This window comes from Cyprinodon tularosa, unplaced genomic scaffold (genome assembly GCF_016077235.1).
Source record: "Cyprinodon tularosa strain WSP-4 unplaced genomic scaffold, ASM1607723v1 ctg432, whole genome shotgun sequence".
Classification (NCBI taxonomy): Eukaryota; Metazoa; Chordata; class Actinopteri; order Cyprinodontiformes; family Cyprinodontidae; genus Cyprinodon; species Cyprinodon tularosa.
In genome coordinates this window covers 578223-706404 of record NW_024039155.1, presented here as the reverse complement: position 1 = coordinate 706404, position 128182 = coordinate 578223, and the positions used below count along the sequence as shown (strand labels likewise).

The 128182-nt window shown below is 38.0% G+C and overlaps 3 protein-coding genes and 1 long non-coding RNA gene across 4 annotated transcripts; all 4 read right to left on the bottom strand.

Moving 5' to 3' along the window:
- Positions 1–22086: 22086 nt before the first annotated feature.
- impg2a (interphotoreceptor matrix proteoglycan 2a) lies at positions 22087–61478 on the bottom strand. The gene is made up of 22 exons (XM_038299643.1): positions 61183–61478; positions 60850–61080; positions 54453–54619; positions 54356–54381; positions 54219–54251; positions 52225–52271; positions 46947–47005; positions 46711–46866; positions 44447–44505; positions 44336–44356; positions 42055–42263; positions 38498–38541; positions 35818–35998; positions 34821–35707; positions 33040–33321; positions 32730–32949; positions 31525–31735; positions 27969–28157; positions 27037–27238; positions 23587–23666; positions 23040–23095; positions 22087–22758 (listed from the first exon to the last, which is right to left on the bottom strand). Exons 1-21 carry the CDS (start codon positions 61256–61258, stop codon positions 23053–23055), a joined length of 3423 nt encoding a protein of 1140 aa, XP_038155571.1. The 5' UTR covers positions 61259–61478; the 3' UTR covers positions 22087–22758; positions 23040–23052.
- A 3272-nt stretch (positions 61479–64750) lies between these two features.
- Positions 64751–103915, bottom strand: senp7 (SUMO specific peptidase 7). The gene is made up of 23 exons (XM_038299664.1): positions 103736–103915; positions 100622–100696; positions 99729–99794; positions 99525–99643; positions 94768–95004; positions 88340–88464; positions 87392–87516; positions 84848–85166; positions 78582–78742; positions 76545–76685; positions 76426–76459; positions 73733–73954; positions 73121–73572; positions 71021–71148; positions 68677–68793; positions 68441–68557; positions 67621–67716; positions 67371–67540; positions 67246–67295; positions 67103–67146; positions 66691–66759; positions 65865–66015; positions 64751–65766 (listed from the first exon to the last, which is right to left on the bottom strand). Exons 2-23 carry the CDS (start codon positions 100673–100675, stop codon positions 65626–65628), a joined length of 3138 nt encoding a protein of 1045 aa, XP_038155592.1. The 5' UTR covers positions 100676–100696; positions 103736–103915; the 3' UTR covers positions 64751–65625.
- A 14089-nt stretch (positions 103916–118004) lies between these two features.
- Positions 118005–120228, bottom strand: LOC119792846. The gene is made up of 3 exons (XR_005282032.1): positions 120073–120228; positions 119112–119201; positions 118005–118885 (listed from the first exon to the last, which is right to left on the bottom strand). It is a non-coding gene; the product is annotated as an uncharacterized LOC119792846 (long non-coding RNA).
- A 2155-nt stretch (positions 120229–122383) lies between these two features.
- atp6ap2 (ATPase H+ transporting accessory protein 2) lies at positions 122384–127414 on the bottom strand. The gene is made up of 9 exons (XM_038299673.1): positions 127258–127414; positions 125098–125228; positions 124858–124986; positions 124684–124779; positions 124450–124587; positions 124263–124316; positions 124024–124173; positions 123819–123938; positions 122384–123202 (listed from the first exon to the last, which is right to left on the bottom strand). The coding sequence occupies exons 1-9, from the start codon at positions 127331–127333 to the stop codon at positions 123008–123010; spliced, it is 1089 nt and encodes a 362-aa protein (XP_038155601.1). The 5' UTR covers positions 127334–127414; the 3' UTR covers positions 122384–123007.
- Positions 127415–128182: the final 768 nt, after the last annotated feature.

The following is a 128182-nucleotide window of genomic DNA, read 5'->3' as shown; positions in this document are numbered from 1 at the left end:
TATCAAAAAGGAAAGTTTTAAGCCTAGCCTTAAAAGTAGACAGGGTGTCTGCCTCACGGACTAAAACTGGTAGTTGGTTCCACAGGAGAGGAGCCTGATAACTAAAAGATCTGCCTCCCATTCTACTTTTAGAAATTCTAGGAACCACTAGTAAACCTGCAGATTGAGAGCGAAGTGCTCTGTTAGGAACATAAGGAACAATCAGATCTCTGATATAAGATGGAGCTTGGCCATTTAAGGCTTTATATGTGAGAAGGAGGATTTTAAATTCTATTCTTGATTTAACAGGAAGCCAATGAAGAGAAGCCAGGATAGGCGAGATATGATCTCTCTTTTTAATTTTCATTAGAACTCTGGCTGCAGCATTTTGGATCAGCTGAAGGCTTTTAACTACAGTTTGTGGACTTCCTGATAGTAAAGAATTACAATAGTCCAGCATTGAAGTAACAAATGCATGGACTAGTTTCTCAGCATCACCCCTGGACAGGATATTTCTAATTTTTGTAATGTTCCTCAGATGAAAGAAGGAAATTCTAGAAACCTCTTTGATGTGGGATTTAAATGACAGGTCCTGATCAAAAATAACACCAAGATTTTTTACTTTATTATCTGAAATCAGTTTAATCCCATCCAAATGAAGTGACTGGCTAATCAGTTTCTTTTTCAGAGACTCTGGTCCAAAGACTATAACTTCTGTTTTGTCTGCATTCAGGAGCAGAAAGTTAAGAGTCATCCAGGTTTTTATGTCTTCAAGACATGCCTGTAATCTATGTAATGGGTTAGCTTCATCTGGATTTATAGACAGATATAGCTGGGTATCATCAGCGTAACAGTGGAAATTAATCCCATGCTGTCTAATAACTCTACCAATTGGGAGCATGTATAAAGTAAAGAGAATTGGTCCTAGCACTGATCCCTGTGGTACTCCACAGGTAACCTTTGAGCGTGTTGAAGATCTATCATTAACATGAACAAACTGAATTCGATCAGATAGATAAGATTTAAACCAGTCTAGTGCTGTTCCTTTAATTCCAACAAAATATTCAAGTCTTTCTAAAAGAATATTATGGTCAACTGTATCAAATGCAGCACTAAGATCCAACAGGACGAGCACAGATACAAGTCCATTATCTGAGGCCATGAGAATATCATTAGTGACTTTCACCAGAGCTGTTTCAGTGCTATGATGAGCTCTAAAGCCAGACTGAAACTCTTCAAAAAGTTCATTATGGTGGAAGTGATCGCAAACTTGTTTGGCAACTACTTTCTCAAGAATTTTGGATAAGAAAGGAAGATTGGATATAGGTCTATAATTGACCAAGTCATCTGGGTCAAGAGACGGTTTCTTAAGCAGAGGTTTAATTACAGCAACCTTAAAAGCTTTAGGTACATATCCCTGTAACAGAGATAGATTAATCACATCTAAAATGGAGGAGGAGATCAAAGGGAATACCTCCTTAAATAACCTGGTTGGAACTGGATCTAACATACAAGTTGAAGGCAGTCTAAACCCGGTTCAGATTCCATGACTACCTCAGGTACAATCGCGGATAGAGGAGTGCTTATGATCTTATTTTTAATAAGATCAATCTTATTTATAAAGAATCCCATAAAATCATTGCTGCTAAGAGCAGGTGGAATGGACGGTTCAACAGAGCTATGGCTCTGGGTGAGTTTGGCAACTGTATTAAAAAGAAATCTAGGATTATTCTTATTCTCCTCTATTAATGAGGAGAAGTATGCTGCTCTTGCTTTACAAAGAGTCCTCTTATACAGCAGTAAACCATTTTTCCAGACTAGGAAGGACTCTCGCAGGCCTGTGGAGCGATATTTTCTCTCCAGTTTCCTAGCATTTTGCTTCAAAGTACGCAGCTCTGCATTAAACCAAGGAGCAAGCTTTCTATTTTTAACGGTTTTCATTTTCAAAGGAGCTGCGTTGTCTAAGGCAATAAGCAGAGAACTAGCAACCCCATCAACAAAATCATCAACCTGTGAAGGGGAATAAGCTAAGCTTTTGCACTCTGCAGCACTGCTCAGTGACACAGAGCAGAGAGAAAGTGAAGCAGATTCTTTAAAATTTATAACTGCACTATCTGATAAAGATCTACTAAAATTGAACCTTCTTTTGGGGGAGGAGAACTCTGTTAAAGTAATCCTGAAGGTTATTGGAAAGTGGTCAGAGAGGACAGGGTTGTGAGGAAATACTGTTATTTCTTCACATTCTATGCCGTATGTCAGCACAAGATCCAAAGTATGAAGATGAGAATGCGTGGGACTATTCACATTTTGAACAAAGCCAATAGTGTCTAAGATAGCATTAAAGGCTGCTCTTAAGCTATCGCCTTCAATGTCAGCATGGATGTTAAAATCTCCCACTATGATGACCCTGTCAGTATTTAATACCAAATCAGAAAGGAACTCTGAAAACTCATCTAAAAATTCAGAGTAAGGACCTGGTGGACGATACAAAGTTACAAAAAGAAGAGGTTTTCTTGCCTTGAAATTTGGATCAGGGAAATTAAGGGTTAAATGTTCAAAAGAGTTGTAGGTATTAATTGTTTTGGGAGTAATCAGTAAGTCAGACTGGAAGATTGTTGCTACTCCTCCTCCTCGCCCAGAACTTCTGGGGATGTGAAAATTTAAATAGCTTGAAGGAGTTGCCTCATTTATGCTCACATAATCCTCTTGCTGCAGCCAGGTTTCTGTAAGGCAAAACAAGTCAATGTGATTATCACAAATCAAGTCATTAACTAGTAGACTTTTAGAGGAAAGCGATCTTATGTTAAACAGACCGCATTTAATTGTTTTAACTTTTTCCCCAATTGGAGTTATTTTGATTTTAATTAGATTATCATGATTTACTCCTTTGGGAATCTTTGCTAATTTATTAGATTTTGGTCGTGGGCAAGACACTGTCTGAATGGAGTAAAGAGTGGGTAACAGTAGAGAAGCTGCAGAGATGTGTGTTAAACTACAACTCTGCTTCCTGGTCTGCACCCTGGGTGGTCAGGGTTTTGGAGGACTAATAAATGTGGCCAGATTCCTAGAAAGAAGAGCTGCACCATCCAAAGTGGGATGGATGCCGTCTCTCCGAATCAGACCAGGCTTTCCCCAAAAGGATTGCCAATTACTAATGTAGCCCACGTTGTTTTCAGGACACCACCTAGACAACCAGCGGTTGAATGACGACATGCGGCTAAACATGTCATCACTGGTCAGATCAGGGAGGGGACCAGAGAAAATCACGGAGTCCGACATTTTTTTGGCAAACTTACACACCGAAGCCACACTAATTTTAGTGACCTCCGATCGGCGTAACCGGGTGTCATTACCACCAGCGTGAATAACAATCTTACTGTATTTAACCTTATCCTTAGCCAGTAGTTTCAGGTAGGATTTGATGTCGCCCGTTCTGGCCCCCGGCAAACATTTGACTATGGTCCCTGGTGTCTCTAATGCCACGTTTCTGACTATGGAGCTGCCAATCACCAGAGTGGGCTTCTCAGTGGGTGTGTCACTGAGTGGGGAAAACCGGTTAGAAACGTGAACGGGTTGGTGGTGACCAGTGGGCAGAGATCCACGACTACGCTTTCTGCGTACAGTTACCCAATCGCCTGGCTGCTCAGGCACTTTTGGAGGACAGCTACGTGGGGGGCCTACTTCAACAGCCTGAAGCCTGGATTCTAACTCTGACACCCTCGCCTCCAAAGCTACAAAAATACTACACTTATTACACATCCCATTATCACTAAAGGAGGCAGAGGAATAACTGAACATCTGACACAGAGAGCAGGAGAGAGGAGAGGAAGAAGGAAGAGTTGGAAAAGAGTCAAGGGAGGGAGAGAGAGAAGCCATAGCAATGCTAAGCTAGCGCTAGCCTAGGCTAGCTACTCCTTGCTATCAGAAATAAAACAGTGTGAAACTGACAAGTGCTCAGTAGAAAAGTGCAGCAGAAGGTGCTATGTTTTAAAGTAGTCAGTTAGAGTTAGGCTACTTAGATACAGAGATATCACAGAGAAAATAACTTCAGATGGAGATCCTCTGAACAGCTGCACACTCAGTTAATCCAAACAGGAAGTCAACACAACAACACAGAGCTGCGTCAATAACACTGTGTTCTTTGTTTAATAACATGCAGTGAATAGTTAATGTCTCAAATGACTCAAATATTATGTGTTTCAGTACAATAAAGCAATTTTAATGTTCAAGTGAATCAGCAAGAAATTTATGAGGTCTTTGCTGGTAAAAATGTGGTGCGTGTTAGGTGACCCTGATTTTTATTTGTTGTCATTGCTCAATAATCAAATATCCCCTTAACTCTCTGAACTGAGATTTGGCTAAATAAACCAGTGTGAGCAATATATTTGTGTTCTTATAGAGCCTGTAAGAAACCAGCACTTCTTCATCATGCAACACACATCTTCAAACACGTTATATTTCAGGGAAATATCTCTTTTCAGATTGAGATCAGCCAGAATCTAGGGTATAAAGCTGAACGTTTGATCCTGAGGTGTCACTAAAGTGCCAGACAAGGAAGGCATCCATCAGCCAGTGTTTTTATCCACCAAGTTTGTCATCTATTTTGATTAGAAAAACATTGAGTCATTCATTGAGAGAGAAATTCTGCTTTACTGGAATAGATTACGGAAAAACGTTTTACAAAACAAAAGCTGAAAAAAAGGTTTAAGATTATGATTAATGAGGGCCACTAGATAAATTACAGGAATATTTAACAAAAGAACAATTAGCAAATGTTGACATTTTCCATATAGAGTTTTTGAACTCTTTACATGTCTGCATTTATATGGATTTAAAGCAGGGTTTGTATGTAAATAATTCAAGCTTAAAACATCACTTAGGCTATGTTCACACAGCAGCCTGAAGTGACCTAAATCTCTATCTGATCTTTTCACGGCAGTCCTAACAACACAGATCGGATTTTTATCATTGCAACCCGGGCCACTTGGCTATGTGGTCCGGAATCCGATTCGAATGTAATCTTTTCAAATGCGACCTGTATCTAGATGGCCAGGTCACATTCATCTGACCTGAACGACATTAGTACCAGACAAAGGTCACTATTCTGCATCTTGCTTTCCAGAAGCGGCCAGAAAAACAACAACCATGGTGGATGGTAATCTGGAGAGTGATATTTATGTTTAACTGTCCAGAAAAGGTTGTGTTTTTAAGTTTGGGAAAGATGGCTAGATGCGCTCCAGCAAAACCATTCATGTTTACTTCAGTAAACACAGAGCACGCTTGGTTTTGATATTTGGTCATTGCATCCTCTACTGAGCATAAGGTAACTTATTATATATGAATGTAGTTCACAGAAGAGATCACATAGAAGTTGCACATATTTGAAAATGTGAATGGCAACGCAACATCGTAAATGAGCATTAATGCCTGCAGTGTGAACGTTAGTGTTGCACCGACACTATACCCGATACCTGGCTGTGCAGTATTGGGCGATACCAATACCATACCGATACCATCTGTTTGAAATTGATGACACACTTCATTCACCAGCTGTACCCTCCCTGCTCTCTAATCACCATTCATCTTACTCACCTGCTCCCGCTGCTTTATATATGGTTCAGCCCAGCTTTCGGGGAAAGCTAATTAGTTATTCTTAATTGTTTTAGTTTGATTTGTAGTTAAGTCCATTGTTCATGTCCAGTGTGTGGAGAGGATTTTAGTGTTTGCCTCGTGTCTCCTGATTATTCTGGCTCTTCTCCACGGAACCCTCTCGATTTTGGATCGGCGTGTGGGGAGAGTTAAGTTCTGTGATCCTGGCTCCTTGATGGAGTCAGTTTAAAGTTCTGCAGTTCTCCTGGTATCATGCCTTGTCTCTGTTCCTCTCAACCACTGGGCCCGCCTGTCTTCATCTGAGCATGTCGGTCTGAGCTTGCTACTGGACTCATGGAACCTGCCTAGGTGCTCTGTGGATTCCAGGAGCCCTGAATTTGTCAGTTCCTGTTTGGATTGGAACCCCTGGTTGGGCTACGGACTCCTGGATCATAGAACTGTCTTGTTCTGAACTATTTCCATGACCTGGATTGGTCTCCTGCCTGTTCACTTGGATTGCAGCATCGGGGACACTCTGTAAGGCTCTGTGCCGCATTTTATTAGCAGTGCATCGCCTGATCCTGCCTCACCCGAGAGGATGAAATGAACTGTTAATGCAGATAAGTGACTCACAAGGATAATCTTCTTCTGTCCGTTGATCGTGGTCACTTAACTGTGTTTCGCCCGCAACCAGAGTGCCAGTGATGGGTGATGCTCCATCTTTCCTCGCAGCCGCTACAGGTCCACTGATCCATAGCAGCCTGCGTTCTGTTTCAGTTTTGTTCTGTTTATTTCTGTCATTAAACATCTTGAAACTTCTCACTGTCTGTCTCTCCTGAATACTGAGTCCATCTGTCCCATTTTATTACACTTTCAAAGTAATAGAAAAGGAACATGATGAATTAATTGGAATTCCTATTAATAAGGTAGAGCCTGAGACTCTAAAGCCCGGGGCTTTCAGTGGAGAATGGGCTTTAGATAAAACAAAGCCCCAAGGAATTATCAGAAATTAGGGAAACAGTTTTTTTTCTGTTTTCAAAAACCAGGTCAACTTCCAGAGAGATTGCAATAAAAAAAACTTTCTATATGTCTTGCTTTAATTCAGAAACAACCTTCTTCCTGTAGATTTTTTATAAACAAGCCCACCCTTAAATCTGTATTAACTCAGTTCCTGTCTTCTGAATCTAAAAGGGGAAAATTACAGTGGGGGAAGCAGGTGCTCCTGGTGCGAAGGTAGTCAAACTAAGCCTTGAAAAGGTATTGATCCTTTAACGCAGTAGCTACATGACTAACACACAAGCAGTAAATTATAAGACAGACAAGTTCGCCCAAACATCTGTTCCACGGTTACTAGTGTTTATCTGTAGTGTTCCTTTTCAGGCCTTGTTCCTATGAATGCAATCAGAAATCTTCCTTTTCCATCAATTACTGTCAGGAGAAAATAAACACAAGCGATACACATCCTAGGTTTTTGTCACAAACCCAAACTTCAACCTGAATGAGCATGGATGTGTTCAAAAAACAGCAGTACAGTGTATTAATGAACATCCCAGAAGGCATTTGCAGCTACAGTAAGAGTCACATCTTTAACAACTACCTTAATGCTTTACTGCATTTAAATAGCTACAAACAAGCTCCCTATGCTGCAATTTACCATAAGCAGTAAAATTAGAATGCTTCAGTTCACCACAAGGTGACAAGTTGCATGAATCCCTCAAAAGTCTGAGATGATGTGTTTCTCTGCTCAGAGGAGAGGTGTATTGCTGCTGTAATAAACCAAGATTCAGTGAGAACCTGCTGAAAGACTCCTGACAGAAACAGGCCACCACATAATTGGACTTGGAGAGAAGGGAAGTTGTCACTCTTTGCTATTTTTTATTATTTCTCATCCCTGGTTTTCCCATTAAAATAGTCTCCAGCTGCTAAAAAGGCATACAGCCTCAGGTAGAAGCTTCTGGAGCTTCATATGCTGTAATTTTGTTTAGCTTTTAAAGCATTTTATGCTTTTCAGAAATGTGTTAAGGTAGCCATTTAATTAATTTAACAGGAAAGAATGAATGGAATTGCTCTGTGTTTCTTAAATTTGTTCTTTTAAAGTTGGAGATCATGCTGTAGTGTGTTGCTCTGTTCTCTCATTATAAGGACAAAGTTGAGCCAAAAGGAAAAACTATCAGGTTTTTTTTATAGAAATATGTGGGGTTTGCTAATTCTTTTCTTACCTGTTTTAGATCATTTGGCAAAAATTACAACTACAAGTTAATTTAGATGTATTTCTACTATAGTAGGTTGACCTACTGTGTTGTATTCAGAATTTAAGAATTTTAAAATCCAATTTTTTGGAAAAGATCCTCAAGCTGAATGAGCTTGAATAGAGAGAATTTGTGAACAGCATTATTTCAGTCAAGCTACTTAATTGGATTTTGGCATAAGCTTTGACTAGGCCGATCTTTAAGTATAGCTATCCAGTCAGCTGTGTGTGAACTCCAGCCTTGATCTTAAATCTTCCTTGGTATATAACAATTTTTTTTTTCTGGGATTTCCCTGCATTAAAATTTAAACCCAAAATATTGCATACCCCTGCTGATTAAGATTTTAATTATAGTTTTAATCAAGAAGATTTTTGTTGAAAGAAAAGCTCTATTGACACATATATCTTAAAAGAATACTAATAATAATACTAACATAATAGCATTAGTTTTTTTTTTATGCAATCATCTACCCATATTTATTAAAATCTATTAGAACTATACCCATTCAAAATAGTAGTGTCTTTTACTGTAGCTCCATCATTTTTTCATCATCAGACCAACTTTTAGCATCTTACATTTGTAGGGAAATTGATCTGAAAACTTCATCTGGTTACCATGTGTCTGTCACGAATGGCTAGAGAACCAGATAAAAAATCAAGTATATTAACATCAACAGCTGCTCAAAAGGCATGTAAACGTCTGAGCAAAACAGGAAGACTTTGATCTGTATGAACCAAACAGAAGAAAAAGAGTCTTCCTGCAACATAATAAAATTGTCTCAGTTATGCATTTAATTAATTGCTGCATTCCAAACCATTTCAGCATGATAAGAACAGCAGTGTTCATGGACAACTGTCATACTGCAGTCGGGTACATAGCAAAAACCGAAGGTTTGAGAAGATATTTTCTGCATGTTTCTTCATATTTATGTATAAACACTAAAATAATCCACACTAAGAAAAGGCATCATGTATGCTAGCTTGAAAATATGGAGACTTTTACAATAACAAACCCATCAGGACTCTTGGTGTGTTCGATTTGTACTCAGGAGTGGGAATTGTTGACCAAGAGAAGGACATTTCAAAAGGAATCTCATCCAAACATGAAATGATTTGAGATTATTTGTGTTTTGTCCTGAAGTGAAATGCCGTTATCTGCAGAAGCAGCAGCTTCTTTTTCTCTGGAAACATTGTCAGGATTTTGTATAAAAAAGGCATAGGCATGGGACATATGTTAAAAACGACATCTAAATGGCTGGATGTGGTCAGTGGGTAATTCACAATACACACAGGTGTTACCCCAAGTTTTAAGACCATATATAATCAAGCTTTCTTTTTGTTTACACTTGTGTGTACAAAATGACAAATAAAATCTGTCTAAGCTTAACATCCGTAACCGAATAAAGCCTCTGACTGCAATTTATCTGTCCCACAAACGCCAAAATAGCCACATCAAGTCAAAAAGTAGAGGCATATGTTATATTAAAGTGTACAACATGGCTAAACCTGCAAAATAAATGACAGTAAAGTTATAATATCACAGCAGCATGCTCTTTTAAGATAAAATAGATGAAATCCAAAGTTTAATTTATGTTGCTGCAACTGGCATTTTGTAAAGACTTGATGGAAAAATAAATTGAGTTGACATCCCCAGTTTAGAGGGTGGAACACAGTTATTTCTATTTCCAAAACCAGAGAGGAATCTTAAAACATCTAAAAGGTGGACAAATGTCTGGTGCTAACCTCATGAGCAGCTGAAAACAACACCAGTGGTGAGTATAATCATAGAACACACTTCTAGAACACTTTAACAACTGAAGTCCTTTTAGTGTTTCACCCATCCATGCACACACTTAAACTGATGGTAGTAAGGTACATATTAGCCACAACTGCCCTGGGGCACACTGACAGAGGCAACAGGGCCCCTTAGGACCCATCGGATCACCAACAGCAGACAAGTAAGAGAGGAGATAGATAAAGTGTCTTGCTCTAGAACACAACAACTTAGATGTACTGGTTAAAAGACAAACTTCTCAAAGGTAATAAGTCTAATGTTTTTTAAATAATTATTACATTGAATGTGCTTGGTAAAAGGTTGTTTTGGTGAATTAACTTTAAACACATGGTAATAAACTCCATCCAAAGCAATGTTCTGAAATGGGCATAAAAAAAATCTTGCACAGCTTCCTTATTATTATACAGCGTGTAAAATAAGCATCGAACAAACCACCATTTTTCTCAGTAAATATATTTCTAGAGGTGCTATTGACGTGACATTTTCACCAGATGTCGATAACAATTCATGCAATCCACATACACCAAGAAATAAAACCATAGATGTCCAGAAATTATGTTACATATATTTATTCATTTGTACAAACACCTTTGCTGGCAATGACAGCTCCAAGAGGACTACTGTATGGAGAAATTAGTTGCATGCATTGCTCAGTTGTGATTTTGGCCCATTCTTTCACACGAACAGTCTTTGAATCTTCAAGGCTTTTTGGGCCTTTCTATGAACTCTGATCTTTAGTTTTTTTCCATAGATCATCTATTGGATTCAAGTCAGGTGATTGGCTGGGCCCAATAGTCGAGTTATAAAAAAAAAAAAAGAAGGGGGATGGTGGAATTTTTTCTGGAAGCATACATAACCTAATTAATATAGTCTTTTAACCTAAAGTAATATGCATGGTATGGTTGCTACATGTAAGGCACGCTGGTCATTGACCTTGACCAAGGCACCATACACTAGAACTGCAGTCAGGCATGGCCATCACTGTTCCTCTATATTTAGGGACAAATCCAAAGGACAAATTTCCCACTGGGATCAGCTTAATAGTCATGGTAGTCCACTTCTTCGATTTTACTTTGGAAAATCTTTTGGCGATGAATCTATTAAGATTTGGAACAAAACCTCACAAAACATTGCAAACTAAGTCAAGTATATTTTTTATTCAAATTCAATTAATTAAACTGAAACTGTTGAAACAATTTTCAAAATCTGAAAAAAACTGCTTATAAATTCTGTTACATTCAAATTACCCTAAAACTTAAATAAGCCTATATATAATCTAATAATTTTACTCACTTTTCAAATATTCATTTAGAGTTTTTATTTTATAAAATAGGCTGTTTATCAGAAAATCAAAATTGCTCAACAATTACTTCAAATTTGGCAGTTCTGTCAAGTGGTGAGCGCGCATACAGGCCATGGAGGTTAAATAATTATACCTGCTAATAGCAGGTCTTTCAGAAGCTCTCCAAGTGCTAAGTGGTCTTTGGCTCTTGGACAACTCTTCTGATCATTATTTTCACTCCTCTATCAGAAATATTGCGAGGATTACCTGGTCATGGTCGGTTTATGGTGAAATTATGTTTCCATTTCTGGATAATGGCCCCAACAGTGCCCACTGGAACATTCAGAAGTTTAGAAATCCTTCTGAAACTAATGTAATAATGAAGATTGTGAAGGTCATGAGAAAGCTCTTTACTTTTACCCATCATGAGATGTTTCTCCTTTGATATTAGATAGATTCAGCTTTTTATAGGCCATAATTTAGGACTGAGCCAGCTGGTATTAATTTGCATTGACAAGGGGCAGTATTGCTTTCTAATAACTAAGAGATTTCGGGTGGTGTCTTGATTTTTAATGCCTTTTTGTACCTGTCTTTCTTTAGGTTTTAAATACTTTTTCCCTGTGCTAGTTTACTTTATTAAACATTTGTGGACATCTATGGTTTGATTCCTTTGTATGTGTGGATTGCATGGATTGTTACCGACATCTGGTGAAAAGGTAATGTCAGTAGTACCTCTAAAAATTTATTTACTGAAGAAAAGGGTGGCTTGTTCAATAGCCATTTTACCCACTATAAGTGATAAAAACAAGGTTCAGATTTACAACTTCTTCAAGTGACTTTGTGTCCCATATTATTCTTCTTCTGTCTGTTATTGTCTTGAAATAACTTACCGGTACCTGACTTTTTGTCAGTAAATCCCTGTAATTATTAGACACTACCATTTAAGTGCAAATTCCTTGCGTTTTAATTGACCTATTTACTAGATGTGACAGTGGCCTCTGAATATGTGGCTCATGAATACAGTTTTTTGAACATCCCTTACTGAAACAAAAAAGTGATAATTGTAGATTTAAAGGAATAGTACACCCAAAACATGATTAGCCTTCATTTTCTACTCACCCCCATGCTGAACAACACTCTGGAGTACTTTTTTGATATCTCAAATGCATCTGGAGATCTGGGAGGCTTCTTGCTGTCTGCTGACATTCAAATAATGGAGGTCTATGGTGCCCGAGACAGAAAGGTCCATAAAAGTCCACAAAAAACGTGTCAATATTCCTCCATACTGCTCGTCCAATGTATTCCAAGTGTCCTGAGTGGGTAGCATCCAGAATTTACTCGAAACGAAGTCATTTAGAATGTTTTTAGAGCATAAACAGTAGTGTATAGGATTTCCTGAAAGCGCGCGCCTGCGAGTTCACGACGCTACGGAAACCGCGGCAGACCAAACCAGATGAAAGTGCGCATTCAGCTCGGCAAAGAACTCATGCTCTTCCTCAACACTGAAGTCCTCAGACATTTTTCTTTCGTTGTTTCTTTCTTTACACAGGTAAACAGCACATTTCTTCTTCTACGCTTGCATTATCGGCAGAGCAGACGCTGAATGCGCACTTTCATCTGGTTTGGTCTGCCGGCTTCCGTAGCGTTGTGAAAGCGCAGGCGCAGGAAATCCTATACACTACTGTTTATGCTCTAAAAACATTCTAAATGACTTTGTTTCGAGTAAATTCTGGATGCTACCCACTCAGGACACTTGGAATACATTGGACGAGCAGTATGGAGGAATATTGACACGTTTTTTGTGGACTTTTATGGACCTTTCTGTCTCGGGCACCACAGACCTCCATTATTTGAATGTCAGCAGACAGCAAGAAGCCTCCCAGATCTCCAGATGCATTTGAGATATCAAAAAAGTACTCCAGAGTGTTGTTCAGCATGGGGGTGAGTAGAAAATGAAGGCTAATCATGTTTTGGGTGTACTATTCCTTTAAGTATAAGGATTCACTTCACAAATCTGAAGAAAAAAAAACTTTGCCTGAATCACCATGTTTGTTTCCTTTCTTTGGAAATTAAGCCTCTACTGACAGTAAGTCTGAATCAAGACAGCTGAAATCATGTTTTTAACACCCCTGATGTATTTTTCCCAAATGCAGCCATAAATAAAGTTACTGAGTGAAAGGAACACCGCTGGGAAGGAGTGAACACATTTTTACATAGAATTTTTTTTTTTTTTTTTGGAACATGTGTCTAATCAACTCAAAATGGGGTTCTTGACGAAGATTAAAAGCATCTGTGCACAGCTTGTTTGTACAACACAACGACAGTCACCAAAGCAAAAAGCCAAAACAAAAGGATGAAAATTACAGAAAAAACAGAACTACCTTGATAAAATAAGGATAAAATTTACAGTAACATAAAATTGTGTTTTTCATTCAAACACAAGCTTCTCTGAAACAGGTTTATTTAAGTACATTCAGTACATATACTTTGTGGAAGTTGACAGGAGGTGCAAAATGTCCTCAAACTTTTAAACTGAAAAAAAAAGGCTTTCTGCGTAATTAGAATCCCTTCACAGTCCATCTCTTTTCAGAGAGAAACTAAAGACACTAAACTACAGAATCGGGATGCCTAGATGAGAAAAAAATATGGACACCACCCAAAGAAACGTACAGTACTGACCACACAAGACAAGATGTTCACTGTAAAACACCTGTGTGGAATAAATCACTCAGAAAAGGTACTCAAAAAGCATAAGGAGTGAGAAAGGAGCCCTTTGGCACAAATCAAGAGTGGAAAACTTAACAGGAAAAAACAACACATTACTTTTATTTGCCAGAATCAGTTCAATTGTGCTCACGGAGGGATTTGTGGATGAGAAGCAAAGATAGGCTATACATGTAATGAATGATGCAGCAGGTTGAAATAAACCATGTTATGTTGAATGCATCTCCAGAGATTTGCACAGCTTAAAATTGTCAGGATTGGATGCTACAGTATTTAATACTTAGGTATTTTAAATCACAGTAACGGCTGGAACAGCTGGATGATGATTTCAGGTCATTTTTTCACTTATCCGATTCATATGTGGCAGGATCACATATATAAGGACCTTTTTTCTGACTTAGGAATAGGCATGTGAGGATACTGATTTGCAGATACTGCCACAGTCTCCAACAAACACACTTTTACTACCTCTGGTTTGTTTTTATGTGATGGGGTTTAATGTAGTGCCAGGCGAAATATAGAATGCATTCTCTCAATTTTTATATCACATGTTGATAATTTGACTTGTGCAGATTAAGATGTATAGAAAGCTCATGATCCGGCTTAATTAACTATACTGTTTTATTTTAGTACCATAACATTTCCAAACTAGTGCTTTAGCTGCACACAGACACAGGAAGAACAAACAATATTTACTCAGACTAATTATAGAGCCTGAAAAGATGACATAACAACTGCAATGCATTGCATGATTCTCTGGCATCTGTAAACATGCTTCTGTTTGTTTACACCACCTGCATCCACAATGCTTCCTTTATTTTCTGTTTGTTTTTTGTTTTTTTCTGATCTCAAAAACTACCTTATAAATGTGAAGTTACATTGGTTGTGTTAAACAGTTTATAAAGATGAAACAGACATATTAAGAGTATTATTGTGTTAAGTAAACACAGACGTATTTAGTGACATATCTATTTATACATTTTGGCATTCATTTGGAAATCTGAACCACAATAACTTACATAAAGGATCAAAGCCACCTTTTTTTCCTCTTAACTCTTTGTTAGACCTACAGTATATTAATCTCAGTGCCCCCCATCAGTAGTTAGAACAGAGGAAGCCTCTTGGATGAATGGTGAAAGGTCTTCTAGAAAACGTCACAACCAGTTGCCTAAAGTTAACTTTTCAAGCTTGACTATGACCTGGATTAGTTATCCAAAATAAACCGGAGCTGTTTCCTATGTCTATGTTTGGTTAATTCTGATCATACTGTAAAAAAATTTTTTAGAATAGAAATTACTTGTGCTTGATATTGCTTACATTTTAGCTGTTTAAACAGATGAAATGTTTGCTTTTGTCACATAAGGTCATTCCTGGGTTTGCTTGAGGAGCTTTAATTAAAGGCCATAACTACTCACAGTCAGTAAGTGACATATTCCCATATGCCCCAAACTATCCTGTGTGCCAGACAGTTTCCAGATCTGCTAATGCTATCTAAGCCAAATTTTTTAACCTAGGTCTCTAAGTGAACGCAGAGATGTCCCCGCCCCCTCGCAGACACTCTCCTGCACCTCTCCCGAATTGTCTGAATTGACCGCAGACAGTGGCGCAGACAGAAGGCCTCTTATTGGTCAAATCTACATCCGCTCTACTCATGCGTATTTCCTGTTTGGTACCTTACTGGCTGTTGTAATTGTTAGAACAAAACAATTTGCTTTGTTGTAACAATTACAAATTGTTTGTATGACCGCCATTGCGGAAAACGACTTGCAAAGATGGACCCACTAGAAGAGCGAAGTGCGATAGAACGCTGGGACCCTTTTTCCACCTGCATCCCCTCTAATTTTTGCCCTGATGTCCCTCCATTGTCGCACAAACTTCCCCCGACTTCTTCACCACCTTCGCTGTATCTAGACCCACAGCTAGTTTGTGATTGTCCCTCTTGCGTGTGGCGTGGAAATACATAGTGCAGACCACCTGAACTTGTCAGGACATGTTCATCTACACTGCTGATGAAGATTCTCAGTCATCCAGGTCATAGTCACCTCTGTCCACCACCTCTGTTTAAAGTTGTTTTTTCTCTCTTAACATAGATGGCTTCCTTCAGGCCCCTCTCAAACCACCTATTTTCTTTATCCAGAATGTGAACATTCTGGTCCTCAAAAGAATGTCCTTTGTCCACAAGGTGTAGATGTACTGCGGAGTCTTGCCAAAAACAGAGGTGGTGGACTCAGATTCCAGCTCCCAAAAACGTACAATTCAGTTATAGAGCCTTCCAGATATCACCACACCCCCAACCCCATCACAGAGGAACGAAGCACCTACCCGCTCCAGCCGGTGAACAATACCTCCTTAACGACCGACCCTTAACAATTATAGACAGGTTTCAGGTATTACAGGAGACAATCCCCCCTTTAACGATAATCTCCCCCTTTAATGACCGGCCTTCAGAATCATAAACAGGTTTCAGATATCACAGGCTAACGATGGTACCAAACGACCCTTTCATCGGTTGCCATTTGCATGTTTCCAAGTGATACAAGGCTTTGTCTATATAAGACTCAAACTGTGGATCCAGACATTTGAATTGAGAAAGCTTCCTGGAGAGGTGGCGAAACGTCTTCAAATCTTGGAAACCAAGTCCAGTGGATATTTTTTGAACTTTTACGGAAGTTCAGCTACACTGAAAAGCAGCAGGTAAGAGAGCAAGCAGGCTGGGTGTTGCTGCACAGACCTATTGCATGTTTCCCTACCTACAGTATGTGCATTCTTGAGGAAATGTAAGTGCTCTTCATTTCTTAAGTGTTGTAGACGATAAAAAAAAAATGCACCGGCTAACCTTGTACCCGCTCCAGAGAGAGAACGCCTATTAAACGCGTGCAAGAGCATGCACAAGCCCATTTCTCCTTGTGCATGCTCTTTTTAAAAGTTACTATTCTCATAGCTCACCCAGCTTACAGTCCGAACGTCCGCCCTAACCCCTAATCCCTCATTCACTATAAAGAGCGGGATTATAGTGGACTTAATAGTGAACTCAGTTAACTTACCGTTTGGATAGATGATCATTGCTTTTTTGCTCCCTGTTGGTCATATAGCCAAATACGCCTCCACCGCGTGGTGCCTGCGCCATCGTTGTTATTAGTTGCTGCTCTTGGGTGGCGACAGCAAATCCCATAATGCTTCGCAAGGAGAGCTCTCCGCACAAAGCATTCTGGGATATATCTGCCACTTCTTATCCCTTTCTTTTCTTCTTATACACTTCGTACATATTTTCTCTTATGACGCTTGGTCTTTTTCAAAAAACCGTGGTGAGAAAGGTGAACTTCAATGACTGTCTGAAACCGTAGCTCACAAAAGATATATGCCTGAAAGTGTGCATGTGCACAAAAAGATAGCTAACTGGGGACAAACATGTAGGACGACCTTACGTAAACATATCAGCAGAATGATTACCAATTAGGAGGACCACTTATTTAGATGATCGACCCAGAAATAAAAGAACATCCTCTATACCTTTAATCTTTCATAATTTGCTCATTATTTCAGGTTATGTTATATAGATATATGTTTGTTAGGTTAGCCAAATGTCATGTGTTTCAGTAGCATTTATTTATCCACCTTCATTTGCTGGTGCTGCAGCTAAATTCTATGGCATGTAATAATTTAACTGTAATTTGGGTGAAATGCCAATATTGAAATTAAGTTTATTTGAATTTCTTATCTAATATGAGAAGTGTTTGATTATTTAATGTGGTTGTTTCACTGCCGTGCTGTTAAGCAATGTTTCACTTGAAGTAATGATGAAAATGGTTTTGTTTAAACAATAATACTGCATCTTTGTTGTTAAAATCAAGTATTATTTTGCACGAAATTTAGGAATATTACTGGTCCAACTTAGAAATACGATGCTGATATGGCTGCTTATTTGGAATGTTTATTTTGTTATTTTTGAATAATATGCCAAGCATTTTTATGATATTTAGCATTATTTGCTTTCTTTTCAAAACACAAACACATACACACCCACAGATCTCTGCATTCACACGTACCCCATTGAATTCTAATGTAAAGCCCAGCGATTTCCATTAAAGAAGAAACTCAAATCCCTCCCTATGGGCCCTTATTCTCTGACTGGAATCATAGTCCATAGTTTTCATAATTAATTTCGATGAAAACGTTTTAGTTATGGTGACCTTCAGCTCAGTCCTCTGAGCTGGATCTCGGTTAGTTGGATATCCAAGATACTGCTCTCAGGCAGCATTGGAATTGACTCTGTCCTCATCAAATTACCATATACTTTAGGACTTAATGTGGTTATATGTTATATGTTGATTTGCTTTCTTCTGAGGTGGCTAGAGAAAAGATCTTTTGATTCAAATCTATTTAAATTTTGTATAATTATTGCTAAACCATGCATTGTCAAACTTAAAAAATGAAATCATTAAACTGCATAAAATGTATGCTAAAATGCAACTGATTTCATGAGTATGTTGCACATTAATCAGCTTATGAGCCCACTCTCTGACACAATCTCCCCTCCGCCCTGGAGCAGCAGAGCCTCATGAGAAATCTCTGTTGAGGTTTGAGTCTTGGTCTATTGAGGTAAGCAGCAAGAAACTAAAGCCCTGATTGTATAACACGCCAAAATACGTTACTTCCAGTGAGGTTAAACCTCTTAGAGGGTCTATGTAGCAGGGGTGGGTCGTGAAGTTGCCTGCTCAATGCTGATCAGCAAACAGCCAGAAAGCGGCGAGGAAGTTGTTCTCATGAGTCGAGAGGGAAAAGTGATCATTCAGTCAGAACAGTCATCTTGTGCAGAATTCTGAAAGTTTACTATTCCAGAAACCCTCACGAGAGCTATTTTCACCCATTGTAGTGATGTGCTTTATGTGTCTCGACATTTATTAATAGATGATGTTTGGATTTCATTAGCACCATTGTGCCTCCCCTGTTTCAGAGAGCAGCAGCGTCACTGATTTAGAGTATTTAAACTGTATCAAATCTAAATTATTTAAGATATGTTTTTTTTGGACAAATTTCACTTAAGAAATATAATGGTGAAAAACCTAGAAAATGTTTACAGCTTAGCCTATTGTCAGCATGGATGCACTTCAAGCTGCATCTGGATCCAATACACTAAATGAACAAGTGTTTACACCAACAGCTTCCCCAAGTCAATGCTTGTTTAGTAGGGTCTTGTTCATGTTCATATGAGCTCATGCTGTACAGTATGTGCAGACTGATTACTAGTGTGCACTCTTTTAGAAACCGTCGTGGCTGTAGATAAACCTGTAATCCATACTTTCTGAGGCTAATCTCATCTTCAGATTATCCGGATGGGGGATAATCACCTACAACATAAAAGCTCACAGAGAAAAGACAAAGTCTGTTCTCACATTTCCCATGGGAAAGTAAAGCTGTGGCCATGAGGGATGCAAAAGAGCTGATAAAGAAAACATAAAAAATATATAAAAAAAAAACCAGTATTTAAAATGTATAATTTGTCACATTAATTATAATAGGTCTAATAAAGTAAAATTGATTAAAATAAACTTCTTATTCAATATTTTAATTCATCAAGCTGTATTTTATACTGTAGCTGTATTTTTGTTGTTTAAATGATATGAAAAGTACTTCTATAACAAAAGTCTGATTCTAGAGTGAATTACTAGACCAGATTTAAGGTTTTGTATAAAGTATTTGATTTTATTACCATTACAACTGCACGAGATGATAGCATAGGTTACAGTCATCAATAATAAACAAAGACACTGAAGACTGACAGGATTTACTGATTATATTAGCGGTTTTAATTAAAAGAATGAACACTGTTGATTTCTGGTGAACCAGGTGGCAGAAGGTGATGGTTAGCAGCAATAACCTGATTCACGCACAAAAACATGGAAATAAAACTGAACTAATAACGAAAGGCATGACAATGACACAAGGGTATGCTCCAAAAATGTATTTTCACTTGGGTGGACGTCTAACGCAAAATGTAATTCTTGGCAAGAAGCTGAACTGAGATCTATGTGTGGGGCTTTGACCTCCAAAACATGGAGGCTCACGTTGGCTGACAGCATTAACAAGCAGATCGTAACCAGGTGCAGATGTGAAGGGCCATCCATGGATGATTGGGATCAAGGATAACAAACCAGAGGAAAAGTGTACAAATAGCAGGGGAACCACAGGATTAGTCAACCTGAAGGTTTCATGTTGAAAAGACAGCTAGCAGTGCAGATGTTTCTAAGAATACCTAGAATAAGAGTGCCTTTTAGAGATTAAGCTGTGTTTTCTTCTCCTGGACTCTCCATCGTGTAACGTGTGGAACTGAAAGGAGACTATTAAGATTCAACTTTCAAGGCTGAATGCCTTCATGATCGCTGCTTAAATGTTTTTATCTGCTTTGTTATGCATTAGAGACCCAAAGGCTTGTCAATCAGTTCCATGGAGAAAGGCAGAGTAACCTTGGAGGAGAAAAACATCTGATGCAAACCCCCAGTACAGACAGCAGACTGCTCCTTTTGTTTCAGAACAGTGCAGATTACTGTTGCTTTATACTTTCCGTGATAATTGTCTTTCACTAGAAATCTCGAGTCCTTTTGTTATGTGGGGCAAATTTGCAGCTTTTTGTTACTCAGTTATTTTTGCCACTTGCTGCATTTTCCCCTTTGCATGTGTTTGGTGTTTATGTATTTACAGTAGGTTTTGAATTTGCAGTTTTTTTGCACTTTGCTGATTGCAGCTTTCCTCCTTTGCATTATTTTTACCTCTGCCACAGAAGTTATGTTTTAGGAGTCTGTCTGTCTGTCTGTCTGTCTGTCTGTCTGTGTAACATAAAAAGTTATGAATGGATTTTAATGACATTTTTTTTTAGAGTTGTCCCTCATGCTAAGGAACAATCCATTAAATTCCGGTAATAATCCAGATTATAATCTGGATACAGGAATAAAAAAAAAAAGTAAAATTCTCTAACATTGTTAGATGGGGATTATTGGTGGAACCAGAGGGTGGCAGCAGTGACTGTTGGCAGCCTCAGCATCAGGCTCAAAAAGACTGGACACGTTTTACTGAAGAGTAAACCACAAGAAGAAGGAACATTGTTGGTTTGTTAGCAGGATGAATTGAAAACCTATGAACAAATTTTATGGAAAAAATGTTACCACAGGTGTACCTCATGCCAGGGAACAATTCATTTATATTTGGTGATGATCTAGACAGTCTTTGAGTCTTATCTATAGGTGAGTCACAATTTAAAATGTGCTGCTTTGCGGACGTCTGAGTGCTTTTCTAGTTCTTTCCTTATTTTTGTCTCAGTTTTGTGTTTGCAACAATATTTGAAATTGCTATGAAATCATTTATACAATTTTCAAAGGATTTCAGTGATAAATATGCCAAACAAAGTAGAGAATCACTGAAGTAGAGGCAAGATTTACATGCTTTTTAAAATTTTTTCCAAGCAAAGATCTAAAAGGTATGTTGTGGATAAGTATTTAGGCTCCACGTGTTGATTCTAAGATGCAATTACATCTTCAAATCTATTGTGGTAGGCAAGAGGTTTGGACAGATCTAGAGACTGGGATTGGATGGGGAAAATCTATTAAGCTTAAATTCCATGCCTTTCCTTAAATCATTAATTGAATTACGATCTGGACTTTGACTAGGCCATTGTAACGCCTACATGGCCTTTGATTTTAAAACCACTCCAATGATGCCCTAATTTTAAGTGGAAGGTTTTTTGTCTGGCTGAAAGATAAACGACCCCAGTCTCTAGTCTATTGCAGCCTCTGTTGAAGAAAATAGTCCCCATACAACGATTTCACCACCACCATGTTTCATTTAGGCCTCTACTTTCCTGTCAACAGACTCTCTGCCTGGGTTGTTCATCACTGCAGCTGCTCCAGCTTTCTAAGAGGCCTTTCAAAGTTTAGGTTGTAAAGTGTTCCATGTATATGTAGGATTGTATTTGAGCCACCTGATTCTACTTGAAACATCTCCAAAACCTTATCCCTGATCTTCCTGCTTTGTTGCTTAGTCTTCAACATGCTTTTCCCCCACTAATGTTCTTTAAGAAACTCCTGAGGCCTTTTTAGAACAGCTGTATTCAAACTAAGATGAAGGTGCGCACATATGGACACTATTTACTAACTAGGCGATTTTTTTCAAGTATCTTGGCAATTTTGACTTAAACAGACCAAGCTGCAGACATCCATGTCTGCTCACACACAAACAAACTTTTGCTGAATCGTGCTTCATAGCTCTGGGTACACATCAAACACAATCAGACACAGTAAAACTGTCCAGTGTCTTGGACATACTTAATACAAAATGTGTATAATGATTTCAATTAAAGTTCTAGAGTTTTGTCTTGTTTCCTTCAACATGAACCAACTGATCTTTACAGCTGGATGTTAATTTACGTTTGAACCATAACAAAGCAAAAGTGAAAAAAGACCAGGAAACTATGATTTGGCATTTGTTCTGGTTTTCCAAAATGGTGGACATTCTTTTATTCTATTACAAATTCCATCAATTGGTGCTGGCTTTAGACTGTAAAATAAATCAACAAAAATATAACATATACAGGAGGTTCTTTAAAGTTAGAATAGCACCAACAACTAAAAAAAAGAACCACTTTTTTGAATGCTCTCTGATAGAGCTAAGAAATTAATCTGAACATTACAAATATCAAAGACAGAGTACACCACCGATAGACGAATATCAGTTTTACTATATAAACATGTTGAAACTCATATTCTTCCCCTTTAAGAGAAGGCAGACAGAAGACAATACAATTAGACAGCTATCCCATTAAACAATAGTTAATTGTTTTTTTTTTTTTTTTTTCATTTCTGTTCAAGTTACAGGATGAGGCCAAGTTTTCCCAACAGTCTGATCTATAAGCAGCAAAAACATGAGCAGGAACGGGCCGCAACTTCACAGGACGCTCACCCAGTCAGAAGAAGGCACAGAGGTACGTGGATGAAAGGTTAATGTCCATGTTCAGAGGGATAGATGCACAGTAGACGCAATGTCTCAAATAAAAAAGTGCTAAAAATAATTTAAACAATCCGGAGTACGAGGAAAATGGCAATGAAGGAAGCATCCTGATAGAGAGCTTCATTTTGATCAGATGGTGGGTTCCTGTGAAACAGAAGGTTTGTTAGTAAAATGGTTTAGAGTTGCCTCAACATTAGTGTTTTAAAGCACTTAATTTTTCGCTATTGAGGAAATCATCAAACCAGCAATTCCTCCATTTGTTCCATTTGAGGCTTACCACTGGGATCCATACAGGTAAGTGACGCTATTTAAAACATTTCTTACTACTAAACATCATTATGACCATGGTAGGTTTTATTTTGTCAGCATTATGTCTCAATGAATGGGTTCATTTTTTAAATTACATCAAACATAACCTATAGTACCTTGTGTGCAGCTTCATGTGTGGGTGGAGGAGCTTTCTCTGCGAGTATCCAGGACCCTGAAATACAAGCATGAACATTTAAAAGGGTGAAAACAATGTTAATTTTCTGATAGCTCTGTACTTTAGAGAAAAAAAAAATACTGCTAAACTCAGATGAAGCAGCATTTCGACTTTTGTCTGCTACACAGCAAGATGAGCAACAGGAAAATAGGACTTACTGTAGCTCAAAAAACATCATAATCCACATGGACACCACCCTTACCAGGCTAGTGGCAGTTAAAGTAATGTCTGATTCTGACTGTTATTGTCTGACTGTGTCAGCTCCGGACTTGGCTAAAACTTAGGAATGATAAAACTGTTTCCTCACTGGCTTGGCATGACCTTAACTCCTCGTCTCTTCCAGCGCATGACTAACAAACAAACCCTTTTCCTCTTTAGTCTTGTTAGAGTCAGACTCACTTCCCCTTTTATGTGCCACATATCTTGGTTTTTATCTGGACATGAATTTATCTAATCTTAGTCTAAAAGCTAGAAACAAGTGAGCTCACGCTTGATGCTGCCGCACAAAGTCTGCAAACTGCCGGTCCTTAGCGTAGAGTTCAATTATTCGTATCCTGTCTTGGATTTCCTGCAGAAAAAAAACAGGATTTTACTCGATAAGGGACATCAAAATAAAAACAAGAGATAAACTTCATGAAGGACTGCTATGGATGCAGACAGTAAGAAAGAAAATAATGTCTGGTTTATGAATGCCACCCAGTTTCCTTTTGGGCAGTCGCCTTTCCACTTTTTGTACTTATGGAGATCTTTTGACTGTTTTGCTGTCATTTTTTATACATAAAAAACAATCTTATTTTGTTTGTTGCTTCAAGCTGCTTATTTGATCGAATGAACAAAACTTGAACAAAACAAAAGCATTTGCAGGTCTTTCAGGGATTTTATCTGGGCTTTCCAAACACAGTCATTCCTCTATGTTCAGCTATAACTTGAAACTGCTACCATGCTAAGGACCATTATCTTCTTGAAAGGTCTATTTTGAGTTCCTCTCCAATTTCCTGACAGATGAGCCTTTGTTACCTTCCAGCACTGTTTGATAGGAGCCAGAACTCATGTCTGAATCAGTTAGTGAAAACCTGCCCAGGCCAAGATGCAGCTAAGCAACTCCTAACAAAACACTTCCAACAGCATACCTCTCCGTTTTATCAAGCTCTTCTACTAAAAAAAGATATTACTGATCTAAACCTAACAAAAGCTCTCTGTTATTCACTTTTAACACTATTTCACACCAACCACTGCCGTGTTTACAATAAGATAAACCTGTCCGTTATGTTTTCTTTCTTCACCTCCTAAATTAAAGCTGCAGTCTGTAACATTGAGAAGAGAGCAGACTTCGACTGAAAATTTGAAGAAAAACAGGTTTCACGTCACTCCCCCACCCTCTCTGCTTCACTCATGCCCCACCTCCAAGTTTCTACCCTCTCACAGCATCTGCGCGGCTACCAAGCGTCCAAGCAGCGTACGCGGCATGGAGTGCGAACCGGTAAGAGCGATAACACTCACCTCCAAGCAGCTAGATATAAGATGCTGGTTATACCGATGTTTGCCGTGTAAGCAGTTGTCGGCAGGGGCAGTAAGGGCAGTTTCTCTTTTGCTGGTGGCTGTCACTCCGCCAGACGCTCCTCTGGCTTTGATTGGTTGTTTTGACTCGTCCCGAATTATTCTTTCCAGATTGAAATACAGGCAGTATGCGGGACCAATTGAAGCTGTTTTTTTCACAGGTTACATATCACATGTACTGCTGTCTGGACATAGGGACAGTTTTAGCCAATATGCCAAAAAATGATTTTTAAAAACTTACAGACTTCAGCTTTAAGGTTTGAAAAAAAAAAACACCAATGGTTAAATAAAAAACATCTCTGAGAGATTACATGGAAGTTAAAGGAAGACATTCAGTCTTTTCTTCTCTGCCTATTTAAAGGTGTTCCAATAGGATCTGCCCAAGGACTAGTTCTGTCCCCCATTTATGCTACATTCAGACCGCACGCTGCTGAAATAGCAGAAGTAGCAAAGTCAATGGTTGACACACATCAAGGTGCATCAAAAGGTCCTGCAGCGCATTTCAAGCAGCAAACCTGCCAGCAAAATATGTTTGCTTTTATCATACTGGTGTGTGCAGCTTGAATTACATACATAAGAGCTGACATCTACTTCCAGCCACAATGAACAGTAGCTGAAAACCCCAAAGAGGCGACTGGGCCAGACGCTGCTTTTGAAGGGGATTTCCAGCGACAGTCTGTGTGGTTCCGACAGCAACATAATATTTGATGGCAGGATCGTATTCTTGATGAACTGACCACACAGGTGGAGTTTCTCACTTAAAAACATTTTAAAACTACTTTTCACCAACTTGTAACAGCAAATATGGCAACGCTGCTCTCTGCCATTGAACCCAAGAGCAGCAGAAGCATCAGACGCATCTGGACACACTTTACTGGACGCACTTCAGGAGCGTTACAGATAAACTTGAGGCGTGTCGGACATTAAAGGAAAAGTCTGGTCACATTAAGAATTCAAACCCCTTAAAGTACTTTAAATATGAAATTATTACATAGTGTTCAAAAAATTATGTGTTTTTAGAGTAATTTCATTTAAATGTGCTTTACTGGAGGCATCTATGTTTATCAAAGAACACTACTGTCACCTGCCGGTTGTGACGTCATGGTGCGGAATCGGCTGTTGAACAAGTCCCAGTGCTCTATCTGGTGTTTGTCACAACACGCTATTTTTCAAGCCATCTTGGAGAAATTCTTCAAAATTTTGGCTACATATTACATATGTTTTTCTCTGGCCAGAAGTTTGATGAAAAATCCTCCCTCTTCAATTTGGCAATCCAACGACCAGGACCGCAGTAACCCGTCCGTGGAGGATCATGAATCGGAAAGGTTTAAATAACTAATTTCTTTTTCACTTTTACCAGACGTATTACAACATCCACCAACCATGCATGTGGGCATTGTCATTTTAACTATAGCTCTCATGAATTTCAACAGGGAAGTCATTTCAAAATCTTAAATAATTGTTGTTGATTGCATGTGTGTCTAGTAGTTCCCATTGATTTTGCTTGTAAAGCGGGGAGAATAGACTTCGACTTACTGCACTGTGACATCACTGCCGGAAGATGGCAGGAGTGAGGTGTTATTATATTTGGGCAAAATGGCCACTCCCGGAATCAGTGATCGTTACAAAAATTATTATTTTACTGATTAATGCTAAATTCATTAAATCGTCGGAAACCTATTAGTTTTAGATATTAATAATGATCCATTGATTATTCCTTGCTGACCAGACTTTTCCTTTAATGTGTAAAAGCATAGAAAATGAAGCTGCAGGAGTTTTATTTGCGTCTTCTAAGGCGTGTGGTCTGAACGTAGCATTATATCACAACATCCCCATTAATTTATGGTAAGAAACCCTGGAATATCTTTTCTTTTTCTATTTTTGACGACACTGAAATTAAATGATAAAGTGAATGCATATAAGTGCCATAGAGAATCTCGTCAATCAAACAGGTCAGTTAAACGAATAGGCTGTGTCATGCTGAAGTGGGCAGAATAGCAAAGGTTGCTTCTTCGAATGTGGTTAAAACAATTAATGCTCACCTCACAAGAAAGTTGTTACGCTTGAAATTTACTGCAAAAAACATTTGAACTGATATTTTATGCAGTTTCAGTCTAAAATAATCACTAAACTAAAGTGAAGTATCATAGTCATGGCTGCTATCTTGTCGTGTGTTAAGTGCTCTGTTTAAAGCAGTGCATCGTATCGCATGTTATATGTCCATCTTGGCTACATTGGCAATGACTATCAAAAAATCTAACATAAGTCAGGTCAATCCTGTGATTTTTAACATGAAATGAAGAAAATAACAGCTTTAAAGAATATCTTCCAAGCAGAATAACTGTTGGTTATGTTTCCTATAGCTGGCAGAAGATTCTCACCTCCCTGGTCAGCTCACTGTTCTCATAAATATGGCGAATCTCCTCGCTGCTAAAGTCAGTTGATGCTTCAGGGCTGGCACTACTGTACATAGCGGCTTCAGGATAACGCCGGTAGTAGTGGCTGTAGCCTGTTGTGGCTTCACTTTCATACATGGGGTTGTATTTGGTCGCCCGCTCCAGGGATGGAAGACTTTCCATACGCCTGAAAATCCAGAGAAAAAAAGGTCAGGCCCAATTTAGAACCAATAGCTTAAGGACTAACCAAATGATTTACACTGTACTGTATGAGAAAAAACTGAATAAAGCTGAATAAACAACTAAAACGACAGCCCCGAAAGTTGGAAATCTGCCTTGAAGAGCCTCATTCATTACTCAATATTAAAATCTTTTGGGTGACAGATCAGTAAATGAATATGTTTTATTAACACTAATCTACTAGCAGTTAGTAAAGATAGTAGTGAAGACAAAGGTCCAAAATGGAATGCAAAATGAATTACCTTCATGTCAGATCAGATAAAATCAAAGCATTTAGCACACCTTTAACTTTTTGTTTTTGTTATCAAATTATTAGAGACTGTAGAAAAAAGTCTGAAGAGAAGCAGATGTAGAATCAGAAGTATTGCGCTTAGGGATTCAGGGATCTTATTGAACTTACTGTTTTAGAAAGATCCCAGCACTCAAAGGAAAAATCTAAAACCAATATAGCGTGACTGTAACTTTTTAAAGCCCTAGTCGCTCTGAAACACATTCCAGCAGTAGGCATGGTTACTTTTAAAAAGTTATCTTCATGGTGAGTTTAATACTGTATGCACTAGAGGAACACAAGCCTACATCCAGACCATGTTATTTAATGAAACATTCTTACAAACTTATCATTAAAGCTCATTCAGTTATGAATGATGTGGTCAGATGGGTGGTATTTGGGTTCTCACCGTATGGGATCCTCTGACTCCTCCTTGTCATATTGATCCCGTAGAGTTCTGGCCAGGAAGAACAGCACCCCAGATGCCACAAACAGAAAACCAGCAACAGAGGCTATGGCTATGCCAACTACCAGTGGCTCAGACACGTATTCCTCGCAGTGTTCTCCTCTATACCACCAGTTCTCTCCAACACGACATCTGGGGTCAAAAAATGAGTTTTTACAAAACTATGAAACGAACAACAGAATTATTCTTGGTGCAGGTTTATCAGCGCTAGAAAAATAACATTTAGGCAATGGAACCATCAGATGATGAATAATGAAATCATGAAAAATAATTGTCATGTTTGCATTTTTGTTCTGACAAAGCTCATCAGTTCGGTTTGATTCTGCATGCGTCATAAAATCACTGATTCCTTGTTGTGGAAGAAAATCTCTTGTTTTGTTCCCATCTCCATGGAGGAATGCAATACTTTTAGCTGGAGGTAAATGAGAATCCAGCAGCACGTGGCCCTGCCGACAGGCGCTGTGATGATGTGGGTGTGAAACTGAGGTTAGCAGTCGTTTTGGCTCATCTTCCCTATGTCTGCTTATAATTACAAGATTAGAAAAAAGCCTGGGCTTTTTAAGTCCAACCAAAGTAAAAATATTTCTGTCACTTATCTGCAAACCTTGGCTTTTCATTTTTTAGTTGTTTTTTTTTTTTTGCTGAACATTCACACAAATCTGCTGATAACAGAAAACACATTTAAAAAGTGGAAATCTGTGGGAAATCTTAGAGGAGGATGTTCTAAAACTCTTGAAATAATATAATGTAACATAACCAACCTTTTTGTCATTTTTATTTTCTAAAATACAACAAGCATCTTGAACCATATGCTCTTAAACAGGACGGCAAAACCAATCTGTAAATGAGCCAATACACTATGGAAGCAAATCGTTACCATATTTCAAATGAAAAAGCATTTTTAGAAATGCTTTTTCATTTTAAGAATGTGGCTGCATTGTTTGACTCATAAATTAAATTAGTAATCAATAATCCTGTTTGCATTTTAATTTTCTTCTTTAACACTGCTCATCCTTTTACTTAATTAAAATGAAAAAGAAAAAGATATTGGAGATTTATTTTTAAAAATGTACCCCAGCAAATACATATCAAAATTCAATTTGAAATGTAAAATTTTAAAACGAAAAAACATTTCCAGAAATGCTTTTTCATTTTAAGAATGTTGCTGCATTATTTGACTGAAATTAGAAATTAGATGAAATTAGTAATCAATCATTCTATTTGCATTTGCATTTTCTTCTTTAAGATTGCACATTTTATGCCATAATCAAAGAGAAAACACAGCGGACATTGCTTTTTCGTTTTCGTGGTCTGCCAGCAAAATACAGTCCATAACTCGAAAACAAAGAAGTATTCTGAGCAGCGGGCGCAGCAGAGTGACGTCAGCAGCCACTCTTCCTCAGGTCCTTGCTGACCGGCCTACCTATCTTATTCGGTAGGGGGCGCTGTGCACGTCTGCGTTGCATTAGATTGTAAGCGTGCCAGCAGGAAACTGGTTGAATAGGCTCTATGCACAACTCCACTATTTCCTGAACTTCAGGAGGCTCCTTTGTTTCCTGTCTTTCATGATTAGATGCACTGATTATTCCAAGTGTGTATGACTTAAGAAACTGGCCAGACACACCTGGATTAATCAGTTCGTCCAGTAATGAAAGACAGGAAACAAAGGAGCTACCTTAAATTCAGGAAGTAGTGGAGCTGTGCATAAAGTCCATTGCCGAGTCTTTAGCATCACAGGTCATGGCACTTGCACTCCCTCAAAATGTACAAAGAATTGTACAAAAAAATTGTACAAACAATTTTAGAATTGGCTGAGCAGGTAGAATCCAATAGCATATCCGGGTCTGATACAGTATGTCCCGATAGTCAGACCCGGCAGAAAAAGCATTTCTGGAAAAGCTTTTTCATTTTCAAATTTTACATTTCAAATTGAATTTTGGTATGTATTTGCTGGGGTACATTTTGAAAAATAAATCTCAAATGTCTTTTTTTATTTTAATTAAGTAAGAGGATGAGCAGTGTTAGGGAAGAAAATGAAAATACAAACAGGATTATTGATTACTAAGTTAATTTATGACTCAAACAATGCAACCACATTCAGAAATGCTTTTTCATTTTAAGGTGAAAAAGCTTTGAAATATGGTAACGATTTGCTTTCATAATATACAACATCTCTGTGTGTACATTTTGAAAGTAATGTCAGATAGTTTGCCATTTTTGAAGGAAAAGTGTGATTTGTGGCTTCCTTATGGTGGCAGTGGACTTTTGCTACATGATCATCTTTGTGGAAACAGCGATTAGCTCTGTGGAAGAAAATGGGAGTAAAGATGAGAGACTTCTCCTCACCCACCAAAAACTACCTCTCTGTTGGAAAAAATTTCGTCTTAATGGAGTCATCACCTGCATATCTACTGAATCTTTAGATTTAAACATTTGAATGAATGGATCTGAAGACAATTTCAGAAAAAAACTAATTAAATACTAATTTAAGAATGTGAAACAAGAATTATGAATTTAGAGGAAGAAACAATCCATGGATGAGAGAAGAAGAAAAACTACAGTAAAATCCAGTCTTCTTCAAAAAGCTTGAGCAGGGAGTCAACAGCCAGACAAGCAAGGTGACTATAGCTGTTTATCAGCATTATTACCTTTAGATCGATAGAAAAACATCATTACAGGCTCATCCTTTACATTTACCGATAACTAGCTGCAGCTGTGACCTGTTTTTTCCTCTGGGTCACACCAAATTTAAATGAATGAGAATTTGACAGCATCTACAATGTGATTTAAAGAATTTCAACTTTCCTTCTGTTTATAGAACATTTATAGCCTTAGCTGGAAAAGATCTAAGGAACAAAAAGCTATTGTAGTGAGGAACTCTAGATTAACTGGAGTTATTTGGCAGGACAGGGAGCGTTCTCAGGAAAACATTTTAACAGGCATGTTCCGGGATTTATAAAAAAGAAATCTTATAATAATCAGAATCATCTTATTGGCCAAACTAGATTGTACAAGGAGGAATTTGTCTTTGGTCTGGAATGCTCACAGGCATTAGATACAAATACAGTGCCTTGCAAAGCCTAGAATGCATAATTTATCAAAATGCTGAAAAACTTTACTTAATGAGCTCATCAATAGGAGAGTAAATTTTATACACATATCTTCTAATTGGTGGTAATTTTTTGATCAATGCAAAACAGGTTAGAAAGCAGTGCTTTTACTCCAAATAAGCTTTAGGGACCAAATAATATGTTCATTTGCTTGTTTTGACCCATTAAGTGTAAATCTTCATTGATAAAAAAAAAAAAAAACTTAATTTTAGCAAACAATACCAAACCAGAATGAAAACTCTAAACAAGAAACTAAATGATAATATTTAAACTACAGATTCTTTCTCTTAAACTGTACCAACATGTAAAATGTGCTTAGTCTCTGCTTAAAACCCCAGACTTGTTTCCTACACACACAAACACCCACACAATCCTAATCCCCTGCTCACCTGCAGATGGCTCCCTGGCCAGGGATGATGTCACACTTGCCGTCATTGAGGCAAAAGTCTGCCTGCAGTTCACAGATGCTCTGACAAGGCAGGCCGTCAACGCTAAAGTAGCCTGCATTACAAACACACTCCGCTTCACCCGACCACCTGTTCACTTTACATTCTGCATACTCGTTGCACGCCTGAAACTTGCAGGGGTCTGCTTGGTCCCCTGAAAATGAAAGAAAATTAGAAAAAAAAATCAGGCACCGATTCATTTTCTCCTTTAGCTGCTTATTTTATGGGGAAAAGAAGATGAAAAACGTTTTGTTATACGTTTCATGTTGCTAGTTAGTGAAATATGTCAGACTTTGTTACAGACTTTTTGTAATACCCTTTGCAATAACCTGTGAAATAATCCTGTTAAATATGTATATATATGTATCCTGTTATATATGCACCTTTTCCTCCTTTTGGCACCTTCTTTTGACTGTTGAGCCGATGTGACCAATGAATTTCTCCACTGTGAGATCTTATCTTATTTAAATAACAAAGATTCAGAGGGACATTTTTATGCAATGGCACAAAAAGATGGAACAGATTGGACATTCTTTAAACAACTTTCTCTACACTTGTTAATGTATGGAGATTTATAGAGATATTGTTGATGGAATCCTTTTGGCTTACATTAACAAAATCTGTTTATTGGTCTACTTTGCTTGTAACAGGAATACTCAGATCTGTTCTAGTCTTCAAAACCATATTTGTTTTCTCTTGCAACACAACAAATGTTTGTGGAGGCACATTTGTTAAATTCTAAATTAGATATTTTCAATATATATTCAATATATAATCATTTTCATCACATAAAAACATGATATTTTCCATCCAGACCGGCTATATTTTTGTATGCATGATGTGATTTAGTATTTTTTTGTTTTCCACTTAAATAAGTTTTTTCATTGATTACTTTTTATGAATATTTCTTAAACCTATTCAGCAAAATGAAGAGTTTATTTACTGTCGATTGGAAAACCTGAGAAATGCATGTTGTGCGTTATTGCTTAGCATAAAATAGGGAAAATAGACACCTATCATCCAGTTATTGCTAGTAAACTGTTTGCATTAAGAATAGTTTACTTTACCCGGGTTTTCCTGTGTAAGCACTGAGTTCACTCTTGGCAAAACACACGATTAGAGCAAAAGATGTACCAGCTGAAACTCACCTGACTCCACATCCAGAGAGTATTTATCAATTGCTAGATTCATGGTCTGATAAGCCGTGTTACAGAAGTCCTCAAGGATGAGATACACAGTAGAGGTGACGCCACGGGCCACAGGCTTTACAAACTTCATCCGGCTGTTAACAACGATGCTTCCGTTTCTGAAGTTTAGGATCTCCAGGTTCTCAAAGTGACTCAGGTTGGACTGAAGGTAGGGCACAAGCTTGGAAGAAATAGAAAAATCTCATTTTTGCATGCTGCATGTTTGTGTTGGGCCTTACTAAAAATAATGCAATGCAGTGTAGGTGTTTACCAGTTCTAGGAATCGTTGCTCCAAAGCCTTGTACTCTGGAGAGCTCTTGTTAAAAAGATCTTCAGAGAAAACCATGTTGGTCACTCTCAGGCTGAAGAAGACTATCAGAGCTCTTCTAGGGCTTGTAGGCATGGCAATGCTGGCTTGCTCTGTGCCATGGGCCACACTGAATGGGGATCCGGTGCTGCCCTCCTCTGTCTGATTTTTCAAACCGTAATCATAAGGAATCACTTCATATCTGTGATCTCCTACAGTGACATCCCCCAGGTCCTCTTCGGTGGTCTAGATTAAACATATAGAAAATGTCTCAAATATGAGGCTGGTAATTAATAATAATATTTATAACAAAAGCAAAACAAACAACAAAGCGGAGTGTGTATGACGTCATCCATGCGTCAGACTGGAGTTGTGACAGGCAACCATCTGTGGTAGTAGCACTAGACATCTTCCAGGCATGTGAGTAAAACTAGCAGCAGTTCAACGGACTGGATGAATGAATGGAAGACGGCTCGCTCAGATGACATCATACAAGCTCCGCTTTGTTTAAAAAAAATATATAAATATAAAAAATATAACCGCAGATGTCTGGGGGAAGGTGATTCGCCTACATGTTATGAATAATGGCATACCATAAAGAATACATTATGAACAGTTTAGTTTGTGCCTAAAACTCATTGCCCATAGGAAGACGTTACTTGGATATAACCTGACGGAATATCTTCAGAACAGCTCCAAATGACACAAAACTCATATGGGTGAGTAGAACATGATTTACAGTAATAACGTAAGATCAATGGCTCAATTAAAAAAAAAAAAAACTGCGTTCTCCTTTAAGTTCCTAGAGGAGGGACTATTGGCGGCATCACAGATATTTAGTCCCTATGCTACATGAGTCAAATTTAAGGCCAGGCCATATCCAGCCCTCAGAAGAAAAAAAGTCATAATATGTTGGATTAATTACACATGAGTTATTCTACCTTAATCATATTATTATGCTTACACACTGTGATCATATTATTATACTCACACATTTTGTTATCCTTATTTTACTTATATCATAAAGAGTGTTGAAATATTTTACTTGCTTGCTCTGTACTAATGTTTTAAGTCTGTGCAGACGGAGTGCTGATTGTGAGAGCTGGCTGCTGAAGGTCAGCCGGTTCAAGGAAAAGAACACGGGGAACTGCACGCACTAACACCGGAGAAAGGAGTGAAAGCTCTCCTTATCTTATGATACTGTATGATGTTATGCAGACTTCTGGTTCCGACTGGGTTTCACCCCCTCGTCCCTTTTAGCAGTTGGAACCACATTGTAGCCAGGGCGTTCCTTAATAAAAGCTTGGTAGAAGCGGAGACTGTTTCAGAGTGGTTTGGAGAATTGTAACTGAACAGTCTCTGATCACTCTCCTTGCAAGTAAATCATACTAAATTCTCTGTGTCTTTCTTTGTACAGGTTACTGAATAAAATGTTTGGTGTTTAAACCTAACATAATATATTCTAAAATAGAGGCATATCTTTTAAAAAGTACAAAGAAGCTAAAATTCCAAGTACATGGGAGTAGATTTACAATACGCGATCAATGTGCTCTTTGCAAATGATATGAGGAAATGCCAAAACTATGTGCCTTGTAGTCATAATGGCATTCTTGATTCGAGTGTAGACTTTTGAGAACTTGTAAATATGCACTATAATGTTCTTGAAACTAGCTTAAGAGAGACAGAGAAAAATCCTATTCTACGTCTTCAAGTAACAGCATTCAAGAGGTTTACATGAGCTTTACCTTCACTGATGAAGTAATCGCAATGTCAGTTGGGCCATCAGTATCCGGGATAATGGAAGAGACTATTGTGAAAGGGGAGTTCTTCTCTGGGGACAGGGCAGTTGGGAGGGTGTAACGTGGAAAGTCTGTTGCAGGTAACTTTGGATCATCTTTGTTGACCAGTAATATCTCATCTTCAACAAGATCTCCTGCTAAGATCTCTGGCGTTAAAGGTGTCCCCTCGTCTATACCCATGGCTTCAGACAAAGATCCCTCTTTCACTTCACTTCCATCACTTTCTATTGTCCTGTCAAAGCCTTTCTCGTCAAATGCAGGTTCCTCAGAAGAGGTTAATACAACATTGACCCCGAAAACTTCCCCAGGGTCGTTATCCCTGGGGTTAGAGTCCTGTGGTTCTCCATCCACTGGTACCTCAACATCAGGGTTCAGAATAGTTGTGGGAACATCAGGCTCTAAAACCTCACTTGGTATAATCAGAGTCTCTGTAGGTGGTAGAAGAGCAGGCTGGCCTTTTTCTATATCTGTTGTTGTCAAAACGGTAGAGATCTCAAGGTCCTCTGAGATCCCAACCTTGTCCTGGGGCTCCTCTTCAAACATTGTGGCAACTGATTCCTCTCCAACTGAAGCATGATCAAATCTCCCTGATTCAGCTCCTGATTTGGCATCTTTGTTCTCTACAAGGGAAATTTGGTCCTCTTCAATTGTTGGATCGTAGAGATTTTCTCTGCCTGATCCAGAGGCCTCAGTTTCCACTGGTGGTTCAGGCAGTGTGATGCTCTTTGGCAGCTCAGAGAAGGGAGGTTCAGGTAGGAGCTCTTCTGGTTGGATGGCCACTGTAGAAGGAGGCAGCACGATATCCTCTGGCAACAAATTCTCATCTTCAATGCCTAGTTAAACAAAGATTAAAATAATCTGAATCTCTTGAAAGTCTTTTGCAACAATAATTTGCGTTTATTTCATAGCACAAGGAAAGATCAAGTTGATCACCAAGACTTACTACCACCTTCAGGTGGATCGGTAGTGAGCACCGCCTCTGGGGACACAAGTCCACTCTCCTCCAAAATTATAATGCCATCCCCTGTTGCCAGAGTGTTGTTTTCTGAAGCTGGCGGGAGGTTTTGATCTCCAGACGGGTCATCCGGTGTCAAGACATATGATAGGTCTACAGCACCAATATCCTGCAGCACAAATAGGCTTTGTTACCTAAACAGAAGGGTGCGTATCAACCCATCCTGCAGACAGAAGCTCAGATTGGATTGGAAAAGTACTTCAGACAAAATGAAGTTGGATGTGGAGGTAATCCGATCGGATCCCTTGTTGTTTTTCTTTTACTAGACCTATTCTCATCGGCAAACTGCTAAATCCATCCACAAATAGAAAAGCTGAAGCAAGACAATACTGCAGACTAATTGCAAAACACATAAGCCTTTAACACATACCTTTAACTTTGTTATATAGCTTTATCTTGACGAGACATTTAATAAAAGATTGTCAACTGCCTGTTTCTCTTGGACAGGTGATTTTAAAAAAATTAATATAGACACCATGAGCTTGATGAGTTCAGTCTCTTTCTAGCTTTGACATCAAAATGAAGCCTATTTAATGTTAGATATTAGAAGATACTATCTAATAAAATCTTAAACTGTTTTCAGATTAAATCTGGACTGCACTAACACAAAAATAAGTTCCAAAGTTCTGTTTAATGCTCTGCTTGACCAACTTGTCAGCATAGACCGATTACCTTTTTTAATAGATTTGCCAGTTTCTACTTTCGTGTGATACATTAAGCAAAGCTCTTTAAAATTACTTATTCAGAACCCAACCCACCTTTAACCGTTTTAACCCATTAACCATCTGATCCACCTAATGTTGACCATTTGCTCAGTGGAATGCAGGTTGGAGGTTGACCAGGCAGTTAAAGGGTTAAGCTTTATCCATCATGTGGCTGCTGGGCTTCTTGGTCCTCATGATGCTCTAAAATTAGATGTTCTCCAATATTCTTCTCATAAATCCTCAAGTCTTTTACAGAACAACTGAATTTATACTGTACAATATATATAATACATGGATGGACTCTATTGACCTTTTAGGCGATGTCTGAAAGAAAGTGATTTCACAATATTTTGTTAAAAGATATAAAAATAAAGGTGGCTAAATATAAATGCATATCACTTTTCAGGGTTTTATTTCAGGAGCTCAAATGCTGATACCTCAATACCATAATGCTGCATTACGTGTTAGGTTTTGGACAAAATGAAACTTATCCTTTTTCTAGCCTCGGTTTTTATCTTTACTCTGCTTTAAATGACTACTGGATGCACTGGCAACTGCTTGATATCCCGATCACCAATCTTGTAATCCCACCACTTCTGTCCCATGGTACTCTTTTAACATAACATGCAAATATTAAAATTAATTTTGATGGATTAACTAGGTGCTGAACTATTTCTTCTTCACTAACATCATCTGATGGCTATAAATACTTTTTTCTTGAAGAAAAGCAAACATTTATCCAGTTATCTTTAAATGGATTGGAAAAGTTTATTTAAAATATGCAACTACACCACTTTATCTTATATCTAAACACTAAAATGTTGCACACAATTATTTACCGGCATGGTCAAAATGTCCTAATATACCATAGTTTAAAACACTCAGGAAACTGATACTCTATGGCAAACATTTTATTCATCTGAAGCTTAAATAGGTCTAATGACAGATTTGTAGGAAGCTCTGACGGCCAGAGCTAGCTCGTCTGCCACGCGTCACTGAGAAATCACAACTTCAATCCTGTTAGTGGTATTGGATTAGCGAGGTGCGACTCATAGTAAAGAACAGGATCTGTTCACACATTCAGAGCACATAAAACATGCATGTGTTTCATTTTAAACGGCTTCAAACACTATAACGCTTTGATATTTAACATTTGATCTTTTTAAATATTGGTAAAATAACTTTAAGATATATTTTTCATTAGTTTTAAACAACACCTACTTCTACAGAAGTAATTTTAAGCATTAAGTTTAAACATGGCTAACCAAACATCAGGCCCCATTTTGAAATATGTCCTCATTGAAGTTGAACTGGTAATGCTTAAAGTTCCTACACAAATCTCACTTGCTTGGTGCTGCTCTTGTTAAAAACATGTAGAATACAACACAAAATGACACAGAGAGAGCTTGCAATTTTATCAATAAAGAGTTTGATATGGAAAAAATTAATGTAATGTATATTTAATCTAGAGATTATTTTTATAGTGCAGTTAAAAGCTCTATGTTCTAACAGTATTTGAAATATTGTAAAAAAAAAAACTAAGGTGAATTATGGTGAAATTTCATTCAAATAAAGGATTGGTCTGCATCGAAAAGCATGTCTGATAGTGAACTATTTTAGACGCTATTCATTCCTTGACTTTATCGTGATGTGGTGCACTGTTGTTTCCCTCCGAGAATAGTAGTGGATTACTATGGCAAGAGCCAATCTAATCCTCAAAGCTTCACTTCATCCCGGTGAGCTCCACTGGTCAAGTCTGGATAACATCTCAAGCCATTTACAGGTTATTGCAACATCAGTCCTGCTGCAAAGGTCAGCAACTTTGAGTGTGAGTGATTTATCAAGTTTGCGAAAGCTTTAAACAGCTGGACCATCTGCAGACTAACCATGTGGTGGTTACTCACCGTCGCTCCGTCTGCAACGCTGACAGCCTCAGCAATCTCAGACACTGTGGAACCAGTGGAGGGAAAAATATTAAAACACATTGTCACATAAAAAAAGGAACATGTCAAAAAGCTCAAATAAGCCAGAGTCTGCCAAATGTTTTCTTTTTTCTGTCATTGTGTCAGCGCTGCTGTCCTGCGTTTAGATTTTTATGGGTGTAAGTTAATATTAGGCAATGTGTGCAAAACCAATCACGGCAACATAACCTAAGCAGAGCTGTGTCTATAGGCGCTGCAGACACACATGTTTGCCATATGGGTGTTTAGCCTTTATTTCTCATGTCACAGTCTATAACTAACATGGGCATCAGAAGGCATGCATCTCCAAAAAGGCTCACTAGCACAGTAAACTAATGACACGCTTGCCTTAAAAATACGAGCATGGAAAAAGCTAATAGGACAAAGATGGGATAGACGTTTCCACATTATTCACCAGCCCTGCAAAAAAGTAACCTACTTACAGTATTCCTGAATAGACAGTATACTGTGCATTTTTTAAAGGGAAATTATGCAATTTTATCTCACTAGTCTTGTCTTGCTCAGGGAATGATGCGAAGATCAGGAACGCTTCAAGGAACTTTCAGGCCGAAAGCTAAATTGACTTGAGGGCCCTTATTAAAAAATACAAAATGTACTGAAAATTATATGTATAAACTTTAATATAATCCTTACCAGAGGAGATATCATTAGGAGGAGGAATTGAGCAAAGCTCCTTGAGGGAGAAATAAAATATTATACTTTGCTGTTGTTGTTGGTTTCAGTTCATAACCAAGCCAGCCATTGTGTCAGGGCCCCAGGCAATTGCTTGATTTGCCTGCCTTGCTGCAACGAGCCTGACTAAGATATAGCGTGTCGAAGACGAGAATCAGGTCGTGTACAGTTAGTAAGAAGTTACTAGGTCTCTGAGGTGAGTAGATGGAAACATTAGCTCTAATGAGTTAATAGCCTAATCTTAATCTCCATCCAAACTGTCACGCTATGCTTTTACAAGAAGGAGCAATGTGAGAAACGTGAGGAGCTGTACCACTGGGACTGACAGCAGTTAAGCTGTCTTGCATCTGCACAGCAAGTGCTGCATGCACCAAGAGAACCAACCAAAACCTCATATTGGCTTTTATACCAGACCACATCTTGAATAGGTTAATGTGTGATTATCATCAACAACTTATTATTTTTATCATGAGTGTTTGAAAGTCCTGTAAAAACTTACACATCTTAACCAATAAAATGAAAATCCTTAAAGGGGTCATAGCATGCATAACAGAGTTTACCTTGTCATAGATGAATAACGATAGTTCAGTGGGTGAAATGGACGTTCAGAGAAGTTAAAAAACCATCGACACCTCCTTTCTCTGCAAATCTTACAATTCTAAACTTCCACCAAAAAATGGGCGAATCCATCAACTACAAGCTGTAAGTATCATTCTGTCTCTACGCTGTTGATAGCAATGCTAGCATATCTATGGTGACCAGATTTGGGTTTCTGAAAAGGAGGACACTATTTGTTTTGTGGGGGGCGCTGGTGCCCGGTGTGTTTTGACTACGTCCTGCACTGTAGTCTACCAAAATCCCGGACGATTTTAAATTTTTCGACATGAAAAGTAGGACATGTCCGGGAAAAAGAGGACGTCTGTTCACCCTACCATATCAACAATCTGGATGTTTCAGTGAGTGAGTGCTTGCTGCTATGATGCATCTTTGCTCAGCAGCTTCCCGCGTTGTAAAAACCAACCTATCAGCGCACAGCTCATCTAAATATTCAGTAACATACCATAAAAGGAGGAAAACCTGTTGTTTCATTCTAGGGCTTATAACCAGGCTTGCATTAGGGCTCATAGAACAGCAAATATGCCATTTTCAGTCCAACCAATGTTACACACCCTATTCAGAGACCTTAAGCACCAAATACCATATATAATCGTTCTATGACTCCTTTAATACGCCACAACTTTCATATCCTAGTGGATAAGTGCTAGTAACTGCATGAATGTATATAAAGCATTATGTCATCTGCATAAAGTATAGTTAGAATCACATGTCTAAGATTCCGAATGATCATACAAATATTCCAAAAACCTGTGTTTCTGTTCTGCTCCTGCATTTCTGGATGTAAGAGTATTGCCTCTGTATGAGTTAAAATCCTTACTTTTAAACCCATTGACTTTAGTTATACATGAATTAAAGTTACATGACATTAAAGCCATAGTAGGGTCCAGATATTAAAATTTTAGAGGTAAAGTAAGAAAATTGAGTAAGTCAATTATTGAGTTTGGAAAAAGTGAATAAAACATGGTGCGCTGTGATGTTCAATATCACAGCCCAATCATAGAGGCTCCAGAAGTATGCCACCTTAGCTAAAGAGTTGTTCTTTTATTATTATTACTCTGTTTGTACTTTGCATTTTACAACTCAAGATGACTCACTGTTCAGGTGGGTTAGTGCAACTAACAGCTGGCTTTTAAAAGAAAGGTTTCTTTAAAAATGATTTCAACTTTTAGGCACTACTAATCCCATTTGAATGCTGTCGTGCTCTGCTATAATCACGTTAGACTAAAACATGATCTGTATCAGACTGATATCCAAGCTTTATCGTTTGCAGATTTGCAGAATATATCACTCTCCAGAGGAAAGGGAAAAAGAGGTGATGTTTAAAAAATATTTCTAAATCTTACAAGTAGGGTTTTAATACCAAAGTGGTTTCAGACCTGGTGCCACCTCTGCTTAACTAGAAAGCCACGTCTAAATTTGTCCTGTAAAGAAATGTTTGGTTTTCCACAATCAAGGAAGCAGCTCTGTTATTACATCACTAAAACGTCTGTGTAACACACGTTTGATCCTCCCTCTGTAATGTGACCACTGTGCTTAGAATGACGAAGAAGGAAGACAGTCTAAGAAAATCCCATTATTTTTCCCAGCTTCCTTTCAAACACATGTCACAATATTAACTGCTAAATTTATTCATATTTAAAACAACAAACAACAACTTTCCAAAAAGACATTAATCCAGTGTACTGAATTCAGAACAGGATTTAAGAATTCAGGAATTAATAAACTATCCGAAGGGTTCTGTATGATCTCCAAATGTATATATATATATATATATATATATATATATATATATATATATATATATATATATATATATATATATATATATATATATATATATATATAAAACTTTAGTCTGGTTAACAGCATATTAAAATAGTTCAATCAACAAGAATTAACAGTTATTTGAATGAGTTATTAAATGTATTGCAACAAAGACTTGCGATGTAGTTTTGAAATTTGTATAAATCTGAACAGAAGAGCCCCTTCAGCAGCACCATTATTTAGGGGTTGCAACAGCAGGTCATTGCAACTTGAACACAGACATGGCAGTGGGAAAAAAACACTGGATGCCCTTCTTTTTTAACACTTCTGGTTTCTGTTTGATATAATAAGCAACATGCATCTGAATGCATTCATGAATCGTTTCATTAGAAAAGAAAATGTTTCTCTGCAGGTTTCAATCTTACCACTCTCCAGCTTGTTGAGTTGATGGCCTTCGGTAAAGATGTTTTTATTTTCACTGATTGTGTAGACAACCATGGAGGGCTCCTGGATTTCATGATAGGAGTTCTCCACCAAGTTGGACTGCAGGGTTAGGTAGTTCAGTTGTTCAGAGCTCACTCCGGATCCATCCACCTCTACTGTCACTGCATAATCCACCACTATGCCATCCACCCTGGTGGAACAAATATTAAGGATATGTATTCAAACACATATGACATCTGAGGTGAACAGATTGTGGATATGTTCAAACATTTTTTATTCTTAAGTAATTTAGAATGAAAAAGTTAGAGTTAGGTGCATACCGGTACCAGTCCTACCTATGCAAACAGCTTTTCCTTTAGGTGTTATTGGTTTTATTAAGACATTTAAATAAATTCAAGTTAACTTGAACCCATTAAATAATGTTTTATACCTACTTATGAAAGATGAATCCAGATATTTATGTCCAGTGTGAACTGCAGTCATCAAAAGTATGACATGGATGGAAATCTTGCAGCAGACCCTGGGCTCTGGAAAGGCTGCTCTTTGTTTATCTATTGTTAATTCTCCACTATGACCCCATTTGAGGGGCTGATGATAGGTAGCTGAGCACATTCAAAATCACAGGGTCCAGTTTCCCCCCAGTTTAGTCTCAGAGACAGATCTAAAGAAAATGCTGATGTTCACATTTAGAGGCAGCTATCATTTGCTCAAATGGCTTTATTAATCGAGAATTATCTATTGCACTGTTTGCACATTTATTAACAGAACAGAATAAAATTTAAGGTGTGTTTGGCATTTTATTATGGCATATGTATTCTCATACAAATAGACATCAGAATAGTATGCACCTTTTAATTTTATATTAAATTCAGCATTTCAATTGAGCAAACAGTTCTGGTTAAAAAAGAAAATACTATCTATTTCAAATGTAGTACTTTAAATATCAAGGTGTACGTAATGATTTGGTCCACAAACTCTAAAAGAAAGACCTGACTGTAAACTGTCACTTGTGAAACAAATCAATGCTAGGATAGAGCCTAAAGACCCGACTGCTGCTTTTGCATGATTTAAGAAGCAGAAGTGGCAGCCAAATAATCCTTCTGTTAAACAGATCAACAGTAATGGTGCCTCACTCCATAAAATATAGATGTGGGCTGTTTGCAGGACGGGTGCACAAAGGTGTATGTTAACGCAATGCAAAGTAGGAAAGGCATCAGCAATGACCTTAGAGAAGCAAGTTTTAATCCAATAAATGCTTTTGTGTTCTGTCTGTAGAACTAAAGCTTCAATGTTCAATAATAAGTGAAACTAAAATAAAAGTGCTCAATCTCAGACTCTAAAAGGCCCAGTTAGCACTTATTACTTATTGTAATGACGGCACAATTCCAAGAACCAAAACTATATATTCAAGTGCAATACTCTAAATAGAGCTTTGCAGTTGGAATGGGGTTTGCACAGTTCTACAACAAGACTCATCCTCTGGACAGATTAGAACTAAAAAGAGTTTTTTGGCAAAAAATTCACACAGTATATTAACACAAACTCCCCATGCCAGCTGTAAAGCATGGTGGTGGAGGGGGTTCATGAGGGCCATAGGACCTGGACAACGTGCAGTTATTTGTGTGAGCTATAAAGTAGAATTATAGTGTCTTACTTTTTGAGATTCATTACAAGATATACATTGAGAGTTTACTAGAAAACCACTTGTTAAATTACATACATCGACTATTTGAAAAAAAAGAAAAAACAGTGGCTTTATAAGTGAGAATTTGTTTAGAGGATACATCTTGAATCCATAACAGAAGTATGCAGTCTGCATGCAAATACACCCAACACAGATTGAACTTCTATCACTACTCTGCTGATGAACAAAGTAGAGAGAAATGTAACCCTTATGCTCTCTAAGAAGAGAGAGGCTTATGTTAGTTGTCAAACAGCAATGCAATGTGCTTTCGGTTTCTTTTCAATCTGTGTACCAGGTGGCTTTGCTTTCTTCTTTCTGTTGAGTTTCTAACATTTTATAACCACCCCACCATCACGCTCAGCTTCATGAGGTTCTACAGTTCAGGTAATCGTCTCTACAGAGGAGCACCTGAGTCTCGGTAGGACCAATCCTGATCCCGCTCAACAAGTGTTTGACTGAACTAAGATCAATAACACACGCAACTAGTGATACATCTAAATCTAGCAGAGGAATTAAAGGGATCTGTGGGATAAAACACAACACAACTCTTAAAGGTCAAATGACCACTAATCACTCACCACTGAGTGTCTTTCTGTGGTCTAGATGAACAAGAAGGAAGTGTTAATATTCCTCTGAGAGCAGAGATGGGATTAGCATGATAAAACGAGGTGCACTGTAAAAAAACTGACCTGAAATCAATTACAGACACACTCTTAAATCCAGGAAGCCCCTCTAGAGCATCTTCTATCTGCACAACACAACCAGGTATAAGATTAAAACAATCTTTAATTTGTTCTAATTCTGAAAGAGTCACAACGAACTGCTGTGTAAATCTCAAATTCAGTTTAATGTGATTAAACGAAATCTGTTTGTGATGTTGTCGTTTAATGTTTGATCTTCATCGGCCCTCACCAGGGCACAGTCAGTTCTAAATTAAAAAAGTCCTGAAAAGGCAGAACACTAACCCTAATGGGCAGCACTAATAAAAACACTCTTCAGAGAGAACATTGTTACTGACAGAAGACTCAAAGTTAGGGATGTTTGGTATAGTCAGGATGGAGTGCAGGGAGATATATGAAGCTGTTTAAAAGCAAGCTGTATTTTCTAAGAGACATGTTAGTGGCTCATGGGAGTGGTGGCCTAGGGCATAGAGCTTGGAATCCTGAGGTTGTGAGTTCGAGCCCCACTCCCACAGACTGCCGCTCTGGGTCTGAGCGAGACCCTCAACCCCACACTGCTCCCCAGGCGCTGCACAATGGCAGCCCACTGCTCCCCAAAGGGATGGGTTATATGCAGAGAGTTCATTTCATTGTTCTTTACTTGTCACAAAAGTTGAATTATATTCTATTCAGGCTGCGAAAGAGTGGGAGAAAGCAAAACTAACAGGAAGGCTGAAGGAAGGAAGAATAACACAGTTGTTCTATTTATCCATTTCAGCTCCAAACCTACTACGCCCCAAATCTACTATCTATAATGCTTGATTGAGGAATGTTGGCATCCATGTTGGTGCTGCTGAAATCAACACCTTTGTTTATAGATGTTGGAGCCTGTTTTCCAGTGTAGTCCTGTTTCTCTGACTGTGACTGGCTGGATGTGCTCTCTTCATCCTCTGACATTGGAGCTGGCCTGGAGCTCGTCTGCCTAGCTGTGTGTTTCCTGGACGGGGCCATCTATGGAGCTGGTTTACAGCTGTTTTTTGTGTCTCTGCTTCTGTCTCCTTGAACCCCAGTCAGCCTCGGCAGATGGCCGCTCAACACTGAGCCTGGTTCTGCTGGAGGTTTCTTCCTGTTAAAATTGGAGTTTCCCTCTCCACTGTCGCTACAGGCATACTTGATTTGAGGGATGGCATTCGAGTCAATGTGACGATGTAATCAACTGGTTTTCATTAGATAGAAACTTTGAAACAATTTGACTGTAGGATCTGTTGATTTATCTCTAAAGTGCCTTCGAAATGACATGTGTTGTGAATTGGCGCTATATAAATAAATTGAATTGAACTGAATTGAATTGTAAGTCTCTGAGTCAATGTATCTAAAATGTGCATGCAGAGACAGTTGCAGTAATGCCAGCTATGCTATCTATGCTAATCACTACCTTAAGCTTCCAAGGTTGTTTAACAGAAAAACCTCCTATTTTTTTCTCTCCTTTTTTGCATTTGTAAGATTTGTGTTAATATTTTTAACCAAAAAATGCTAAAGCATAAAAGAAGGCCACAAATCTCTATTTATCGCACTATATTTCTTTATTGTTTTGCTTTAACTCTGAAAGCTATTCTAAAAAGGCAAAAAGAAAGCAGCCACTGAAATTTAAATCTTGTTTTCCAATGCAAAATAAATAATCCTGTACATATCTTACACTAAACCTATTTATTCAAACGTTTAAAATAAATGGTGAAAGCTCAAGAGGCTTATATATATTTTGCCTGAAAACACATGCTCACTTTAAAGTATGCAATACTGCATGCATAGAGGCGTACTAGTATGTGATGCTGATTTGGTTGAAAATGTCAAACAAAAGGTAAAAGAAGTAAGGAACCAGGAAAAAAGACCCAAATTATAACAAATACACACCATCACCTAATTCTAACTATGAACCAAAACCCAAATACTGGCTGTTACAAATATACTTATTCCAGGTTATGTGTGTTTTGCAATAGCTTGAAATCCCTAGTTGTATTAAAAATGATTAAAAACACTCACAAGAACTTTTTTTGAATTTTCCATGAGGTTGTGAAATTGGCTCAAAAAGTGAAATCCCTGCAGATTCTTGAATGTGCAAAATCTTTTCTAAAGAAATATCCTAAAGATGTATTTTTCACCAATGAAGTAATTATTCTACCATTTCAAAATGCAAGCTATAAATGAACCATGAAGCATTATCAGGTGGGCTTTGTTCATCAAGAACATCCTATGCACTCATAATGAAACTGAACTAGACTGAGCTTGACACTGACCTTTTCTGCAAGGTCTCTGCTGAGCATCTGGAACTTGAGGCTGGCAGGATTTTTGAGGTCTTCGCAGAAGGCCTCTCCTGTTAGGAGGATGCTTAGCTCCACCACCTGCTCCAGCACAATGGCAGACGTGGCCTTAACTGGGATTTCATTGAACAGCTGTAATAAAAAAACAAACATATAATTACTGGTGGAAAACACACTGCTTTATGATGCTTTTATTATCTCTGTGTACTTACTGGAGTGTCGACCACCTCTGGTGAAACAATGGCTGGATTCTGCTCACCTTGATCTAAATCTTCAGCACGATCTGTTTTGTTAATGAAAATAAAAAGGCTGTTAAATAAGACAAGCATTGGAGGAATAAATATTGAGCCTTGCAAAGTATTAATTGGGAAAGTTTCCACATTAAACCACCACATGGTGCAATCACATATGGAGGCACTGTATATACTGTATATATTAATGCACCTTTTCTTCCTTTGACATATTCTGCTTCTTTGACTATTTGAGCTAATATAACAAGTCCATTTCTCCACTGTGAGATCAATAAAGTCAATCAATCAATCAATCAATCAATCAATCAATCAATCAATCAATCAAGTGTTTATGACATTGACCTTCTTGTGGCTGCTCTGCCATTAAAAATGGAAACTATAACTATTTGTAGTGTTCATAACCTGTCAGACTGTGTTATGAATCTCTGCGGCTCCTTCAGAATAGGGGGTTTTCAGGTGACGTCAGGCTCACGTGACTACTCAGCGCGTCCGCCATATTGGGTGGCAGCATTAGGCAGTATTGACAGTGAAAAATGGTGAAATCGTGTGTAATTGTTGGTTGCACGGCCCGTGGAGGTGGAGATCAACGCTCTTTCTATCGCATACCAGCCGTAATCGTGAATCAATGTGAAAAAACAAAACAGCTATCTGAACAACGCCGTCACCTATGGCTGACACGGATATCCAGGTCCGATTTGGACGGTGTTAAGCTGGAATACGCCAGAGTCTGCAGTGCTCACTTTGTCACAGGTAATTAACTGTCAAGCATTTAAAACATGTAAGAATATATTAATAATAGGGCTTGGGCGTCATGACGTATTACTTTCCGTGGCTGCAATGTTGACCGTCTCCGCCGCCGCTACTCAGACTACTGCCTATGACTACCGCGTACTGGACTCCCTCTCTCAGCCATGTTTTAATTTGATTAATTTCACCTTAACTTGATTTCAACCAGCGGGAAAAGGCTCAAATATGTGAAAAACCCGGAGGGTTTAGGGAGGTTTGGCAGTAAACGTTACTAACCAAACCTTTGAAACACATTGCAGCTAGTTAAAAGTACATTACATGCCTGAGTGGTTGTTAGCACTAACGGTTAGCACTGTTTTCTGGCTTTATGAGCTGCAGCTCCTGAACCCATTCATTCGTAAACTGCACATGAGACTCCAAGGACTTGTAGCTTTGGAACTGTTCGCGCACCGCCGGCCGTTAGCCACCTAGCATAGCGAGCCCTGCGTCGGATTGTTTACACTTTTACCATCTTATTAAAACTCACCCGTCCACGTATGATGGCGATTTCCTTCATGTACATCACTTCGACATCTCGTACCCAACCAGATGTGAACTGGTTGTGAGTCTCTAGACCCTTGTACGCTCTCATTTCCTCAAGAGTGTGCAGAGGGTTTTCACTGAACACCGGGTAATGAACTATGTCACCGTGCTCTACATTTGGCCAATCATCTGGATTAGTGCTAAACAAGGCACCGTGGAGGGCATAGGGGTCCATATGGTCAATCACGGAACATTTCCTCAGATATGTTCCATGATCTGGTGGCTCTAGCGTGCTGGCGTACTTATCCATTCGCGACATGATATATATGATATACGATAATATGCCACCGAAGATGGCGGACCGGAAGCTGGCCAGTGACATCACTGAAAACCCCCTATTATGGAGCACCTTTATTAAAACTGTCCTTATCCAATCTGTTAGTACTAATATTATAATTACAATAAACATTATTGAGTCTTGATTTGCGATAAGATGTTCAAATATTTTAAAGCGTCTTAAACTAACTCAGCTTTTAATTTCTTCACAACTTGATCCTGAACCATCTGCTGTGCTCCAGCCCACACAGGGGTTGATTCTACTTGCTAACAAGGAGACTTATCAAAACAAACAGTTTGGAAAAATTTTATTGGGGAAACAACTTTATAAATTGGGTCAAAATATTATATAGTAATCCCTCAACTGAAATATTAACTAACAAAAGCATATCTAAGCCAATTAAGATTAATAGAGGCTGCAGACAGGGCTGCCCATTGTCGCCTTTACTATTCACTCTGGCAATAGGGGCTTTTGCTATTGCGATTCGCTCACACCCTCATCTCACTGGAATTACTGTTGGACCTATGGAGCATAGTAGCACTGTAGGACGACAGTGACGTTGGATGTAGAAGTTTGCCCTGAAATCGAAGGGTTGACGGTTCAAGCCCCAGCTTTCAGTGTTTTTGTGTCCTTGGGCAAGACACTTCACCTGCATTGTCAACTGATGGTGGTCAGAGGGCCCAGTGGCGCCAGTGTACTGCAGCCCTGCTTCTGTCAGGGCAGCTGTGGCTACAATGTAGCTCGCCACACAGTTGTGAGTGTGTGCGTGAATGGGTGAATGAATGTAGTGTAAAGCGCTTTGGTGAAGTCTCCTGTCTTGAATAAAGGTGCTATATAAGTACATGCCATTTACCATTTACAATAGGATCTCCTTGTTTGCAGATGATGTTGTCTTGTTCATATCAAAATTAAATCAATTAATACAAATTATCATGGAAATAATATGATCATGTGAGATTTCTGATACAAAATTAAAAAAAACGAATGCAAATGAAAGAATAACCCATCTTCAGATGTCTTGCAGTTTAAAATTGTTAACGATTTTAAACATTTAGTGGTACACATTTCTTCAGATCAGGTTGTTGCAACCAATTATAAACATATATTGAATGAAGTAGAAAGATGGATGCCATTACCAGTATCTATAATTGGAAGAATAAATATAATAAAAATTAATGTATTGCCAAAGTTACTCTATATATTTCAGAATGTTGCTTTCCACCTCCTGTTGAATTCTTCTCACAAATTAAGAAAAAGATGTTATGTTTCCTATGGAACACCAGGAAGTCTAGACGCTGTTTGTCTCTACTGTATCCCCTATCTATGACCGAGGAGGCCTGAAGTGCCCGAATTCTCACTTGTATTATTATGTTGTGCAGTTGAGGTCTATGATGTTCTTTTACAGTAATCATTCTCCCCATTGGATTGATATGGAGACTCAGGATTTAAATTAAACTTTCCCTTCATATTTGTATTCAAATTCGATATTAAATCTTCGGAAATACACTAAAAATCTGTTTCTTAAAAATATGATAAGAGTGTGGAAAGATGTAAAAAGAATTTTAAATGAAACAAATAGTCTGTCTTTGTTGAGCCCGGTGTTGGGTTACCAGTCTTTTGTACCTGGAAGAACTGATCCAACATTCAAAGTCTGGAAAGACAAAGGACTTCAAATGATTCAGAATCTTTATGTACCAGGCTCAGACCTAACTAATGAACTTTCAAGATCTGCAGCTTAAATTTAATCTGGATAAGAAACATTTCTTTAAATATCTTAAACTAAGAAACTTCATAAGAATGAATCAAAATAATGAGTTGAAGAAGACTGCCATGTGAACTTTAGGAAGAATGTTAACAAAGAATGTTTAAAGAAAGGTATCATAACAGAGTTTTATAAATCAATGATGTTACACTTTTCAGAAGGATCTCATGATAGACTTAAGGCTTGGAAAGAAGACTTATCGATTGCGTTAACAGAGGAAGATTGACAGATAGCATGTAAATGGGCCCACACCAGCTCTATTAATACATCTCTTAAAATGATTCAATATAAATGGCTAAAGTGGATTTATATAACACCAGTAGAGCTTAATAGGTGTAACGGGGAGATTCCTGATGTATGTCCAAAATGCACAGAGGACTGAGGGACTCTGACTTACTGTATGTGGCATTGCAGAGAAATTATATGGTTTTGGAAAGAGGTAAATGATGCCATAGAGGGAAAATAAATAATTTTTGAGCCAAGGTTGTTTGTGTTTGGAAAATACCCTTAAAACGTGTTTATACAAGAAATGAACAAGTGTTTGTAAACTTAAGTTTGCTTAATGTGAAGAGATGTGTATCAATGTTTTGGAAAAAGACTCACAGACAGAGCATAAACCAACGGCTGCAGCAGATGTTATCTGTCCTCCCTCTGGAAAAATGATGTATATATTGAAGGGCAAACAGGACCTGTTTGAGTCCATCTGGAATTCCTTCACTAATTATGTCAAGAATTTGAATATCTCAGAAGACGGTGCAAGTGATTGAAGAACATGTGAACTTCAGTTCCCAAAGACAATTTATTTATGGACATATAGTGTTACATTTAATTCTCAGCATAAGAGTTTAAGTATGAAATGTGATCGGTTGCATTGGAATCAAAATTGTGTGAGGCAATCTCTTATTTTTCTTTTTGTTTGTATTTTATTTTGACATGAACAGTAACACTACTACTGATGTGGTCATATTTTGTATATTGTTCAAGATGTTTGTTTAAACTGCTAAAATTTTAAGAAATATATTTTGGAAATTAAAAAAAAACAAAAGAACTAACCAATACTCCAATACCTTTTATTTAGGAGAAACAGATTTGAGAGTATTGGACAGAAATTCACGACTCAGTTTATGTTGTTATAGTGAAAACCTTTAAATTTATTATTTTCTTTCCACTTCTAAAAACCTGCTGCTTTGTGTTGGTGTATCACGTCAAACCACAGTAAAGTTTATGGAGGTAACTTGATGAGATTCTGAATTGTCTTAAATGTTAAACTGAGATTATCTAATCTTTTTTAAGGTTCTCTCCTCTGTGGACTTCTTTTTGAGTTTTTATTTATATTATTCTGTTTTCTTGGTCATTAGTTTCTTTTCCGTTTTCTTTGTTTCCTTGTCATATTTACGCAGTGTCGTGTTTTTTGTGTTGCTCTCTGTTGCCCCCTTGTGCCCGTCTCCTTTCTCCTAATTTCTAGTTGCTTCTATCCACACCTGCTCCCTATCAGCTGATTACCCCAGTCTTTGTTCTGTCTCCCATATATACACCTCCTGTGCAGTTTCTCAGTGCTTTTTTCTCGTTGTTACTTTGTTTCTCATGTGTGTTTTCCCCTGGTTTCTTCTGGTTTTCTGTATTTTGTTCTTGGATGTTGCTTCTGTTGCCTTTTTTGCATAATCATTAAATCAGCAAAAACTAGTCTCTGCCTCCTTTACTCTATGTTTGGGTCCACAACCCCATCCACCACCTTTGACAGTTTCAAGCCCACGTCACAAGTGCAAAAGAGTGTCTCTACAACACATTAGCTAACAGACAGAATGGTCCATGATATGTTTATAACAGGCATGTGAGAGCATTGCAGTAGTATTGACAGAAATCACACTGACCAAACTCAGCGGCTTCAACTTTTTCTGAACTCGCTGGTGATGGTGTGCTGTAAAACAGGAAAAAAAAGTTTAGATTAGGTTAATCCCATGTTACAAGGCCATGCACACTGTGGAGAAACACAGGAAGTTAACAGATAGGAACTAAGTGTGTTTTTTTTTTAACCAGGTAATATAATTTTCTGCCTTAAATTCGGTAAATTAAGGCAAAACAAGCTGACATTTATAATTGCAATAAAGATTTGTTTTTTATATTAATCATTAGAATTGCAAAAGTTGAAATTTTCAAGACATTTCAGTAATATTTACAAATTGTTAACCAGACAAAAGTTAAAAAAAAATTGTTTCATTCATCAGTTATGGTTTGTTTTTTGGTACCTTGAAATTTTGATTTCCACAATTTATTTTATAATTACACTTATTTAAAAAGCTTATAGTAAAATATTTCTCAAAAACATGTAAAAATTTTAATTAAAATTACTTTTAACATGGCTGTACTTTTTTCTCCAACTTTATCTGACATTATAGCATAGAACAGGTAATGAATTACTGTGGTACATTTTAAAGAACTGTAAAATATATTAAATTCATTGACTCTCATAAAAACCTTTAATACCAAAGAGGTAATAAAAAACATACCACTGAGTTATAACTCCACCTGGTTAAAGATTAAACTGGTTATTAGATCCTTGAGATGTGTTTCAGATAGTGACTTATCAGATAAATAGCAATTATTTTTTATTCATTTGAGTAAATTATTTAAAATTAAAATGCAAGGTAAAATAATACCAAAGTGTTATCCTTAAAAAAAAAGAGAAATCAAACAAATATCTGCATTTACAGTGAGGGAAATACTGATTTATCCCTTACTAATGTTCAACGCCCTCCATCCCCTCAAACAAAAGAACAGATTATTTGGGAGTGACGTGTTATTGTAGAGAGAGAGAATAAAGCTGCAAAATATTACATTTTAGAAATCAATTTGCATGTCATGAAGTGATGTATTAGATCTAAAGCAGAATAACACTAGAAGTTGCTTTCCTCATAAGGGCCTGGCCAAGACATTTCTAACAGTTCATTACTCACAACTCAGTGAGGGTTTTGCTGCACTCTTCTGTAGGAAAACTCTCCTCCCACTTGAAATGCTTGCTACATCCAAATATACTAAGTTAATGTTAAATATGGAGTGACGTCTGAACTGCTTAGGCCAAAAACTCATGGCCTAAAAATGCTTCATCTTCAGACTTTGTTCGCTTAGTGGTATGTTTTAGCTCTACGTCTTATTGTGAAAGAAAACCACACACCATTACTATATTGTTGCTGAGGTAAAGCACTTTGGATCCCAGATTTTACCGCAGATGGTGAAACAGAAAAAACGGGTATGAAATATAACGCTCCCAAACAAGAGATCAGCTGTAGGATGATGATCTGACCACAGAATGCGTGTTTATTCTAAAACACCGCTGCATAACCTATTATTTTGACCTTATCATTGTCATAATCCTATAATCTCTAAAATAAGATTTTTTCTTTTTATCAAAGAAACATGAACATTTATAGGAAGTTTGCTAAGAAGGCTGCCATCTTAGATTTTTGCCGATGTTCTGTAGCCTACAGCTCTTACATCCTTTTATATTTTTTCTTTTATTGTCCAGTATTGTTTTTCCATTGGGAAAGAGTCAGTGGGAGGTTTTGAAAAGGCACAAACAGGCGTTTGCCAAAGATGACTAAATTACATGCAAATCAGTCTGTTTTCTTTTCTGTGATATTTTTTTTAATCAGATTTTCCCATTGCAATTTGTTCATTTATACAGTATGCAAGTAAAAAAAAAAACTAAGAGAATAAACAGCAGAGGAACACATTATGTTCCAAGCAACTCAGTAAATTTGCCTTTCTGAATCCTTGGGATTCAAAGTTCAACAGATCTGAAGATGTGTTGGATTATAGTTGAGTGGGAATATGAACAGGTAAGGTTGAAGGGCGTTAACAACCTCACCTGCACATATGCTTCCAGGATCTGGTGGGCTCGCTACAGACGGTGGGAAAAAGGACATGTTTACCAAAACACAGGTTTCACGGTTAGAAAAAAAAAAACATGCATGTGTCAGTTAAAGAAGATGATAGTTTCTTTACCTTTTCAAAGCTCCAAGCGACATTCTCTGAAAATATAAAGAAAATGTTAGAAAAGCTCAGATTTCTGTCTATGTAAATCTTTATTGTAGCTACTTACCTGTTTAACCAGAGCTTGATGCTCCTCTGACTGGCTAAAGTAGCTGCCAATATCCTGGGCAGTGACCAACCCTTCCTGGCACTTGTTCATCCAGCTTTGGTACTCGCCTTGTTCAGGCAGTCGGTCCCAGAAGATCTTAAAAGCCTCCCACACAGTCTCCTGGCACACTGGTAACCAGATAAAATGAGGCCATCAGCTTATTAACCGAAACCTGCTGGGCTTCTTAATTGCTAATTGACTTTGGATGGTGTGCACTGGGACAAGGTTAACTACTTCTTATTTCAATTTATACTTCCTTATCAGCAGACATGTTTAGAATAAATCAAACAATGGAAGGTTAACAGGTACAAAAGCTAAAGGGTTCAACCTAGAGCTCTAAGCTGCATTCAGGAGTATGCCTACTGGGCTTTGCTTTATTTTCAATGGGCTGTTTGGTGTATCCCATTATATAGGAGATTATTTGTAGATCCAACCCTAAATGATTCCAAACTATTAACCATCACAGTTAGCAATAAGGCTGCTCAGACAACTGCAGACAACATGAATGAGTCAGAGTATTACATTTATTGATTAAATGTCTTTCTTTCTCCTTATTGTCTCCTAAGGTCTTAGATAAAACAAAAAATATTGGGGTCTGACAGCAGTGAAAGAAATTTTCGATTTTCCTTTTTTTCAGAAATGTATTTATCTATTTAATATTGTGCTTGAATTAAAGCCTAAACAATAGAATTTAAAAACTATATTGTTGTATATATCATGTCATCCAAAAAGTTTAACATAATGTTAACATACAGAAAAATGGCCAAAGTGATTAGCCATAATTAAGGGAACCATCCTCACTCTCCACAAAACATCACACGACATCACTAGTGTGGTGCTTTTTAGTTGCCTTTCAGTAGTGGTGGATGAAGTACTAAACAGTAGTCAAATATTACTCAACGACAAGCAAAAACCAAAAAAAACAACAACTATAAGTCGAACATCTATTCAAGTTCAAGTATTGAAGTAGCGACTTTTGATGTTCTTTTTTGCGGGTGGATCATCTAAATAAGTGGTCCTCCTAATTGTCAATCTCTCTGGTGATATGTTTACCTAGGGCTGTCCTACGTGCTCGTCCTCAGTTAGCTATCTTTTTCTGCGCAGTTTTATGTGCTGAGCTATGGTTTCATACGATCATTGAAGCTCTGCTTTCTCACCGCAGTTCTTTGAAAATGGCCAAAGGTCGTAAGAGAATAGGTGTCTACGAAGTGTATGAGAAGAAGTGAAATGCTTCAGAAGAGAGAAACAAGACCAGAGTGTTTTGGGGGGATTTCTTCCTGCGATGGCGTACGCTGAAAGCACAGGTCGGCCTTCCCACTGATGCCTCGCTTGCAAAGTTTCTACTGGACAGGTAAAGTTTGACATGCTATTTAGAGAAATCCAATTCACATCACTGCTAGTAAAAGTTATCTATTGTAACTTTACAGGGAATATAAGTTTTTTTATTTTGCAATTTGCAAAATAGTTAGTAGTGGTAATTGTTAGTAGTTATATGGTGGCCAATATGTCCAAATTTCCAATGCAGCACATACTCAAACACAGATACTAGCATGTCATGATGTTTTTTTTTTATGCACCAGTAGTCTTTTATGCGGGGAAATCCTTATATATTAATATGGTTGAGATGAGATCCATCCGAGCTACCGTCTTTTCATTGCATCCCCGCACATCTTCGATGAGAAATGGGCTCATGCATGCTCTCGCACGCTTTTAATAGGCGTTCCCTCACAGGAGCAGGTACAGGGTTCTGCATGTCCTTTTTTTTTTTAAGTGGAGATTTTTTTCATTTTCTTTTTTCAAAATTTGTGAAAATACTTCACTGTAGCTTTAATTATTCAAAAGTACAGGCATTTTAAAGTACTTACTGTAATTATTAGATTTTCTAATATCAGTACATTTCTTTATCATTTTCAGAGTAATTTTAAAGTACCCTGTCATTTTCAGAAACCACTTGATGTGTAGAACCACCTGCTACAGATTCTACACCACCTCTAAAGAACTTCAGCAAAACATTGCAACAAAAAATAAGGAATCTGGAGTCTTGATTCTCCTTATACGTTCACCATGGACTAGAGGTTCAAGGTTGAATCCATTTCCACAAAGAAACCACAACACTGACTTGAGAACTCCTACTGAACAACTTGGCTACATGGCAACAAGTCACACCTTAATAAAATGTATAAACTACAAATTATATTTGCCCTAAGTTTCTCACATTTGTGGAATGTCAGGAAATCTCTAAAACGCTGGTGTCCAAATTAAGTCCTAAGGGCTGCTATCTTCCATGTTGAAATAGCATTTCAAGAAAGAAAAACAGCAACAGCAGATTAAAAAGGGAAGCTGAGCTAAAAGGAACCAGTAACTAGCAGCTTCCTAGAGATGAAGTGGAGTAGAAAGTACAATATTAGACTATGAAATGTCTAACATTGTACAAAAAAATTACTCAAGCAAAGATATTCAAAAATGTACTTAAGTACAGTAATCAAGTAAATGTACTTTGTTACTTTCCACCACTGCCTCATCCATCCCATGGCTGGATGAAGAGGTGGTGCATGGTCGGTCAGACCCTGGGGACTCATTCCCTGAAACTCGAGCCGACATCAAGGGGCAGGAAACACTCATCACTAAGACACGGCCATAGATTGATGAGGAAGGAGTCCACATGCCCAGTATGACCTGGATCTACAAACACTAATGCCGCATATATTCATGTTTAATTGTCTAACTGAAGTCTTTCCTATTTTATGAATAAAAAAGGTAACTTTGTCATTTTCACATTGAGTTACAACATTCACCTACTGTAAGTCTAAGAAACCGTATGGAAGCAGCAACCACTGACTTTTCTTGAACAAAGAAACACTTCAGTGCTCGGATGTAAATGATTTATAATAAAGTAAAACAGAAGAAATGTCCATGTTAAAATACATGAAAAACTAAAATCCGAAATAAATCATGAAGGTAAATCCGGCTCCAGAGGGAGAGTTTAAAGCTTGATTTTCAATGAACTGATTGTGCTGCTTGGTAAAAGAGACAGATGTGCTCTGGTCTTGTTTCAATTTTCATCACATTGCAGTGAAGGCCTTTCCACTTGATTGTTTAAAGAATACCTCAACAGATTCAGTATAAATCACCAAATAGTAGGAATGTTGTTTAAACAATCCAATTAATTTAATGATTGCATTTCAGAGCCAGAGAAAACAAAATAACTAATTCCTGACCATACATCACTTATATGTAAGACTTTTAAAAATGTTTACCCTCTGGCCTGTTCTAAGTTAGCTTTATGGGGATCTGTCATTACAGAGGAGTAAAATAAATCACAGCAAATATAACAGATGTTTTATCTTTTTAAATACTTTCCCTTTTGATAAATGAATGATTTTATTGATTGCGTTAATCACTCTCTGCACATTGCATGAGACCATAAAGCAAAACACTAAGAAACTTAAAGGAAAGCCACTGCAGCACAGTTTTCTATATTAATAGAGGAGAATAAGACTAATCCTGGATTTCATTCAAGACAGTTACCAAACTCACACAGAGCCATAGCTCTGTTGATCCCCCAGCTTTAACCAGTAATAACTTTATGGGAATCTTTTTAAATAAGATACATTTTTCCTAAAGATAACCTAACTGGCACTGTTTTAAATATGATTGTTAAAGATTTCCAGTCCAGAAGCACTTCAAAACTAGTCCATGCATTTGTTTCTTTAAGACTGGATTATTGTAATTATTTATATCAGGAAAGCCACAATCTGTAATTAAAAAGCCTGCAGGCAGAGATTGCTTAATTTAAAACTCACTCTCTTGTGTATAAAGAATAGAATGGGAGGCAGATCTTTTAGTTATCGGGCTCCTCTCCTGTGGAACTATTAGTTTTAATCCGTGAGGCAGACACCCTGTCTACTTTTAACACTAGGCTTAACACTTTCCTTTTTTGATAAAGCTTATAGTTGCAGTAGGTCACGTTATCCTGAGTTACCTCTACAGTTATGTTGCTCACGACCACTTTTATCCTTCTGCAACATTCAACTTTTATTCTCCGATTTTGCATTGTTTGTTAGTTCAACTTCAACATTTTTGTTCTCTCTGCTTTTTCAGATACTTGCTTCATCTGGCCTGGCACTCTGGTTAACTGTGACAGCATCAGCTGGGCTGCTGCCTTCAACAACTTAAATTAGAGATGATAGAGTTGGGTCTGTTTTTAAAGTGTTTAGTCCTGTCTCTCTCCTAGACATGGCTAGGGGTTTACTAGCCACCTATGGAGCTAGTAAACCGTTACCTTCTTTCATGTAGAAAGTATCAATTGATTAATGTCACTGGTATAATAATTGATCCCGTTGTTGGTTAGCTATTATATTAATGTAAATATTGAAATAAATGAAATAAATATATAGCGATGGTGTTTTAGGTCATGAATAGAGCTACCTGTTTTAGAAATATTTCTTTTTAGCATTTTATGCTTATTTTGCTGCTAATACAAATGGATCATAATTATTACTCAAGGATTTAGACTTCCTTTTCCTTAGTTAAGGATTTTATGAGCCAATTACACAGCTATATGTTGCTTAAATCTGCTTTATATATATATATATATATATATATATATATATATATATATATATATATATATATATATATATATATATATATATATATATATATATTTGAATACTTTCATATTATTCCCCTGTTATCTCTTCTCTACCACATTAAGGACTGTTGTTAAGCTTGGGTTTGCCATACAGTTCAGTAATAATTGTGGAATTGTTGTTAAATAATGTTTTTATTTTGCATCTCAGAATGAACTGCAAGCCACTAAGCAGTGGAGACTTTAAAGTGACAACAAATAGTGCAAAGACTTTCCCGAGTGTGGAGGCATTTCTAGAGTTGCTGGCACCAAAAAGCTTTCATTTTACTTTTCATGGAGATAAATGTGCCTTTCATTGTTGCAGTTTGACAACAGTGACTTTTAGAGATTGTCAGGTTTTTTTATTTTTTTATTTTATTGACCTATATTTCTCTCCTGCAGGCCAAATAAATACAGCTGCTCGTCTTAGTTCCACTCATTTTAAATGTCTCAATTTGGCTTTGACTTTGAATGTGCATACGTGTAGGTAAAACTATCTTATTGGAAGGATGTTCCTTTATGTCCCATTTTGATGCCAAGCTGTGAGAAAAATTGACGCTTTATCACTTCATACTTATACCGTATAGACCAGACATGACCGAAGTGGGTCCTCGAGGGCCGCTGTCCTGCAGGTTTTAGAGGTTTCCCTGCTCCAACAGAGATGATTTTAATTGATAGCTGATTAACAGGCTTTTGCTGAACTGCAATCATCAGAATCATCTGTGCTAGGACAGGAAAACCTCTAAACTTAGACAACTTTTATGGTCATTTTGTATACACAGAGTATGTACAAAACAAAATTTCATTTTGTACAGCTTTCAGACAGCAAATGAGTAGCAGCTTAGCAGTGAAATGAACGTTTCCATTCCATAAAGTGCAGCAGTGATCAAATGTAAACAGCGTGGGAGAAAAACATGGTGCAAAACGCATTGATATGGAAGTTCAGAGCAGTGCAAAGACAAAAATATGGTGCAAAAATGCAGTAAAAAAAAATAAAGAAAAAGAGTACTTCTGGTTTTGGTGTTATCAGTTTCACTTAAACAGTATACTGAATGTTGTTATAGTAATTGATGCTATTATAACTGATATACATTAAATATGTAAGAATTGTTTCAGTTCCTTTTCTTTATTTCCTATTTTAAAATAAAAGTTTTCATATTTCTTTTAATTTGTGTAACATTACATAATGTTTAAATACTAAATCACACATAATGATTAGTAACTCTTGCTTAAGTCATTTCTTATATGGTTAATGTTTGCAGTTACTTGAATAGAAATAAGATGAAGTATTGCTACCTGAGCACAATTTATAGGTAGGCTACTCTACCTATAAGCTTAATTCTCAAGGTGTTATTCTCCGCTTTCTGGATTTTAAGGCTTTTTAAGCATCAGTCGTCAGTACTGCAGTGACCGTAGTGATGTTTTACCTTTAGTTGAGTTTTAGTCCAGTTTCTGGTGGTAATGTTTAGTATTAAGGAATAAAAGCCATACTTAAAAACGGCTTGTTCATATTAGGAAAACCTGCCACCTGCTGAGACGTGCTTCCTTCTCAGAGAGGCCTGATTTAGTGTTGAGGGCTCGGGTTAATGTTCTTTTATATTTGGTTAAAGTGACTCTGTGCGATTACGGCAGACTTCCTAAGTGTATACCTGAAGAGATCTGATTTTAGCGTCAAACCACAGCACAGGAGGGCAGGGTTGCCTTCCTGCTGTCTGGGCTGCATCTTACCTCTGAGGTGGAAGTAGCCCAGATGGTTTGCAACAATATCCTCTGCAGTATCTTGTCCACACAGTCGAAGTCCACCCTGATAAAAAATATTCCTTTTCTTTCTAAAGGTGACTTTTTGACCATCGTGAGATGCCTTCACATCAGACACCCGGATGATTTGTGGGAACGCTGTGGGCTCCTGAAAATGAGGCTGACTCAGGTATCCCATAGAGGAGCCTTCCAGCATGGCATCTAAACAATCGTGTAAGAAATGTCAGAAATCAGGCATTTCTCTGCACTGCTGATAAATACTTTGAATAAGACTGAACATTTTGGTCACTATTGATCTCTTACCTGTGAGTCTGCCCAAAATTATGACCAGACTAAAGAGAGCAAAGCAGAAAACACGTCTCCAGGAAAGGCTGCTCATTTTAAATCCGAGCTTGGGTTCAAATCCGTTGACTCGGAAAAGGATCAAGCAGACATATCTTTCCTCTCAGCTGATGACAGAGCAGCTTACGACTTTGCATAGTTTAAATATCTTCACACCCAAAACAAAGAAAGAATTTGTCCCTGGTTCACTATGCAGCTGAAAGGTGTCAGTGTGCATCATGGTCTAGCCCCAGGCTCAGGTGGACAGGCAGATGGCCTGGGGAGAGAGGGGGATTTTTTAATTCTCTCTAATCCTGTTGTTTTTAAGCCTGTTAGAAGAACTTGGTAAGAAGTTACTGGAGCAAGGCTGTGACTGAAGGGAAAGCGAGAACCACAGCAGAAAGCTGAGGGATACTTTAGAGAGGAGGGTTATGACTGAAGGATGTGTTTATCAGCCACTGAGCTTAAACTATGGAAGAAAAACAAGTCCATTAAATGTTCATCTAAATGGTACAGCATCATTAATCTGAAAAACAAAAACCTTTCATTTGTAAAGAGGCACACTGAAAATAAAATCACTCTTATTGCAAATCATATCCTTTTGTAAAACAGATTTGTCCCTTCTTGGTTTTAGGTAACAGTGCCATTTTAAAAAGAAAGGCAAATGAGCAGAATACAGACTGGGAAGGCATGTGCATTATACCTACAGTAATGTCTTCAATAATTAACATAAAACCTTACATTTCTTCAGGATTTCCTCTAATACAGATGAATGATTATACAGGTGCTGGTCATAAAATTAGAATATCATGAAAAGTAGATTGATTTCAGTAATTCCATTTAAAAAGTGAAACTTGTATATTATATTCATACATTACAAACTCATATATTTCAGATGTTTATTTTGTTTAATTTTGATGATTACAAATGACAACAAATGAAAATCTCAAATTCATCATATCAGAAAATTAGAATATTGTGAAAAGGTTCAAAATTGATGGCCCCTGGTGCCACACTCTAATCAGCTAATTAACTCAAACCACCTGCAAAAGCCTTTAAATGGTCTTTCAGTCTAGTTCTATAGGCTACACAATCATGGGGAAGACTGCTGACTTGACAGTTGTCCAAAAGACGACCATCGACACCTTGCACAAGGAGGGCAAGACACAAAAGGTCATCGCTAAAGAGGCTGGCTGTTCACAGAGCTCAATGTCCAAGCACATTAATAGAGAGGCGAAGGGAAGGAAAAGATGTGGTCGAAAAAAGTGTACAAGCAAGAGAGATAACCGCACCCTGGAGAGGATTGTGAAACAAAACCCATTCAAAAATGTGGGGGAGATTCACAAAGAGTGGACTGCAGCTGGAGTGAGTGCTTCAAGAACCACCACACACAGACGTATGAAAGACATGGGTTTCTGCTGTCGCATTCCTTGTGTCAAGCCACTCTTGAACCACAGACAGCGTCAGAAGCGTCTTGCCTGGGCTAAAGAGAAACAGGACTGGACTGCTGGTGAGTGGTCCAAAGTCATGTTCTCTGATGAAAGTAAATTTTGCATTTCCTTTGGAAATCAAGGTCCCAGAGTCTGGAGGAAAAGAAGAGAGGCACTTCATCCACGTTGCTTGAAGTCCAGTGTAAAGTTTCCACAGTCAGTGATGGTTTGGGGTGCCATGTCATCTGCTGGTGTTGGTCCATTGTGTTTTCTGAGGTCCAGGGTCAACGCAGCCACATACCAGGAAGTTTTAGAGCACTTCATGCTTCCTGCAGCTGACCAACTTTTTGGAGATGCAGATTTCATTTTCCAACAGGACTTGGCACCTGCACACAGTGCCAAAGCTACCAGTACCTGGTTGAAGGACCATGGTATCCCTGTTCTTAATTGGCCAGCAAACTCTCCTGACCTTAACCCCATAGAAAATCTATGGGGTATTGTGAAGAAGAAGATGCAATACACCAGACCCAACAATTCAGAAGAGCTAAAAGCCACTATTAGAGCAACCTGGGCTATCATAACACCTGAGCAGTGCCACAGACTGATCGACTCCATGCCACGCCGCATTGCTGCAGTAATACAGGCCAAAGGAGGCCCAACTAAATACTGAGTGCTGTACATGCTCATACTTTTCATGTTCATACTTTTCAGTTGGCCAACATTTCTATAAATCCTTTGTTTTTATTGGTCTTCAGTAATATTCTAATTTTCTGATATGATGAATTTGAGATTTTCATTTGTTGCCATTTGTAATCATCAAAATTAAACAAAATAAACATCTGAAATATATGAGTTTGTATGTAATGTATGAATATAATATACAAGTTTCACTTTTTAAATGGAATTACTGAAATCAATCTACTTTTTCATGATATTCTAATTTTATGACCAGCACCTGTATATACAAACAAAAATATACACTTCCGGTCTAATACTTTAAAACACCTGGACCCGGGGAAGACTAGCCGTTTGCCATGGCAACAGCTAATGGGAATCCTTAATAAAATTACCTTATTAACATCCCAAGTTTTTATAATTATTTCTATTGAAGTTGTTCAATATCAAAGAATTGCTTTAAATGCTACAAATGTAAATGCTGAAGGTTAAAGGTCACCCAAAACTGAACAATATAAGAATTTTAGAATTATCAGGTAAATTCAAAGAGTGTTAATAATTAAAAGCTATTCTGCACCAATGAAAGTGGTGCTACTGTCTGCATAAAAACTGAAGTGTATTGCTGCCTGCAAAAAAATGACAAGAAAAAGGCAATCAACATGGAAGAGTGACGACCATCATAGTCAAAAGAAAATATTTTGGGAGATTGAAAAGAAAGTTTTCTATTTTCGTCGCTATCAAAAGGCACTAGGAGAAACTGACTTATGGAGCGCTAGTAAAACCAAGGGTAAATAAGCGTTAACAGCACGCATTATATGACATGGTGATTTAATTGTAAACAAATGGTTATCTAACATACAAAGTCAACTATAAAGGTGATTTCCTTACATTTCAAAATTATCACTACTCTTCCAAAGAGCTGGACTCATTAAAATGTACGACTTGTCGGAGAAGCATGGTTAACAAACCCTTGTCTTTAAGAAAAGATCTTAATAACATGTCCAACTTTGTAATTTTAACATGACAAAATATTGGCAGGGGAGAATTAGTACCTTTCCAAGACTCTGTACATTACTTCGTATCTGAAGGGTTGTAAATATATATATTTCATTAAGTATAATATATCATATTTCATCAGTATAATGTGACAAGTGTCACATTATACTGATGACCACTGTAGAGGACTTATGTTTTGACTTAAAGAGGTAAAAGAATGAAAGTATGTTTAAAAAAAAAAAAAGTATTTTAACTAAACTTGGAAAAGCCAATAAGGAAAAGAATGTCTGTCTAGAAATAAACTCCATAGTCTGTGGGTTTGACTAAACTTTCCACCACAACTGCTAGTTAAAAAAAAAATTTGATTTATCAAAATGTTTTAATGCACAACAGAAACAGCATTCTGCAATCAACTCCAGATTATAAAAAAAAAAAAAACTTTTCTATAAGAGATGATCTGTGTTAAACAAAAAATAAATACCAACAAGCAAATAGGAAAAACAAACAAACAACAGGAGTATTATGTTAATTTTTCAAAACAGAAGAAACAAACAGTACTGAACAGCTCCTTTCTAAAAAGCAGTTGAACTTTAGTGAATGAAAAGAAATCTGATCACTATTCAGCCACTTCATCAATACAAATGTCCTCACAGAAATATATATATTTTAAACTCTACTAAATAAAAAATGGAAGCTAGGGATAAGTGTAAAATAAAAAGAAAATAAAGTGTTGATCTCATGAAATTTTCCAAGCACTAATTTGGTAACTTTTAGTCTCAGTGAATGAACGTCTGTGTGCTCAGCACTGGCTCGCAGAAGACAGGTGTGCAGAACGAGTGTCTTGCTTTGAGGCAGCGAGATGACAGCTGGCTTCATCTTTTCCCCTCTGCGTTTTCCTCCTGAGGTTTCAGTTTAAATTATTACAACACAGAGAACACCTTTAACTGGAAAACAAGTCTAACAAACGAAAGCAAAGCAGGTAAACTTGCAAGTGCTCACAATGTTCCTTCACAAGCTACATGTTACCTTTGTCTCATTCTCAGAGGTCAGACTGATATCAGGATGCGACTTTGAATAAAAATTGAAACACCTAAACAACATTTCAAAAACAGTTTCAAAGATTCAAACTCTTATTTAAGCCGGATGTTTAGACGTTCTGATTTTTTCTCACCAATCATTATGGGTGTGGTTAAACGCAGGGACTTGAAATCATATCTAAAAGAAGTTTTTTCCAGTTTACACTGAAATAAAAGGTCTTTAGCTCAGTATGAGCAATGCTTTATAATGGAGGCAGGAATGTGATGCACTGTGCAGCGGCGTTTCTTCATGTCTTTTTGCTGTCCACGTTCTGAAGCCGGTAAAGGTTAAGGATCAAATCTCTGATCTCGTCCCGTTTTTTCCGAACCACTTGGCGTGGGAACCATTTTTGTAGCTGAAGAGGTAAATCGAAGTGCACCACAGGGTCCTGCAGCAGAGCAACAAAGTAGTTTATGAGCCCATCTGAAATAAAATCCTGTTAAAAGTTTTTTATAAAAACCAATTTAATAAAAAAAAGGCCTTTACCTTTAAAAAACACTCAACATATTGAAGAAGGTAAAGGCCACAGTCACTGCTGTTATCCTGGAGGGGAACTATACAATGGGAGCTTTTCAGCTGATCAGGACCAAATTCCCTCGATGATCCTCGACGGACCTCCCACTCTGACTGCAGATACCTGCGGGGAAAAAAAACACACAGATCATCTTAAAATGCATTAAAATAAACCACAGCAGAAACATACCCTGAAACTCCAGGGGAGGATTTGTAAAACTACTGAATATTGTAAAAAAGTTTCCAACTTTTAGAAGATAAATTCAGCAGAAAACAAAATAAATTGTCAGCGCTAAATACGTCTCCTTTTATCTGGCCATCTGTTTTCTATCATTTTCTTGCTGAAAGACTCAGATGTTCTTTAGCGTTCTAAAAGAGCTCAGATGTTTAAAACAGCCTTGTTTTAAAAGAACTGCCCGGAGCTGATGGTGCCTAGCAGTGAGGAAGAATAAACTGGAGCATCAATGATCTCGCCATCAAAAGTAGGCATGAAAAATTCAATCCTTTCATTATCCTGGAGCATACCGGTCTGTTTGTTAAATATGATCCTATCACTCCAAGAAGTCTGCATGGTTGAAGTTTACGCCTTTGATAGCAGAATAGTCTTGTTCCTCTCATGTATCCAACACCATTTGAGGTATTTTGATTCTAACGGTGGTTTTGTAGACTTGGTGACCATAAGAGGCTCCTCCTTGCTGCAGGTCTTCATGGTTTCCATTTGTGGGTATTTGTTCATTTCCCTTACCTGCCTACTCACAGTGCCTGAATGGCATCACTCAGTTTTAAATGGTCAACTTACTCCCGTAACAGTTTGCAGATCCGCTCATGAGAAGAGAGCTTGAGGGAATCCATGATAAGAATACACGGCCTAAAGGAGAGAGAGCAATCTGCATCCTTATCAAGTATATATCAGGGGGTTCCTCTTGGTAATGGCTTTAGAGTGCAAATAAAACTGTTCAAGTCAGGGTTCAATACTTTTAGACAATTACCTTTAAAGGAAATTTGCATCATGTTTTCATCAACCTGACAAAGCTAGTGAGCTAATCTAAGTAGCACTATTGATCACTCATGTAGATCAAACCTAAGAAAGTTTAAAATTACAAGCAACGTTTGACAAACACGAGAAAAAAAAATTGTAGCTGTAGTGTAAAAAAGATAACAATAAGCTATAACAATGCCTGTAAGCTGAAGTATAAGTAAGGGAAACTCACCTTTTGCAGACTGTCCGTCTCCGACACGTCTGTTCTGTGCAACTCTGTTGGAAAAAGGGAGATTGTTACTGACTGAATTATGAAAATCATCAAGAATTGTAGGAATTAATAAACCTGTGAAGCATAATAATAGCAGCTCTTACAACTCGACATGGTGGTGGCGGATCTTTAGTCGACTCATCCAGATGATTTTCTAAAATACAAAACATCCATCTTAATTCAGCCATTATTGTCCTGGTCATAATAATCCTGATGGTGCTATTCCTACCCGTCTCTGTGTTCACACCGTCACTCGGGTCTAATCGCTCCAGGGTTTCTGCAGGATCAGAACTTTTACATTCTTTGGCCTCATCTGGACCCTGAGACTCTCCCAGCCAGTCCTCCTGCAGAGGCTCTTCCAGTCCAGGAAAGCAAATCATAGCTAAATACCAGTGAGCTCTGCACAGAGGGAGAAGTAAAAGGGTTTAGGATTTGATATACGTGGCCGTAAAACAGTTGATTCTCAAAACTCTGCTTACTCTTGATTAACAGGCACAAACAGGAAGTCCTTTTCAAAGATGTCCACGTGTCGCGTCCACGTCTTTACTCGCTGGTGCCGCCTCTGCCTCTGACAACTGAGACCATAAACAGATTAAAGAAAACTTGGCTATTTATGAGCGACAGCCTTTAAATGTCTTTGTTTGAAAGAAAAACAGAAAAATTTGGTTAGAGAGCAAAACATCAAATTCAAAACTGACTTTCAACGAACGCTAAATGCCACAACCTCGTCCGACACGATTTTCTGTCAGATTGGATGCAAAATCGGATTTGGTTGGTTCTGGCCTTTAATGGCTCACCAGCCGTTAAGGGAGGGTGGCCATGCAGTGGGGTTGATGTGAAACATGTCTGAGCTGATCTAGCTATAGTATTTAGCCTTAGTATTCCGATATGATCCAATGACTTTTTTTTGGGAGACATCATACAGACAGGTGCAGCTAGACAGGCCCACCTGACCCCAGATTAACATTATACTTTATAACAGCTATGAGGTTTTTTTTACACTAATCTAGATTTTTCACTGTTCATGCCCCACAGAAATATAATGTCTTAGATTACCCATTTAAACTTCCTAATTCAAAATTCCTACACATTCTAAACCGCTGAATTATAGAAAAAAGTTGCAGTTAATTTATAAAGGACGCTGAATGAAACCACAGGGCAAACTTTGAGATTATTAAAGGCAAAATACTCTGAGTTTTCCAATGTCTTCCAGAGGCAGAGTGTTGTCCTAATCTCCCAAACCAAGTTGGTTTCCCTGACATGAGAACCAGCCGTTCAGACCAAAGCTGCTTCACTTACGAGTCGGTACTGCCTCCTTCGCTGGCGTTGTCCCTGCGCGTCAGCTGCTTGTAGAAGAAGCTGCTGAAGATGTGGGAGCGTTTAGAAATGGCAGCGGAGGATTTCTGGATGAGGTATCTGTTTAGATAAAAATATCACGAGTCATTCGAATTAAATTCTCTTCACAAAAATAACAAAAACAGAGAAAAATGGGGAAAGTCGCTTAAAAGGTCAAATATTGAAATGGAGGGACTTACTTCAGGTAAAAATCGATAATGACATCGTTAAGGTACTGCCAACTGTCAAGGCATTGCAGATCTTCCATTGTTACTGTGATTCCTCCTTTCAAAGGTGGTGGAGGAAACTGTATTAACCTGAGATAAACAATGGAAAAGGTCATATAGGGTGTTTTACAACTGCATATTACAGATATATGGTCTACATTCAGAAAACGGCAGCAGGGATCCTGGTTTGAAAGACCATCTCCAACCAGGAGGGATAATGTGGGTAGGTCACTTCCAGAGGTTAGTATTAACTAGGTGCATTTATTACAGTAACGTTTTTAAAGAAAAAAGGTTAAAAAAAATCAAATAAATAAACTACCACATTTTTATTCTTTTAAAATCGTGCTATTCTAACATAACTAAAACAAGTAACCTAAACTATTCAGAGATCAGGGGAACTACTTAACACCCCTTTGGGATTATTAAAGTATTATTCGATTTAAAGCAGATATTGTCAGCAGGAATTTTTCACTGCGCTCTAAAATGTACCTACTGGAAGAACTTATTGTATCATGTTTGTGATGAAGTGTTTATTCTACCTTATTTGTGATTGTGTTACTTTTTTTCCCTATTTCAGTGTACCACAATTTGCGCAAAAAAGAAAAAGTCAGTAGGAGTGTGCCAATCTAATATCAATATTAGAAATTGGTCCAATTTCTGCAAAAGACACTTATCAGATTATATGAGCGTCCACTAATAACTTAGATGAGCATGATAGAACCACTCCATTGTTTAGTCATCTCCAGCATTTCTATCCAGCTGCGCTTTTATCCCACACACAGTCTACCAACTCACTGGACTACAAGCTACAAGTCCAACAAATGTGCAAAATTTGTTTGGGTCTTCTAATGCACCTACTTTATATGTAGCCATTGATTAATAATTAATGGGTCGGGTGTTTTCATAGGTATTGTTCACAACCGACTCTGAATAAAATCACTACAAACCTTTTCTGACATTCAGTATTACAAAATAGGTATTGGAAGAGCGTATGATTCATGCTGCCATCATATCAGGTCAATACTTAATGGAGCAATATTAAAATCATATAAGACATGAACAAAGTATTGGGACACCGCTACCAATTCAAATATTTATAAACAATAAATCAAATGTTAAATGATCAAGTAATAACTCAGTACTTTTTGCTCTTACACGTACGGATGCAAGGCATTGATTATTGAGTTAATCAAAGGTTGACTGTCTTATCGAATGACCAATAACTGGCCTGCACTTATATTTGCCTTTTCTACAATGTAGCCACAGCTGCCCTGGGGAAAATTAAAGAAGCAAGGTTGCTGTACACTAGCACTGCTCTCTAATGGATAAAAATCTCTTGTGTCATTAAAGGTCATATTATGCAACATTTAAAAAGGAAACTTTTTAACCATGAGGCCCCAGGAGCAGGTTTTTGTTGCTTGTGCATGAAAATTCTCCTCCCATTAGGCAGACCGCATGCACCAGGAATCTCCTCCTTTAGCACTTTTCTCAACAAGCTGTTTTGGCTTTCCACTCCCCCCCATACCCTGAAACCATGACAACCAGTCAGAATGCATAAAGAAAGCAGCTAGGAGCCAGAATAACATTAAATGAAGGCTATAGCCTGGCCTGTGACCTGCTACAGGTCACTCTGGATAACTCAGCTTCTCTTATGACATCATAAGGGGAAAGCATTTCAAACAGAGCACACATTAGCCAAGAAGTGGAGAAAGGCAATGATGGAGGTCAAAAGGTTTTTCTTCATTTGTCAACCTCATACACGCTTTATGTTACAGAATGTTTCTAGTGTGAATTTTGCATAATACCTTTAGCTCACTAAAGCCCACCCAATCAACCCTATTGGTTTCGTGTCTTTCTATTACGATACAAATGTTTTACGAAATGTCTTCCACTCTTTATCGCACACTCATCCTCCTCGCACATTAGCCCTTTCTGGTTGGGAAGTAGATGCTGCTCAATCATAAGGCTGCATGGAGGAGTTTCCTTGTTTTCATTTACAAACAGAACTGTATAGAATTATTCTGCATTATAATAATTCTGAATGTTTGGATCGTTTCCCTTTTCTGTTCTACCATGCCTTAGGCAGAATTATTTCACTTTCAACCTTCGTCAAGCTTAAGGAAGAACAGCGGTACCCTCTTCTGGTTAGAGACCACAATTCAACACTGGAAGGAGGAGATTTTAACATTTAATGAGAGGGAACAGTTAACATAATAATAATTTGTTTGCATCACTACTCGTTATTTCCTTAATAACTTTTACTTCAGAAAATTAATATGATTATTGGGTACTCTACCCTCCTCTGAACAATTCTTACCTTTTACTCAGACCCTCATGCTTATATTTTATCCAGTTGGAGTCTGGTTTACAAAGAGACACAGAGTAGGATCCTTTTCTTCTTTGATGACAAACCGTATAAACAGGCACGACTTCCTCCTTTTTGCTCTGTGGGAGTAAATGTAACCAATTAAAGGTTTTCAATCTTCTGTTCAGCACCTTAAACTGAGGGCACTAAAAACCAAGATGTTTCAATATAATTAATAATCAACAAAAAAGAAAACAAGTCTTCTATTACTGAACCAGGAAAACATCTAAAACATGCAGGATTCATCTCAAAGACCAGCCTTTTTTTTCTGACCTTCGATTTATCCTATATTTGACATCTTACAACTTTTTTGCAGTTTTGCCTCATTTCAACCATTCAAATATCAAATTAATAAGAGAGAAATCATTTCATCAGGTAGACATGGTGATTCATATTTTTGCGATTTCCTTTTTGAAGATATAAATCAGGTTTCAGAAACTTTATAGCATAAATCCTTTGTCATCAAAGGCACCAATCCTGATGTTCAGTTTAACTACAAGAGCTTTTAAAATGTATCACAAAAAAACAAAGAAAGAAAAACATCCCTCAAACCGATTCCTTATAAAATGAACCATGCAAAGGAAACACTTATCTATTCCAAGATACTCAAACTGAACACCACCTTGGGATTAAAGTGAAACTAAACCACTGAAATGTTCTTTTTCATTTTATAACAGGGAACTTGACGTATTACTGGCAACTTTGTACCAACATGCCGTAATGGAGTAAAAACGCACGTTTTAATCATTTCTGGTTATCAGGTTTTTATGTAGTATGTCTCAATTATGAAATCAATGTGTTATGCTAGGAATACGGAAGATTTCACATAAAAATGGTAGTATGCTTTGGTTTGACAACAAAATGTCGATCTGGCTTTCATTTAGGATCAGAGGGAGACTATAGCTATGTTCAAACTGCAGGTCTTAAGGCTCTATTCCGATTTGTCAGTTTTTTTTGGGTGGCTTCTCACATGACCGTATCAAATTGTGTCCCTGAAGTGACCTGCATGCGTAGAAAAAAAACAGAGGTGAGAGAAGTCGATGTTTATGGATGGATTTAAAGCTGTTAAGCAAAGCAAGTAGTCGGATGACGCAGCAATGCTCAGAAGGAGAGAACAGAGAAAAAGCGGAAATATTTATTATAGGTTTTGGAGGAGCAGTGGCCATAACATCTTAGGAGAAATGCATGGGAGCACCGACATAATCAACTGACCTGTTAGAGTATGACCCCCTCAGTCTCTTTTGGACCATTATATACATCCAGATACCAATATCATTCTCCCTCCAGTGTACATCTCTATCTACGCAGTGTTTTTTCTGTAACTGTTTTTGTTCCCCACTGTCAGCACAGAGTGACATCAGCTACATGCTAAATCCGATATGGGTCACTTGGCTGTTCAGATTGCAGTCAGATTCCAAAAGATTTGACCTGTATTGAATTTAAAACCACATACAAATGTGGCCCAGACTGGATTTGAAAAGATCAGATTTCATGCGATTTGGCCCGAATTGGTCTGTAGTGTGAATGTAGCCATTTTCAATGAGGCCCAGACTGTTCATAACCTCCCCCAACCATTCCCTCGATGAACGCAACACAAAACGGCGTCTGAATGCATAAAGTAGGAGGATGGAAGTATTATTGGGACACAAACTATTGGAACAGAAACAAAGAAGCTAAATTATTGACACTTTGTTCAGCTTTACAGGAGGTCATCATGCAGCTAATAAAGGCAATGACAAATTACTGTGATGAAATTATACCTTTTGCAAAAGCAACAGATTCAAATCCCACATGCTTTATGCTTTTTGCTTGCAGGCTAGATATTTTAGCATGTAGTAGACTTATTTAATAATCAATATTTGCCCGCATGAATGTTTACCAGCAGTTGAAATAATTGCTGCTTTTCAATTAGGGTATATATTTGTTTAAACACAATACTTCCACTTGGTGTGGTTCCATAATTTCATACCAAATCATGTCTAGGAGGTACATGCATCTCCCAAAAATTGTGTAAAAAAAGTGACAAAGAAAAGTTTGTAGGGAATCACTCACATCAGAGGGAGTCTTGGGTTCCTCATCCTCCTTATCCATATTTCGTTCAGCTTCAGCGGCTCCATCTTCTGTTTTTTTCTCAAGAGTTATCTCTGTGTCTTTCTCAACATTAGTATCCACCCAGATGTGGGCAGTGGGGAGATCTTCTTCATCACACTCTGAAGGCTCCTTTTCTACAATCAGGTCAGAGTCAGGGCTCTTCATGCAGAGTATGGAGAGCAGATAAGAGTCGGCTCCAATGTTTCTGATCAGCTTTATGCTATCATCCATTGAAAGCACTGGAGAATCAGAATCCAATAAACTATTAGGTTGGACCCCATCATTGTTTTTAAAGCGGTTGTCATATGTCATTCCGTTGATGCAGTCGATGTCCAGTAAGGAGCGCAGTAAAGCTCCCTCCATTCCCTCCACAGGATCTTTGAGAGTCAGTAAGATGAAACGGCTGGCTTTTCCTTTAAGATAAAAGAAACATATTTAAACTAAAAAAAAGAAAAAAAAATCATATATATTTGAACATTTGAAACAAAAAAGAATCATAAATATTTACACAACAATGTAAATGTAAAAGAGGATATGAATTTAAACACATTTGTGTCCGCCCTGCGCTCTCACCATTATCTACGGGTCCATCTTCACTGTCGCAGAGCTGGTTCAGTACCTGCTGTATAGGACCAGCAGCAGTTTCTGACACGTATAACAGCAGGACGCCAGGTGGTAAAGGATCCTTTTCCCCCTCAAAGCGAATGTGATGAGCTTCCAGCTCCTGCTTGTCCCAAACACTGTACCTCCGCAGATCTGTGCGCACAAAAGTCAAAAACCCCTGCTCGCTCGTGCCTGAGGATAAGAAGGGATCAGGGTAAATTCATGAATTTTAACCCCAGTTTAAAATATCTTGAAACAAATTGGATTATTTCCCAACTTTTGGCAAATTTAAAGGACCTTCAGGCTTTAAGGCCAGGATTTTTAAAGGCCTGTGATGACTGTTATGTAGGGGTGACCAAACTTGATGCTAGGATACAACTTAAAAACCCATCAGTATCACGTCCTGAAACATGCTGATTGTTGGGCTGTGATTCTGTCAGCCCCTCACAGTCATATGACCTGCTGTGCATACTGTGCTAAGATTCAAATCTTAAAGGTATCGAGGACGATCTTTTATTTTCGGGTGGATCATCTAAATAAGTGGTCCTCCTAATTGTCAATCATTCAGATGATGTGTACGTAAGGCCATCCTATGTGCTCGTCCAGTTAGCTATATTTTTCTGTGCATGCGCACTTTCAGGCGTATATCTGCTACGGTTTCAGTCATTGAAGCTCACCGAGGTTCTTTGTAGACTCTTACAACTTTTGGCCATTTTCACAGTGTATGAGAAGACAAGAAAGGCAGGAATATCCCGGAATGCTTCGTACAGAAAGCTCTCCTCGCAAAGCATTATGCGATTCGATGCCCCCATAGGCTGTCGCCACCCGACAGCAGCAACTAATAACACAGATGGCGCAGGCACCGCGCAGTGGAGGAGGAGTTACGTGGCCGATGGAGCAAAGAGCAGTGATCATCTGTCCGTACAGTAAAATAACCGAGTTCGCAATAAAGTCCACTACACAGTCCCCACTCTATATAGTGATTGAGGGATTTAGGGCGGACGTTCGGAAACAGTTATCTTATATAAGCTATGAGAACAGCAAGTTTTAAACACAGGACGAATGGGCTTGGGCGTGCTGTCACATGCGCATTTTGGCTGGTCTTTTAAAAAAAAATGCAAAAATCCTCCACAATACCTTTAATGTAGGAAACAGCTGTGTGACGGGCAGCTAAAATATTACTTACCGGTATCTTTTTTTTTTTACAGCAACAAAAGGTATGAAAACAACCGACCCGTGTAATATTAACCAATGAGTTACAGAAACTTAAAACAGCAGAGTATTTCTATTAGCATGAAATATCGGAGACTTTAGATGTCAACTGATAAAATCTGTTTTTTTTGGCTATATCGAACTGATATCCGTTATTAGTATCGCCTCCTGACATCCCGACAAATACAAAAGAAACTACATTTAAAGATAAAAGAATGGAGCCACAAAAAAATGGCGTGGAAAAGAAAACCTGGGAGAGGCAGTGAGAGGCGATCCTCCAAAAGCTTTGTGTGAAGTTTACCAACATTATTCATTTCATCCTGAAGGTGATCACAATGTAAAGCAGGAATAAAAAAGGAGCCGATATGAGAAAGCAGTCATTGTCCTGTAATCTGCCTCGTTAGGATCATTCTCAGACATTTTGGGGGGTTTTAAGCTCAATTAGTAAAACTTTTTTCATTTGTTTTTATTCCGGTTTCTGTGCTCCTAAGGATAAAATAGACACAGTTTATTGAAATATTTCATTTATTGTACATTTCCAAGTCTGCCCTGCTTGTTACTTGCTTTTTATTTGACCTTTATTTCACTAGAAAAGAAATCCATGGAGAACTGAAATCTCTTTTAGAAGGATTTTACTTTGCATCTTTCTCAAAGCGGATGTTTTACTCTCCCTTCCTGAGTCATGATGTTCCTGTCACATTGTTGCACAGGTCCAACTAAAATAGACCAGCAGTCTACCTCAGTCAGAGCCACACAAGAGCAGCTGGAGAGACAATTTGCTGTTCCTCCTTGCTGAAGTTTCAATAATTCAGAGGATTTCATACGACTGTGGGATAAAAATTAAAAAAAAAATCAGATATGCAGCTCCCCCTTTATAATAATCAAATCCTAGACAGGTCATAGTAGATCCATTATCAAAACATATGCAAGCACTATGAATGAATAACTAAAATAACTAGTCATGGTGAATTCCATTGAGTCGCCTGTGATCCCACAAGGTGCAACATACCGACATCGAATCTTTGTTTCAAATTACAGCTATCACTGGGCAATTTATTTGTTTCCATTTAAGGCTAAATTAAACTAAAGTAAAAAAGAAAAAAAGGCCTAGAGGATAAGGTGCAGATGGAACCTTGAAGCTTTAATCCAACTACATTCATCTAAAACAGACCACTAAGCTACAGAAAGATGGTAGAAAGCTAGATTAGAACAAGATTTTTTTTTTTTTTAAAAGGGTTCCTTTACCAGCAGTAAAGGAACCACCAGTTGAAACTATTGGGACCAAAGGTTCCAGGTAAACCCTATATCTAAAGAAACAAAAAATACAATCCAACAAGCTTAAGGCGCATCTTCTGCTCGGGATTCAACCAAAGGATTCCAGGCTTTGGTCATGAATTAAATAAGATTACTGATTGCATAATGGCTTATATGCATAAATGAATAATAGTTACCTTTAAGTGGGATGACAATCTTATTTTTTGCTATCTGTGAAGGACAAGAAAGAGTTAAATATTTCTTTTAAGACAGATGCCTAGAATAAAACCTATAAAGGTTATACCAGTGCATTTACCATGAGGCATCCATCTGCTCTCAGTTTGTAACATCCACAGTACATGGCCACGAAATGTACACTCAAAGAGGGAAAGTCAAACTCGGGGATGGGAGAGGACGGTGCTGAATGTGGAAACTCTTCAACGAGCATCTGCATTCCCTGAAAAACAAAAAACAATGTTGGTCAAAATACTAATTTCACAACAGCCTGAGATCTTATCAATATCGAGAGGTACAAACAGCTGATTTAGGTTTGCATTATTCACACTGATGTTTTCCAAAACGACTTCATTTTGTTTACTACTTTAGCACCATCTAGTGGTAAAAACACAAATGACACTTTGAGTTACTTCCTGAGGTCAAGTTACAAAGACCTCTGAAAAATCATATCCTGAATAAAGCGACAGTGATGTCTAATCCATCGCTGCAAAGGCAATTCTGTATGATTCAAACATTTTAATACAACACTTTGTTATGATAGGGAAAGTGACTGAAACTATTTTAACCGTACCATAAAAAATGTTTGAAGTTGCACCAATCGTCCTGATCTTTTTAGGGGAAAAAATTTCTTAATTGGATTTGATCGGTGATCAGCAGCTCAAATACTGAGAAACGTTTTTTTTTTCCTCCAGTCTTACAATTAACAAAATATAAGGAATTTAAAAATATAAATACTTTTGCCTTCAGTGCGTACATTCTTTAATAGAAAAACTCAAGATGTATAAAATGAACGTTGCATTAAAGTGCAAATGTTTGAATATTTAAGAAGCCACGCAACTTTTCAAATCCACAACAACAAGTTAAAAAGCACAAAAAATTGCCAATAAAATGAAAAGTGGCTCCATCTATTTAATATAAACTAAAAGATCAACAAACCCAATGTTTGAGTTTGAGCTTTTATGATTTGAAGAGTTGGTTCAGGTATTTGGACATGAATTGCTGTGAGACGTTCACCATCAGTAACTGTGTCTTACAGTCACCTGCTAGGACTAACGGCCGGTAACTTACCGGAGAAAAAAATAGTTTGGGTACAGCGCCTCAAAGAATCAAAGGTTTTTAAACCAGAAAAACTGTGTTTTTTTCGTTAGACTAAATTTTAAAACATCCCAGAGCTGTCAGACCTTAATACAGATGGGACTATTTGTGGCCCGTTATCATTCCACCGCACGGTAGTGGATAACTGCAAACAGAAATAAACTAAACATCTTATCAATGGCCGGCTGAAGTATCCACTGTTCACTGCTGCTCCTGTCTTGGTTCCAGAACACCGTCTCACCCTCCCTCGGTTGTCCTTATTGGATCCTTCCACCGGCCGTATGAATTGCTCCCGCTGGCCAGGCAGATTTCAAGGCGAGCAAAAGCAGACGGAAGGCGGAGGTTTTCCGGAGCTAGCTCAGGAGGGGAGCAGAGGAGAACCGCTGTAGACCGGAAAAGCATCCCGGACAGATAGGGAGCCAGAGATGGGGGGAGGGGCTGTGGCGGGCCACAGATGGAAAGACTACAAAACAGTCCTTCAAGGGCTAAATTTAAACAGCTTTCTCAAAAGCTACCCACCATCATCCTAAAGGCATTCAACATTTTTCTCCTTTGTCAACATTTTTTTTTTATACATCTTTCATTTTGACTCCAAACATGGAGGAAAACTGAGTCAATCATAACGTTTAAAAAGTCTAGTTGGCTGTAAAAAAAATGTACCCGAGGTGTGTTGATAAAGCCTCTCCGTAACGAACCAATGGCATCGTCGTCATGGTTACTAGGAAACTCGATGGGTGCCCTTCAGCCATTTAAACAACTTTACAAATTCATTTTAATGCAGAGACTAAACGCTCAAAGCAGTTCCTTCATCTGCTTTGATTTTCTGCAGGAAGTATGATGGAAAACACGGTTTTATACTTCTGCCTTTTCCACCCAACTAAAAGTTTTGAGATTTATCCCTAATACCAACCTTTGTTATAAAGGCTGAACACGCTTATCCAAAAATTTTGCATCAACCAAGCGGAGTTTAGAAACCCGTCGGCATTGAAACACAGGAATGTATGGCTGACAATGGACCGACCTGCACATCCTCTGTGTCTGATGTCATCTCCTGTTGGGACTCCTCTTCCTCTGAGGCATTTCTATGGATTGACGTGTCAAACAGTGAGGCCTTATTCTGCCCCAATCTGTGCCGACATTCAGGATCTTCACGGTTTTCCTCATCATCGCTGGACAATACAACTAAAATGGGGAAAGAAAAGAAAAATGTTTTAGTTAAATTTATTTCCTTGGGAATTTAACCATTTTACTCCCTCACAAGTAGAGAATACATAAAGCAGGGGTCTGGTGTCCTGAACCTTTATACGTGTCCCTTGCCCTACCCACCTGAAACAAATGTCTGCTAAAGAGCAAACATGAGTCAGGTGTGTTGAAGCAAGGGTTGCATCTAAGGCTACGTTCACACTGCAGACCTTAATGCTCAAATCAGATTTTTTTTCTCCGTGAAATCCAATTATTTTGCATGGTCTTTCACTTTCCAAATATTATGCGACTTATAATGTGAACTACATTCATACAGCTCATCCTCTACTGTGCATGCGTATGCGCAGTAGATGAAGAAGGTACTCCCCTTCGTGAATTGCTAGCCAAGGATCACAGAGGGGGGAAAAAAATAAAAATCATTATTCGCCTATGAATAAGCTGTAAAACAATGGCCTCAGGCTGGACAAAAACTGACACAAATGAAGGTCTGGTACCAAAGAGGAGCAGTATGTAACCTCTAGGAAATTATTTTGGCCTGCACAACGTCAGGTGTTGTGCAGGAGATGCCTTGCTAATTTTGCTACCCCACAAGGCAAGAGGACGAACCTTTATCAACACCTAGAAAACACAGCAAAGCCGTGTATGATGGTTTGCACGACTAGAATGAAAACTAGCAGTGCCTCAACGTCAAGTAAACAAAGTACCGGCTGACAGAGATCACTGACCAAACTGTTTGAAAATGTTGCTCCTTATGAACATAATTTTAAACGGCACTTTGAAGTAACTCAGGCAATAATGGAGTTCATAACTAAATACATGATGCCTGTTAGTATAATGACCAGGCCTGGGTGTATAGCTTTGGTAAGCAGGATGGATAAGAGGTATTTACGCCCTCATGCACATATTTTAGCCATATCACCATAGTTGAGCTATAGAAAGAAATGCAGAAACAGAGGTGCAGCGAAGCTAAAAACAGTGGAGATTTTTGCAACAACTGATGATTTGTGGTCAAGCCGCACAGCAGAGCCATACCAGAGTCCAACAGACTGAGTCAATATATAGTTTTCATAATTCTTCAAAAAGTTTCTTAGAACTTAAAGTTCATACACTTGTTTAGTGTTCATTTGAGAGTTTGATTTACCTATAAACATTTTACTGGTAGACAGAAGACATTTGTTCTCTATACTTTTCCTGCACTTTAGTATATGTGATGCCACTGACTGAAGATCAATCTTATTTTTGTATCTTATTCAATTTATTTATAGACTTTCCTGTTAAAATCTGGCATTTTTTAAGGAGTGCAGTCCATCTATTTATAAATCATGCTTCATGAAACCTAAGATGTTAATGAGGTAATGTAGGTAAAGACACAAATTTGTTTCCTTCATCTTTGTAATCTGTGCTTTAAATAAATCTAATGATTATTATGAAACAGATTTATTCTTTGTAGTTGTTTAAAAATAACATGATGAATTAAGCTGGAGAAAAAAAAAATAAACGTATTACATCGCAATATTAAGAAAAAAAGAAAAGAAAAGAAAAATACCACACTTGAACGTAGCCTAAAGTTGCAGGATTCGGGCCTCGGGGACAAAAGTTTGAACCTCCTGACCTAAAGGTCTACAAGTCCTTCTCAAAATATTAGCATATTGTGATAAAGTTCATTGTTATCCATAATGTAATGATAAAACTTGAACATGCATACATTTTAGATTCATTGCACACTATCTGAAATATTTCAGGTCTTTTATTGTCTTAATACAGATGATTTTGACCCAAACCCAAAATTCCTATCTCACAAAATTAGTATATCATGAAAAAGGTCTCTGAATGAGCTACAATCATCTGAACCAACTCTTAGCCTCTTACACCCTAAGGGGGTATAAATAAATTTCTGCCTGACAAAAACACACAAAAGTAAATAACTTATAGCCTCAAAGCTATTAGATTTAAGAAGAAACTTTTGGTACGTCTGTAAAGGTAAGATGTCATAGAATGGTTTTCTGGTGTCAGCACCATTGTAGCTTTGACCCTGCCTGAAATATTAGGGACAAAATACAAAATATTTTGCATTTTTTAAACCTCGCCAAAATTTTCTTTGAAATAAACATTGCAAAACACTACCAAAATATTATTTATAGCACAAAAAAGTAGTACAGACTTTCAAATCTAAATGTTGTGTAAAAATATACCAAATTTGGACTCAATCAGATGAATCATATTTATTTTAGAATGGTATTAGTGAGAAATTTCTTAGAGGCCATTTTGGCACATTTATCCATAAATGTCACCAAACTGTGCCAAATATGTTTTTTACATCAATACTGGGGGTTTGGTAAAATTACGAGGTCACGTAGCAGCTGGACCCGCCGGTGGGTCCGTAGGGTTCAAGGGGTTAACACCTGCAAAAAATTCCTGAGGCCTTTAAAACTCTTGGTTTATCAAAACCCCAATCATGGGTAAGACTGGCGACTTGACTGCTGTACAGAAGGCCATCATTGACCCCTTCAAGCAAGAGGGTATGACACAGAAAGATATTTCTGAACAAATAGGCTGTTTCTAGAGTGCTGTATCAAGGCACCTCAGTGGGAAGGAAAAAGTGTGGCAGACAATGCTGCATAACGAGAAGAGGTAACCGGACCCTGAGGAAGATTGTGGAGAAGGGTCGATTCCAGACCTTGGGGGACCTGAGGAAGCAGTGGACTGAGTCTGGAGTAGAAACATCCAGAGCCACAATGCACAGGCCTGTGCAGGAAATGGGCTACAGGTGCCGCATTCCCCAGGTCAAGCTACTTTTGAACCAGAAACAGCGGCTGGGGAGAAGAAAATGCCAACGTGCCAGAAGTCCAGTGTCAAGTACCCACAGTCGGTGATGGTCTGGGGTGCCATGTCAGCTGCTGGTGTTGGTCCACTGTGTTTTATCAAGGCCAGGGTCAATGCAGCTAGCTATCGGGAGATTTTGGAGAACTTCATGCTTCCATCTGCTGAAAAGCTTTATGGAGATGAAGATTTTATTTTTCAGCATGACCTGGCACCTGCTCACAGTGCCAAAACCACTGGTAAATGGTTTACAGACCATTTTATCACTGCGCTCAATTGGCCTGCCAACTCTCCTGACATGAACCCCATAGAGAATCTGTGAGATATTGTGAAGAGAAAGTTGAGACACAAGACCCAACACTGTGGATGAGCTAAAGGCTGCTATCAAAGCATCCTGGGCCTCCATAAGACCTCAGCAGTGCCACAGGCTTATTGCCTCCATGCCAAGCCGCATTGATGCAGTCATTTCTGAGAAATGATTCCCGAACAAGTATTGAGTGCATAACTGTACATCATTATTTGGAGGTTGACTTTTTCTTTTTGTATTAAGAACCCTTATCTTTTATTATGCTAATTTTGTGAGATAGAAATTGTGGGTTTTCATGAGCTGTACGCCAAAATCATTATTATTAAGTCAATTAAAGACCTGAAATATTTCAGTTAGTGTGCGATGAATCTAAAATATATAAATGTTCAAGTTTTATCATTACATTATCATTACATTATGGAAAATAATGAACTTTATCACAATACGCTAATATTTCAAGAAAGACCTGTATATCTTCCATGGCATCTTTACTGCAGTGGCAAGTCTGTAATCCTAAAGAAGAGCTGATTGAGGAGCAAGAAATAAAATAGGTACCGTAATTTTCGGACCATTAGCCGCACCTGAATATAAGCCGCAGAAGCTAAATTGCATAATTTGTACATACAGGTGCTGGTCATAAAATTAGAATATCATGAAAAAATAGATTGATTTCAGTAATTCCATTTAAAAAGTGAAACTTGTATATTATATTCATACATTATATACAAACTCATATATTTCAGATGTTTATTTTGTTTAATTTTGATGATTACAAATGACAACAAATGAAAATCTCAAATTCATCATATCAGAAAATTAGAATATTACTGAAGACAAATAAAAACAAAGGATTTATAGAAATGTTGGCCAACTGAAAAGTATGAACATGAAAAGTATGAGCATGTACAGCACTCAGTATTTAGTTGGGCCTCCTTTGGCCTGTATTACTGCAGCAATGCGGCGTGGCATGGAGTCGATCAGTCTGTGGCACTGCTCAGGTGTTATGATAGCCCAGGTTGCTCTAATAGTGGCTTTTAGCTCTTCTGAATTGTTGGGTCTGGTGTATTGCATCTTCTTCTTCACAATACCCCATAGATTTTCTATGGGGTTAAGGTCAGGAGAGTTTGCTGGCCAATTAAGAACAGGGATACCATGGTCCTTCAACCAGGTACTGGTAGCTTTGGCACTGTGTGCAGGTGCCAAGTCCTGTTGGAAAATGAAATCTGCATCTCCAAAAAGTTGGTCAGCTGCAGGAAGCATGAAGTGCTCTAAAACTTCCTGGTATGTGGCTGCGTTGACCCTGGACCTCAGAAAACACAATGGACCAACACCAGCAGATGACATGGCACCCCAAACCATCACTGACTGTGGAAACTTTACACTGGACTTCAAGCAACGTGGATGAAGTGCCTCTCTTCTTTTCCTCCAGACTCTGGGACCTTGATTTCCAAAGGAAATGCAAAATTTACTTTCATCAGAGAACATGACTTTGGACCACTCACCAGCAGTCCAGTCCTGTTTCTCTTTAGCCCAGGCAAGACGCTTCTGACGCTGTCTGTGGTTCAAGAGTGGCTTGACACAAGGAATGCGACAGCAGAAACCCATGTCTTTCATACGTCTGTGTGTGGTGGTTCTTGAAGCACTCACTCCAGCTGCAGTCCACTCTTTGTGAATCTCCCCCACATTTTTGAATGGGTTTTGTTTCACAATCCTCTCCAGGGTGCGGTTATCTCTCTTGCTTGTACACTTTTTTCGACCACATCTTTTCCTTCCCTTCGCCTCTCTATTAATGTGCTTGGACACTGAGCTCTGTGAACAGCCAGCCTCTTTAGCGATGACCTTTTGTGTCTTGCCCTCCTTGTGCAAGGTGTCGATGGTCGTCTTTTGGACAACTGTCAAGTCAGCAGTCTTCCCCATGATTGTGTAGCCTATAGAACTAGACTGAAAGACCATTTAAAGGCTTTTGCAGGTGGTTTGAGTTAATTAGCTGATTAGAGTGTGGCACCAGGGGCCATCAATTTTGAACCTTTTCACAATATTCTAATTTTCTGATATGATGAATTTGAGATTTTCATTTGTTGTCATTTGTAATCATCAAAATTAAACAAAATAAACATCTGAAATATATGAGTTTGTATGTAATGTATGAATATAATATACAAGTTTCACTTTTTAAATGGAATTACTGAAATCAATCTACTTTTTCATGATATTCTAATTTTATGATTTTGTGTTTTGTGTTTTCTGAGGTCCAGGGTCAACGCAGCCACATACCAGGAAGTTTTAGAGCACTTCATGCTTCCTGCAGCTGACCAACTTTTTGGAGATGCAGATTTCATTTTCCAACAGGACTTGGCACCTGCACACAGTGCCAAAGCTACCAGTACCTGGTTGAAGGACCATGGTATCCCTGTTCTTAATTGGCCAGCAAACTCTCCTGACCTTAACCCCATAGAAAATCTATGGGGTATTGTGAAGAAGAAGATGCAATACACCAGACCCAACAATTCAGAAGAGCTAAAAGCCACTATTAGAGCAACCTGGGCTATCATAACACCTGAGCAGTGCCACAGACTGATCGACTCCATGCCACGCCGCATTGCTGCAGTAATACAGGCCAAAGGAGGCCCAACTAAATACTGAGTGCTGTACATGCTCATACTTTTCATGTTCATACTTTTCAGTTGGCCAACATTTCTATAAATCCTTTGTTTTTATTGGTCTTCAGTAATATTCTAATTTTCTGATATGATGAATTTGAGATTTTCATTTGTTGTCATTTGTAATCATCAAAATTAAACAAAATAAACATCTGAAATATATGAGTTTGTATGTAATGTATGAATATAATATACAAGTTTCACTTTTTAAATGGAATTACTGAAATCAATCTATTTTTTCATGATATTCTAATTTTATGACCAGCACCTGTATCTGCCATGAGCTGATGTACTCACTGGGATCAGACAGGCTGGTTTGGGTTGCGCTGTTATTCCTGGGCGATGAGTTAATCCTGCTACTGATAATGATGCCTTCAGGTTTCCCACCAGGGTAGAATGGGACCAAAGGCTGAAATCCATCTTCTTCTCCAACAGTGAACTGTACAATACAACGCTCCATATCTAAGTCTATGTCACTTTCTTCCTGAACACCACACAGTGGGACCCGTCCTCCATCTTTTTCTGCCTCTCCTGTCGGATGAAGCATGCTCCCTCGCTGGCGTTTAGGGCTGCTCTTTCCATTGCACTGCAGGCCAGGATTCCTTCTTTTACGCTTCTGTAAGAGATTAAGAATTTATCAATTTTACGGCTGAAACACTTAATCGGATGAATCAATTATTGAAATAATTGTAAACTAATTGAGTAATTGATTAATCTTTAACTGGAGTATAGAGACTCTAAAACATGCCTTTAGCTGACAGAGCAACCCACTAAGAGCAGTATTTATATGATAATTATATATATAAAAAAAAAAAAATAATATTTAGCATTTAATATACAATGTTTTCATCAATATGCTCTATTCAGGACTCAATTGTAAACATTTTAGTTCCACCTGGTTAAAATCTGCAAAGATCTTCTTTAAGAAACTTTTGGCTATCTGATTAATTTAAAAAAATCTACAGCTTAATTGATTTGCAAAATAATAGTTAGTTGCACCCCTAATCAGTTTTACAATGATGCATTAGAACTGCAAAATAAAGGAGAGACATGATAGGATATAGAGCATCCAACATTTATGGCTAAATATTTTCTTGCACATGCATCCATTTAAAACAGATTAGAGACATTTCACATGTATACAGGCGAAAAATATCAGAACTATACTAACTTTAAAATAGTTAGTATAGTTTAAAATAGTATAACTTTAAAAAGTATAATGAAAAATAAAAATCTACAACAGGAAATAATTCATATTTTTAAGGCTAAAAAAAAGAAGAATAAATGAAGAGGCATTATTGGGAGGGGAGTGTTGGCCTAGTAGTTAAAGCAGTGCGTTTGTCCTTGAGAGGGGTGCAAATACCCGTTTCGATCCCCACATCCTGCACTCTGGGTCTCTGAGACACCCCAGATTTTCCCCAGGCGCCACACAATGGCAGCCCACTGCTCCCCAAGAGGACGGGTTAAGATGCAGCAAGTAAAATCCTCCATTGCGAGGTCAATGATGTTCAATTATTATTATATTCAGAAACAGAGCTGTTTGATGTAGACCTTAGATGCCTCTTATTTGTAAAAAGGTAAAGAACGAAATGGAACCTGGTTATTCAACGACTGAAACAGGAGAAGAAAAAAAAACAACTTAAATTGCCAATAAAAGATGAACTGCAACATTTGAAACCAGGTCAGTATGATGAAACCTTCCATTGGCTGTAAAAATGTCCATCAACTGTATTAAAATGTGCAGGGCTTTTTGTGTTTCTATTATGTCACAGAAGTATTACAATTAAGTAAAAATAAATCCAAGAATTCCCCCTGGGGAACACTGTGGAGAAAATCCCCAAGAGGATAAAGAGTCCCAATGCCAACAGGAAAAACAAAATCTGTAAGGATTCAATCCTCCTAAACTATTTGACTTCCAACAGTTCTGATTTAGTTTCCTTAAAAGAACATCTCAGAATCATCATAACAAAAAAATAAAATAAATCTTTTATCATATAAGATTCTTAATGAAGTTTTAAAGAAAATTAAGATCATAGTTTTAACAATTTTCCTACAATATTGCAGTTTTATGTATGGGTTACTTGGTATGCAAATGATTTTGTTAAAATTGAAGGATGAGGATAAGAATTTTTAGCATTTCTAAAAATAGAGCCAATATTATATTTGGTCCAATATTCTTCCAGATTTGTTCAAAAATTTTATAATTTCAAAAAAGAAATTTGGTGGCTGTTATAAGGATTGTAAAATATTTTACTACCATAATCTGGTGCGCCACTTTGCTTTAAAGTATGCGCTAACTCCCTTCTTGTTTTCCCACTTGAACTCAAACCAGCTGATATTAAGAAGAGTAACTTCTCAGTAGTTCAGGTGTGTTTAAAAGGCGTAACAGTGTCCAGGATGCTTTGAGGTTATCAGTTGCTCTATAGTAAGAAACCGCATGAATTTAGTCTCACAGACAAAAACATGTTTCAGCTCATCAGTGAACTAAACAGAGTGGGTTTATAAAAGCCAATCGAAACATGAGGTTGAAACAGAAAGCTGGGAAATGTGGTTTATACTCAAACAATTACTATAAACAACATCCATAAATTCTTAGATTTTGTGCAGCAAAATAACATCTGCAGACACGTCATATAAAATCGCCATGCAGATATTTTAACTTTGTTTGAGCTACTTTCTTTAAATGTTCAAGCACTGCTTTAAATGTTCTGTAACAGATAAGGAGCAAATATTTTTTAAAAGTGTACATTTTTTTTCCTGATATCACCTAAAGCGGAATTACCAGCTTAAACTGTGACGAAGACATCATGTTAAAGTTTATATCTAGAGCTTTAAATATACCATGGCCAAACAGTGATCTGCATCTTCTTCTGATCCAGTCAACTTGTCTTTATTGAAATCTGCAGAGATCCCATCACAGGCTGATGTATCCCCAGTGGACTGCCAGCTCAGTGACAATCCACAATCTGAAAGAGGAAAAAAAAAAAAACATTAAGCTGATATGATCTTAACAATAAAACATCCAAAATTAGAAAAGAGAATAGCTGTTTAATATAACAGAAAAAGATCATGTGGATGAACTAGGTTATAACAGATGGTGTTATGCCTTTTCTTCAAGCTTTTGTTCCATAGCAAGATGTTGTTGCTGCTGATAGGAAGAGTCTCAAAACTGCTCTTGGGACAATTTCCTTTAATTTCTCATTATAATACGCAGTTTTAAGTAACTGTACAGTTTGTTTTCTCTTCATTAGTTGCAATCTTTGAACCAAGTTAAATAAAAAAAACATGAATTTTGCAAATAAATATGGTGAAGGTGATTTGCTGGAGTTTAACTCATCAGAGTGAAAAAGGGAAAACGAGAAACGTTGGATCAAGGCGTGGTCGTTTGTGCAAAACTAGATTCTTCGAGTAGCTTACAAATGAATGATCTAATGAAAACTTCACACAGAAATACACAGAAATAGAAAGACCTTTAACCATATTTGTCATTGCCTTCTGCTCTCACATGTAAAATCGTTTTGGTTCACAGTAGTTATCGTTGGGAATCTGATGTTCGACACAGAAGGTGAAAATATTCTGATTCTGTAAAAAATATTTATAGAAAGTCTGAAAGTGACAAAACTTTAAAATTCAGCCCACTTATTGTTTTCTGTAGCAAAACAATAAACTGTTACTTATAATATCTCTTAGCAATAATAAACACAGGAATGGGGAATTGTAAGGGTCAAACTTCACCCGGAGAGATTTAAAAAAAAAAAAGTATTTTTAATGCACAGATAACACACCCACCTACAACCTCAGCAAACGTCTCGCCTCCTTCGCTTTCTTTGCTGATTTTCATCTCTTTGGTACCTTGGCTTTCTTCATCATCTTCCTCTTCAGTGTTCTGGGGTTTTCTTAGTCTATTTAGTAGTCTATAGAGATAAGAACATAAAGGAGAAGTTCACTTCACAAAGTCAGTTTAAAGGTTACCACAAAGCTTTAATAAAGTAAAAAAAAAAATTTTAAAATTAAAGGAAAAAAAATAACATTCCTCACTCTTTTTGTTCTATGTAAAAATGAAAAGCCTCACTTCATAAATTATGTATGTAACTCCTAGTGATAACTCCTAGTGATAACTCCTAGTCATTTTATATTCAATTGTTTCCACATAAAAAAAAACTTAAATAGTTACTGAGAGGGAAAACAGGCTTATCTCAAACCATAATTTCGTGGAACATCAATTTTTACCTACAGAGAGCAGATGCCAGTCAAGGTGTCATTCAAACCATGTTTCAATCCTATCTGCAGTAACTACACAGGATAAACCCGCCGCCTTTAAAAGACAGCATCAAGGAGGATGGTGTTGTTCTGTCAGATGCATCTCTGTTTCCGCACACCTGAATCTAACGATTGCATTTCCTTTTCAACAGCCTCCAAGATCTGGAGAGGTCTGTTAATTACCCTCATTTAAATCAGGTGTGTGAAGGCAGGAGAACACTTAAACATGCTGGACAGAATAGTGAGCTCTACAGAGCAGAGTTTAAGATTTCTGGGAAATAATTCAGGGACTGAAAACAGAATATGAAACCATACATAAGATAAAGAGGTTTTTCCACATTGTTGGTCCTTCAGTGACAGAAAAAACAAAATTAATAAAGCCCCTGTTACACCTTGACGATTTAGGCAACTTATGCCTGATGTACGAATAATCTTGCAAAAATTCTAGCACACATTGGATAAGTTATAGGTCAGTTTTGTATTAGTTATGAGCACGCTGGAACAATTCGACATAGGGCAAGTACGTGGCCACAAGTAGGCCAGAAGTTACAGGTAGGTTATTTGATATATGTTAAGTGTAAGTTACTCACAAGTCGTGGCGTCTAGCTTATCCCTAACCTATGAGTAACTTGTGCATAACTTATCAAGAACTTATCTCCAACGTATATTAACATATTTGACGTGTTCCAGACGACCGATGAACGTGTTTTTAACTGACAGCTACTGTTTAATGGTGTATAGGCAGCGTTTTGGTATAAAAGGGGGTTAACAGGAGGAAACTGTCAGAACTCCTCCAGACTTCAGACACTCAACAAGATATGGAGGATCCGGCAAGGCTGAGATGGGAATAGATACTAGCTGTCCTCCAACATCAGCATGATCTCATCAATTTGACTCTTCCAGTTTTAGGCTGAGTGAGTAGGCGAGTGTGATGGATCCTCCCTGCGTTCACGCCCATGACCAACAAAATTCCTAGCAGACATGACGCTGAATCTGCTGCGACTGCAAACCTTCTTCCTGTCTTTGTCTTTTATTTATTTATTTTTTATTTTTTTGGCAGACAGTAAACAGCAGGACGCTGCCCTCCTCAGTGCACTGGCTTTTGACATTTCATGGGCATTACCATGCCGTGTGTTATGCATAAGTTAGGATGTCATTGCACGTAAGTTCTGGATGATAATCACTTACAGCCCTATACTGCTGCATCCTTAATGCACAAAGAAATGTTAATGCAGACCCTCACTCCAAGCAGCTGACAGACTTAATAACCATCATTTTTACACCATAGTGGAACAATGCAGGATATTTATAGTCTGTTTCAAACTCTTCTAATTAAGTGCAATGCAGAACTGTTCATATTAATCACTTTCAGAACATAAAAGCACATGAATTAACAATACAATGAATTAACAGTTAGCCATTTAGGCCTTTGCTGTTCTTATTTTGTTTTTATTAAGCAAACAAGGAGTGGACAATAATTCTCTCTATATATATATATATTAGGGCTGCAACAACGAATCGATAAAATCGATAAAAATCGACTTTTGAAAGCGTTGGCAACGAATTTAATCCTCGATTAGTTGTGTCGCGCGATTAATGCGTCATCCGCCGCCGCCTTCATCCGGGGGAAGAAAAAAAAATATGCTGGAGCGAGTCAGCGCCGCAGCTGCAGTGTTGCCAACTCAGCGACTTTTCAGACCCCTCCAGCGACTATTTTTCAAAAAAGCGACTAGCGACAAATCTGGCGACTTTTTACGGTGTCACTGGCGGCTTTTGCCTGCCGTGGGGCGCCTCCCCCATCCCAACCCCTTTCTCCCTCTCCCACAGGAATCCCTCTCAGCGCGGCAGTCCGAGCCGCAGGATTTTAGTGAGGAGTTTACCCTCAGCGTCCAGACTGCAAATGAAGCTCGCATGCGCCGGGATTGACGGCGCAAATTGATCACAATAATTAAAATAGCCTGCGCTTTGTAAAGTGAAAAAAGTCGTAACATGCAACTTTTGTAAAAACAAATGAACATGGCGCGGAAGCACCACTGTTATGACGCAACACCTTAAAAGAAAACACGTTGGAGCCTTCGATGGCAGTGAAGAGAGCTGATCAGCAGGATGAGTGACCATGTTTGTTTGGTTTTAAAGTGGGGAAACGTAACGTTAGTTTCTCAGGTAGCTCATCTGATGCTTTCCTTACCTTGTTAGTAGGTTACAGACAGTGATAAGGTTGGCTACTTATTTTACTTTTAATTTCATTTCAATTAGTTTAAGCAGCGTTTATATTTTCTTTATAAATAAATTAACTTGCAAATTATGAGGGCAAGGCTTTTGAAGTTTAAATCTTCTGGCAAAGATAAAGTAAAGAAGATTCTGCAATTTATGGAAGTAAAGCAGAACAAAATCCAGCAAGATCAGTAATATGTCAATGAATTATCTGCCACATTCCCATGTAAATATCTGTCTTTGGAGGATGTGTTTTTTAGCACCCCTAGTTCTCTCATTTTTATTCCAAATACAATTTATAATTTGAATCACAGGGCTATTTTTATCTCTAGGATTAAGTATTTTCTCAAGCAGCAACTTTAACTGCTATACTTTCCTGTCTTAAAAGGCAGAACTCTTCTAGTCTAAAAAAAATGAAATTGTTGAAATGGGGGGGCCTATTGTTTGAACCCCTTAGGGGCTTTAAAAAACAAAAATGCCTGTCTCTTTTTGCGCTTTATGAAACAAAGTAGCCTATATTTTGTGGATGTACAGCTACATTTCTCATGTAAGTTTGCGTAGTTTTAACACAAACATTTATTTTTCATATTGCACCAGTACAATTAATGAGCAACCTGTACTTGTGTGCTTGTTTGTTCTGTCTAAAATGTTTATTTTGGAATAAAGAGGTTAATATAAAAAATATTTTTTGTCCGATTCATCGATTTTTAAAATAATCGTTAGTTGCAGCCCTAATATTTATATATATATATATATATATATATATATATATATACACACACACACTCACCGGCCACTTTATTAGGTACCCCATGCTAGTAACGGGTTGGACCCCCTTTTGCCTTCAAAACTGCCTCAATTCTTCGTGGCATAGATTCAACAAGGTGCTGGAAGCATTCCTCAGAGAGTTTGGTCCATATTGACATGATGGCATCACACAGTTGCCGCAGATTTGTCGGCTGCACATCCATGATGCGAATCTCCCGTTCCACCACATCCCAAAGATGCTCTATTGGATTGAGATCTGGGGACTGTGGAGGCCATTTGAGTACAGTGAACTCATTGTCATGTTCAAGAAACCAGTCTGAGATGATTCCAGCTTTATGACATGGCGCATTATCCTGCTGAAAGTAGCCATCAGAAGTTGGGTACATTGTGGTCATAAAGGGATGGACATGGTCAGCAACAATACTCAGGTAGGCTGTGGCATTGCAACGATGCTCAATTGGTACCAAGGGGCCCAAAGAGTGCCAAGAAAATATTCCCCACACCATGACACCACCAGCCTGAACCATTGATACAAGGCAGGATGGATCCATGCTTTCATGTTGTAGACGCCAAATTCTGACCCTACCATCCGAATGTCGCAGCAGAAATCGAGACTCATCAGACCAGGCAACGTTTTTCCAATCTTCTATTGCCCAATTTCAATGAGCTTGTGCAAATTGTAGCCTCAGTTTCCTGTTCTTAGCTGAAAGGAGTGGCACCTGGTGTGGTCTTCTGCTGCTGTAGCCCATCTGCCTCAAAGTTCGACGTACTGTGCGTTCAGAGATGCTCTTCTGCCCACCTTGGTTGTAACGGGTGGTTATTTGAGTCACTGTTGCCCTTCTATCAGCTCGAACCAGTCTGGCCATTCTCCTCTGACCTCTAGCATCAACAAGGCATTTCAGCCCCCAGAACTGCCGCTCACTGGATGTTTTTTCTTTTTCGGACCATTCTCTGTAAACCCTAGAGATGGTTGTGTGTGAAAATCCCAGTAGATCAGCAGTTTCTGAAATACTCGGACCAGCCCTTCTGGCACCAACAATCATGCCACGTTCAAAGTCACTCAAATCACCTTTCTTCCCCATACTGATGCTCGGTTTGAACTGCAGGAGATTGTCTTGACCATGTCTACATGCCTAAATGCACTGAGTTGCCGCCATGTGATTGGCTGCTTAGAAATTAAGTGTTAACGAGCAGTTGGACAGGTGTACCTAATAAAGTGGCCGGTGAGTGTGTGTGTATATATATATATATATATATATATATATATATATATATATATATATATATATATATATATATATATATATATTTGTGATTAAATTTTATTCAATGACAGTAATATAACATTCTGACTATTTCAATAAGACATTACAGGTTATGATTACAGCATATTTACCAAATGTTTATATTGGAGTTTTTTGCTAACTTTATTTTGTTTATATATATTGATCTAAAAATGATATAACAGCGACTGAAATTAAGACATATATTGTGATGCAAGTTTGACCCATGTGGTAAAATCCTGTATGATACCTGTACCAGTTAACGGATAAGACTGCAGGATCTAATTAATCCTAGAGCTGCAATTATGATCAATTTGCCAATCGATTAATCTGTTGATAATTTTTTTCGATTAATTAATGCAATTAGTTGAAGGCAAAATGTGCCTTAAAGAAGAATTATACAGAACTGAAACCAGGTGAAGCTTAAACTAAGCTACTTGAGGAGTTCTGAGTAGAACATATAGACAGACAAAGGTTTTTCATTTTAAATAAGTTTTCATATATATTTTTACAATTTCAAATACACGCTGTTCTGACTAGGTTGAACTAATGGCTTGTGTTTGAGCAAGCGTGTCCAAAGTAGGCGCCAAGGGCAGCTGTCCTACAGGTTTCAGTGTTTCTCACCGTCAGCAAAGCTGATTGAAGTGAAATCTACTGTTTAAAGCTACACTGTGTAACTTTTAGCTACATCTAGCGGTCAGACTGCAGACTGCAGCAACATGAACATCTCCCCCCACCGCTTCTCTCCCCCAACAGTACGGCGAGCGTTACGGGACAAAATGTCTTCCACGACGTCTGCATCACCTACCTTCTCAAGTGATGAGGTTTGTTTGCATAGATAATTTTACAGACAGTATTTCATTAGTGTGTGTAGGGTATAGATTTCATGTAGACTTAAGATAATAAATATACCCGTTATTTTTTCTACATCGTTGTGACGTTTTGGCGATCTCGCAATCGCTAGTTTGTTGGCTCTGCGCTGCCGTAGCGCAAAGATGTCTGCCTCCATGGCTGCGAGACCCGCTCCTATGTAATTATAAATAACGAATTCTAAGGCAACGCAAATATTAAGGTTAAGAGGCTGAGCTCGTAGATGATGATAAATAACATAGTTATGTATAATATATTACATTTCTGACTGTATATCCCTGTAATTATTACACACTGTAGCTTTAAGGTTTGTATGAAAAGATTATAACTTTAAAAAGAAAAGTGTCCTTATAGTGACATAATTGGCAAAAAAAACATTTAACAATAAAGTTATATATATGAACCATATATATATGGTTGAACTGTAAAGTGCCTTGAGATGACATGTGTTGTGAATTTGGTGCTATATAAATAAACTGAATTGAATTGAATTGAGAGAGAAATGTACAGGGGGATGTGACTTGCAAAAACATATTAGATGGATTTGCTCATCCTCTAAATACCTTTGTTTGTTATTTGCTACTGTACAGTTTACAAATATCCAAGTCAATCATTTTTTTTAATTATTTGTTGAAGTGAAACTTTTTTTTAAATTAAATAAAAAAAAACTATAATAATAATACATATTGTAGGCTCTGATAAAATATTTGTTAGACAGCAGTATCAGGTCAACATATATCCTTACTAGTTGATCTGGTAGTAGAACCAGAGCCGATGAATCCACCTTATTGTATTTTATTCCTTTTTCAACACCAATCTTACCTTTGAGATGTGGGAGTCCTCTTTTTTCCTTTAGGGGTTATATCCTTGCTCTTGTTCTTCTCCTCCATCTGTCTGGATCTAGTTTCGCTGTAGCAGAGTTCTTCCTTTTTGCGTCGGCTGTCGACCTTTCGAAGACCAGAGAGTCTTCTTACGTTGCTTCTGTTTTTTAACCTCTTAATATAATCCTTGCCTGGCTCCGTCTTTAAGACATCTGTTAGGACAAGACGTGGCTTTCTCCTGAAGGACACAAAAGAGAAAAGTTTTCTTTCAACCTTCATCTATGATATTGTGGCTTATCAACATCTTCAAACTTCAACTCCTTCTACGCAACAGACAAGTTTATTTGGACGATTATTGGACAGGGAGTGCCTGAATGCTTAAGATAAGCCATATGGGTTTCAAGATAAGTTTGGCCATAGTCAAAATGGTTAAATACAGTCATTCCTATAAATAAATAAAATCATGATAAACAGAAATACTAACAATAAATTGAGAATATAGGATTTATTTTTCAAAGATGGAAATACAATAATTAAGCAATGTACTTCTATTAGAGTATATACAGGACTTTTTAAAATATCAAATCCCCTTGAACTTTCTCACTTAATTACATTACAACCATGATGTTGTAATTAGTGTTGCGCTGATGCCATTTTTTGGCCCCGATACCGGGGTTCAGTATCGGCTGATACCGATACCATAATAATGTAAAATAATTGCCATCATGGCTTTGTCAAGCTGCTGCCTACCTTTGTGAAGCAGGAAAAAATCTAATACAAAGTGAATCCAGTAGAACTTTTTATTGCCTACCAGGAGTGGGTGACAATAGTTGAATAAACTTATGGCTCTCAAAATGGTATCGGTGCCATATTTGTTGGTACTCGCCGATACCACCATTTTAGGGCAGTATTGGGGCCCCGCCCGATACTGGTATCGGTATCGGTGCAACACTAGTTGTATATATATATATATATATATATATATATATATTTATTTATTAGGGGTGGAACGGTTCACAAAATCCACGGTTCGGTTCGGTTCGATTAACGGTTTCGTGGTCACGGTTTTCAGTTCGGTTCGATTCGGTATACCGTATTTTCACGACTATAAGGCGCACTTAAACGTCTTTTTTTTCCCTCAAAATGTGCGGTGCGCCCTATGGTGCGGTGCGCCCTATGTGTGTTGTAACTGCGACTTTTGAGACCACCTCATTGAGGAGATGATGAAAGAGTGGCTGAATGTAAGGAGACCAGGTGTTTTTTTTTTCCACTCATCACCATCGCTGTTAATATGTAACTCCATGCGTGCCCATCTCACAGCTGATGTGAAAAACATGGGGAAACAAATTAAGCCTGTGCTCGCTGTTCAACCGCTCGACATCGGTGTGAACCGGACCCAGCAGGTGCAGCAGAAGCAGCGAGTTTACATGCAAAGTAAATGGTTGACGCGCGTATAGGTGCAGCAAAAGGTCCTGCAGCGCGTTTTGAGCAGCAGGAGCGTTTAAGCATCTGACGCACCGCCAACGCGCTGCTGCTGCTCGAGATGGAAAAATTGAAGTTTTGCTGCTGGACGCGCCGCATCAACCAATCAGAGAAGCTGATCTGGGAGCTGACAGCGAGACAGACACAGCGCTCTGATGACATATGATATTAACGCAAATGGAAAAGGCTGGATGGATGAGGAGATGATGAAAGCGTGGCTGAGGGAGGTGTATGTGAGGAGACCAGGTGGTTTTTTCCACGCATCACCATCGCTGCGTGCCCATCTCACAGCCGATGTGAAAAAAAACGAATCAAATGGATACTGTGCTCGCCGTTATCCCGGGGGGTCTGACAAAGGAGCTTCAACCGCTCGACATCGGTGTGAAGCGGCCGTTCAAAGTAAGGCTGCGAGCGGCGTGGGAGCGATGGATGGCCGACGGAGACCACAGTTTCAGGATAAGTGGAAGGCAGCGCCGGGCAAGTTACGCCACCGTTTGCGGATGGATTGTTGATGCTTGGACTAACGTGTCTGCTGGCTCTGTTGTACAAGCTTTTGCAAAAGCCGGCATTATTTCTGAGGAGCTGCGCTGCACGGAAAGTGACTGACAGCGAAGAAGGGGAAATTGGCATGTCTGATTTAGCGCAGCTGTTTTATTCAGAAACAGAGGATGATGACTTTGATGGGTTTGATTAATACTTTGTAAAAAATACATGAATAAAGCACAATCATACTCAGTTTTGCTCCCGCTCTATTTTTCTACCTGAAAACTTAATTCAACAGCAGCCTCTGGGCGGGTCTCCTCCTCTTCACCGCGGTGGCTGGCAGGTGTTTTTTCATCTAAATAATCTAAATCTTGCAGCTATATTTGCTGTGATTAGGGGGAATAAAGTAGTTTTAATATGTTTTTAAGTGAGAAAGTCCACCTGAAAACTTAATAATTGCAGTCAGTTCATCCAGATTATCTATTTCTGTCGGAGGCGCTCAGACCCCCACATACCAGCGGTGCGCCGACAGGAGAAATCCTTTCATCAGCAGCCTCTAGGCTGGGCAGCCTCCGGGTTCACGCGGTGGATGGCAGGTGTTTTTCATCTAAATAATTTAAGCTGCAATCACCCATAAAAGCGAACATATTCCGTCGGCAGGTTTCAGGAGTTTAATTTAATTTAGGAGTGACCACAGCGCTGTGTCATCTGCGATGTGTCTGTCTCACGGCCAGCTGCCAGGTTTGATTAATACTTTTTAATAAATACATGAATAAAGCACAGTCATACTCAGTTTTGCCCCCGCTGTATTTTTAAATACGCAGTAGAGGTATTTAAAGGTAGTAGAGGACATGTACCTGTATATAAAAAACGCGCCCTATAGTCCGGTGCGCCTTATGTGTGTGTTAAATACAGAAATGGGACACATAACTGAGACTGCGCCTTTTAGTACGGTGCGCCTTATGGTCGTGAAAATACGGTATGTTCATTGTTAAACCGAAATCCCATTAAAATTTATGAAATTAATGAAAAAATCCCCCAAAAAACAATGGATTGTAATTATTTTAAATGATCCGCGGAAACCCTGGATCATTTCCGTATGTTTTGCTGCTTTGAATTTAATCATCTCGCGCATGCTCTCTACCATCTACAAGGGACTCAGAGGGGAGCGGACGGGAGCCACAGTAGAGGCTGTAGGCTTTGCTTTGAGCAGCCGGTCTGGAGCGGAGTGGGGCGGAGCGGGGGTTGCTGACGGAGTATGAGGGATTTCGGGGTTAGTATGACATGTTGCTGTTAGCATAAACAAAACGTGTTGCACAATGCTTGCACACTGTTGCACTTTTATCCACAACTTTCTTTCCGCTGTCATCGTAGGTCACTCTAAATGCAATGAACGTACAGGAGAAGACAGCTCAGCAAACGGGAGATCCCTCGTGCACTTGCAAGTGGATGGATGATTGGAAAGTGTGATTGGGATCAATACGAATGCTGGAGAAATTTTAAAGGGAAGAAGGCCAGACCTACACAGCTGTAAAGTGCGAGCATTTCACCTAAAAATCGATTGGCACAAGTATGAAAAATAAAATAAAATAAAATAGGAGAGCATGGGCGAGTATAGATTTCACCACTTTCATTCACATTTTTTTACTCCTAAAATAAGCCAGGCTTGATCTGTAGTCAACAGATATGGGAACAACAGCTTCCAGTGAACTCACACCACACAGGCAGACACATGCAAATACTCTCAGACCAGTTCACTGACACACACACAGTAAATAATCACGCTTTAGCCGGTTTTTTTTTTAGCAGATTATTTAGGTCAGATAAAAAAAAAATAAAAACAAAGAGCCACAGCCTCTCACAAAATTACCCTGCTCCCCACCCTTTGTCAAAAAAAGGTCCTTGCGAGACTAGAAGGTGGATCTTTGTCTAGTTAGGTCCAGCAGGTTTTCTCTCACTCAGTCTGTATTTAGCTCCATATATCTTCCCATCAACCCTGACACGTTTCCTGTTTTCTGTTGCATCAAAGCACCCCCACAACCTGGTATCATGTCACTACCACTTATCTTGGCTCCTCCCCTCCTTTTGCTTCATGGCTCTTGCCAAACCTTAAATAGGATTAATCACGACTTCCCTTCAACATTGACTTTGTTCCATGTTTGCTAAATTTGTGGAGTGACAACCAATAGCTATATACACACATTCTCCCAGGGGAGTTCTCTGCACCTCCTCCATGATTATCTCATGCATGGCTTATTAGTATAGGTGGACAGCCATGTTTTTAGGTCAACCATTGTGCCCTACTCCCATTTTTGAATGAAGGACAAATAAACAGAACTCTGTGGGATGTGAAAAGCTTCAGATACTCCTCTATAGGCCAACGCTGCTATAATCTTACCCACCACTTCTTCTCTGACGCCGCTCAAGTGTTCCTCAGTCTTTGTGATGCTATTTGTTTGCAATATAACAAATTATTTTAATTATCTTAGTGGGATGCAAGGGAAGCACATCTACACCTCCACCCAGCATTCATATAACATTTTAGTCATAGAGGGACTAGTTAGTGACAGCAGTTTCACCGGCTAGCAATGCTGCTAAATACCATTCAAAATTGTATTAAACGTTTCTCCACTTAATTTATTGACATATGGATTTTCAAACATCTTCATAGGCCTACGGATGATTTCTGATTCAGCAAATCTCCTCTCCATCATCTGTTCTTTAAAAGTTAGTATACTACATGGTAAAAATACGTTGTTTTAGATGTTTATTTTTTTTGTGTGCCTCACTTACCTCATTATGTCCGAACTTTTCAAAGCTGTACGATTACAATCAAACACCGTGGAGCCGTTTTTATGCCTTGGTTTGGGTTTGGGACTGCCGTTATGATCAGCAAAAGCAGTCCATGGGACCTTTTTCAGACGATAAGAAAAAATACATATAAGAGCGCTGACAAAATAAGTTATTGTAGCCGGAGAGATCAAAGATATTTTGTACCTGCCCGTCCAACTTTCCACACTCTGATGACAAGCACGCCACAGATATTTTCAGTGGGTTCTCCATCTAAATAAAGAGAAAGATTCACCAAGATCCTTTTACTTAAATAGAAACCAGTAAAAGAAGGGTTAAAATGTACTTTAGCGAAAACATGCAGAAAGACAGGTAAAAACAGGAAAGAAAAGACTGGAAAAAAAGGCAATTTATGACACAGTAATATGATGACAGCGTAAATATGCCTCTGATCCAACCAACTGGATGATGAAATTAATGAAATAAATATGAGCTGCAAAGGCAGAGCTCAGGTGATTTGATTTGCAAGCTCAGGAATGCTCCCCGAGGTCAATATTTTACTCCTACTCCACTAACACTAACAGTATACCTACTGTTAGTGTTAGCCCAAGTAAGTAATAAAGGGCTGTTAACTGTGGGATTATAGAAGCATGCAGCAGTTGCATTTCAAGCTTGTTGTTCAGATAATTCAGATATTTACTGCCTGTTAAAGTTTTCTTTAAAACTAGATTTAAATAAATCTTGGTTTCAGGTTTTCTGTGGTGACTTTTATTCATTTTTGTTTCAGGTGGCTATAAAGTGCAGCTGTGCATTTAGGCAGTCAGTGACACACAAACAGGACCAGCATTAGCATAAAACCCAGTTTTTTTAAACCACATCACAAAGACAAACCTAACCAGACGAAAGGAATCAGCTCACACATAACTTCTTAAAGACACACACTGGTGATATCATGTCCAACAACTACAATAAGACAGCCATAGCCACATTGCAAGCCAGCAGCAAATCACAGCACAGATGTATGGAATCATTGCTTACAAATTGACAAGTTAACATGCAATTTAATAACCTGAAATCAAATAAACTACTTTAACAAATACCAGCTTGTCCTTGTCAACAAATGGAATAGTTAAGGCTCGTCTTCGCTCCATCATCGTTCAAGATTTCTTAAGGCACTGCAAGACATATGTAAAGGAAATCATAAATAAGTCTAACATAGAGTAGTATAATTAGGGATGCATTGACCAATACAGGGTGTATTTTAGCTTTGGTGGCTTAATCTGTGGCCTAACTAAACAACCAACTCACCTTTGTGGTAAAAAAAATAATTAATAAGTAGGAAAACTAAATGGGAGAATAAGAGGCCAAGGAAGAAAAGAAATATGGGGGGTTTCTATGGAGATTTTTCCCTGAAGCGGCGGTACAAACTAGTTTTGGACAAAACGGGACTAAAGTGATGGCTCTAATTCTTTTCTGATCTCGTCTAGTCTAAAGAAAACAAATAGGGGAGATGACATCTTATGGTCCTTGCATGGTTCTGGAAGCTCAAGGTAAGTTCTTTCTTTCCTGTGCCATGCAGCTCCCTCACTGCACTGCTCCATCTAAAAACAGGGTCTCTACTCAGGCTTCGTAAAAGTTTACAAGCCCTTTAAAGGATAACCTTTTCTGCTTTCTGATTAAAAAAGTCCAGGACAGGTCAGAGGAAACCTAAATACCTTGAAACTAGGGGTGCAAGGGTCATGTTTTTTTCTGTTTGACCACTGATATTTAAAAGGCTTACCTAACAACTATGGTTTATGTTTTGCTGTTTTTTTTTTATGACTGACACTGTTGGGTTTTATAACAGTGTTATAACTTCATAATTCAAAATTTCCTTTTTTTCCCCCAAACTCAAGCAGTACCAGTGAAATAATAAAAGCTTGTTTTAAATGCTCATGAGGCAGTGCTCTCATATAAAAAATAAAGGTTTAGAGAATTGTCAGTGAACTTCAGACCCTTGTGGAGGTCGATAAAACTACTATCGGCCATAATCGATCAACCAAACTAAAGAAAGTGGGGCTGACTAATCAAATACACCCCTACCAGCAACTTGATTTTATAAAAAACATTACACTGCTTCTCTATGTATAAGAAGGGGATGTTTGGTCTCCTTGAAATCCAAAACATCCTCTCTGGTTGTTGTGGATTAGGTGGCGTTCAGGACCATGTCAGTCTGAACACCACAGGGACATTTATTTGCTTTCCACTCTGGTGGATTGTCTCATTATCTGTGATTACATCAAGCATGGTGGTCTGTCCTGTGCAAACTCCCCAAGCAGATTAATTGTGGTGGATAGCAAAGTAGTTTTTAAGCAGGTTGTACATTGTGCGATTTATTGCCTTTTCGGTGCGATTTTCCAGTTGCGCGAGAATTTTCTGTTCGGGCCGACTTTCGGCCTGATCGTGCATCGTGTAGTATACAGGGGGTAACGAGGGGCGATCAGCCTCCCACGACCACCTCTTGATCAGGAATCATGAGGTCAGGAGAAAATTAAACATGTTTGATTTTCTCCCGACCTCAGGGTACCATCGTGGGTAAATCTCTCAGTGTGCATGCGCAAACAAGGATTCTCCTTTTCTTCTTCCTCTCAGCTGCAAACACAGCAGCATGGCAGGGGTGCGAGTAAAATGGAGTTCTTTCTGTAAAGTTGACAGACCGTAGTAGCCACGTTTGCTCAGCCAAGTCTTTGTCCAAATACATCGCAGCCTTTTGTTTTTAAGGGATTTCAGCACAAAATTGCACAAATTGCCAAGGCAGCTCATTTCACTCTAGTGAACTTCATACTCCTCTTCTACTCATTTGGCTTCAGGATAGACGAGTTCGAGTAGCGCCATCTCACTGCGGAGCTGAATCCGTGGTTTTTAGATGTACAGTGTGAGTACGTAGATCGCATCAGACTGAACAAGCATCTTGAGCTGTGAACTCACACTGTACAACGAAACCCTGATAGTTTCATCGTAAAGCTTGAGCTGTAGCTGCAGGCAATGATTGAAAAAAAAAAAACGCACAGAGTATGCCCGGATTTAGTGCAACGGGTGAAGAGGAGAGGACTGAGCACAAAGCTCTGGGGCATCCCGTGTTCAGGATCAGAGAGGGTCATCCAGGTTAGTCATTCCCAAAAAAAATAATAAAAAACAATCCACTGGACTTGGTTTCCAAGTTTGAAGACGTCTCGCTTCTCATCCAGGAAGCTTTTTTAAATTCAAAAGTTTGAATTGAAAAAGTTTGAATTTCAGTTTGAATTGAAAAAGTTTGAATTTCATTTTGAATTGAAAAAGTTTGAATTTCATTTTGAATTGCAAAAGTTTGAATTTCATTTTGAATTGAAAAAGCTTCCTGAATGGGAAGCGAAACGTCTTCAAACTTGGAAACCAAGTCCAGTGGATTGTTTAAAAAAAAAAAAAATTTGAATGATCAGAGAGCATAATGTACTGTAGCCTATTCTCACTTTTTGGAACCTGTGGGTGAAAGAAAATCCCTTATCCAGAAACAGTTTTAGGAGCTTCAGTACCATGTTATTGAAGAATACACTGAGGAAAGCTGACAATGTCCAAACAGAGATCCACATATTACCTGCTATCCAGCTGTTGTCAATGAAGGCCCGTTATACTTCCACAACTGTTCACTTCATAGAGTATTGTTCATTTAATCAAGACTTTGTCAAAGAAAATCTAACAATTTTCTACTTTTCTCTTGGTTTTTTTGGTCCCACTGGGCTAGTCTGGTCGGAGAACATAACATTAAACCCGACACTTTAATACAAATGTAATAAAAACATCCCATGTGGCGTATCAGTAAATTAAGGTACGCGTGTTAGCCTGAAGTAGGAATGAAAAAACATCAAAATGCAATAAGGAAATGACAAGACCAACTAGCATTTCTTTAGAATAGAGTAACATGCAAAATTAGTTCGCAACACTCAATGTTTCTTTTGTCATTGGAGCCTATGTTTATGCTGCACGGATAACACGTGCACCGTCCTCTTTTATAAACCGTCTATCCATGTATAAGTCATATACACATTCGTTGCACTATAACATACTTTTTAGTAAGTTTTTTTTATTCACAACTGAATAACATAAAGTATCTTTTTTTCGTAGCTAACACCAGCTACACGCAGCTAGCCTCGAAGATGCTAAATGTGCTCCAAGCTGCTAACCGTGTTAAAACTTACCCTCAATGCCAGGACCTCCTCTGATATTTTCTCTTTATTTCAATTAGTCAGTTTAATAATAGTGTCTTCCAGCTGCGGCTTGTTAGAACAGGCGGCATACATCCTCTGCACAGGTTCGATTCTGCACTTAACTGGCGCTTCTGGTTCGGGTAGCAACATCCGGTGTACGGCGGAAGTGTGCACCCAGAAAAATAGTCCGAAAGGGTTGTTTACACAAAAAGAAATGAATAAATATAAAAGTCTACCAGCCCAAATATTTAAACAAATTAATTTCCAAATGTATTATTTCGATTTCCAATGATAACTTTCTACGGATTATTTGCTAAAAAAACTCAAAATACCAAAAGAAAAAAAGAAGCTGAAGGAATCCCTGCAAGTCTTTCTTATATATCAAATGTATCAAGTTTACAGCTGATTCAGGTCATTTTCTGATACAGTAACTACTCTAGTAACACCCCCCATCATTAACTAACCTTTGTCTTTATAAATATCTTATTTTCCACCAGTTCCACAATGGCATCATTACCACTTAATGTACTGTTGTATTAAAATCTCAACAGAATTTTCCTTCCATCAGTTCCTTTATTTGATTGTAGTAAAGCTCTTTTAATATAAAACATTAGTATCTTCATATTCTTAATCACAGATCCCTTTCATTAAAGTCTACATTGTGTTTTTTGTTTTGTTTTACAGACATAAAACACAACCTCCTACATCTTCCTGTCTCTTTCAATACTGAGATGTACTTTTATCTCTGGCTCTGGTTTATGCCCAATGAAATGTCAAATATTTTATATGCTCTTTTATATGCACCTTTTACAGCAATTTATTCATTTTTTTTTTTTTGGTTCACTTGATCAGTACAGTTAATAAACTGTGCAATGAACACATCATGTTTTCTTCAGTTTCCTTTCCTGACCTTCCTCTTTGAATTTGCCGAGGCCTCCAATTCAAAGAAATTTCTCCCCTGTTTTGAACTGATTTATTTCTTACAGTTTTCATCTGTCTTTTCACATCAGTGATTTAACTGGTTTAAGTTGCTCATTTATTTCCTTGCCTTATGCACCCTTAGGCCTTAGGCAACACTATCTTGACCTCCACAGTTAATTTATTTTCTTGAATGTCCATAAATGCATTATTCAATTATCTCATCCACATTGGCAATGACAAAACTTTATTTTACTTTGCATCCAAATATTGTGATCATATCTACTGCATTTGTGATGGTGTATAGGAGGAAATATATAAGGCCTGGTAGGAAAACTCACAAATGCTACTATTTTTTTATTAGCAAAATATGTCATCCTGAAACTCATAAAGCACAACAATGCTCTTGGTTCTTTTTTCTCAGCCACTTTTTTTCCCCAGATCTTCATCATTCAGACATGGTGATGAAGACACGTTTTTTTTTTTTTTCTCCAAAATCTTCGACTGTGATGCAATATCAATTTACATATCTTTTTCCCCCAACTCCACAGTTTTACATCTACTGAGTATTTGCTCATCTTGCAGATTTTTTAAACCTCCACCTCATCTGGTTTCTTTTAAAGTTTGTTTTTATATATATATACCTTTATGAGGTTTAAACCAATATGCTCACCTTCCATACTAAACTTATGCATTAACTTAAATGCCTTTAAGTGACATTAAATGACTTTAATGACATTCCTAACTCTACTCATCTAGGCTTCTCTTATGACTTTGTCCACAAATCTGTAATCAAACATTTACTTTATGTCTCCCTCCAGACACCAAAGTCCATATCATCATTGTCATCTACTGGCAGTTTATGACAACTACAAAGTTTAAAATTGTAGTTCATGAAATAAAGAAGCAAAATTGAACACAGTTCTCACATGATGTCTTGTAACATACAAAGTTGTACATAAAAGTGAGATGGAAGAAAAACAGGGGATCGGATTTTTTAAAACCTTTAAAAACGCAAATGTGAAAAGTGGGGTGCATATTTGTGTCCAGTTACTGAGAGTTATTAAATGTAAAACACCCTTTAATCAACCCCTTTATTTCTCCTCTTTTTTTATTGTTTGTCATCCTGTTTTTTTCATAGAATAGAATAGAATAGAATAGAATAGAATAGAATAGAATAGAATAGAATAGTACTGTATTATTACTACACCAAATAATTTTTGGAATGGCTGACACAACAATATAGAAGCTAAAACACAATTTTCAAAAACACAGAGATTGCAAAGCATTTGCATGATAAATAAATCTCAAGTAAATTTTTTTCAGAGATTAAATAACTAAAACTTTTCATAGAATAAATTGACGTCTCAACATAAACTTTAGGTGTCCTGTAGGCAGTGTTGGGCACGTTACTTTGAAAAAGTAATTAGTTATAGTTACTAGTTACTTCTCCCAAAAAGTAACTGAGTTACTGAGTTACTCCACAATAAAAGTAACTAGTTACTAGTAAAAGTAACTATTGCGTTACTTTTGCGTTTCTCGCCCCCGTAACCCTCACCACCCGGCCCCCACCTTCTCGCCGTGTGTTTCAAAAGCCATCTGAATAGAGCGGACGACAAAGACAAGAACCTGCAGAGAGTTTTGCATTTCTTGTAACTCAATGTAAATTACATCAGCGGGAACGCCATGTGAAGTTTTTTAACAGGGCGTTCAGATCTGCTGAGTATGTGAAATTAATAACTGGGGATGTCTAATTCTGAAATCCTGTGTGTTTGGATTGTTATAGATACTGCAACATCTATCTATCATCTATCTATCTAGATGTATACTCTGTGTGTGACATAAAATATGGATCTCCATCCCTGCCACAAAGGCCATCAAATAATGTTTAAAATAAAAAATACAGTAGGTTGAAAAGGCAGCGTATCCATCCATCCATCCATCCATCCATCCATCCATCCATCCATCCATCCATCCATCCATCCATCCATCCATCCATCCATCCATCCATCCATCCATCCATCCATCCAGATTTCTCCCCTTCTCCATATAGGCTATCATTTGATCGTTCACGCTCTCCATAGTTCTCCTGTTGCGCGCCTTTAACGAGCATGCGCGTTTCCTATCACTTGCGCGGTGAATCGTGCCGCCTGCGCTGTGCGGAGATGCAGGGGAAACCGTTTGTGATGGGGAAATGCAGCTCGATGTAACACCGGTATTTCCATCTGGAAAACGATGTTTTGCTGCTTGAGTCCTCCTCACTCTCCATCTCGCTGTGTGTGCTGTACGTTAACACCCGCCAGCAGAAACACCCACCTACCCAACTGACAAACGGAATCTCACTATACATCAGCCATTCTCCCCTCTCTCATAACAAGGCGCGCACGAGTCCTATTATGAAAAAAGGTTTATTGTGCGACCTGAGTAACGCGCAGTAACGGGGTGTCTGCAATGGTAACTGCGTTATAGTTACAGTCAAAGTTATTAGTTAGATTACTCGTTACTAAAACAAGGTAACGTCCTTAGTTACGCCGTTAGTTTCAACGCCGTTACTCCCATCTCTGGTACTAAAGCACTGCTTTGTGTTGTGTTAGGATAATTATCATTGATGATGTGTGAGTTTATTACACCTTGGTATTGGCTGCCTGTTGCGTGTCAGAACTGATGTTTTAATCTAATTAAGACAGTTCCTCTGTCTGGATATACAGTTATAATCTTCCTTCTGTACCTGGCAAATATTTGGGAATGGAATGAGAGCCGTGTCCTTCAACTAAGAACGAAGTGTAATATTTTGATAATGCTGGAGCCATTAATGCCTAATCATCTGCTAACTTGTATGATGTAAAATGGGATGATGTGGCAGACTGGAGATGTATAAAATGCCTTTTTAACTGCTAATCGGGGCAACTTCCTGAGAGGTGAGCAGCTGCCTTCTGTAAACTCTAAGCAATTTCTCTGATCTGAGGAAGATTACAATATCTATCAGAATCTGTTGTCATGTCTCTTGGTTATTTAGGTCTGTCTGTCCAGGCTGAGTCCACCTCAAGTTGCAGGGAAAACTCTTTAGTGCTTTAGCTGTCCCACAGGCTGTCAGCCACGACTTACACTGGAACCAACTCAGGCTAAAAGTCCGGTTGTAGGGTTTAGCTTTTTCCTCGGTTCGCTGCGTTAAATTTATTTCTGGCTTGTAGGTTCCCAGCTCCTTTTGGATTTTTCCCGTTCTCATGAAAGGGTAACTTAGTAAAGATCTCACTGAATTGTGTGAAAGCTTCAAGTTCAGCGGTTGGCGTCACCATAATCTCGTTCTCACTGTCTGACTGACTACTAGCTACATCTATATCACTGTATCAGGGGCCAAAATTCCAGGAGCCCCAAAGCAATGGTGTAACTATCGGTAAGCAGAGATTGCAGTTGCTTAGGGGCCCCGTCGCTGACACTTGGTTGGTCCCCTATGCAATTGTGGACTAGGACATCTATTTACAAATGTAATGGTGCAAAAAATTCCTCTTAAACCCACCTGCTACTAGATCAACTGACCGGACCTTATTTATACCGCATCACATGGCAGAGGCCCACCCAGATAATGGTGCTTAAGGTCCTATTGTTGTGTCGTTACGGTTTATGGCGATTCTGATTGGCCAAATATTGATTAATTTTCCCTAGCAACTTTATACAATTGGTTATTTTGCTACACTTCAGGGGCGCTTTGAATGAGCGCCCAAGCAGAGAAATGATACGTTCTGTCGGTGGAAATGTACTGTTGAATTACAGTCAATTGATAGAAGTGTTGGTTTGATAATTCATATTACATGTAGCAACATACTATTAAGTAAAACTGATATTAATAATAATAATTTCAAAATCTATATATATTATTTATAACTTTTCCCCTCAAAATCCAGCGAGGGTGGCGCCTGAGCGCCCCCTATGGGCCAGCCGCCTCTGCCTCCATCTAATCTTTGTATCCTAACATTTATTTTTGGTGGTCATATTAGTTAAGTTAAGGGCTCAGCAGCATATGCTAACGCTCCTTTGCTACAGGGGTAGAGGGCGGGTTGGCATGTTCATCCGCACATTAAATTTAGTCCCAGTGGATGAAGGTTAGGACTAAAGAGGAAATGTTTTACTGGCGTTGGAGATATGCAGTGGGGATTATTTTACTCCAAAGATCTGAATGGGTGTGTTGAAATGGGCGGCAATTGTAATGGCGATGAAAAAAATACAACACTCTCATTCAGAGTGAAATTTATGTCCAGATTCAGATTTATTGTGGAATATTTCAAACTGCGGTAAAAAAACCTAAGAAAGCTGCCAGTGAGGTTTAAAACTTGCTCCTTTGCCTTATTAAACTCAAGCTTTAACTGAACTCACGTTTAGGGGAGGATGAAACTATATTATTGCAGAAAAACGTGCTTTGTTTGGCTAATTAGCTGCTGCAATTAGCAAGCTTCTCTAAAACTTCTCTCGCAAGCGCACATGCGCAGGCTCCTCGGTTGCCCTGGGAACGGAGCGCCTCTGAAGTCGCTGCCGATCTTTAACGGTTACTTTCCAGCCTGAACCTTGAAGCTGAACTTGCTGCAGTCTGTGGTTTGCTAACCTTCTAACGATGAGCTACGCACCAGAGGAGCACAACTACTCGAGAGATCATCTGGAAGGTTTGTTTTACTCTTTTACTTTGTTAATTACAAAAATGTTACGTGAAAAATGATTAATTTGATGTTTTTTCATGACGTTGTGGCAGCTAGCTTAGCATGTAGCATCTCCGACATCTCAGGATTAGATGTTTTTAGTCGATTAAATGTTAACAGTGATTTAATGATTTGAAAATAACTTTTATTTCTGTTTGAGAGAAACAACCTTGTTGAATTAGATGTAAATGTTTGAAAACTAGATGGCGCTAGCTCTATGATTTAAAAAAATGCATTTTGCTCTATGTGGAAATGTTGGGGAAATTACATTCAAAAAATCTTCAAATATATTTGAAGGACATTTAACACAATATGTTATCAAGCCGAACTGTTTATTTTTTCTATTTAATAAAAAAGTGAAGATTTTGAGTATTTTGGAAGTTGGCTGAATTAAAACCTGATAACAGCTGGAAAAAAGAAGAAATTAAGATTCTCAAGTTGTTCAGTTTAGTAAATGTGTTCAGGAAATGATCTGTTTTTATTAAGTGTTTTAATTAAAGGTTTTTAAGGGTTTTTATGTATTAAATCGAGTTTTTATTGGTTGGAAATGGGAGAAATAATAACAGAGATAAAATGAGATAAAAAGTAAATTTTGGTTTGAGAGGATAATATTTAATGAAGCTAATGTGGAAATGGTTGAAAAATACAAAATTAATTTTTTTAGGATAAAATAGGTTTTGTTAAATACATCAAAACTTTAAAGGGGAGGATTTTAAAAAAATGCTGTGAAACACATGGTCTCCATGGATACCTTAGTTGAATGCATTTAAGAACTTTAGGCTTTTTTTAAGGTGGCATATATAAGGTGGCATTTTGAATTTAATGGAAGATCAAATGTGCTAATAATGTTTGACTGATTTTAAAAGTTTGTGGTTCCAAAGGATCATTTTGGGTGAGTTTGGTTTCCAATCCTTTAAAAACAAGGTGGCATCTGGCCCCTTCTGTCAGAGAAGGCCTTGAAGAACAAGTATGGTCTCCATGGATACAAAAATAAACAATTATAAGGTTTAAAATGTTTGTGAAATAAAAATGAAATCCTTTACATTTTTGGGCTTTAACATGTTTAGAGCTTGACTGTGTTTATTCTAAGTGCTGCCATTGCTAACCGTGTGAGGAAAGAATAGAGAATAAATGTTTAATTAAGAGTTTAGAAAGGAGAATGATATGTATATTTTACAGGGAGAAGGTAGAATTAAAACATCAATTTAGAACCATATATTTAAACTTTTATCTGGGTTTAGTCTTCGTTTTTCTGCAGCCTTTGTTTGACTCTTCAGGTGAATAATTTCATCCCATCTGTCACCAGTAATAATACAATTTATTCATTGAGGACTAATTTTTCTAGGTGTTCAAAACATTCAACACTGGATGGTTTCACCTAAACCATTAAAAGTTCTGAATAGGACCCTTTCTTACAAAATTATTCTACATAGTTTGCTGATGTCCATTTCTGCTCTGGGCTTTCTATGTGCTGATTAAGGTCTTTATTTCTACTCTAGGATGCACTGAGGAAGGGGTCTGATAAGCGGAGGCTTTTATTTCTGTTAAGGGAAACACAGTTTTTTCTTTTTTTCTGACAAAGAAATATTTAATAGATCAAACCTTTCTCTAATTCCGTAGTATGGGTTTAATAAAGGTTTACTCACAGCTTATCAGCTGTCCTTTAATCTGAACAAATCCAAATGAATAGTCTGGGTCAGTTGCTCCCAAATGCGGAAGCGTGCCCCCTAGCGTAATAGAAATAAAGTAAGTAAATGGACCATTTGGAGCGTATTTTTATATTGATAACATCCTGAAAAAAAATCGAAACCCCAATAACTAGTAAAATGAAGCTTTGAATTTAAAATACATTTTCAATTTTGTGGTAGTCTCGTGATTTAAAGGATATTGTAGCTTTTTTTCTAAACCTAGCCATCAGCAAAACGCACACGAGGACCAGCAAAATGTCCTCCCTTTACGACAATCGCTCCACAGTGTGACTGTGAAATAACAAAAAAGGTCCCCACAATGATGCCGAGGACCATATACACACATATATACATAGATATAAATATGTATGTATGCACAGATTGATGTTTTTATTGATTAAATCTCCTTAAACCTGACTAACTCCCACAGGCACATTCAGCAACCTAAAATAAAGCATTGAGTTTTTATCTGTTTATATCTGGCAGGTCTAGGGATGCCTTTGGTAGCGTCTAGCACCGTGGCTTTTCTTTACCCCGCTGCTAGATTTAGTTTTTTAGATGTTAACGAGTCTGACAGGTCTAGGGATGCCTCAGGTAGCGTCTAGCGCCGTGGCTTTTCTTTACCCCGCTGCTAGATTTAGTTTTTTAGATGTTAAGGAGTCTGGCAGGTCCAGGGATGCCTCAGGTAGCGTCTAGCGCCGTGGCTTTTCTTTACCCCGCTGCTAGATTTAGTTTTTTAGATGTTAAGGAGTCTGGCAGGTCCAGGGATGCCTCAGGTAGCGTCTAGCGCCGTGGCTTTTCTTTACCCCGCTGCTAGATTTAGTTTTTTAGATGTTAAGGAGTCTGGCAGGTCCAGGGATGCCTCAGGTAGCGTCTAGCGCCGTGGCTTTTCTTTACCCCGCTGCTAGATTTAGTTTTTTAGATGTTAAGGAGTCTGACAGGTCTAGGGATGCCTCAGGTAGCGTCTAGCGCCGTGGCTTTTCTTTACCCCGCTGCTAGATTTAGTTTTTTAGATGTTAAGGAGTCTGGCAGGTCCAGGGATGCCTCAGGTAGCGTCTAGCGCCGTGGCTTTTCTTTACCCCGCTGCTAGATTTAGTTTTTTAGATGTTAAGGAGTCTGGCAGGTCCAGGGATGCCTCAGGTAGCGTCTAGCGCCGTGGCTCTTCTTTACCCCGCTGCTAGGTTTTAATTTAAGTTTTAAATGTTACGAATTTTCCTTTAGCACAGAAATCTGAGCAGAGACATACTAACAATTTCTAAAAGGTATGAAACAGGAGAGCTGGATAAGGCAGAAACAATCTAACATGCTCTACGTCTAGACAGAACTGGACAATCTCCTAGCTAACAGACGCCAAACCAAACAATCCAAGGATTGATTTAAAAACGAGGTTTGAACAGAAGAAACACAGAATGGAGGCAAATGAACTAAATTAAATCCTGGAGGCAAACCAAACCGAGGCAACAGCCGGACATCGTGGCTGGGGATGCATCGAAACCTTTGAGGAGTGAGACATCCCTGCTGAGGACTAATAACCGGAGGTCAAACTATGATCCTAAAGGTCTAAAAGTGGAGATGAGGAAAACTTCAAGTCTAGAGGCAGAGGGACCAGGCTGTAGTGGAGCAGAGGTCACTAACTCCAGTCCTCTGCAGCAGCTTTTCTGCAGCTTTCAGGTGCATCTCTCCTCCAAAACACCAGGATCAAACAGCTCTACAGAGCTGAATGACTGATGAGGGAATTCAGACGTTTGATTCAGGTCTGATGGAGAAGAGATGTGACTGAAAGCTGCAGCATAGCAGCTCTGGAGGAGTGGAGCTGAAAAGCCCTGATCTATAGAATGACAATGCTGCTGGAGACAAACTAGATCCAGAATAGAACAGTGGCAAAGATTGCTGTGGTCACCAGTTGCACTGGTCTCTGGGATGATGGTGAGAAGATAAAGACGATGCTTGGAGGGACTAATTGATTTCAGAGCAGTTTGAAGCAGAGGAAAGGACTGATTTAGGGATGTGGATTGTGAATGGCCCCGACTGTTAGAACCCGCTTTCAGCTGTGAGTTGATCTAGTTCTAGATGTTCCTCAGTTAGTTTTCAGGCCTAGTTTAAGGGAAAGAACCTGTGCAGAAATACTCTCCATATGATCTGTGCCAGTTCTGACCGCAGTGGATCTCTTCTTTGTTTGTGAATCCCATGTCGGACCGAGCCTCTCCAAGCTTTGGGCCGTCAGAAGATGCTGATGAGATCTACGGCGACCAAACCAGAGGAGCAGTAAACAGTGAGAGCATGTTCAGTAAGGAGACACAATAATCCATCATTTAAATATTAAGTCAACATTTCAGGAGGCCTCACTTAGTTTTTCATGTATTTTCAGGAACTGTGGACGTCCAAAATCAGAACTGCTGTGAGGAACCGGTACATCCAGGATGCTGAGGAGCCTCCTAGTCCCCACCTGAGGACGGCACAGAGGAAAACGTGCAGTAAGCCTTTATTAACACGACAAACAGACAACTCAAGCTTCCCAGGCCGAACACAGAGAGACCAAGAAGACTATTTAAACAACATCCTGCCCCAGATTTAAACTTGGTGTCGAGGAAATTCTGTAGATTAATTTAGCTTCTTTTTTACAGGAGAATCAGGTTGAATATGGAAGCAGCGTTCTATCAGTCGGATCTCAGTAGAACAGAGTCCCGCCACATGTATTTGGAGGTATGTTGGTTGTTTGACTATAGATGCATCACATGCAGACAGTCTATGACTCTGAAGATGCTTTGCTTTCATTGATTAATGAGCTGAAGCAGAGGATGGAGAACACAGACCACCAAGGAGGAGAAACATGGCTCTTCTGCTCGTCTCTCCAACATTCTGGAGTCCTGGAATGAAAAACGAGGACGACCCCCCAGCTAAACCATCAGTCTGCTCCACCCAGAAAGAAGGTAAAGAACCTTTATTGCTTCCAGATGTTCATCAGTAGTGGTGATGACAATAAAAACAGATCCAGAACAAATAGATTCAAAAGCCAAAACTATCCCATCAAGGTGGTCGAACCTTTAATTCTTCTTTCTATCATGAAGGGATGTTCACCTCAATTTAACTCTATAACCAAAACTTTACCAGAACCAGAAGTTCTGACTTTTCCATTAGACCACAGATAAACAGTTCAGAAGCAGCTTCTGATTCAATATGGGAGAATTTCCCCCCTGGTTGATCTCTGAAGGGTTTTTAGATCTAATTAAAGCAGAGAAACGACCGACTGTAGACTCCAACAAATGCAGCATTTTCAGGCATTTACTCCAAGCATCCATTGTCTACAGTTACCACTGCTGTTAACTTTAGCTTCTCCCTGTGTGTTTTCCTCTTCTCTCGGTTAAATTAACACCTCTCTCAGTGTTTCTGTGTTTAAATTTCACAGACTAGTGTGTTCTCTCACTAACTCCTGTTCTTCTCTTCCAGCAGATTTCTTCCGTCATCTCCTCATTGGACCGGCACCTCTTGGACGTCTGCTGTTCTGTTAAAGACCCGCTCTGCTGCAGTAGATGGGCGCTGACACGGAGCCGGGTTCTGCTGGAGGATCCTTCCTGCTTAAAGCTAGTTTTCCTCTCTACTCTCACCACTTCATTGCTCAGGAGGAGGAAATGCTACAAGATTAATGACTGGATGCGGTTGGCTGAGCTTCCTTGGATTTAAGACATTTCTCTAAACGCCAAAATAGACTTAATTTATCTTTACCATATTGTAAAAAGGATCTAATTGGACTTTTATGATTGATTTCATTCTGTGTTTGTGTTGAATTGTGTTACATGTTTCTGTTTTAAAGCTCTCGTGTAAATTGCCTTGAGATGACTTGTTTCTATTTCGCTAGACTAAATTATATTAAATCCTGCCTACTGGTTCTGTTTCTACTAAGGGATCTGTCCTTTTATTTTATATTCACCTGTTATTTTTTACTATAATAAAACTTTGATTCAAGTCATTTGAACAGGATCTGTTGGTCTTTTTTAGTAAATTTTGTTGAAATAAGTGGTTGTAAATGGGTTCTTTATAAATAAACCATATTACTATATGTGAGGTAGTTTGGTCAAGGATCAGCAAGGTGAACAAAACAAACAGCATCAGCCTCCGGTTCCAGATTCCTCTGAGGATTTTTATTCGGCACTTTTCCCTCTGACAACCATCTCCCTGAGCTTCCAAGATCTCAGTGCCTGTAAAACCAATTGGCAACACACCTGCACTGGAGTGGACCGAGCCACGATTAAACAGGTAGAAAACAAACAAAGTCTAAACAGAGAAACAAGAATAGAATGATTAATCTAATTTACAAACTCATCTACATAATGAAACGGTCTACAAAATAAACAATGTGATAGAAGATAACTCAACAGTGTACTTTAAAGAAAAACAGAGCATTACTCCAAAGAAAACCCTCTAAATGGAAGAACCCAGCAAGGCACTCAAGTGTAATTTATGCATTTTATACTGTAAAATAATCAATATACCAACAAAGTAGTTTCACAAATATAGTTGCTACTCCTCTGTAGAAACAGAAATAGGTCTCTGGTGTCTTTTTAGACTGCTAAATGTTGTTTAAAATCAGGTTTAAAAAAAAATGCTGAATGTTGGAACCGTAAATCATTACCAGTCTTATGTTTACATTTGATCACTGCTGCACCTTAAAAATGGAAACGTCTAGAGAGCTTTACGGAACAAAATTTATTTTTGTATACCTATATAGTCTGTCTAAGTCTTAAGTCTGATATATATATATATATATATATATATATATATATATATATATATATATATATATATATATATATATGTATATATAAAGAGAGAGAGAGAAACATTTAAAAAACTACACTGGAGTGATCACTATGCAGAATGATGAGAAACATTTGGGTAGCGTCCATAATTTACTCGAAACAAAGTTATTTAGAATGTTTTTAGAGCATAAACAGTAGTGTATAGGATTTCCTAAAAGCGCGCGCCTGCCAGTTCACGACGCTACGGAAACCGCGGCAGACCAAGCCAGATGAAAGTGCGCATTCAGCTCGGCAAAGAACTCATGCTCTTCCTCAACACTGAATTCCTCAGACATTTTTCTTTCGTTGTTTCTTTCTTTGCACAGGTAAACAGCACATTTCTTCTTCTACGCTTGCATTATCGGCAGAGCAGACGCTGAATGCGCACTTTCATCTGGTTTGGTCTGCCGCGGTTTCCGTAGACTCGTGAACGCGCTTTTAGGAAATCCTACACACTACTGTTTATGCTCTAAAAACATTCTAAATGACTTCGTTTCGAGTAAATTATGGACGCTACCCACTCAGGACACTTGGAATATATTGGACGAGCAGTATGGACGAATATTGACACGTTTTTTGTGGACTTTTATGGACCTTTCTGTCTCGGGCACCGTAGACCTCCATTATTTGAATGTCAGCAGACAGCAAGAAGCCTCCCAGATCTCCAGATGCATTTGAGATATCAAAAAAGTACTCCAGAGTGTTGTTCAGCATGGGGGTGAGTAGAAAATGAAGGCTAATCATGTTTTGGGTGTACTATTCCTTTAACACCCACCAGCAGAAACACCCACCTACCCAACTGACAGACGGAATCTCACTATACATCAGCCAATCTTATCCTCCCCTCTCTCATGACAAGGCGCGCACAAGTCCTATCATGAAAAAAATGTTCATTGTGCGACCTGAGTAACGCGCATTAACGGGGTGTCTGCAATTAAAACTGCGTTATAGTTACAGTCAAAGTAATTAGTAAGATTACTCGTTACTTTGAACGCCGTTAGTCCCATCACTGCTGTAGGACAGTGTTCACCATCCTTTTTTTGTACCGTGAACCCCTTTGGGCATTCTTCTTACCATGAGTACCCCCCTCAGCCAAAAGTAATGATGACTGTCCAAAAGTGGAATGCACAATGACTAATTATAAAATAAAGAGTACTTTAATTTAAACTTTTTAACTTGAGCGTTTAGTTCTTTGGAATTTTATTCTTCCCATCTCAAATTAAAACAACATTAATATGTTGCCCAGAAGTTAGTAAAGAATCAAAATACAGTAAATACTAAATAAAATCATAATATAATTCTGCCTATATACAACTGGAGCTCTTCTGAGTAACTCCCCTACGATCACATTTAAACTGGAGGATTTCAGAACAAAATACTGAACAAAAATTATAGTCAGAAGGACTCCGTTTATTTTACATAGTTTTTAGCATTCATGACACTTAAGCTTACTTTGATCAGGTGTGGGAAAACAGCTGATGCAAGGCTGTTTGCTACATGCAGTCTGTTCCTCTGCTTGGTTTTGTAGTTTGTTAAAGCTGAAGGTGTACTCAAACAAACAGGAATAATGTACTTTTTGTCAAAAAAAAGCTTGTGTAATTTTTTCCGGTGGGTCCTAGCAAAGCAGAATAGATCCAAGCCCTACTTTTTAATTTACCAGTATTACCTGAAAAATTATATATTGTCATGTGGCTCTTGCAATTCACTCGCTGACCACTAGGCTGTAAGAGATGATCAGCTAAAAAGATACATTGTTATGATGCCAGCAGCTCTCTGCAAACTTTACAGAAGAGGTGTGTTTTTATTAAAATATCAACATGCACACAAATACCCTGTTTACTAATCCTGTGATTACTGGGGATAAATTATTACATTTGTATTTCTTAAGGTAGTATTCAAGTTAAGGGAAATCATTACAAATGCTTTTTTGTAAAACAACTCAAAACAAGCACTCTTTACCTTCCAATAAAGTTAAAAGGTAAGTTAAAGTGTCTTTTCACAAAAAAATAAAATAAAGATTTGGTCCTAATTACCAACAGAAATGCAAATTGATTAATAATTAGGGACTTATTGAAGAAAAAAAAAAGCATTTGTAAATGAGTATCTGTAGATCTATACAAACTTCACTAGAAAATTGAATTAAAATGAGCAACACAAGGATTAAGATCTGTTTCCAAATATGCATCAAGTAAAAGCGTTTATTTATTTGGTCTGAAATCAATTGTACAGACATTAAAACCGGATATAATTAAAACCCCAGGCATATTTATAAACATGAGGTTGGTGGTTAGCCATGTGTCTTTTTTATCATCTGGTAACATATCTCATGTCCTCTTGCCTTTTACATGATGCTTGCTCAGTGTTATTGAACATCTTGTTGGAATTTTTATTTATTATTACCCAAACAGTGCTTTTAAGTCATAATTTTGGCTACTGATGTAACAGCAAGAACATCAGGCCTGCTCAGCCTCTGGATGCAGAGGTTGGTGAGCCGGCCCTCACACGCTGCAGTACATGAATGTAGGCCTTTCTCACAGGAAACACGTTGATGAACCACACACACTTTCAGTTCTATCAACCTAAATGCCCTATTTACTTTCGGTAAAGCCACATCACATCAAAAAGGAAAAAAACAATCCCCACCCCTGATGTCAACAGTTGCACTCGTTTTCAAAATGTCTTCTGTGAAAAAGGCCATCTAATGGGACATCTAATGGGACATTCTGAGCTAGACACTGGGAACTGAACAACTGGAAAGTATTTAGCTTTTAGATTTTTGTCAAAAATAACATCAACCATCTTATTTGTGTATTTATCTAATTATTACAGTTCTATCAAACCTATCAAATATACATCTGATATTTCAAAATGGAGTTGACCACAGTTCCAGTGTCCAGACAGAAATTTAACGTCAGGAGCCACAGTTTTGCACAGCTGGCCCTGAGGAAGTCCCTGCTGCTGCTGCTCCTACGCCGACATCTTCATCATGTTTTGGGTTCAGGGCAACAGTTGAGGAAGATTTCATCGACTTCCGGTCGGATTTCTTTTGAGCTACAAGAGAAAGATAAGTAAGACATGACATATCATAAATGACCAGGAGTTGTAAAGGAGAGAATAAAACAAAAACAAAAAACATTTCTTGCATCAATCGCACAGATATGTTAAAAAAAAAGCTATATTAGGATTAACCAACTTCCAAAAGGTTCTTCCAAGGTTCATTTAATGGAAACATATTTACCAAAGGTTAAATAATCAGTATGACATGTTATTTTCTTACCTTTTGCACTACATGGTGTTTGGATGGGTTTTTCCTCTGGCTCGCCGTCAGCGACAGAGGCCCTGATCTTCCTCACCACGTAGGCGCAAGCTGAGAATGTAAGAGTCCAACATTCTTTATTCATTTTTATTTCTCTTTCTAAATGTATTTATTTAACCCTTAATTTAGACAGGAACATTTCTTTAGACCTAGCGTCTCATTTACAAGCGAGGCCTTTTGCACAAAAGATAATAGTTAACAGCATAAAAAAAAAACAGTAATGGTACAGAATACGTACATCATTCAGATAATTCAAAATTTTTACTGGCAAAAAATATACACAATAAATATGACGGTAAAGCTTTAAATGATGATTTATTGAAATATGTTTCTTTTATTGTAGGTCTAGTGCAAATTTTTTAATGCAGTCTGATTGCATTTTTTTTAAACACAAATCAAATCACATGAGCAACAGGAAAACAATGTTCACCATTGTTCAAGATGACAGAAAAAGCTGAGTCATTCTATGTATATTTTAACAATAGATGGTTAAAAAACAAAAACAAACTGATAGCTATTTGTAAACAAGACATAATGATATAAAACAAATAAAATACAATTACAACACATCTATAAACTAAAATTTAAAACTAAAATAAACCCAGACGACTCTTAAAATGAGCGAATGTTAAACTGAGAAGCAATAAGATAAGATCTAGGAGCTGGTAAAGCTAAGGGGCACTTCCTTGTTTTATTATCTGTACAGCTGAACCCTACACCTGAAGATTTAATGACTTAATCTACGTTGCGCCAGATACAATAATATAAAAATAAAATTAATTCTGGTATCTAAATAATATTTAAAAGGGTATAGATAGATGTTTTTTAACAAGAAAAATATATATTTAAATAATTTCACTACCTTTCTATTAAGTGTGGTCGTTATACAATTTTTAAACTTGAATAAATAAGCAGTTTTTACCTTTTACCAACAGTCACACCATTCGTCAGAGCTGCTATAGGTTGCAGTTTCGATAAACTTGTAAATCGCAGTTATCCGGCTTGTTTCCCTCTGTAAGGACAGCTGTTTTCTAATGTCGACTTCCTGTATCTCTGAGGATTAATAGATTGTTGTAGAAGAAATATAACCAATCACAGACTGAGAGCAATACAGAGGCGGGGCTTGGTCAATTGTGATTGGCTGAGCCGTTACGCAACGTAAAACAAAATGAACCTCATTTAAAGAGATACGCTTGTAATACGGAGATACATAATCAGGAATGTTGACTTTATGGAAGTCAGATAAGCGATTACACAAGTTCCATCTGGTATCCAGCTCTATTGATTACTGATGTATCTCAATAATATAATATTACCATACATTTTTTTTATTACATTCTAAGTCTTTATTTCTGAAACTTTTGATGACTGTGAACAGTGGCGGTTCTAGGCAGAGTTTACAAGTAGAGCAAGGGTGGGGCAAGTTTATTTATTTATTTTTTTTAATGGGGACGCTGAACAAAAGAAAGACAAACAAACAGAGCAAGAGCACCATTTTTGTATTGAATCACAAAGCCAATGATGCAAAATCCTCATCAAACAGATGAGAACATTGATCCTGGAGCTTAGACATTGACAATTTTTATTTTCATTTTGTATGCATGGTGTGTACAAAGTGACAATGCAAGCTTAAAGCTTACTGCAATTTCTAAGGTTAAAGTAAATTTAAAGGGAAAAGATATTAAAACTTGTCAAAGGGATGATTTAGTAACGCGCTCTTCTGTCAGCACATATAATGATAATTTATTTATTTAGAATTAAACTACAAAAACTGATCTAAAACATTACAAAAAGTCTAGCTGCCTTTAATTTGAGGTGGTAATTATGATAGGCTGTTAAAATAATTAGTATTTTGCTATTAAAAAATTAGATAAAAGTTATGCACTTGAAATAAGTTCAAGGATATTTTTTTTCCATTTTAAATGTAAATCATCTTATTCCTTTGGCAAATTATCTAACCTCAATTTCAGTAAAGTTTTCCGATGAAGTCAAGCAAAAATAAACATATTTCAAGATAAATGTATGTACAAATGTAAGTTATATGTTGAATATTTAAGTTTTGTAGAGTGGTTTTCAGCACAGGGGCCATGCCAGCAACTGGGGCCAGTCTATTATCGCCCATTATTATAAATACTGCACACATTTTAAGTTTCACTTAAATACCAATAACTGTTCCCTATAAAAAGGACTTGATTCCTACGTATACTGGAAAGGTACCAATAGTCTGCTTTGATGCTTAAATGGCCAACAAACTCATCTGACCTAAATCCCACAGAAAAAAACCACAGTGTGGTATGGTCAGGAAGAAGACAAGCTTATAGTGCAAGCCCTTTGGGAAACTCCCAATGGGACAGCACACACAAGTGAACACTGCACCCTCAATGGCGCCCCAAGGGAGCAGTGTGGCAGGCAGTACCATGCTCAGGGTGCCTCAGTCATGGAGGAGGATGGGGGAGAGCACTGGTTAATTACTCCCCCCACCAACCTGGCGGGTCGGGAGCCGAACCGGTAACCTTTGGGATCCAAGTCTGACACGACTGCCTAGTTCCTAATAAGGCAACATGTGCTTTAAAACACCTCAGTGTGGCCGAATGCATGATTGTCTTCAACCGTTGATGCTACAATTCATACTAAAAATAATCACAAACAAGAAAATGCTGAAGTTACATCCCTCTGTAAAGTATAGTTGAATTGTAACAACTTAACATTTTCAATTAAATTCTACCATACTAACATAAACCTTGATTTTTATGTAGATGTTAGCAGAAAGAGATCATGAATGTTGGTCTGCAACTAACACTTATTTTGCAAATTGATTAACCTGTTTTTGTTTTTTTTGTTGTTGATAATCAGATACCTAAAGGTTACGTAAAGAAGACTTTAAACAAAATTAAACCAGGTGAAACAAAAAGGTTTCCACTTGAGGAGTTCCGGATAGAGCGTATTGGCAAATGTTTACATATTCTTTTTACAATTTTGTGATAATTACTGCTCTAAGTGGGTTGTTCTTTCACCTAAAGGTAGTTTTACAGCCTCTATACTCCAGTTAATCGATTACTGAATTAGTTGGCGATTATTTCTATAATAGATTAATCCGATTGTTTCAACCATACATTAATGCTTTTTTTTTTCCTCAAATGTTTGCAGGCCCCAAAGTGCATTTGTCAAAATGTAATACCCAAAATCATTTTTATTTCATACTTGCTTAACTGCTACATTAAATTCACAACAAGTTGATACATGTAATAATTTATTTTTGAGCAATTATTGCAGTTCACAGACCTCTTATAGAATTGCAACAGCAAACATATGGGATGCATGTTTTTTTTTTTCTTCAACACAGTCCAGCCTGTTATTTAGAGACGAAGCACACAAAACACCACCACAGGTTTTCACGTATTTGTAATATTCAATATATACATATAGACTTCTCTTTAACTTAAACCTTTAACACTTTCATACAGCTAAACACAAAAAGAAACCAGACTAATCTAATTTCTTAACACATTTTTACAATAAAGAAAATACACGTGCAATCATCAGGGAGAAAAGATTTTAGCATTTAAAAGAAGGAATGATTTGAGCTGTGAAGGTGAAAAGAGGAAGGCCAGATGTATTCAGTTCACATTCTAGAAGAAGATGTTGATCCTAAGATAATGCTGACATAACTTCCTCTGTTATTTCATATTATCATTTTATATCAGTGCTGTAAACTCAAAGGTGATTCAGTACTGTGCTCTTCTTCTCATTCAGCCACCACAGATAATTAGATATTTTTAATTACACCAGACCTCACGCAAACACAAATATCCACTGAAGAACACTAAGGAAGCAGCAGGAGGAGGCAACAACATGTCTCAGTCCATTCTGATCTTCTGATTGGTCATCCTGTAGATGATGCTGTCATATCCTGGGTCCATATTCCAGAGGTTGTAAGAAATGGCGATGACGGCGAGGGCCAGAGCGATCATCAGCCACAGCACGATGTTGAACACCACAGCATACTGAAAGTTGTACTTATAGGCCAGGTTGTAAGGGCTGTCAGGGTTACTCTGAAGGGGGGGGAAAAAAAACAACCACACAAAACATATGTAAACATATCAAGTGAATTTGGTTATATGGCAGTTGCTAGGTACAGCCTCGTAATAAAAACATATCTGTGGATAAGGCTTGTTTACTTTCTCAGTCAAAACCAGCACCTCCTTTATATGATCTTGGGCAGTGCTCCAGGCAATGACAAATTCATTATTAGATTAATAAATATAATATTTAAAGACCATGTAGAAAGACTTTGTGTTTTCACAAAAAATAACTGCCCTTTAGAATAGTTTATCGACAAAAAAAAAAAAAAATCCAGAAATTTCAAGAAATTAGATTTTCTCGTATGCAATTAAAGGATTTTTATTTTAAAAAGCATAAATAAAAATCCTTTAATTGCATAAAGCAAAAAATGCTACTAATGCACCACAATATTTCATTTTAAACTTTAGAGACAGTTTTTTTGCTTTGCATGTTTTCTGAAGTAAACTTTTTTTTTTTTTTTTAAGTCTGATGTTATAAATTGTTCAGTGTTTTTTTCTTCATAAAAACAGAATAATTCTGCTGTCACAAAACACATATGATAAAACACTTTATTAGAAGTTTAAGTTTGGGTCCTTTCAGACTTACAATCTGCTTCGATTGCAGGATTGAACGAGATTTTCTGGTCAAAGGAGCTTCAAAGGTTTTCACAGTAACAACCTCCACCACAGCCCGGTTACCATAGAGCCGATACATGTCTTCTCCAAACTGTGATAAAATAAGACAATGGTAACGCTGAAATAAATTTGAGATAATGCGATGGTTGTTTCAATACCTCAGATCTTCCTCTTACCTTCTGGAGCACAGTAGCAAGAATGGCTGTGGCATCGCGGTACTGAGGAGAGTCTTTGCCGTAAAGGCGACTGAGCTCCTCCAAACCAGACAGCTCCAGAGAATACAGGTCAGGGGAGAAGTCCTTGGCCAAATGTCTGTGCCTCTGGAGCTTTAAGAGGGGATAATCTAAATCAAACCTGATGAACTAAAGTCATTACTAGGAGAGAACGAGGGTCTGTGACATCTATGGTAACTCACCAGAGCAGTGATATCATGCAGAACTTGAACCTCGGACAGGAAGAGCAAATCAGCCTGCAACAGAAAACAAGAGAGAAAAAATTATAGTATGAGGTAAAAACTCTTTTTCAAGTTCATATAACATTTTTGCTTAATCTGACAACATTCAACAAGGCAGATGACGTGACTTTGAATTTTAGGCACTAACTTCTGAATTTCTGCTCAGGGAGTTAAGAGGGAGAGAGGTCAGTACAGAGCCGTCCTGGGAGAGGCGAGCACGGATCTGCTGTAAGGTCACTGGGAGGTCCTCAAACACAGCATTAGCTTTACCAAGCATGTATAGACGCTGAAAAAGACAAAACAAGGTTCAACATCATTTTAAAAAGCATATTTACATGTATTTGTTGTTCTGTTCTTGTTAAGTTGTTTATTTTTTTATTACCTCCTCACTTGGGGCTAGTTGTAGAACTACAGGGGTGTACTCGGAAAACAAAGAGTGGACCGTCTCTGCAACGCTGTCCAGTGTGAAGGGTACTGGCTAGTAGAGGACAAGCCCAACAGCACACTGAGTAAATGTATTCTCATTAGATGGTAGGCTTTGATCTGGTGAACTTACATTTTCCAGGGGATAAGAGGCTACAGCCTGAGGCAAAGAGAGGCTGTCGACTCCTCTAACCACCACTAAAACATTAGCCCGGGGACGCTGGAACAATGGGCCAGCCTGGAGGCCAGGCCATAGCAGATCCTGCGGAAACAGAGCGTCACCATATTTGTTAGACATATGTTGAGATAACATATCTGTAGCCTAACAACACAAAGCCTAACCAATATTTTTTCATTATAAATAAGGAGATACCTCTTGAACAGAGAAGCCCATGGTCAGAGCCACCACATCAGGGACTTTTTCTCCAGAAACTGGCCAGTCACCTTTCTGGAACGACACAAACTCTGGAGCTTGAAGGACTGTGAAGCTGTCACCACTGACACCTGGAGAACAGAGAGGGGCTTGTCAACCTAAGCAAAACCAGATTTCTTAAAAACAAGGTTTTCAGAAACTAATAAAGCTCACTTCAATGTTAGTTGATACTTTGATCTCATTGCAAAATACTACAAAGCTTTAAGTGAGATTTACTACTGCGTTAAGAATTGTTATCATGCTTTGTAAACGCTCTGAGACTTGCACAGATTTTAAGGTAAAATAAAATCAGATAAAAAAGGGATACATCCGTAGCAGTTTGTCAGAAAACCATAACGTGTTGGAGACTCTCCATTTTTAGACAACAAAATTAACATTTTGTAATTCATCACTGAATAAATAAAGTCCTTCCAATGAACACAGCATCATGATCAGAAATGGGGTCTAAACTAATCGCTTTGCTCTTGCTTCAGGATTTCTACCCAGAATTTAAAATCTTTAACTTCTCCATATTTCCATGCTTGAACCAGGATTTGTAGGGCATTTTTTTGAGAAGTGAGAAGCTGCAGTGATGCCGTTTCAGAGACACATGAACAGGAAACATGATTTCAGAGATATATAGGTTTCTTAAAAAATAAAAAGGAGGGTTAGGAAAATAACACAGATTATTTACTTGTAATATTCAAGCAAAAAAAAAAAAAAAAAAAAAAGAAATACAGAATTCAAATGAAAAACTGACTTAATATTATGAATAAATACCATTTTCTAAACTTTTTTGCATTTACAATACACTCATATGCAGATTTCAAGTCATGTTTTTGATCAATTAAAGTATTTTTGTGTTATTTATTAATTTTTTTTATGCATTCTTAATTATTTCAGAAGTTCTCCATATATCTGAAGACCTGCATGCTAAAACAGGTTTACCGATTAGGTTTGCATGGAAATAACTCAAACAGACAAAATTACAAATGGACTGAAATTATTCAAGTAGAGATAGACCAAATTTATTTATTTTTATAAGGCTGATATCAAACGGGTTAGTTTAATATATTATGTTGTGGTGATTTTTTCTTTTTAGGCAGGAATACCCATTTCTCTGTCCATTGATATGATAAAAAACACTCAATTATATATATAAAAAAAAAGGTGACATACGTCTCAGTTTATTTATAAAAAAAATTTTCAGATAAAATTTACTACCAATAAATCAATAACCTAAAATGGAGAGCAAGGTCTTAAGGCATGGATGCTGAGGGCACTGATGGATCAATAAACATTGGCTGAGACAAGATTACAAACCTACAAATATCAAGGGATCAGCTGACTGATGAAATCAGTCTCTCTCTGCTTTAGAGAAACGGTGCTGGAAACATACAGCACACTTTTCAGATGTGCTATTTGTTCTTTTATATGTGAAACCCTTAATATTTCCCTTTAACTTCATAATATCTTTGTAATAGCCTACCAGATTAACACCAAATATAAAGAAATTTAGAGTTTTTGATTGTAACGAGAGAAAAAAATAATATACAAGTGAAAAAACTCTGAAAGCTCTGAAAGTTTGCAGCCTAATGTGAAATCTTGGTACAAAGACGTGAGTAAAACGAAGATGGAGAAATAAACTCGTGACAGGGAGCAGCAGCAAAGATGGAAGCTGAGCGGAACTAATGGGTCACATGACAGCACCCGCAAATTAGCAATAACCAGAAACTAAAAAAACAAACAAAAAAACACAGTATTGGCAATAAATTACATATATTCAATTGGACACAATTGTAATCTCAAAAGGGAAAAACAGACACATTTTAATATTATTGTTAGCATTTAGCCAAATGCGACAGCAAAACCTTCTCTGGATGCGTTGTGAAGCCGTAGCTAAATAATCTGCTAAAAGCTCTAGCATTTAGATGACCTGCATTACAATTTAATTGTAACTGTTAGATGAAGACAGGGAAAACTGAAAAAGCTAAATGCTAATGCTAACTATGACTGTGGACGCGATCTGTCAGATGAGCCCACACTGGAGGCCGAAGCGCTAGAAATAAACATGTTCTTGAAACTATGAATAACAAATGATTATCACTGAACGCTTCCTACCTGCTGCGAAAAGACAGCAAAGGGCTAACGTCAAGGTAAAACAAGCCTTCATCCTTCGGCAGGTTGTCACCGACATTTCTCACCGAGGAACTGCAAGGGTCAGCTGACCTGACGTCATGGCACCGCAGTGCATAATGGGAACGTTTGTAGTTTGTACTATTCTTCTCGATTTCCGGCAGTCCCATGCACAATTAGCGCATTGCTGCCCTCTTCAGGTCACACGATATAAAGCATCAATTAAAGCTTCATTGGGATATAAAGGGGAAGGTAAATCAATCATTAAAAAGAAAGAAACAGAATTTTGGCAAAAGATATGGGATGAAGATAAGAAAGGAAGAAGATTATATAGGGTTCAAAAATCTGTAATTGTACAAAAATTGTGGAGAAAGAAACAGAAGGGAAGAGATAATTTATACTAGATTAAGAACTGGTGACACCTACTTGAATGAGTTTTTGTTTGTACTAGGGAAGAGAAATAATGATTTATGTGAGGGTTGTGAAAGAAAAGAAAATGTGGATCATGTTTTGATGTATTGCATTAAATATGCACCTGAAAGAGAGAGGATGAGTAATTATGGAAAAGGGGAGAGATTGGAGTATTAAATGAATTTTAGTGACAGATGGAGATAGGGAAGAAAATTTGGTTATTTATAAAGCATTGTTTTTATAATTACATAACACAAAAATAAAAAATAGAATATAGTAGGTGGAATTATGAGCTACATACTCATGTACAGTAGGTGGCGGTACGCACCTCTAAGCTGTTTGCAATCCACCATTCAACATAGAAGTAGAACAATTCATTGGGGTATAGATAACAATATAATCCTCATTTTAAATTAAAATAAACCAACTTTGGATCTCTCTTTTGGTTGAAGCTGTGTATAAAATAAATAAATAAATAAATTGCCTGTACTTATATAGC

Excerpts from the sequence above, each read along its gene's own strand:
- impg2a (XM_038299643.1), bottom strand. The coding sequence starts at position 61,258 with ATGAGCAGCCTTTCCTGGAGACGTGTTTTCTGCTTTGCTCTCTTTAGT. Across the intron at positions 46,867-46,946 it reads CAGAGGTGGTCGACACTCCA|CTGTTCAATGAAATCCCAGT; the intron begins GTAAGTACACAG and ends TTTTTATTACAG. Across the intron at positions 35,708-35,817 it reads CGATCCACCTGAAGGTGGTA|GCATTGAAGATGAGAATTTG; the intron begins GTAAGTCTTGGT and ends TTGTTTAACTAG.
- senp7 (XM_038299664.1), bottom strand. The coding sequence starts at position 100,675 with ATGATGGAGCGAAGACGAGCCTTAACTATTCCATTTGTTGACAAGGAC. Across the intron at positions 68,794-71,020 it reads CATGAGGGTCTGAGTAAAAG|GTTAATACAGTTTCCTCCAC; the intron begins GTAAGAATTGTT and ends TGTTTATCTCAG. Across the intron at positions 68,558-68,676 it reads ATTATCGATTTTTACCTGAA|ATACCTCATCCAGAAATCCT; the intron begins GTAAGTCCCTCC and ends TTATCTAAACAG.
- atp6ap2 (XM_038299673.1), bottom strand. The coding sequence starts at position 127,333 with ATGTCGGTGACAACCTGCCGAAGGATGAAGGCTTGTTTTACCTTGACG. Across the intron at positions 124,987-125,097 it reads TGGGCTTCTCTGTTCAAGAG|GATCTGCTATGGCCTGGCCT; the intron begins GTATCTCCTTAT and ends CTGTTTCCGCAG. Across the intron at positions 124,780-124,857 it reads CCTCTTATCCCCTGGAAAAT|CCAGTACCCTTCACACTGGA; the intron begins GTAAGTTCACCA and ends GTCCTCTACTAG.